This window comes from Zootoca vivipara, chromosome 2 (assembly GCF_963506605.1).
Source record: "Zootoca vivipara chromosome 2, rZooViv1.1, whole genome shotgun sequence".
Lineage (NCBI taxonomy): Eukaryota > Metazoa > Chordata > Lepidosauria > Squamata > Lacertidae > Zootoca > Zootoca vivipara.
Window position 1 is genome coordinate 53,230,990 of NC_083277.1, and position 144,179 is coordinate 53,375,168.

At 44.5% G+C, this 144,179-nt stretch overlaps 3 protein-coding genes across 6 annotated transcripts; 1 reads left to right on the forward strand and 2 right to left on the reverse strand.

Moving 5' to 3' along the window:
- Nucleotides 1–5,651: 5,651 nt before the first annotated feature.
- Nucleotides 5,652–56,723, reverse strand: HEMK1 (HemK methyltransferase family member 1). 2 transcript variants are annotated; one of them, XM_035106059.2, is made up of 11 exons: nucleotides 56,620–56,723; nucleotides 53,556–54,029; nucleotides 51,863–51,954; nucleotides 45,311–45,404; nucleotides 31,951–32,106; nucleotides 30,911–30,975; nucleotides 19,020–19,069; nucleotides 17,165–17,270; nucleotides 16,612–16,707; nucleotides 10,697–10,810; nucleotides 5,652–10,185 (listed from the first exon to the last, which is right to left on the reverse strand). In XM_035106059.2, the coding sequence occupies exons 2-11, from the start codon at nucleotides 53,805–53,807 to the stop codon at nucleotides 10,131–10,133; spliced, it is 1,080 nt and encodes a 359-aa protein (XP_034961950.2). In that variant the 5' UTR covers nucleotides 53,808–54,029; nucleotides 56,620–56,723; the 3' UTR covers nucleotides 5,652–10,130. The 2 variants fall into 2 exon arrangements, 1 of the variants encoding a protein (XP_034961950.2); XR_004691988.2 differs by lacking the exon at nucleotides 5,652–10,185 and adding an exon at nucleotides 11,174–11,342 and having other exon boundaries at nucleotides 10,690–10,810.
- Nucleotides 56,724–59,082: 2,359 nt separating this feature from the next.
- C2H3orf18 (chromosome 2 C3orf18 homolog) lies at nucleotides 59,083–69,979 on the forward strand. Of its 3 annotated transcripts, XM_035108060.2 has the most exons (5): nucleotides 59,083–59,160; nucleotides 61,606–62,005; nucleotides 62,787–62,812; nucleotides 63,158–63,287; nucleotides 65,937–69,979. In XM_035108060.2, the coding sequence occupies exons 2-5, from the start codon at nucleotides 61,772–61,774 to the stop codon at nucleotides 66,006–66,008; spliced, it is 462 nt and encodes a 153-aa protein (XP_034963951.2). In that variant the 5' UTR covers nucleotides 59,083–59,160; nucleotides 61,606–61,771; the 3' UTR covers nucleotides 66,009–69,979. The 3 variants fall into 3 exon arrangements, with proteins under 3 accessions (XP_034963951.2, XP_060127513.1, XP_060127512.1); XM_060271530.1 differs by lacking the exon at nucleotides 65,937–69,979 and having other exon boundaries at nucleotides 63,158–63,331; XM_060271529.1 differs by lacking the exon at nucleotides 59,083–59,160 and having other exon boundaries at nucleotides 61,522–62,005.
- Nucleotides 69,980–74,773: 4,794 nt separating this feature from the next.
- LOC118080042 (high mobility group protein HMGI-C-like) lies at nucleotides 74,774–81,703 on the reverse strand. Its single transcript, XM_035104974.2, has 5 exons — nucleotides 81,611–81,703; nucleotides 79,105–79,188; nucleotides 77,052–77,099; nucleotides 75,176–75,263; nucleotides 74,774–74,838 (listed from the first exon to the last, which is right to left on the reverse strand). The coding sequence occupies exons 1-5, from the start codon at nucleotides 81,701–81,703 to the stop codon at nucleotides 74,774–74,776; spliced, it is 378 nt and encodes a 125-aa protein (XP_034960865.2).
- Nucleotides 81,704–144,179: the final 62,476 nt, after the last annotated feature.

The window sequence follows — 144,179 nt, forward strand, 5'->3', positions numbered from 1 at the left end:
CTGCTCTGGTTCGCCAGAAGTGGCTTTGTCATGCTGGCCATATGACCTGGAAGCTGCACACAGGCTCCCTCGGCCAATAACGCGAGACGAGCACCGCAACCCCAGAGTCGTCTGAGGCTGGACCTAATGGTCAGGGGTCCCTTTACCTTTAAGAAACAAATAGAGAGGCGTCTGAGGAAGGTTGCGTGCCTGTTCTGTACTTCTTGCAAGAATCCATGCGCACCAAAGCCCAGGGCAGATGCAACATAAGGTTCTAAGCTTCTACTGGAGCCTAGCACAGTGGAGTATACTGCATACTGAATAACTAACTGTTTAAGTTGCACATAGCAACTGCAACATTTGCAGAACGCTGGTGTGAACCATTCAGTCAACATGCTAGCAGGGAGCTCACTCTTCTCTGCCAATTACAAATATATCAGGCTATTTGGATGTATAGAACAATGGATGCCAACCTTTTTGGGCCCAGGGGCACATTTGGAATTTTGAGAAATTGTCACAAAATGGCTGCCATGAGCTGGACATAAAACTGGGGTTTCTGGTAGGCCTATATAACAAAGCATCAACTGATTGGTTGACCTGACAGAGGAGGGTTCAGATCCACACTCAATCATGATGTTCATTGGGTGTTTTGGTGCCAGTTATCGCCTGTCAGCCTAATGTACCCTACAGATGGAATGTGAAGGTATAATGGGAAGGGGCATAGCCATGTATGCCACCTTGAGCTGCCCGGAGGGCTATTATTATATATTATTTATACCCCACCCATCTGGCCGGGTTTCCCCAGCCACTCTGGGCGGCTTCCAACAGAAAAATAAAATAAAATAATCGATTAAACATTAAAAGCCTCCCTAAACAAATACAAAGCAATACAATACTCAGCATCTCAGATTACACAACATTTTCTAAGTTTAAATATTACGAGTTTTTCCTAGACTCCCACTTCTTTCTCATACACACTGGTGGGCTGGGGCTTTCTCGGTTCCTCATTTATGTTTGGCTGCTGACCTTTTGCTCTCTTCAGTGATAGCTGCTGCCTTTCCTCATCCAGGAATCAACGGACTCATCCAGTCCGTTTCACAGACGTATGCTGCCACATGGCTGTGCACAGCTAAGAGGAGGACAGAACAGGGAGAACATGGCACTCTTTCCCACAAATATTTTCTGTTTTCAATTATTCTGCTGCCCAAACACTTTCTGTTTAATTATTGATTTGCTAAACTAGCTTTTATTTAATGATGCTCTGTGGTGGTGCACTGTATCAGAGGAAATAACAAGCAGAATATCTCATAGCATAAAATGGTTTTGCCAGAAGGTCAACACTGGCTTCGGGTAGAATGTGTGAGGGAGAGAGAACTGGGGTGAATATTGGGTGACCAAATGGATCAGATAATAAAGTAGGCTCTGAAAGCTTGACCAACACCCACCATCTACCCAATGATGGTTCTAGTTCAAGCATCCCCAAACTGCGGCCCTCCAGATGTTTTGGCCTACAACTCCCATGATCCCTAGCTAACAGGACCAGTGGTCAGGCATGATGGGAATTGTAGTCCAAAACATCTGGAGGGCTGAAGTTTGGGGATGCCTGTTCTAGTTGTTTGGACTCTATTGACAAGAGCCCATTGTAACTTAGTGATAAACACACACTTTGCATCCGTAAGGTCTTGGCTTCAGTTGGTCACTGGGCTACACCATCAGAGTCTGCACCATATCACTGCCATCCCTGCCAGGATTCCCCTTTGGAAACCTTTTCAACCTGAGGGCCACATGTATTTGTAGACAACCTTCCAGGAACCATAGGGCAGTGGTAGAAAGGGGCAATGTCAAAGATAGGAGAGGCCAGAGCCACATACAGACCCCATGCACACACCCTAATCTCTCCCCTCACCTCGCTTGTAATGTGACAGCTGAAGCAAGGATTCCCCAAAACTAAAATTAGTGTGTAGCGACATCTCTAGACAACAGGGTGGTATCAGACAGTACCAGTCTATGTAACAGTTGTGAATAGTGAAGACTGATGCAATGCCTTAGAGACAGACATTGCAGGTAGGCTACCACCAGCAGCTATTAATTAACTGATATTAATGATAATAATGATAATGATAATAATAATAATAATAATAATAATAATAATAATAATAATAATAATAAAATAAAATGTATACCCCACCCATCTGGCTGGGTTTCCCCAGCCACTCTGGGCAGCTCCCAACAGAATATTAAAAACACGATAAAACTTCAAACATTATACATTAATTTTATATACTGCCTTTCATCCAAAGATCACAGGGCAGTTCACAACATAAAAATACAAAATGAAAGCACAATGAAAACCACCCCCAAGCACACACACTTTAAAGCACATAGAGTACTAATTAGCCAAAGGCCCGGTTAAAGAGAAACATTTTCATCTGACACCTAAAGTTATATAATGAAGGTGCCAGGCAAGCCTCCCTGGGGAAAGCATTCCACAAACGGGAATCCACTGCAGAAAAGGCCCATTCTTGTGCTGCCACCCTCCAGACCTCACGTGGAGAAGTCACACAAAGAAGGGCCTCAGATAGTGATCGCAGGCTCCGGGTTGGTCCATATGGGGAGAATTGTAGGTAATTGCATCCTTTCAGTGTACACAGGACGCAGGTAGTGCTGTGGTTTAAACCGCTGAGCCTCTTGGGCTTGCTTATCAGAAGGTTGGCGGTTCGAATCCCTGTGACGGAGGGAGCTCCCATTGCTCTGTCCCAGCTCCTGCCAACCTAGCAGTTTGAAAGCATAACAGTGCAAGTAGATAAATAGGTACCACTGCGGCGGGAAGCTAAACGGCGTTTCCTTGCACTCTGGCACTCGTCACGGTCCTCCATGCACCAGTAGTGGTTTAGTCATGCTGGCCACATGACCCAGAAAACTGTCTGTGGACAAACGCTGGCTCCCTCTGCCTGAAAGCGAGATGAGCGCCATATATGGTAGCTGGCAGGACAGACATGGATCCAAATCCTTAGTTGACCATAAAGCCCACTGGCTATTATCTGGTCACTCACCAACTCTTAACCTACAGTAACTTACTTCACAGGATTGGTGCAAGAATGAAATTAAGACACTTTTTCCCTAAGGAAGGGGAAGAGAGCGATTTAAGGTAGAAATATATATTTTTTTTATTAACAGCCGGAGATGTAGTTTATTGTGTGCAGCATAAAAAAAGCTAAAAGGCCCCTAAAGCCTGTGACAGGACTGACAAGGTCTGTTGGTGCTTGTATTTCAACTGCAACGTGTTGGAATTTGTGTTTGTTTATTTGACGCATATAAGCAGGAGATAAGTTTAGAGCTTTCTGTGATCTCTTGGAGCCTCCTGCGAGCCTGAAGCAGACTGTACTTCATGGCATCAGAGCACAGGCTCATCTTTCCAGGGCAGTGCCACTGGGGAGGGGGCTGGACAGTATGTACTGCGGGTAATGATATGGTATCATCTCACACCTGCTAGACAGGGAACAAGTCAGGAGATAACAGGGCGCCCGACAGAGGTACAAACAGTACAAATCCAGATTTTTGGAAGGATGAACAGTAGCTGTCTGGGAGTGCACCAGTGAGTGATTAGATTAAAAACTAAGTCACAAATCCCACCAGACACACCCATGCTGCAACCTGACAAGAATCAAATGCAGTTACAAAATGGTAAAGAGGAGTTCATTACTGGAATGCATCGTCACAGTCTGCAAACCACTTGAAGAGCACCAGTCCAAAGCTCTGTGGGAAGACTTTGAGCAGAATTGTCACATCTATCTGAGAAGATACTAAAAAATAAAGTTCAGTCGATTCTGTGCATGGAGTGTAGACCAAAGCCTTCTATCTCCTAAGCAACCCCCCCCCCCCCGCCCTGATAATATACCACATACAAATTCTGCTTGCCTATCTCTGAAAACAGAGGGACACGGGTGGCGCTGTGGTCTAAACCACAGAGCCTAGGGCTTGCCGATCAGAAGGTCAGCGGTTCGAATCCCCGCGACAGGGTGAGCTCCCATTGCTCGGTCCCTGCTCCTGCCAACCTAGCAGTTCAAAAGCACATCAAAGTGCAAGTAGATAAATAGGTACCGCTCCGGTGGGAAGGTAAACGGCGTTTCCGTGCACTGCTCTGGTTCACCAGAAGCTGCTTAGTCATGCTGGCCACATGACCCAGAAGCTGTACATCAGCTCCCTCGGCCAATAAAGCGAGATGAGCGCCCCAACCCCAGAGTCGTCTGCGACTGGACCTAACGGTCAGGGGTTCCTTTATCTTTATCTCTGAAAACCACTACATGCTTCTTTCCATTGCTACCTGTATCAGAATTATAAATTTGATGCGCCTGGGTTCTGCACTCTAAAAGAATAGTAAGCTATTACAGTGGTACCTCGGTTTTTGAGCGTCTCGGAAGCCGAACATTTCAGTTTTTGAACACCGAAAACCTGGAAGTAATTGCTTTCATTTTCGAACGCGCCTCAGAAACCGAACGGCTTCTGCTGCGTGTTTTTCAATTTTTCCAATTGAACTTGCAACCAGCCCTTTGTGCCTCGGTTTTCGAACAATTCGGAAGTCTAACGGTCTTCCAGAACAGATTATGTTCGAGAACCGAAGTACCACTGTATCGGAAAAGGATGTAGACATTCTCAGTACTGTGAGATGCAATGACTTGCATTTTCCTGCTGTGGTCTTCTCACCGCTGTCAAGAGAGAGAGAGAAAAATGCTTTAAAAAGTTGTGGCAAGAGGGCCACTCTCAATTCCCCTTTTGGTTTTATCTTAATATCAAAAACAACACTGGGAGCCAACACAGGCTAAGAACAGTTTGCTAAAGGTTGTGTTTTTAGCACCGACAGGAACAAAATCCGAACAGCTGACAATGATTCATGCAGTAATTGTTAAAACTACATGTGGTTGTGTGGAGGGTTTCAGAATAAGTTTGAATCACAATTGCTCTTAGGGCAGTGGAAAAGTATTTGGTCCAAATAACAGGAGAAATCAATCTGTCCTGGACAACTTTTTGTTATGGAGAAGCAAACAATTGTTGTTAAAAACAGTTACCTACAGTTTACCTGTCATAACAAATATTGCATCAGGCCTACTTAGCCATCACATGTAGCCAAAGGTAGGTAGTGAGAGTAATAACCCAACTCCCTGCTCTAAAAAAGGATAACCTACCAATACAAATCAGAAAGCAGTTTAGTGCACCATGATACTTGGCAAAGAGCAAAACTATCAACCTCAATTTCAAAAAACCAAACTGAAGTCAAGGTATTTGCTGAAGCACATCCATTTACTTCTTTGGAGGAAGTGTCAATTTCACTTCTGGGAAAGAAACTTGCCTCACATAGAATGCAGAAGGATCAGAGAAATATTTCTTGGAAAATAAAACACAGATGTCTAGTTTGCTCCCCCCCCCACTCCTCGGAAAAACAAACAAACAGCAGACGATCTTATGATTCAGTACTTAATGGCCCATTATCGCAATCACCTCAGCACTGTATGGGAAGAAAGTCTGCCCAGAAGGACTGCAGCAATTCACAGCCTATGGAAGTAAAATAAAAAAATTCCTTCAGTAGCACCTTAAAGACCAACTAAGTTTTTATTTTGGTATGAGCTTTCGTGTGCATGCACACTTCTTCAGAAGGTATCTGAAGAAGTGTGCATGCACACGAAAGCTCATACCAAAATAAAAACTTAGTTGGTCTTTAAGGTGCTACTGAAGGAATTTTTTTATTTTACTTCGATCCAGACCAACACGGCTACCTACCTGTAAACAGCCTATGGAAGATAACTAAGCCCACCTGCAGGTCTGCTCACACTTAACCAGCTTTCATACATTGAATCGAGTTGAACAGGTTGCCTTTCGACTACTTTAGCATATGGTAAAGGGACCCCTGACCATTAGGTCCAGCCGCAGACGACTCTGGGGTTGCGGCGCTAATCTCGCTTTACTGGCCAAGGGAGCTGGCCTACAGCTTCTGTGTCATGACTAAGCCGCTTCTGGTGAACCAGAGCAGCACACGGAAACACCGTTTACCTTCCTGCCAGAGTGCTACCTATTTATCTACTTGCACTTTGACATGCTTTTGAACTGCTAGGTTGGCAGGAGCAGGGACCGAGCAACAGGAGCTCACCCCGTCGCGGGGATTCGAACCGCCGACCTTCTGATTGGCAAGCCCTAGGCTCTGTGGTTTTACCCACAGTGCCACCCGCATCCCTTAGCATATGGTAGCTAGATGAAAAAGCTTGCCCATGTTGGCTGCCAATCCATGTCAAGCAGATTATATATACAGGCTTCAGATTTGGCACATTTATCTTTGGAGTGGCAGACAAAAAAAGCTTAATCCTATGCATGGTGATATGTGGCCACAACTGGGTCTCTCCCATGATCACCAACCATGTGGTGAGGTGGCAAGGAGAAGAGGCCCTTATTCAACATGTGCAGTTCATGTTGGCTACTATTACTGATCTCGTTTGTTACACTGGCCATCTTCCAAGGAGCTGAAGGGGAAAGGCCCAGTATTATTCCCCTTTCACTCAGCAATTATGCGAGGTAGGTCAAGGTGACAAGCAGTGGACTCATTGGCTGAAGGAGGATTTGACTCTCCAGTCCAACCAAATGCTCTATCCACTCCACCAAATTGGTTGGCTATGCCCATCTGTGCCTGAAAGCTGTGCTCCCAAGACAACTTCACATACAGAGATTTAAGACTTTTCTCTTAACTCAGTCTCCAAACAGAGTTGATCCCTGTTGTGAGTCTCCACCATTTTGGGGGGGGGGGAGATGGAAGGTAATGGCATAGGCAATCACAAACATTGCACGGGCTTCAATCAGGTTGTGGTTTCATTTCTAGTTTGATTTCAGAACGGACGGCTCTGTAACAGATCACAGAGCAGCCCCCTGTCTCCACATCAGGGTCTTCCTGGAGAGGATCACCATGGGCCTGTAGTTGGAATCGCTGCGCCACCTCCTGGTGCTCTGGCAAAGCCCATGTTATTTCCAGACACTTTTCCAGGAAAGCTGAAATGGTCAGATGCAGTGTGTTGTCCCCAAAGAAACCTAACCACCAGCAGCCTCAGGGGGGGGGAAACAAAACCCAGCCCTCTGCAAATTTCATTTCAGGAAAACACTCCCACCCCCTCCTTGCTGAGGCTCCAAGGAATTGAAAACATGTGCCAAGTGACTCGGAATGAGATCTATTAAATTATGATACAATTATGCAAAATGAGGAAAGCAGTAATATTACCTGCCCACAGCTTTATGAAGCAATTAGAAACTCTCTAGTGAGCTGGTTGTCAAATTTTAGACTTTCCATGGTGGAACCTCCCCTTTTGGGAGAAGCCTTTGGCCTGGGGTGTCACTGGCCCCTTGGAACCTGCCACGTTAATATGTTCTCAGGGGCTTCTGAGATAAAAGTGTTTTGCCAAACGTGTATTAGATGCTGTGGCACACACTGTGCCGAAGAAAGCACGCTTCCTCTACCAGGACACTTCGGCAAAGAAACTCATGCAAAGGAAAATGGCAATTTCTTCCCCTCGTGTCCTAAAGAGGTGGTCAGCGCATGCCATGTGATCTTACAGATCACTGGCTCAAGAACTGTAACGCAAACTTTTATAAAAGGAGAGAAAATGGGAAGGTAAGCAAAGGCATATAGCAGCATGGACTAGTGGAGAGCCTGTTGGACTTGGGTTCAAATTCCCTCTTGGCTTGCTAGGCAGCCTTAGGCCAGTTTCTCCTGCATTGTGCCCAACTGTAAATTAGGACTAAATGGTCATCGACCTCTGAAGACTGTTGCCAGGAAAGAATGAGATTAATAAATGCAACTCAGGTTGCTTTCTTAAAATGCTCAAGGAGTTAGGAACACCGATATAATGCTGGGATAGCTCAGCCAGTACAGCAGGAGACTCTTAATCTCAGTGTTGTGGATTCAAGCCCTGCGTTGGTCAAATAATTCCTGCATTGCAGGGGGTTGGACTAGATGACCCTCACGGTCCCTTCCAACTGTACAATCCTATGCTGAGTCAGTCCAGCTGAGTACTATTTTGCACAATGTAGCCTAACATGCGCACTGAAAAATACAGCTGTAACATGTTTAATGACTACATCAGAGTGCGAAATTCTAAAGCTGATGGACAGAATAGTTAGCGTACCTCTCAAGAATCCTGCAGGCGCATGTCATGTTTAGTGTGTGTTCCCTAGTTTTGTAGCCTGAAAATCCTCTCTAAGAAACCTGAACAAATGTGCATATATATAGCAGGGTTACAGCTAATAAGGGCCTGTCCTCAAGAATATTCACTGAAATGTTGCCTCTTAGCCCACTTCAGCCATTCTAATAATTGTGTGAATAAGATAGGTAAGGTGGCAGGATCTACCTGCTCTTTCAAAGAGCTTGTAAGATGACTGGATAGCAATTCCTATCTGTGCTCAGAGGCTGCAAAAAAGACTCCAGCTTACCCCATACAAAAGATGTAGGGAAACAGTAGAGCTCCTGCTTGTATACACATGGAAGCAACCAGTATCCTCTCCCTTCCCAAACTTTAGCCCTGAGTAGATATACAATAGGGTGGTATAGCATAAGAGGCACTTAACCAGTCACATGACCTTTAAAATGCACACTGGAGGGCAGTTTTTATGGATGCAAGGATGTAACCAGCATTTACTAAATCTAGAATAACCAGGATGATCTTATGACTTCCCTCCTTTAGTTTCTGTCCAGATGTTTAGTCAAACCAGAGTAAATTGCAAAACCTAACTTTTGAGTAGAAGCCACAGGACGTTTCTTTCTTTCTCCCATTTGTGGCTTCTGTTCGTATTTGGTCCGAAATCCACTAGCTGGTTCCATTTAGGGAAGAAGCTCGACTACTGATATATGCACTTTTGTCTTTCCTTCAGCAAATTCATCTCCTGTTTCTCCAGACATTCCTCCAGGATGAGTAATTTTCCCCTACCAAAAACCCTGGATAAACAAGTCTTGACGTGGATCTGAACTAGAGGCAGAGGTCTAAATTTGGTTCAAAATCACTGAGGTCAAAATCTTGTAAGTTAACACGCCAGCTCATTCAGGGTTGGGTGAGACATTTTGCTGCAAACCCAAATGTTTTGTCCCAGCGTCTGCTGCCACATTCCAGTGGAACCTGGGGGTAAGCACACTTCTTGCATCACACGCAGCATCATGTTTGCCTGCCAAGTAACTGCTTTGGTTGTCTTGCCCCGTATATATTTCCGGTAGACTCCAGATTAAAAGATCAAGATGAACAGGAGCAAGTTTTCACCTCATAAGCAAGCTGTGTGCTTCACTCCCCAAAGATGCAGTGATGGCCACCAACCTGGATGTCTTAAAACAAGATTTCCACAAATTCATGGAGGATAAGGTGGTTAGAAGGGTATGTTCTGCATCGGCTGTTGCGGGTAGTATGCCTCTGCACACTAGTTGCTGGGAATTCCAAGTGGGGAGAGTCCTGTGTCACTCATGTCCTGCTTGCGAGTTTCCCATAGGCGTCAAGCTGGCCACCGTGAGAACAGGGAGCTGGACTAGATGCGCCTTTGACTTGGACCAGCAAGGTTCTTCTTACATTCATTGGAAGGTTCAATCAATTTAAGGTCTTCACATATGAAAACTTTCCCCCTTGACTTTTGTTAATGCAAAGTTGAACTCCATCATATTTGACCAATATAAATTTCTATTCGTTTTTGTGAGGCTTACGCTAGCGCAGTGTGGGCTTTACTTTCAATGATCTGCTTAACCATATTTGGAAAGTGGCACTATTCCACCTGATGAAAACCACCTGCTGGCAAAAATTATGGCAGAAAGAAAGAGAGAGAGAGAGAAGGAGGGAGAGAGAGAAAATGCATCTGGGTTGGATGCAGAGCACACACCTCTCATGTGAGAACAGCAACAACCGTGTGACAGTTTAAAACTTTCTTTACATAACATCTACCACACAACAGGGCCTGCTGAGCACCTGAATGAAGTGTCCACCAGCATGGAGTGTTCTTAACTGGCTGTTTGAGAATATACCGTCAGAGTTCACTGATACAGGTTCCAGACTCCCATCCCTATTGCAGCACTGAGGTCTAACAGAAGAATTCTTTTCTGTGTTGACTACCACTAAAGACAGCTGTGCTGGGATGACAGAACTCATTCAATATCTTCTGTTGTTTTCTCCCCCATGTTTCTGGATATGCAGGAACCTTGGCCTATATAGGAAGACAACAAAACACAGCATTGACCCCCATGGAGAGACCGCAAGAGCTACAGTGAAGAAGAAAAGATCTCATGGCACAAACCTCTCTGGACTAGAGCCCACTTTATCAGATGCAGGAAGTGTTTACAGCACATTCATGATATGCCTGAGTTATTTTGGTGGAGAGCTGTAGGTGACAAGTGGTGCTCACCACCAGTTACTTAGGCATGATGCCCAAAATGCATTAGGACAGAAAGAGAATAGAGCTTTTTCCATGTGACAAATGTGGATTTCCAAACTGTTATTTCTCTTCCGAAGGCTGTCCTGCCATGGCATGCATGCCCTGGAAGGAGAAAAACATTTGGCTCAAACTTTTGTAGCAGAATATGTATCAGCTGGAGCATCTTTCCACTGAGACTCACAGCATTCCAAGCAGGGGGCAACACTTGCCAGTGTTCATTACGCTTCTGTGAAACTACTCTAGTAGACAGTAGAACAAGAATGAATGTAAAACAGGCTCTTACTTTCCACAAAAGTCGTTATGGGTGCCAGACACAAAAAGAAGCAAGTCGGGGTGACTGCACAGCCAGTTCTCCACCATCTCTGGATGCCTGGGGTCAACTTCTAGAAACACACTCCTGAAAGCAGAGAAGCAAGAGAATGAGCCAACTTAGATCAAAACTTCCTAATAGACAGGGCACTTCACATGATCAAATTGGCATGTTGAGAAAGTGGGTTTAGTGGATCTGCACAGAGTTTTAAGCACACACTGAAGTGATTTATGCAATTGCTCAAATACACTGAGCTTCCAAATGTTTTTGGCAGCTTTGAGGCTGCAAATTGAGTATGGATTAAATTAAGAGCTGGGTGAATAGTGATGCTATCACATGCCCAGTTCAATTAGGTCATGACAGTTGGGAGCCTCAAACTACCATACTGTGGTTCATAAAGTCCAATACAGACTAGTCCAATTGATGCAGGCTCCTCATTTGAATACTCACTTCTTATTTCTGCACTTCAGTTCATAACCTGGCAGTATATAATCCAATAGTGATGGAGAGAGAACGCTATGGCTCCTTTAAACTGAAGCAATCAATGGTGTTGAAGGAATGGTGGTGCAAGCAGAAGCAGATGGATTCTTTTGGTGGAGCAGGAGGTAAAAACCTGTTACTTGGGACCAAAAAATAGAATTCTATGAACTGCTGGTGCTGAATCTGACCAATGGTAGATTTAGTTCAACACTCCATCTCCAAACAGGGGCCAACAGCAAGCAAAGCAAGATTGAGAAAGACACTGTCTGCTTTTGCCCTAAACACTTAAGACTAAATTCAGCAGCTATGGCTGATATTCAGTACTTTTGGGTGGATGTGTAACACTCTGTGCTAGTCTGAAGCACATTCTTTTTCTTTCCACAAAAAGCACTGGCAATAGCCATTGGTGGACCTGCCTGCCCTCCCCCAAGTTGGAGGCTAACTGAATCTCTGGTTGCAATTAATCCTCTACGGCAGGCACGTCCAACCTCAAGTTGCCTGTGATCTACCAGCAAGTATAAAAAAAACTGGCAGTGATCTACCACCCTCCATAGTCATTTCAGTTTGTTTAATGAACAAACAAACAAACAAACAATCTTCATTTCAGATACAGTAGTTATGTTTGGATATCATTATGACAAATCCAAATAGTTAGTAGATGGAGAAGTAACTATACAAGTGAGAAAAGTCAAACTATATTTTTATATTAGTTTGCACAGATCTGAGGAGTCAGCTTCTCTCTCTCTGTCCGTCTCTCCTGTCAAAGGGAACCTCGCAGCTGATGGGGATCCCAATACTGCCTCATGCCTCCCTCCGTCTCCACTTGCCCTCGTGCTGCTCAGGGTTGCATCGCTGTGGAGACTGGCAGCGGCTGCTGCTGCATCTGAGGTTGCAGAGAAAGGCCCTGCGATTGACCAGGTCCACTGTGGGCTCGCGATCCACGCGTTGTACATGGCTGCTCTACGGTATGCATTTTGTGAAACAGTATTTTCTTTCATCAGTCCTTAACCTACTGCCCCCCATTGTCACGGAATCACCTGAGTTCTTCTAGTATTATGAAAGAATCCTGGAGGCACCATTCATACATGCCTAACAATCATAATCCCCTCCTTATCTGCCAAATCAGTTATTTGTTCATGCTGAGCATTAAGCATTAATCTGTCCTTGAGTGCAACAAGGCCTAGAACACACAATATTTTATCTGTGTATTACTGCATTTAATGAGTCCTTCTGCTGTTGTTAATTAGCAGCTGTGGTTAGGAAGGCATTCAGGATTGGGACCGCAGTGGAAGGGAAGAGGGTTTTTTGTTTTTAAGAAACAAACAAACCAGGAGAGAATTTCTCCAAGAAAAACAAGAGCTTCGGGGAAATATGAAAGGACAAAGCGCTACAAACCTTTCCTCTTGTGCCAAGGGTCCAGATTCTCATTCCACCTCTGTTGTGGTTGCTGTTTAACAAGCACTAACCCAGATACATGAAATGCACGGCTGCAGTTAAAATATCATGTAGTTTGGTTCCCAGAGGACATTTTCTATTCAGAGATTCAGGATTCCACACCTGTCACCAAAACTAATTATTTTCTGCTACTGGACTAGGAATCTTACAATCTAAGTTTCTAGTGCACCCTGATAGACATCTCAATGACTATACCCAAACCCATCCCTAATGATTCTCAGCTTGAACACAGCCAATGGCACTTTTGCAGGCTAAATAATAAACTGATGGGAGAAGGAGCCAAACCCAGGCAGTGAGTGCTTTCAGTGCTTTCCCACGGAACATTCCTTCTGAATCAACCAGGCCCAGTCACACACACAAAATGGGCATGTCTGACCTTCAAAAGGTTTTTCCTTCAGTTCCTCCTCCAACTTTTTTGAGGGGGGAGTTAATAAATAACTAAAATAAATAAAAAGCTCCACAGATTCTAGGAAACACTGGTTATGCTTTGAGGTTAACAATGAAAAATGATATTATAAGCCCTGGAGTATGAGATGGCAAGATTTGTGCTCCAACTTTGCAGGAGGGACTTCAAGTTGCTTTTCTTCAACTGTTAAATCATCAGTGCCCTTTTAAAACCCACAGGAATGTAGCAATATACCGGTACTTGCTACCAACTTTCACTTTCACTGCCATCCCAAGAAACTGCTTGAAAATATTTAGCCACCTTCCAATTATTTGTCTAAGCTTAACAAACTTTGTTATTATTAAACAAAATAAAAATACTAAGTTCTAAAAGACTTTAAACACTTTTCTCTCTTTTTGGTTAGTGCATTATTGAAGTCTGCTGGTTGAGGAATTCTCTATGCCCAGAGATGATCAACTTCTTCAATAAAGGGCCAGTCACTGCCACCATTACATCACTGCTAACCCTCCCCTTCGGTTAGAGTACTCTGAGCCAATAAAGCAGCCTTTCCCTTAAGCTCAGACAGGAACAGCAGGGAAGGAGGTGCCAGAACAAAGCTGACTTTGATCAGGACAATGTAATGCCCAGTTTCCCCAAAATGCAGTACAGTGGTACCTCCAGTTGCAGACGGGATCCGTTCCAGAGTTCCGGTCGGATCCCGAGGTTCCCGCAACCGGAGGGACCACTTTTGCGCATGCTCACACAGCGAAACACTTCTGAGGGTGCTGCTTTCGCAACCCGAAGTTTACGTTACCCAAGGGTAAAGTAAGCCAAGGTGCTACTGTATATTCATCAGGAACAGCAAACAGATATTAGACGCAGCATGCAAAAATTAAATTAATTAAAAATGCATAAAATAAAATAAAAACCCTTCCTAACACAATAATAAAGTGTTTGTTACATGACAATCCAATGATACCTAGTTACTGTAATAGTGATGAGAAGGATGGTAGATCAGAGCAACTGCTTTGCATTCAGACAGCCCCAGGTTCAATCCCCAGAATTGACAATTTCAGCTGAAACCCAATAGAACTTTTGCCAGTCAGTGTAGAAAACACTGAGCTAGATGGATCAACCGTCTGACTCAGCATAAGGCAGCTTTCTATGTTCCTATTGTGTAAAATTGGTATTTAAATAGTTCCTGACTTCTTGTTTCAGTGCTATGTGGTCAAGGATTATTTCCCCTCCTTTTTGTACTGAGTTATCCTCTCTTGGCACCGTTCTTCATCTAGTGCTGGGACTGGAAGGCCAAGGCATGGCCCAGCTCAGAAGGGACATGACTGTCAAGAACCCTGCACTGAGCAGCACAACCTAGGTCAGTGGTCAGCAAACTTTTTCAGCAGGGGGCTGGTCCACTGTCCCTCAGACCTTGTGGGGGGCCGGACTATATTTTTTTGGGAAATGCATTTTTAATAAAAGGACACATTCTACTCATGTAAAAACACGCTGATTCCCGGACTGTCCGCGAGCTGGATTGAGAAGGTGATTGGGCCGGATCTTGCCCCCGGGCCTTAGGTTGCCTACCCATGGCCTAGGTGCTGTGCACCTGGGAGCCGCATGGGATTTCTAAGCTACCCCTCTGCTTTCCAGCACTAAAGGGCAAGATAACACAGCACAGTGATGCAGAGGTCTCTGGGGTATTACTTCCTATAGCACTGCGAAGGCAAAGGGCTGGCTGGCTGAGAAATGCTACCTCGCCCACCACTGCTGGTCCAAGTGGCACTGCCTGATGACACTTTTGACCTGTAAGGTGCCAGGAGTGTAGGTAAAGGAGGATTGGACCCTGCCACTAAGGGCTTTAGGCTAGTTAAGGGGGCACACACAGTTTCCCTCTCCCAGTAGGAAAACAGCCAGGGGAGCTGCCATTGCTGCCCACCTCCCAGCCTTTGTCTGAGGCAAGTGTGTCACACTTACATAATGGCAGGGAAGTAATTTTAATTGGTAGTTCTGTTGTTGTTTTTTTGGTTGTCTTTTGTTGTTTTTTTGTCTTCATTTTCCCCCGGATTTGATTTGTTGCGGGATCTGAGTTACGAGGAAATATCTATATCGCAGATCAGATCTCTACATGTATTGTTCAATTCGCTTCCCACTGGTGGCTGTTCCACTAACCATCCTTTGTAGTAGCTGTGCTCCACTAAGAGAGCACAGAGCTGACTGCCATAACCCAATTCTCCCTGATCTGGTACACTAAAAGTGACTGTAGGCACTGAGAGAACTCTCAGCCTCCAGAGAGGTGTCCAATTTTTCCACAACCACTACCCAGAAATAATATCTGATATTTTCAATTATTTGTGATTCGTGGGGTTTTCTTCAAGTGTTTTGAAATCCACTGAAACATCGTAGTTGCGAAAGGAAGCTGTGGGTTGTTAATTTCCTAGGACTGAGTTCAAACTGGACTTGTAGTAATCTGGCTCATGAAGCAAACATTAAAGAGATCTTTCTCACCCTTGTTTATTACACGTACTGTGGTTTCTCTCCTCTCCTCCTATCTCAGTGGAGATCTTCACCAGCAGAGCTACATTTTCTGGTTGATGGGTGTGTTCTTAAAACTATAGAGCCACAAATTGGAACATCTCAGCCACAGCAGGGTATTTTGAGAAGCAGCTGGCTGCTGGCCTTTAAGTCCCCAAAGGAACTTTCCCAAATCATCACAATAGTGGATCACTTCCCAAGTTCCACCTAATATAACTTCCTCAGCTCCAGTGATTCCTCCAACTATTTTTTAAATTATCTTTTTGTAACTCTCTCTCTCTCTCTCCATACCAGCTCAGGTGCCAAATAATAGATATAAGATGCCGATATCTTTATGGTTTGTTGAAAATAATCAACAAACTAATGACACAGGTAGGATGGTCGAATGATTAGGCGGGGGGCTGTAGACCCCCACATGGGGGTTTAACTCCTCCTCCTATCAGTAAAAGGGAGTCCCGTGGTGTTTCCATGCCAAAATGCAAATCTGGAAGTGCACTTTAAAGGTGCTGGGCTAGGGCTTGGACTGAGTGGAGGTGCCCCTGTTTCACCCCTGCTGGCCTCTACCACCCACTGTCTGTGGAGTGAATGCTGGGCCAAGCTCCCCCTCCCACCTGCCAAACATGTGGGGATGCCAAAGCGCTCCTGACAAGATCTGCACTGGTGGCAACAGAAGAAACCCCCTAAATGGCACTTTCTAGGCGCAGGGATGAGCCAGCCTAGCTGCTGTCATGGCATGACACCAGGCCTGATCTGGGCCTGACCGCTGCTCCCGCTCCAGGCTGACACAGCAGTCTGCCTGCTTCCCCTCTCTTCTGCCCTGATCACTGTGTGCAACCCCCATTCTCTGAACCTGAGACAGAAAAGGAAGAAAACTGGAAAAGACAGAAGCTGCTCTTCATTTGCACACTCCTGTCATTCTCTTCCTCCAAATTATTTTAGCTGTGGTGGCAGATGGTGTCCCTCAGGAAGCCTTATTCCCTGCAACAAAGCTCCTTTATTGTTGGAAAAGAAGCAGCCAGCATTAGCCAGAACTTACCTGCCATCCTTGAGGACGTATGAAGCCAATTTCAGAATCTGTTTTATTACACTCATCCCATCCTTTCCTCCATCCAGTGCACCAAGATCCTCATATCTAGAAACCAAAGACAAGGTCTTAAAAACCAAAGCATTACCTAACTTTACACATAGCAGTAAAACAAACAAGGCCGCCTGAAATATATGTTTGCTACTGACAGGCAGTGGCAGCTCTCCAAGGTTTCATTCAGGCAATATTTTTTCTGGCCCTATCTGGAGTTGTCACAGATTGATTCAGGAACCTCCTGCATGCAAATCATGCCCTCTATCACTCAGCTATGCCCCATTCTTTCAAGGGAAATGGAAAAGGTCATGCCACCTCAGAACCATGCCAGGGACAGGGGGAAGGGGCGCAGCAGCTGCTACTATCTCTTCAAAATATGATGAGAGCCCCTTTGAACTCAAAGATTTCCCCACATCATACTGGCCTTTAGAATGCCAGCAGTCCTCACCAAAGAGCAAAAGAGAGAGGGGGAATGTAGTGAGGAAGAAAGAAGGAAGAGATTTCTGGCTACCTGAGGATTTCTGCCGCCAACTGAGTCATGTCTTCATGGAAAATGTACGGTGGATTACTGATTATAGTATCTACCAAACCCCAGGGCAGTAGGCATTCCCAAGAACCTACATTGAAGAAAGGATAAAAATAAACGTTAGGTTGACAGAAATGATAAATATCACCAAAATTAATGCTACTGAATACTTTTGATGCAACCAATGTATACATGTATACATATATAGCAGAACCATCATTTTCAAGACAAGCCTGGCAAATCTGAAACTAGAGTTGACAGTCCTAACTTGGGCTCTGTTATTTTTAAATCACGTGCAACTACTCATTCTATGTGCCTATTTTATGATTTTGTTTTTCACCATTTAATTTTTGTCTGCTCTTATAATTGTACATTATAGAACGAAATAAAAATTATAAAAAGCTTTAGAAAAAAAAACAAAAGCAAAGCAAAACAAACTTTAGGTATAATAACAGGCTCAAGGGTAACTTGCGAAATTACATTTGTTTATCCCTCCCGACCTGCCAGAATAACTAGCAGGTACACTTTGGTCTGGATCACACGAGTAATCCAGCCTTCATAAACCATGGTTCATAAAGCAAGGGTGTCGAGCACTCCTTCCTCACTCCTCCTCTCCTCTGACAAAGAGAAGATGGAAGTACCAGAGACTAAACAATAGCTTATAAGGCCTACACTGATCATCTAAATGACACCACGGTCCTGTCTCCCCGCCCAATAAAAAAAAATTAAATTAGAAAACCCTTCCAAACTTATATACTGCAAAACACTGGTGTGAAAACAGTGGTGTGAAAAGCAGCAGTGGCGCTCTCCCAATAGGTGTGTTCTGCTTGTCAGGGCCGGGCAAGATGGTGGCAAGTTTGGGGGAAGCTACAGGTTGGTGGAAGCCCCGCAGAGGCCGCTACCACCAACTTGGAACTCCCTGACCTCACTGCCTTGCCCCTCTATTCCTGTCCACTGGGAGGGCACTGCTGCTGCTCTGCTCCCCGCATGGGCTGCTGCTGCTGCACAGTTGTACCTGGCCGGATTATAAAGAACAACATATGAAGCTGTGGCAATTTTGGAATAAATAATACCTTATGGGACCTATAGCAGCACAGGTTTCATAGCACTATATTGGGTGCTGAGACATGCCAATGGTTATATAATGGCAGTCTTATAACACAGAGTGTTTCCCAGCATCATTAATGCCAATGCCCTATAGTTCTCAAAAGCCAAATTCTGGTTATTTTTATGTCTATTTACATCCTGCCTTTTCCCCTGACACGGACTCGTATCTGTTAAGTTTTAAAAATCTGGCAAAATGGCCGCTTCAGAATTTTGTGAAGACATTTAAGGTGACATATTTGGAAAAAGGGACTTTTTCTTCAGGGGAGGAAAAAGGTTACTGAAGTGCAGCCAGGTTTACTTACCTCAACATTCAAATTGTTTATAAAAATCAGCAAGCCACTGCTTTGCAAGTACTGTGCTGCCATATAAGGCCTCAGCTCAACACATTTAATTGAAAATAATAATATACAGGGCTATTTTTTTTTACAAAAGCTCATGACACATTAAAAAAAGCAATAAATCAATAAAGTAACTGAAAACAGCACTAAAAGGGATAATAAGCAGAATACAAAATATGATGGAGGTAACTGTGCAAGTTATTGATGCATTTTGGGTACCGCATACTGATACAATGTTGAATGTACAGAAATCACGAATGCCCACTGTATTCTGCACTGCATGGTGCTTCCGACATGTGAGAATTAGCACTATTGCATTTTAAATCACAATGGATCTTGTCTTTGCCCTTCCCCTGGTACCATTTAACATGAGCAACTGCATATATGAAACTTACTTGAAGACACATCATGGTGAAGGATCTTTACCCTGTCCTGCAGACGTAACCTTTTAGAGAGGAGATCATACATGAGACACAGATAACCCTTTAATGTAACAATTGGAAATGGCATTAAAACCCATCACATTCAATCTAATAAAGAAAACCATTGCAACAACCAACAGCACAGTTTTTCAGTCTGAAAACTGTGAAGTAATTATTATGGTTCTCTTTGGCACAAGCTCAAAAGAGAAAAAAAGAGAGATGTTACAGTGGTACCTTGGGTTAAAAACACTTCAGTTTACAAATGCTTCAGGTTACAGACTCTGCTAACCCGGAAGTAGTAGCTTGGGTTAAGAACTTTACTTCAGGATGAGAACAGAAATCTTGCGGCAGCGGGAGGCCCCATTAGCTAAAGTGGTGCTTCAGGTTAAGAACAGTTTCGGGTTAAGAACGGACCTCCGGAACAAATTAAGTTCTTAACCAGAGGTACCACTGTATTAGTGTAACCATCAATTATGCAAAACTTGGATTAAGCAATGAATTTTGCACTCCTTATTGCAGTCCACCTCCTCTGTAGGAAGTCTTTAGAAAACTAAGGACTATCAGTTTCCAATTACCTTCTTCCTCCCTATCTCCTTTCCAACATCATAATATACCGCTAAATCACAAAGTTTAGCTGGCAGTATATTACGATGTTGGAAAGCAGAAATCACCTCGCCCTGGCTGCTGCTGTAATACAGTATGTTCAACACCACCGTGTATCTGCAACATTGCTATAGTGGGGTTTGTATATATTGTATCTATTGTTTCTAGTGGGGCATAGCAGCCAAGAGTTAGGTTTTGAGAAGAGATTTAAAGAATGAGAGAGTGAGAGTTGATGCAGCAGTTGTGGATAAGGTGGCCATGGGTTGAGGAAATGTCCTCACAGGCCAAATTAGGACCCCAAATTAGGACCCCATATTTAGCCATAGAAAGGTTTCCCCACCACTGCCACTGAAGATGGGCAGAACAGAATTGGAAGATAACATGGCTTAATATGGTGGCCTTGTGGGAAACCGCTGCAGGGGGACAGGCATTGGCAGCCTCTCAAGATTAAAATGTAAAAATGAAAAGGTGAATTTGCAAAGCTCCATGTTTGCTTCCCACTCACATCTCCTTATCAGATTCTCCAGCATTAGCAGATCGGGAGACAGTTCACCTGACATCTAGAACATCTAGAACATCTAGAAATCTGAAAATCCTGTGGCTGCTGCCTCTTTCACCAGCAGCCTGTAAGAAGAAAGCCACGTGTGGGAAACAGGTGGCTCTGCTCTGCTACTGGCAGCTCCTATCTACTCTGTGGGCTAATTTAGGCCAACAAGATTCAGTGATGGTGTTCATTTTCTCAGGGTTATTATTCCGAGACAAAGAATTGTGTATACAAACTAAGGACATGTGCTTTAGCCGCCTCGCCTTATACTGCAGATCACCATTCCTCCCCAAAGTGAAAGTAGAGCAAACAGAGAACCGGGATGGGTGACTCTTTTTCAGCTCATTTCTGGGTTGGCCTGATTTACCAGTTCAATAGGAAAAGGAGCAACCAAGCATACTAAGACTCAAATTCTAGACTTTAAGAAAGCCGACTTCAGAAAACTTAGGGAAATGTTGGGTGAAATCCCATGGACAGTAATACTAAAAGGGAAGGGAGTTCATGATGGTTGGGAGTTTGTTAAAAGGGAGATATTAAAAGCACAACTTCAGGCAATACCAATGAGACGGAAACATGGAAGGTGCCTAAAGAAGCCAGGGTGGCTATCTAAAGAACTTTTGACTGAGTTGAGATTTAAAAGGGATATGTACAAAAAATGGAAAAGGGGGGAAATCTCCAGAGAGGAAATCAAACATATAGCCAGCACGTGTAGAGACAAAGTCAGAAAAGCTAAAGCACAGAATGAACTCAGGCTCGCCAGAGAGGTTAAAAGCAACAAAAATGGCTTTTATGGGTATGTCCGTAGCAAAAGGAAGAACAAGGAAACAGTGGGGTCACTTAGAGGAGAAGATGGTGAAATGCAAACAGGGGACAGAGAAAGGGCAGAACTCCTCAATGCCTTCTTTGCCTCAGTCTTCTCCAAAAAAGAAAACAATGTCCGACCTGAAGAATATGGAGCAGATGATTCAGCAGGGGAAACACAGCCCAGAATAAGTAAGGAGGTAGTACAAGATTACTTGGCTAGTTTAGATGTATTCAAGTCTCCAGGGCCAGATGAACTACATCCAAGAGTATTAAAAGAACTGGCAGAGGTGATTTCAGAACCACTGGCAATAATCTTTGAAAATTCCTGGAGAACAGGCGAAGTTCCAGCAGACTGGAGGAGGGCAAATGTTGTCCCTATTTTCAAAAAGGGGAAAAGAGAGGACCCAAACAATTACCGCCCAGTCAGCCTGACATCAATACCAGGAAAGATTCTAGAGCAGATCATTAAGCAAACAGTCTGTGAGCACCTAGAAAGAAACTCTGTGATCAGCATGGGTTTCTGAAAAATAAGTCATGTCAGACCAATCTGATCTCCATTTTTGACAGAATTACAAGCCTGGTAGATGAAGGGAACGCTGTGGATGTAGCCTATCTTGATTTCAGCAAGGCCTTTGACAAGGTGCCCCATGATATTCTTGTAAAGAAGCTGGTAAAATGCGGGCTAGACAATGCTACCATTCAGTGGATTTCTAACTGGCTGACTGACCGAAGCCAAAGGGTACTCATCAATGGCTCCTCCTCATCCTGGAGAGTAGTGACTAGTGGGGTGCCACAGGGTTCTGTCTTGGGCCCAGTCTTGTTCAACATCTTTATCAATGACTTTGATGATGGGCTTGAGGGCATCCTGATCAAGTTTGCAGACGACACCAAATTGGGAGGGGTAGCTAATACCCCAGAGGACAGGATCACACTTCAAAATGACCTTAACAGATTAGACAACTGGGCCAAAGCAAACAAGATGAATTTTAACAGGGAGAAATGTAAAGTACTACACTTGGGCAAAAAAAAAAATATGAAAGGCACAAATACAGGATGGGGACCACAAACTTGACATGAATCAACAGTGTCATGCAGCAGCTAAAAAATCCAATGCAATTCTGGGCTGCATCAATAGGAGTATAGCATCTAGATCAAGGGAAATATTAGTATCACTGTATTCTGCTCTGGTCACACCTCACCTAGAATACTGTGTCCAGTTCTGGGCATCACAGTTCAAGAAGGATACTGACGAGCTGGAACGTGTCCAGAGGAGGGCAACCAAAATGGTCAAAGGCCTGGAAATGATGCCTTATGAGGAATGGCTTAGGGAGCTGGGTATGTTTAACCTGGAGAAGAGAAGGTTAAGGGGTGATATGATAGCCATGTTCAAATATATAAAAGGATGTCATATAGAGGAGGGAGAAAGGTTGTTTTCTGCTGCTCCAGAGAAGCGGACACGGAGCAACGGATTCAAACTACAAGAAAGAAGATTCCACCTAAACATTAGGAAGAACTTCCTGACAGTAAGAGCTGTTCGGCAGTGGAATTTGCTACCAAGGAGTGTGGTGGAGTCTCCTTCTTTGGAGGTCTTTAAGCAGAGGCTTGACAGCCATCTGTCAGGAATGCTTTGATGGTGTTTCCTGCTTGGCAGGGGGTTGGACTGGATGGCCCTTGTGGTCTCTTCCAACTCTATGATTCTATGATTCAATGAACAAAAATGACTCAGAATCTGAAAACACCATTCCAAGACTACGCAAACAAATCTGTAGTACTTTAGGACTCATTTACTCCACCAAATATTACTAATAGTCTTGGTTAGCAAACATAGTCTCCTATGTCCTATTTGCAGAGGGCATATCTTTTCAAGAAATAAAGGGATAATCTACAGTAGGATAAGAGAGTCCCTTCTGGTAATTAACTCATCAACAGGCTGCAGTCCTCTCTTTTACTGCAAGTGCTCCTGGATGACACTGATTATTTGAATCCACTTCAGTCTTGCTTTAGGCCTGGTTTCGGGACTGAATCAGTCTTGGTCACCCTGTATCGGGAAAGTGGCAGGGTAAGTGCAACCCTGTTACTCTTACTTGATCACTCAGCAGCTTTTGATATCATGGAATGTGGTCTCTTCCTAGATCAACTGTGTGGGATGTTGTTTGGACTACAGTGGTTCTGTTCCTACCTGGCCGGTCACCTGTCTAATTGTCCTCTTCAAGCATGCAAGTAGGGAAGCGATAGAGCAGAACCCTCCACCTGCCCTGTCTGGGGCAGATGAGAGCCCCAAAACATCTGGAATGCCATTGGCTCCTGTGACAAATTGAAGCACTTTTAAAATGTTTATTTCTGCCCGGCTGGCAAAGAGTTAACCCACCTCCAGCCTGACTGACATAGAACTCTGATGGGGGCGGGACTGTGCCCGGTTTGAAAGGAGGGAGTGTCGGTTTGGTGAGTTAGGAGGGAGAGGGAGGAAGGTGTGGTGTGATGTTATGTGGTGGCTTGTATGAAGACAGTGAAGAGGCTAGGAAAACTTTAGTTAAATGTTTGACTGAGTTTATTCTGTACAACTGGAACAAAGCTAATTAATAAATGACACGTTAAAGAAACACTTATGTTTTTAATACAATAAAACTTCATCTCTGTTTTTGCCAACAAGAGGTCCGTTTGTATTTTTCCAGCGAGGTACCAGGACTCACAGCCGTGGTGACTCAAGAGAGGGCCAAACTCACCTCAGGCAGGGAGGTGGTGGTTTGTGTCCTGAAGTTACACGGAGGAGGCTTAGAAGGGTAACCTGAGGTGCCAAGAAGTTGCCAGAGTGCCTAGGGCAAACTTCTACAGTGGGGGAATCCAACTGAGGGAGACCCTTTACAGGAGGCAAGAGGTTATTCCTGGGGGACAGCCTAGAGTTTCTTAAGGTACCAGGCCACGTAGGCTGGAAGGCTCTCCTTACTTAGAAACCCATTAGGAAAAGGGGTTTATTTTTGAGGCGGCAGGAGAAGAGGGTGGGTGTTTTCCCCTCTGGATTCCTGTGTCGCAGTGATAGTAAGGCAGAGTGGGACACGGGTCGTCACATTTTTGGTGGCAGCGTCGTGATCGAAATTCAAAGCTCACGCGCCTAGTTTGGTTTGAGTCTGTCAGGATTTTCCTGTGAGGAAAATGACTCACGTAAGAAAACCCAGAGAGGCAAAAGGAGATGAAAGAACGGAAGGGGCTGAGGGAAGCCCAGGTTCTGAGGTAGAACTGATGAAACTACGAATTGAGATGGCCCGAATTGAAGCTGAGAGGGAAAAGATAGCATCTGAAAGTGAGAGGGAAAAAGCTAGAATTGAAGCTGAGAGGGAAAAGATGGCATCTGAGGAGAGAATGCAGTCAGAGAGGATAAGGGCACAATTAGAACAGGACAGAATGAGGCTTGAAGAGATACGTTTGCGATCAGAATTAACTCAGAGTCCAGTTAATAATGATAGTACTGCAATTAATTTAAAAAGGTTCCCCAAATTTGGAAAAGACGATAATGTCGAATCGTTTCTATTTACCTTCGAACGCGTTTGTGTGGAATTTCAAATACCTGAGGAGAACTGGATGCTTTATTTAAGACCTCAAATTTGTGGGATACTAAGTGAAATTTATGCTGACCTGAGGGAAGAAGAGCTGTCAAATTACCAAGTATTTAAGCAAAGGGTCAGGGTTCGATGTGGACTCACGGCTGAACAAAGCAGAAAGGCTTTTCGTGAGGCAAAAAAGGAACATAAAGAGACTTATGCCCAACTAGCTAGCCGCTTAGATAAATTACTTGACAGATGGATTCAAGGGAGTGGAGTGAAGGACTTTGATGAGTTAAAACAATTAATTTGTTTAGAACAATTTTTTAAGCAAATCCCTAGCAATTTACGTTGGTTCTTGAGGGATAAAAAACTGAAAACTGTGGCACAGGTTGCCGAGGTCTTAGACGAACTACAAGGAGATTTCAATGAAATAGCATTCCCAAAACACTCACAGAAGGGTAATCCATGGAGAAACAGAGAAAATAAAGACAGGCAAGAAAATTTTCCTGTCAGGGAATCAGTTTCTGACAAGACAGGGTCTAAGAAAATCACTTGTTTTTTCTGTAATCGTGAGGGCCATGTACGTGCCAGGTGCCCCCTGCTGGTTAAGTCGCAAACTACACCTACTGCCGCTAAACAAGTAAAACTGGTAATGCAGTTACAGGAAAATAGCTCGCCTCAGACAGAAGGCTCAGAGAAAGCGGACAGTCCAGCTGAGACTACTTCTAAGGTCTTACAGGTCTGGAGGGCTGAGCAGGAGTGCAACCAAGATTACATGGAGCCAATTGAATTAAATGGTCAGTTTTGTTTAGGTTTGAGGGACACAGGAGCAGAAGTCTCACTTGTTAAATCACAATTTGTTCCAAAGGAGCAGTACCTCAAGGGTCAGTCCTATAGTTTAAAAGGCATATGGGGCCCACATTTTGAAGTACCATTAGCTGAAGTTGATATTACCTACAAAGGATTTTGTGGCAAGTGGAGAGTAGGAATCCTAAATGAATTGGAGGTACCCTTTTTAATAGGGAATGACCTAGCTAGTCAGAAGCACCGTATTCAAGTGATAACTAGGTCACAGTCTCAAGTCACTGAGAGTAATCCTCCTGCAGTTATAGAGTCACCCATAGATCCTAGTGAGGGTGAAGGGCTGATTAGCGTGCCAGTGGTCCAGGAGCACGGTGCCCAATTCTTGAGTGATCAAAAAGAGGATGAAACTATAAAAGAGCTGTGGGGTAAAGCACAAAGTCCTACTGCAGAAGTAACTGTGGAGAACCCCTGCTTATTTACCACCATTGAGGGAAGACTGTATAGAATTTCTAGGAGGAGGAAAACTGCTGCGGTTTGGGAAAGGAAGAAACAGTTAGTGTTGCCAAGAGCTTACCGGTTGCAAGTGCTACAAATGACACACGACGCACCCTCAGCAGCGCATCTAGGCATTAGAAAGACTAGTGATAGAATCCAAGCAAGATTTTACTGGCCTGGGATGGGCAAAGATATCAAAGAGTATTGCAAGTCCTGTGTGATCTGCCAAAAAGCAGGCAAAAGAGCGGACAAAACGCGAGGCTTGTTACAGTCTATTCCCGTAATTACTGAGCCCTTTTCCAGAGTAGGAGTGGACATCCTCGGGCCTATCTCCAGAGTTACAAAAAGGGGGAATAAGTTTATTTTATGCCTAGTGGATTATGCTACGCGCTATCCAGAAGCAATACCTCTAAAGGACATTGACTCAAAGACTGTAGCAAAAGCCCTCATGTCGGTGTTCTTAAGGCTGGGATTCCCCAAGGAAATTATAACAGATTTAGGGACATCCTTCACGTCCAAGACCATGGAAGAGCTTTTAACTCTTTGTGGGATTAAGCATGTTAAAACTACGGCTTATCATCCACAGTCGAATGGCTTGACGGAGAAATTTAACTCAACCCTGAGCCGGATGCTAAAAACCTATTCCATCAATCATCCTAACGACTGGGATGAGAGGCTGCAACACTTCCTATTTGGTTATCGCGAAGTGCCACAGGAGAGCACAGGGTTCAGTCCTTTTGAACTCCTATTTGGACGACAGCCACGAGGACCCCTAGACTTGATGAAAGCAGCGTGGTCAGGGGAGGAACAGATCGACAGCCCTGATGTTGTGACGTATCTACAGGAGCTGCAGAGCGACCTTCAAGAGCTACGGGAGCAAGCTGCTCACAACTTGCAGCAGGCACAGCGTCGACAGAAGCAGTGGTATGATGCACACGCAAGAGACAGAACTTTCCAGCCCGGTGACAGTGTGCTCGTGTTAAGAACAAGACGTCGAAAGAAGTTGGAGATGTCGTGGGACGGTCCCTTCAAAGTGGTCGAGAGGATATCAGCGGTGAACTATTTGGTAGAGTTAGATGGGGAAGGGAACCGATGTAAGAATTTTCATGTAAATTTACTTAAGCCTTATTTTGACTGAAATAAGTTGGTGTTACAAGTAAAGGGGAAGATGACACAAGGAATTCATTTAACTGGGTGGGGAGAGCTGAGTAAGGGCACAACTCTAGCAGAGGTGTCATTCGATGAAAGTCTGACCCCAGAGCAAAAGGAGCAGTTAAAATTAGTCCTTGCTCAGTTTGCTCAGATCTTCTCAAACATCCCAGGGAGGACCAACCTAGCAACTCATAAAATAGACACAGGGTAAGCACATAAGTGGGAAGGAAACATCATAGCGGACGCTTTATCCAGGTATATTTTTGAGAGGTATAGAATGGTGCGAATTATTATATGAAATGGCGGGAACCCTAGCAGATCATTTGTGCTTAGGCGTTATAATCTGACACATGCCAAACATGGTTTATCTGTGTACAAGTTTATGAGATGTTAATTTAGTTGACTTTGTAATATGAATGTTATAGAATGCATTGGAGTATTTTTAACCCCAAGCCCATTGCTTTGGCATTGCTCTAGTTAGTTAAGAGCAAGCCGACGCAATGTCTTTGTGGTGGGGGAGATATGTGACAAATTGAAGCACTTTTAAAATGTTTATTTCTGCCCGGCTGGCAAAGAGTTAACCCACCTCCAGCCTGACTGACATAGAACTCTGATGGGGGCGGGACTGTGCCCGGTTTGAAAGGAGGGAGTGTCGGTTTGGTGAGTTAGGAGGGAGAGGGAGGAAGGTGTGGTGTGATGTTATGTGGTGGCTTGTATGAAGACAGTGAAGAGGCTAGGAAAACTTTAGTTAAATGTTTGACTGAGTTTATTCTGTACAACTGGAACAAAGCTAATTAATAAATGACACGTTAAAGAAACACTTATGTTTTTAATACAATAAAACTTCATCTCTGTTTTTGCCAACAAGAGGTCCGTTTGTATTTTTCCAGCGAGGTACCAGGACTCACAGCCGTGGTGACTCAAGAGGGGGCCAAACTCACCTCAGGCAGGGAGGTGGTGGTTTGTGTCCTGAAGTTACACGGAGGAGGCTTAGAAGGGTAACCTGAGGTGCCAAGAAGTTGCCAGAGTGCCTAGGGCAAACTTCTACAGTGGGGGAATCCAACTGAGGGAGACCCTTTACAGGAGGTAAGAGGTTATTCCTGGGGGACAGCCTAGAGTTTCTTAAGGTACCAGGCCACGTAGGCTGGAAGGCTCTCCTTACTTAGAAACCCATTAGGAAAAGGGGTTTATTTTTGAGGCGGCAGGAGAAGAGGGTGGGTGTTTTCCCCTCTGGATTCCTGTGTCGCAGTGATAGTAAGGCAGAGTGGGACACGGGTCGTCACAGCTCCCTACCACTGCTCTAGGAAATTGTGCAGACTGGGTCAGAGGTAGAAGGCAAGTGAATAGATGGTGGTGAGGAGCTGTCAGGCCCCCAAGACTTACAACTTGCACCAATAGCTGTGACATGTCTAGCTGGGCATATTCAGTCTCAAGGATGAGAGAGAGATCTGTCTCCATTATTGAAGCAGAGGAGCTGTGCCACTCACCCCTGATCTGATCCATTGAATTTTCTTTTGTGAAGACTTTCAAATAATAGCCAAAGTGGGTAGAGGGCAAAAATGCTTGTGACTAGCTCGGCAATAATCGGAGCAGACTGTGGTGGCCCAAAAGAGGCCCAGCAATTTGACTCAAAATATCGGAGATTACACCTGCAAGCTGCAATTTTCATGAGGGTAACTACCTTAAACTAAACTAATGCAACTGTCTCCTGCTCACATGCTAGTTGGTTCAATTCCACCCCCCCACTCTGCTGCCATTCTGAATGGAGTCCTCTCCCCCCACCCGCACAGAGGAAAAGCAGCCATGCTTGTTAATCTGAAATTCACAGGTATCAAAATACTCCTCCTGTGAGATAATCCTACTATGTTGCACCCATTGTTATCTGCTGATATTACAACACAATCTCTGAATTATTGTGTAAACATCCCAAATGGGTCTGGGTGCTACCGGTACAGGAAGGGGAATAAAGAAAACTCTCCAGCTGTCAGAAGAGAACAAAGCCATAATTAAGAAAGGGTAATGCTTATGAAATAAAAGGAAGGCATTTTACTGTTCCTTTTCTTCACTTTGCCACATAACCAACAGGTGACATGTAGTAATTAATCAACTTGTTTGTGATGACAGAGCGAGCCCATGTTTTATACTGTAAAGCTTGTTTATACAGGTATTTAAAAATACCTGTATATGGGTAAAAATTAAACAATGTATTAATAAGAATAAGAAGTTAAATTTGTATACTGCTCTTCATCCGAAGATCACATGGTGGTTCGCAACATAAAAATACAAAATGAGATTACAACATACATAATAAAACAAAAACAAACCAATAACCCACCTCCCACAATCAGATTTGTAGAATGTTAATCAGCCAAAGGCCTGGTTATAGAGAAGTGTTTTTGCCTGGCACTAAAGATATGTAATGACAGTACCAGGTGAGCCTCCCTGGGGAGAGCATTCCACAAAAGGGGAGCCACTGCAGAAAAGGCCTGTTCACGTGTTGCCACCCTCTGGACCTCTTGAGGAGACACACAAAGACGGGCCTTAAGGACACTTCTCCCTGTATAAACCATGTCAGACTCTGCGTGCATCAACTGAGGCCCTTTTTCATGCGCTAAGTTCCCCCTCTGTAGAGGGGGAAAGGTTCTGAAAGCCTAAATCTCAACAGAAAGTAATCTGACCGTGACAAGCGGCTGATGTCAATCACTTTCAGATCACCCTTTTCCTTCTCAGTTGAGAGAATAAGGTCCAGAGTGTGGCTTGCCTTATGTGTTGGTCCAATGACATGTTGGGACAGCTCCATGATAATCATGGCAGCAATGATGTCCTGAGCCAGTTGCCTTGGCATGAATGTTGAAGTCCTCCAAAACCAGCGGTCTTGGGAGTCCTCAACACCGCTTCCAAGACCAGTTCTGTCAGCTCAGGCAAGGAAACGGCTGGGCAGTGGTGGTAAACCAGCAGAATCTCTAATTTGTCCTGACTGCCCAATGCCAGGAACTCAATTCTAGTTTCCCCAAACTGGACAGAGAGCCTGGAGAGAGAGAGATGAGATCTCTAAAGATGACAGCAACTTGCCCTCCCTGTCCCTCAAGTCTGCCCTGATGCTTGAGTACCCATATGGGCACAGCTGGGTGGGACCAACTCTACCCTGCTCACCCACCCAGGTCTCAGTGACACAGACCACATCAGCCTCCCTATCCATTATCAGATCACTCAGAGCACACCTGACATTTGGCAACATCAGCCACAGAGTCAAGGGCTGACTGATAGGACAACCGCAACCTGCCAGGTTGGAGGAGGGGCTGGCACATGGTACAGCCACTAACTGCCTGTGCCATTTGCCCCTTACCCTGAATCACTGTGATTGGGGTCGCCCCTGTTATTCCCAGTTCTTCTCTTCCTAGGCATGTCTTACTCCCTTATTTTAAAAACAACTAAACCCTAAAATTTAAAAGTTAAAAAACAGTTAACAACAATTTAAAACATTGTAAACAATTGGAGCAACACTAACAGCAACAAAATCCACTAAGCTATACCCCGACCCAAGAGTCTGTTCAGCTACCCCAGCTTTTGTAGCTGGAGTCAGTCAGGGAGCAGGTTCTCACAGCCAAGATCTTAATCTTGTCTTAATTTTTTAAAAAAATCTGATCGAGTTTCTCCAGTAATTATGGGTTGGTTGTATGATAGTTGATTTAGTAATGCTTTCTAATATACAAGCACTTGGAGAGTTACGGTAGAGTTGTTTACACTGCATTCCATGCTTTTAAGTCCTGACCATTAAAAATGTTTGTTTATACAACCCAGATACTTTGTTTAAACTTCTTGAAATTTGGAACAAAGCACCAGTAAACTAACCAAATGTCAGACACATTGGTAAAGAAATAGAAAATGTTGGCTATTAGTATATATAGGGTACATGCTCTTACCTTGCAGCATTTTCCTTGGCGAGATTCACAGCAGCTTGTGATTTATCGGTGGCAATGACTCTGCTCTAAGAAAGAAAGGAAACAAGCACAACAGAAGCAAACATGAAATAATTTCTTGGGCACAGCTGGTGGGGAAAAAAAAGCCCCTAATGGAGCAACTGAGATGAACAAGGCCAGTGTGACATGGGAGCACCCAACGAGGGGCAGGGGGGGCAGCTTCCCCCGAAGCAATTTTTTTAAAACCGTATTTTATGGACCATAACCCGCACTTTTTCCCTCCAAAAACTGAAGGGGAAAAGTCGCTGCGGGTTATGGAAATTGGGCTGTTTCCGCCCCCTCCGCAGCTGCAGCCAGCGACAGGAACGTGGTGGGGGCAGTCCGAAATCGGGCTGTTTTCGCCCCTCCGCGGCTGCAGCCAGTGACAGGGAGGGGGGAGGAGCAGCCTGAACTGGGGGGGGGGCGGATGGGAGCTCCCCCCTTCCTTCCCCCCTCTCCCTCCCTCCCTCCCTCCCTCCTCTCTCTCTCTCTCACCCCCTTCCTTCCTTCCTTCCCTCTCTCTCACCCACCCCTCCCTCCCCTCTCTTCCTTCCCTCCCTCCCTCCCCCCTTCCCCTAGTTTTGATCCTGGGTACGCCCCTGCAGTGTAATGCTTTGGAACAGAGCTCTTTCTAAGTCCCCATCTGCACTATTCATTCAAAGCAGTTTCATACTACTTTTATATGGCTTCTCCCAAAGAATCTTGGGAAGTGTAGTTCTGAGAGCTGGTAGGAGATCCCCTATTCCCCTCACAGAGCTACAATTTCAAGAGTTGCCTGCGAAGAGGGACAGAATGTTAAACTACCCTGGGAATTCCTGAGCCACGCCAGGTATGAGGCTGCTGGTGCAAAAAATAAATAAATGAATATGTTTGTTTTTGACTTTTAGACCTCAGGTGGCAAACTTTTGGAAGGAGTGGCTCGTCTTTCTTTCCTTTGTTTCCTAGTGAAACGGGGCAGGGGCAGGACTCTCAACATTATTGTCTTACATGAAAATTTCACTCACATGAGGCAGCTTCTTCAGAAGACTCAGAGCAATCGCTCCTGAGCCACAGCCAACCTCCAGGATCACAAGCCCACTGTTCTCTGGAGACAGCTGCTTGCAGTTTGCTGAGGTCAATCGCTTCCTGCATTCTTCAGTCACAATAAGGGAGACCAGTTCCTAGCAGGTAAGAAGCAGGTTCTGTGATGAGTCCCCAGAAGTCTGACCCTAATTTCTCAGTTTCCTGTCTGAATGCAGAGCTTTCTGTATGATACTGTAGAATTAGCTGGTGTGTTGAGGCATGTGCTGAACACATTATATTATAAAGCCAAGTGCTGTAAAAAGGGTCCTCGTTTATTTCTAAAAATAATCATCCTTAATAGCATTAGCACAATAGTATTGTATGCAGTGAAAACAAACCCCTTCATCATGCAGAAACAAAGCCCGTAAGAACAACGCAAATGCTCCAAAGTGCAAAGGCAAAATAAAAATAAAAATAAAAGGACTTTAATAATATTGAGTTATTGTTAGTTGTTGTTGTTTAGTCGTGTCTGACTCCTCGTGACCCCATGGACCATAGCACGCCAGGCACTCCTGTCTTCCACTGCCTCCCACAGTTTGGTCAGACTCATGTTGGTAGCTTCGAGAACACTGTCCAACCATCTCGTCCTCTGTCGTCCCCTTCTCCTTGTGCCCTCTATCTTTTCCAACATCAGGGTCTTTTCCAGGGAGTCTTCTCTTCTCATGAGGTGGCCAAAGTATTGGAGCCTCAGTTTCAGGATCTGTCCTTCCAGTGAGCACTCGGCTGATTTCCTTAAGAATGGGTATGTTTGATCTTCTTGCAGTCCATGGGACTCTCAAGAGTCTCCTCCAGCACCATAATTCAAAAGCATCAATTCTTCGGCGATCAGCCTTCTTTATGGTCCAGCTCTCACTTCCATACATCACTACTGGGAAAACCACTAACTATTGCTAGTATTTTTGTTGTATTCATTAATGCCTGCATTAGTGTGGAACTGAGACTTTTCAGAAGGGCAGCTTTCTTCACCTGAGTGGCTTTAGACCAAAAAGTATTCCCCAGCAGAGAGGCCTGTTTGCCTTTTACACCTGGGTATTTGCATACCTCCTCCTCTGGAAATTGAGCAACCAGAAAGTGGGTCATAATAGTACATCTGAGGCTACAGAAGCCTAGAAGGAAATCCACCTGTCTCTTCCAGTTTTCCCCCACTAGAAACGAGTTTGCAGCATGGCTGGATGCTGCGGGAACTATTAGGATGTTGAAAACTGGTAATGAAATGTAGAAATTGGGGCAGAGGAGTCCTTCAGGGTTTGCTGCAAAACACTTACCCACAGGGAGTGGGTAACTAGAGATATTCACACTGACATTGGGAAAAGGGAGGGGTGGTGCTGGGTGGGAGCTCAGCATAGGACTCCTAGCCTGCAGGTTGCTCAATTCTATGAATGCTCTAGGACTACAGCTCCCATCAGCCCCACCTCATCCAAAACATCTGGAGGGCATCAGGTTGGTGAAGGCCGTTCTAGGAGGCCCTCAATGCCTGAGGCCATGTTCATATGCATTCCAGAATTAAATTAATTTTCCTAATCTAAAAGTGAGAATAATGGATTATAAAGCAAGGGGAGAGGGGGACAGATGACAGTATGCAACAAGAAACTCATCCTGGGCTACATTCTCACAAATGCAAAGCTGTAGTGATGAAAAGAAAGAGATTAGTATTTCTGGTGTAGGAGAGTTTCTTACACCCCCCCCCCCAAGCTGCATATGCTCACATACAGAATATTCTTAGAGCTCCCACAAGAAGGCTGGAGATTGCATAGGAACTCAAGAAACACAGGTCTCTAGTACTCTCTACTTTGATTTGTTTTGCTCTCTCTTTTTCAACTAAGAGATGGGAATTGTGCTGCTGCCAGCAGTCATAAAAAGGGCACTTCCACGAATTTGCAGGTGAAGTTTGTACCCATACTTAGAAAGCTTTGTCAGCAAAAGCACTCTTGAACATGCTGGCCTTCTGGTACTTTGCAGCAATGTGTGTTGTTCATACAAAGGCCTCGGCACTTTAGGAAAAATTTCAAGCACCAGGATGGAATGCTGAGACATATAACATGAGCATACAATACAGGAGCTTATATTCACGGTGGTGTTTATATAACAGTTGCATAAGGAAGGGCCTTGCTTCCGCCCTTTTCCTTGTTAGTTTACAGCCTTAAGGATCAAAATTCCATGTGAACAGAGGCAGATCCATGCAAAACCTGGATCTGTGCCCAGTAAAAAAGGGGTGGGAGAAAAAGGAGCACAGGGGGAAAGAAGCCTGCTATATCTTCCACATGAGCCCTACCCATGTCTTAAACCTCCCATAGTTTGTCCTCCCAGAGGCTTTCTGCATCAGTTGGCTCTTTGGTTGGCTTATATGTGATTGACATAGAGCCAGGCCTGCCATCACCACGCTTAGTTTCATCCTTAACCAATGGACCAGTGAATGCCATTAATTTATGGGTATATAAGAGAGTGGGTTTAATTGGATTTCCCATTCAGCGTGCAGGGTATTTTGATTCACATTGCACTGAATTTAGTGGGACTTCCAATTAGGTAAATGCAGACAGGACTCTAGAACTTGTGGACGTCCAATGAAGCTGAATGTTGGAGGAATTCAGGACATATCAAAGAAACTACTAGAATAACGTTTTGTCACAGGCGCGGTAGCAGCTACTCTAGAGTAACGACTCCTCACGACGTTGCATTTTCATGCTTTTATTGTGTGCAAACTATTTACAGTGCAGAGTCAGTACTATGTACATGTTGTCAGTCTGGGTCAGAACCTCCGAATGGAGATTCCCGCGTTTTCTTCCAACAAAGTAGCCTGGGAATACCGAATCTCCGCCCCAGTCGCTTCTTGCGCAATTCTGGGGCTGGCGGGAGCGGTCTTCTTGCCGCGCTTTCCCTGCTTCCCCCTTCCTTTCCTACGCGGAGCTGTGGCTCTGCTACCCTGCCTGAGCCATGGCCTCTACTTCCCGATTCCCCGCTGGAGTCATCCCCCTCCCCGCTCCCACTGGCGCTGGGAGAAGAGCTTGTGCTTAAGATGGGAGGGGGCTGTCTGTAGCTTCTGTCCCTCACACGTTTGAAAATATAAAGTGAGATCAGGAAAAATTAAGGAAAGAAAGGAGGAAATTCATAAGGCAGGCCTGTGGAAAACAAAGAATTTGCTATTGTATTATTAGAAGGACGGGAAGTATCTAAGAGGGAAGAAATAGGTTAAAATACAAGGATGGTATACTGTTCACATTGCGAAGAAGAGTTTATTTTGAATTATGTATTTTGTTTTTCGTATTTTTTCTGTATGTAACTTGACGAGAGGAAGAATTTGTGTTGTACTTGTTTCACATGTATGTTATGTTTCGTATTATTTTAAATAATAAAGTATGTTTTAAATCTAAAAGAAAAAGAAAAAAGAAACTACTTCTTCACATGGCACATAGTTAAACTATGGAACTCACTCCCATAGGAGGCAGTGATGGCTTTGAAATTCATGGGGCACAAGGCTATCAACAGCTACCAGCCACAATGACTATGTCCTACCTTTCCTCTTAGAGCCAATGGGCCTCTGAATATCAGTTGCTGGCACGCGCGCGCGCACACACACACCATCTTGAATTTGAACCACTACATCTATGCACCCTGGCATACAGTATTAGTAATTCTGAATTATAATTTCTTCTAGGCGAAGCTAAATCTTGCTGCATCATTATGTCAGAAACTGGTTACTTTCACTATCTCCATTAAAGGCTCCTCTCCCACATTTTTTTTAAAAGCAGACTGCATTGAATTTCTACTAGGGTGCATATGGAACAATGTCAGTGATGCAGCATTTATCAAGAAATACTACTACTAGTACAAATAAAACTAGGCTGGTAATCCCAGGAGAACAAGGAGCTAACGTAGGGCAAAATGTTCCAAGATTAGAACCAGAACAGCGAAGGGAAAAATGGGGAAATTAAGAGTGGTCTGGACGCAACCTAATGATGCAGCTACAGAGGATCAGCTTCCTTGTGATAAAAATATGAGGTTAGAGGAATCAGTAGCACATTGGTCACAGTTTCTTCCGTGTTGTCTACAGCCTTTTCCACATGGCATGCTAAAACACTGAAGAGGAGGCATCTGACCTAGTTTCATTGTATACCCCGCAGCAACTGGATAGATGAGTCATCAGCGTGGTGGTAATGGGCTCAACTGATAGGAATATCACAACGCACGTAACTGCTTAAGAGCACTACCTACTAGTCATTCACTATGAGCACATCCCACATGCTAGACACCCTGCCAGTCTGAGTCACTAGCACAGGCTACAAAAAAGCAGTTTGAGGATTTTAGTACCTCTTTCCTAGAACTGGAGGTTGAGCAAAAGCATTTCAAAATGAAACATCCCTCCCTCCCTTCCAGCCTTGAAAACACCAACACCAGTTTTTTTTCAAGAACTTTGCTCTGGTATATATTGAACTATCATTGGAAGAGACATTGAGGGAAGGGCGGGGGGGGGGGGGAGAGAAACCAAGAAAAAGAGAGGACTACTTGGTTTTCATTTGCTTTAAACAACAACAGCATAAAATGCTGTAAGGGGACCGGGGCAGGATGATGCAATAATAATAATAATAATAATAATAATAAATAATTTATTAGTTATAGCCCACCCGTCTGGCTGGGTTTCCCCAGCCACTTTGGGCGGCTCCCAGCAGAGTATTAGTAATAATAATAAAACGATGAAACATAAAAAAAACCTTCCCTCAACAGGGCTGCCTTCAGATGTCTTCTAAAAGTCAGATAGTTGTTTATTTCCTTGACATCTGGTGGGAGGGCGTTCCACAAGGTGGGAGCCACCACTGAGAAGGCCCCCTGCCTGCTTCCCTGTAACCTCACTTCTTGCAGTGAGGAAACCGCCAGAAGGCCCTCGGAGCTGAACGCTGGGGGGTAGAGACGCTCCTTCAGGAGCAATTTCTTAAAAAGCAGTTCATTTCCCCTTGAACAGAAGAGTTGCAAATAGAAGAAAAAGCCTGCAATGCCTAAAACATAATACTATGTCTAAAGTGAGTGAAAGGGGGTGGGGGAGATGAGAGAGTATATCCAGGTTAGACAGCAGTAATTTGTTTTATGTGGGGGATGCCTTTGCAGAACCAATTCAGAACATGGCAGCTATGTAGTTAATGGAGCTGCGCCAATTTGGAAATAATGTACCACTGTTAAAATATCTGTACTAGCTTCTCGTTTGTTTCCAGGCACAATTTCCAATTACGTATTGTTTTTATATATCATATCATCACCACCACCATCAATTTATTATCAACATATTCAAAGTGCTGGTTTGGGCCTTCAAAGCCTTTAAGACTCAAAATTGCTTGTGACCAGCAGGGCCCTACCTTCTTTCAGATAAACCTCATTGGTTAAAACTATTCAGTATGTGGAACAATATGTAAGAAAAGCCCAGTGATCCATTTCCTTCCTCTAAAGAAGCCTTGGAAAGGACACTCTGAAGTGGAAAAGGCAGTTACTGGAAAGAGAAAGGGGGTTGTTTAACACTTTTCCAAATGTAATCTAGATTCACATAATCAGGAAACAATTTTTGTAATGTGCAAGGCAGGCGATCTGAATCAGAACAACTAGAATATGACAGCCCTATTTAAGGTGTGAATTTATCTTCTTTTAAACTTCTCCCTGGCCTATTTGACTCATGTGTGCATGTGTGCGTGTGTCCATACATATGTATATGTATATGTATAATCAGTCATCATCTCCTCATTTCCATTTACTTCCCTGGCTGATTCAATTTGATTTCTTTAGACTTTCCTACTCTTAGGTTAGACAATTACCATAACTCTTTCCCCCCTTTTAACTGTCTCTTCCAGCTAGTGCAAGGTTTCCACTTTTCTCCCCTTCTTTAGCCACAGATCTGTGTTGGTCTATTCTTGTATTGTTAAGGGTTTAGTAGGCCATTACAATAGCAGGTGATGCTTATGTTTTACTAGATATTTTGTTGATTATTGTGCTGTTGCACAAAATATTTTACTGCCTTATACAAACATGCCTACAGTTTTAGTTTTAAATTTTTAGTTGTGGTAAACATGTATGTATGTGCACCGCTGTGGAACCCGCTTTTAGTGGAACACTGGCATATGAATATTCCAAGTAGAATATAGGAACAATGCTTAAGGCAAGAGGGCTGGAGCAGACTCCCTTAGTTCCGTGAACTTTGTGGGTGCCTTCACCAGAAGATACATTCCTGGAAGTACATGTGTCTAATCTGGAAAACATTTTCCTCAGAAAGTTAATTCTGGGAGTTTTGTAAGGGATGATCACCTCACCTGAACATACAATCTATGTGTCTCCAGCTGTCATGCATTCTGAAACTTTCGCAAGTAGTATGTTGGCACTGTATGGCAACATACACGAAAACATTATTTCCCCTGACCAAATTATTGACAAAGTGGAGTGCAATGAGATAATGCAAACGTATTTCATCATGCCCCTTAACTCTGCTGCTCAGGGCGTCAATATAGCGTGAGCTCTGATACGGTTTCATTTCATTCTTCTGAAAGAATACTAAAGTTTCCCCATATTCCAATTTGCTTCCCAGAAGTACCAAGGGATTCCTCCTGTCCAGTTATTGTGAAGTGGGGTGTGTGTGTGTGTGTGTGGCAGCTGCCACACACACAATCAATCCCTCCTACCTCTCTTATAGCTGGGTAAAAGGTAAGATGAAAAAAAGGAAGTCTCTCGGTTCTCTGGGACATACAGGATGTTATGATGCAAAGCTAACATCCTAAACTCTTAAGACACCATTGTAAGAAACAAGAAGTGACAGAATAGCCATGCAATCTTTACTGAGAAAGAATAGTTGCATTAGGAAGGACCTTTGCTGCTGTAAGAATTCCCCCATGAGGAAAGGCCACAACATATGGGACTTTTTAGCTCAGAAAAGTAGTAAGGAGGAACATGAGAGATGCAAAAAAAATCATGTATAGTGTGGTGAAAGGGATGTTACTTCCCTGCAAACTCTGGAAGTAAAATAGTTTGGCCAGAAAGCAATGAAATGAATTTGTTCCATAGTATGTTAAGGTGCAGAACGGGACCAACACAGAAATAGGATAGGTCCAAAACAGGACTACAGGAATGAAAACTGGTAACAGTTCCCAAGACATAGCTATACACAGGTAGGAATGGTTTGATGGGGAAGAGCCATGGAGCTGGCACCACTGCTTAATGGGATGGCAAGCGGCAGCGCCAAGGTTGGGGCAGTGTGGGCACATTGCCCAGTGGTGGCTAGTGCCCATTGGGAATGGCAGGGCAGAAATCAGGGATTCTAAGGGTAGGTGGGGCCAGAGCCAATGGTGCAGAGAGGTAGAGCCTACAACCGACCATGCCAACTAATTCTAGTTTGGATCTCTGATGAGTTATACAAAGGCAACCCTAAGACCAGGCATCCCCAAACTTCGGTCCTCCAGATGTTTTGGACTACAATTCCCATCTTCCCCGACCATTGGTCTTGTTAGCTAGGGATCATGGGAGTTGTAGGACAAAACATCTGGAGGGCCGCAGTTTGGGGATGCCTGCCTAAGACTAAAGAGGAGGAAGCTGAGAGGCAGTGCCACCCCCTGGACTGGCTGTAAGAAAGCAGGTAGGTGGGGGCAATTGAGGTTGGCAGATCAGTTCCCTGTTTGCCCTAATGGACAAGCCTCCACTGCCACCGACAGAGCCAATTCAGCGCTACTGCTGGTGCCTGCTATTAATGGCAGAATACTGATCTCTGGAAGTGCGTAGATTCAAGCCTTTTAAATTCATGGAGAAGTTATTCGGGGGGCGGGGTGGACCTATGAATTTCTTTCATGTGAGAAGGCATTTGGGTTGTATCCAGCTAAAGTACTCAGAGAAGACCCACTGAAATCAACAGACTTAAGGTACCCATATGTGTTGAGTTTTAATGGGTTTCCTCTGAGTATTACTTAGTGGGAAACTGCGTGCCGGGGCCCTTTTAAGTGCAACAGTGCTGTGCAAAGAAGTCCTTCATTTCGTCTGCCCTAAATTTTCCAACATTCAGCTACATTAGACGACCCCAGGGTTCTAGTAGAGATAAGAATATAAGAAAAGCCCTACTGGATCAGGCCAAAGGCCCCCAGCATCCTGTTCTCACAGCAGCCAACCAGATGCTCCGTGAGAGCTTGCAAGCCACACCCAAGTATAACAGCATTAACCACATTTGTGGATGTCTAGCCACTGGTATGGAGAGGTGTGGCCTGTGCCTGACCCTGAAAGCAGTGCAGCCGTAATGACTATTCTCCATTAATTGATCATTTTGGTTGCCTTTTTCAAGCGAAAAAGTAGGGCAGTCCAACCCATATTAAGAACAAAACAAGAGTCCACCTGGACCAGGTAATGGCCCATCTACTCCAGCACCGTGTTCTCATCAGCTGCCTATGTGAAGCCCACAAGTACAACTCGAGTGCAACCGCGCTCTCCCCATACATGATTCTCAGCAACTGGCATTCAGAGGCGTACTGCCTGCAACAGCGGAGATAGCACATAACCATTCTGGGCAGCAGCCATGGATAGTTTTGGGCAGCGTGCACTAACATGCTGCTTGTTCAGATTAAACCATGGTGGGTTTAAAACTATGGTTTAAACATGTGATGTGTGAACTAAGTCATTGTGTGCCATCACAGTGCTCTGGTTCCAATGTCATCTCCGACATAAAACACTTGCTGATAGAAGAAGACATTGCAGGACACAGTCACCTCTTATCCTGGCAATCCCTACAGAAAACGTCCTTCAGCTTGCGCACAAGATACAGGGCAAGGAAGAGCAGGAGTTGGTTTCTCCTGCTCCGGAAGGTAGGAACTGGACCAATGGATTCAAAGCTACAAGGAAGGAGATTCCGACGGAACACCAGGAAGAGCTTTGTTAAGGTAAGACCTGTTTGACAGCTTAAAACATGACTGCCCTCTGGTGGCTTAACAAAAACCCGTAAACAGAAGACAGTTTAGGATAGCACGTGCTGCAGAAAATCCTAGAAATACAAACAGCAAAGCTTAATTTAGCTCATAGACTCAAATCGTATGCATGCCTTCTCCCACAGAAAATTGCTTCTGATTTTTTTATTTTTATTTGCCTGGAACGTGTGTTAAAAAAACATTTGTGAAAAGAAAAAGATCCAGCAATATAAGATTAGGCAAGCGAAACCTGCAACAAAATGTTACAGCGTATTCTCTACCTAAAATCGAATCATATGAAGGCTGTAATCCTGGGCACAGTCGCTACGAAGCAAGTCCCACTGAAATCAGTAGGACTGACGCCCTAGGAGCCATGCATAAAATTGCACTATAAATAGCATGCTTATTTCCAAACTTCTTCAGATACCCAAAGCAAAGCATAAGAAGAGCCCTGCTGGTTTAGGTCAAAGGTCCATCTGGCCCAACATTCTGTACAGTCAACCAGACGCCTTTGGGAAGCCCACAAGGTTCCAATTCTCTCCCCCGCTCAAGTAAAACATTATTTGCTCACATGCACACACCCACACATACAGACACAGGGAGATCTGTATTGTGGCAGGCACTGAACAAATGGGTTCGCCCTCTCCCCTTATATCAATTTATCAACGAAGATTATCGCAGGAAAGCTTGTGGCAAATAGCCAATTATCACTCAAGTATTAATGAGGACGTTTTCTAAGTATTTCACAGATGAAAACTCAGCTACCTGGGCACCAGAAATATGCTATATGATCCTTGTGGTAATCTGGAAACTAGAAATGCAATTGTTTCATCATCCGGAGTTCAAATGAAGTTCCTGGGTAAGTACCTGCAAGAGAAATCCTGTTGTTTTCAAATGCTACATAATGACCTTGTAGCCCACGATCTTTGCTTAAAGAAACTGGTCAAGTGTACACAGCCTGAGCAACAGGTTTATATGTATAAATGAAATGCTGGCAATTACAGGAAGTCACACATTCATACAGCATTATCTCACTGCTTGAACACTCACTCTCCCTCCATTCACATCCAAGTATCCATCTCCTAATTTGACCTTAAATCCAGGTGGTTATTGTGAGAAAGATGTGGACATTCTTTCCACCAGACCTGTGCATCTAAAGCACCAGCAAATGCCTGAGTGCAAGCATTCTTAATAACAACAACAAAACAACAACAACATTTATTTTTAAACTTAAAGAGTTCAACGTGTTTCTGATGAAGCCTCACAATGTTCCTAGAAGGTAGACTAAATTAGATATTGCTAAGGGGATGGAGGGCTGAGGCTACACGCAACTACAGCTGAGGCAAGATTTCAATTGAAGACTTCCCTGTTGATAGTTTGCACTATGTCTAGAAGCAGCAGAATAGAAATGATGCAAAAGCAGATGGACATGGATTTGCTCTGCCTTCCGAATTTAGATCTGCGTTATTGCTTTGGTGCTTGGCAACCTGCAAAGATAACAAAGTCCAAGAGTTCAAACACTGATGGTTTGGTCAGCAACTAAGCATGCTGTGATCTCTTCCCTGGATAATGAGAGGACAACACAGAAAATAAAGAGGTGATGCAGCAACCAATTGTGTTGAGAGTAGAAGCAGCTCTGCAATGGTGACACTGCTCTTTTTAAATTCTGAATCTCGCATGTAGTTATTTTGGAGGAAACACTTCCCTATTTATTTATTCTCTCCTCCACAATGATCATTTACACAGCTGTTGTTTTTTGTTAGCAAGTTACTTCCCCTCCACAAGCCTCTCTAAATTTGGCAGCCCCAACTTCTGGCAAATTCCAGGTGTTCTCGTTAATCTGTGAAATATTCCTGGAAGGTCAACTGGCATCAATCCCATACTCCTAGGTGGGAAGGAAGACCTTCAGCCGTTCTACACAATCTGGTTCCAAAATGACACCTTCAAACTGCAGTTCCTACGTCCCAAGGGGCTTAATGTGAATTACTGGCAAGCAGATCAGATATAACCCCTTACAAACTGTGCAGCCAGTTGAGAAACACTGACAAACTCCACAAGTTCAGATCAGGCCAAACCAGCGTTCACATGCTTTAGCAAAGAGAAGGATCAGGGAAGACGTTCAACAGCTTTTGGGCTTGAAAAGGAGGTCACATTACAAATATTTTAAAGTACAGAGGTTAGCACTTAGTCAATGGCTCATGTCAAACACAGCACTGAATTGCAAACTAGGCTAGCACGGGAAAACATTGATCATGCAAGCATATGGGCAGAATAAGCAACACACTCTTGTGTTTACTATCAACACTTGCATCACACACAGCAGGCATTTGTTTAATGATTGGGAGGAGCGATATTGCGTGAAGATAGTGACAACACAGCATGGAAAACAGCAATATCACCAGATAGACTTGTGTTGGGCCATCCACTATCTTTTAAGTTCCATTTGGCACAGAAGGATTTGGCACCCAAACTATTAACAGATACTTTGAAGCCAGGATTTCTTTGTTAGAATTGTAGATATCTATGCAAAGGACCCCAAAGTTAACAGCAATTCCTGCTTTTGTATGGGACATGGGCATTCATTTTGTCTAATTAATAAACTTCAACTTCCAGTCCTGAGGACACAGAACCTTGGAAACTTCAGTGTACTTTCCACAGGTTGAACCTCAGGTTTCTAGGTCTTGTGATTTTAAGGAACAGCAAAATGCAAAATGAACAATCAGAAGACAAAAAAAGCACATTAGAAACCACTTGGATAGAGCAGAGAAGAATACAGAAGATAACTAAAGAGGAGCCAGAAAATTATGAGATGAAACCCCCATCTTCTTGAATGGCTCACACCATATTTTGTGATCCCTGGGAACTTTGCTTCTGGAATATAATTTGCCCCATGAAATAATTTGGACTTGATGGGCATATGCTGCCTCTTTCATACACCCAGGTTTTCATTCTTTAGTCTAACCCAGGGGTCCCCAGACTTACCGGGCTTCGGGCCAGTGCCCGCCGCGCCGACCGCACGGCGGGCCGGAGGGAAGGGGAGTGCGCGCGCAGCGGGCCGGAGGGCGGGGGAGTGCGCGCCCGTGCGCAAGCGCAAACGCGCACGGTCGGAAAAAAATCGCCGAAAATCGCTTGTGCGCATGCGTATGGGCCTCCCCCGACCCGGAAGTGCACCGGAAATGACCTCTTCTGGGTCGGGAGAGGCCCATACGCATGCGCACAAGCGATTTTCGGCGATTTTTTTCCGATTTTGAAGATCGCCGCCGCACCGCGCGCCGTAAGAGCGGGCGGCGGCAGTCGTCGCGGGCCGGATTGGGAGGCCAATTGGGCCGCATCCAGCCCGGGGGCCGTAGTCTGGGGACCCCTGGTCTAACCTCTCTGTTTACGGTCTACCCAACAATGTTGTTTTGTTATATTGTTTCAGAGGTAGCTTATACCTCAAAAGAACTATATACATTTTTGAAACAGAAAGCAGAATTTCACAATTGAAGACTATTAGAAGAGCACCATCTTTGCATATGTAAAGACCACCACGTATGTAAAGATCACCGGACACTGGAGTCCTGAAGGGTTAGAGGTTAGCAGGGAAGGGGCTCTGAGTTTGCAATTCTTAATTAGGCTGTGCCAAGTTACTGCTGAAATTGTCCTGCCCTACTTTCTATTCCACTGTTGGAGCAGAGGCATGTCAGTTTGGAAAAAGGAGCATGAAACTCAGGCCAAAATCACATGTGATGCCCAGTCACATGCATTTCCAACCTCCCACCCCCTTCTAATTCTTTTTTAAAAAATTACCGGTAAGCACAACCCAAAAATAACTGCCGTGGCTGCAATCTTGAGCAGAAGACCAGTGGGAGGGGAGGGGCTGATTGTTTCACTCCAGTTAACACACAAGCTGCAGCCAAGGTTTGTTCTTGGTTTACAGCTCATGGTTTGTCTGGAGCAAGACAAACTATGAACCAGGGTTTGGACAACACTTTAAGCCAAACTATGTCTTAGCTCACAGCAGCCAAAGCAAGACCGGAGAAGCAAAGTGGTCATGATCTTGTCTCCAGCAGCCTGGGCGTTCATGGTTTGGCTTAGCTTTACATGTGAGCTGGGTTACAGCATACATACTTTGCCATTGTGTGTGTGTGGGTGGGAATCAATTACATAAATTCTAAAGATTTTCTATCTGAGATTTGCTGCAACTGACCTAGGTAAAAATATGTACCTCATCAAAGACTGTGCTCATCTCTCCCACTGGCCAGACACCAAAGACCACCCATGAGAAAGGAGGCAGGGGAAGGAATGTCCTTATGGCTGCCTAATATTGTTCTTCCTTCAAGTGGAGGTGGGCGTATGTGTGTAGCGATGCAACACTCTGGAGAAGAGCTGAAGTTTGTCCCTTATGATGACTTGCCTCTGTCTCTGGTCGAGGAATGAAGACCGGAGGTTTCATCTTGAGTGTCAGATCCTGGAAATCCCACTCACCCAGAACATATTGCACTGGCATCCTAGAACAGAGGACATAAATTACACTGTGCACTTGGCCAAGAATCCAATTACTTACAGTATCTCATAATCATACTGAAATATACCATCCTTTTCCAAGGCACAAACAACTGGACAGGCAGTACCTTCCCTAATGGGTGGAGTGGGAAGGAAAAAGAACATTCAGTCCTATGACAGAGAGATTCCAAATGTTACCTAATGCGAAGTCTGAAGCATTGTACTACTGAAGCTAAAACTGATACCACTGGTTTTCCATGGCAGACAAGCTACTGACCAGCAGCCAGATGAGAATGTAAGAGCCCTCCTGGATTAGAGCAAAAACCTATCTATCCCAGCATTCTGTTTCCTACAGTGGTCAACTAGATGCCTGTGGAAAGCCTGCAAGCAGGACACGAGTGTGACAGCAGTGACCTCTTTGTGCTCCCCACATCTGGAATTCAGAAGTCTCATCCACTGGAAGTAACATAGCCATCATGACTAGTAGCCACAGATAGCTTTATCTCCCCTGAATTTGTCTAATCTCCTTTTGAAGCCATTCAAAGTTGGTGTCCAACACTAGACCCGGTGGAAGCTAATTCCATAGTATTGTGCTGCATGAAGAAGCGTTTCCCTTTGTCTTTACTGAATTTCCCAACATTCAGCTTCACTGGATTATCTCGGGTTCTAGTATTATGAGAGATGGCCTATTTTTCCACGCTGCGCATAATTTGGCACTTCTATCATGTCCCCTCTTGATATGTTCCCCATTGATCATGTCCCCACACAAACCCCCAAACTTTGCAGCCTTTCCTTACAGGGGAGTGGGTTCCACGCCCTTGAGCGCTTTGGTTGCCTTTCCCTGCAGCTCAGGTTCAGTTCTCTCCGCCGACATTCACTGAGCAATGCAAACATTCATAATTCTGGATAGAAAGTTCCTTAACAACCACTTCGAGCAAACTGATCCAACCAAGCATTCCTCTTTGTTACACTTCCTTTTGTGGGTGCTGAATCCCCAGTTCTACGCAGCGGAAAAAGTCACCACCGGCATATCACATGGTAGATTCCATCCAGCAAGACGGAACTTATTTTAGAACTCTGATTCCTGTCTTTAAAGTCTATCATTCCTGACAGTGCTTAGTATAACAATCAGGCTTGTAAGGCTATGGTAGGGATGGGAAATCTGTCTCCCACCATGCCCTCCTGGCTCTGTCACAACTCCCCACCATATCCCTCCTGGTAAGCTGCAGCCACGCTAGTGACCAGGTGTGTGCTGCTGCCCCTCCCTGTCGGCCACTCCTGGAAGCTGGAGTGCAACATCTAGAAGGGCAGTCTCCTCATCCCTGGACTATAGGAAGGCCAGGCAGCTGTCATGTTACGATAAGCTTCTCGGTCAGGTATTCTTGCCATCTCCCCACAAAAAGCAAGCCACATATTCTACTCTGAGGAATCATAAACTAACCAAGGTACTATTCTCACTCCCCCACCCCCTTTATCTCTCAATACACACTCTTACTAGCGTCAAGATAAGGATCCAGCTTGTTTAATTGAGAATCCAATAAGGTTATATATTATAGGTACATACAGATCCAAGAAATGTAGATAAGAAATCTACTGGCATCTTTATTAGATAGGGAACACACTCTCTGGCAGTTAAATCATTCTTCATGGTCGAAATGCATTGCGAATGCCCACTTGTACTTAAAAGTATCCGCATTGCTTAACAGATCTGATGTGTACCTAAACTCAATCATGTGCATTTTTTTATTCTGTAATCTTTTCTTATAGGGAAAAAGAAAAAGAAAAGCTTAGGCGGCTTCCTTGTCTTTCAGCTTTTGAAGCTGAACCACTGAAAGAAATATCCATGCTACTCACTTCTCTCTCTTCTCTCATTCTCTTGTAACATTAGATGGTCCAAGAACAACCAGGAACCAAAGCTTGGTGAGTTGGTTGCTTAGCTTGGCCTACAACTACAGCTGCGACATTTATTGTTGGGGTTTGCATAGTTTATTCATACTTTGAATACCTGAGCCTCCTTCATGATTTCTGGGCAACAAGAGAATAAAGCCAGAGACAGGAACTGATGACTTATATGCATTTCCGCCTACAGCAACATAACCTTGAACTGTTTTAGTTCCAAAGGCTCACAGCATCTTTGTATCTCCAACATCTACTTTTTTAACTGCTTACTGAACTGGGAGCAAAGCTTGTGTTAACTTAACAATGGACTTTCCCATGTTGTCATTGTTGTCTTCTTTCCCAACTTTGCTGACAGGGTTGTTCTTTGTTTTGTAAGCCTCCACATACACAATCCACTTGCATATTAAATGTGTTGTAAATGCAATCTTAACACTAACTAGGAACTAAGTTCCACTGAACTCACTACGGTAATCAACCATAAATAGAATTGGGCTGCACGTTCTACTTCTCTGGGACTCTTAACTCTACATGCACTACTGATTGGGGCACAAATGTGCACCTGAAATGCAGCAAGGATAGCACTAGGAGCCAGAACTTCTGGGAGGCTGGAGAAGAAGATGCAACATCATGGTCGTCTCCTGCACATCCATTTTGCAGCTGCGAGTCTCCTCTGCAGGAGTCAGCTGTGAACCATTTAGCATTGAAAGGAATGCCTGAAGCACAGGTTCAGAGTAGGCTGTACCTGCTGTATATCTCCCATGTTTCCAGAAGTGCCTTGCTATGGAACAGAAGCATAACTCATGGACGGGGAACCGTTTCTGGGCAGAGGGCCACACTACTCCAGTGGAAAGCCGTCAGGGGCCACATTCCAGAAGTGGGAAGGCCCAATAGGGTGGCTATCTAAAGAACTTTTAACTGAGTTAAGATTTAAAAGGGATATGTACAAAAAGAAAATGGAAAAACCACCAGAGAGGAATTCAAACAAATAGCCAGCACGTGTAGAGACAAAGTCAGAAAAGCTAAAGCACAGAATGAACTCAGGCTTGCTAGAGAGGTTAAAAGCAACAAAAAGGGCTTTTATGGCTATGTCCATAGCAAAAGGAAGAACAAGGAAACAGTGGGGTCACTTAGAGAAGAATATGGTGAAATGCGAACAGGGGACAGAGAAAGGGCAGAACTCCTCGATGCCTTCTTTGCCTCAGTCTTCTCCAAAAAAGAAAACAATGCCCGACCTGAAGAATATGGAGCAGATGATTCAGCAGGGGAAACACAGCCCAGAACAAGTAAGGAGGTAGTACAAGAATACTTAGCTAGTTTAGATATATTCAAGTCTCCAGGGCCAGATGAACTACATCCAAGAGTATTAAAAGAACTAGCAGAGGTGATTTCAGAACCACTGGCAGTAAACTTTGAGAAATCCTGGAGAACAGGCAAAGTCCCAACAGACTGGAGGGCAAATGTTTTCAAAAAGGGGGAAAGAGAGGACCCAAACAATTACCGCCCAGTCAGCCTGACATCAATACCAGGAAAGATTCTAGTGCAGATCATTAAGCAAACGGTCTGTGAGCACCTAGAAAGGAACGCTGTGATCACTAAAAGTCAGCATGGGTTTCTGAAAAATAAGTCATGTCAGAATAATCTGATCTCATTTTTTGACAGAATTACAAGCCTGGTAGATGAAGGGAACGCTGTGGATGTAGCCTATCTTGATTTCAGCAAGGCCTTTGACAAGGTGCCCCATGATGTTCTTGTAAAGAAGCTGGTAAATGCGGGCTAGACAATGCTACCATTCAGTGGATTTGTAACTGGCTGACTGACCGTACCCAAAGGGTACTCATCAATGGCTCCTCTTTATCCTGGAGAGAAGTGACTAGCGGGGTGCCACAGGGTTCTGTCTTGGGCCCAGTCTTATTCAACATCTTTATCAATGACTTGGATGATGGGCTTGAGGGCATCCTGATCAAGTTTGCAGATGACATCAAATTGGGAGGGGTGGCTAATACCCCAGAGGACAGGATCACACTTCAAAATAACTTTAACAGATTAGACAACTGGGCCAAAGCAAACAAGATGAATTTTAACAGGGAGAAATGTAAAGTACTACACCTGGGCAAAAAAATGAAAGGCACAAATACAGGATGGGTGACACCTGGCTTAAGAGCAGTGCATGTGATGCAGCAGCTTAAAAAGCCAATGCAATTCTGGGCTGCATCAATAGGAGTATAGCATCAAGATCAAGGGAAGTAATAGTACCACTGTATTCCGCTCTGGTCAGACCTCACCTGGAATACTGTGTCCAGTTCTGGACACCACAGTTCAAGAAGGATACTGACAAGCTGGAACATGTCCAGAGGAGGGCAACCAAAATGGTCAAAGGCCTGGAAACAATGCCTTATGAGGAACGGCTTAGGGAGCTGGGTATGTTTAGCCTGGAGAAGAGAAGATTAAGGGGTGATATGATAGCCATGTTCAAATATATAAAATGATGTCATATAGAGGGGGGAGAAAGGTTGTTTTATGCTGCTCCAGAGAAATGGACACGGAGCAATGGATTCAAACTACAAGAAAGAAGATTCCACCTAAACATTAGGAAGAACTTCCTGGCAGTAAGAGCTCTTTGACAGTGGAATTTGCTGCCAAGGAGTGTGGTGGAGTCTCCTTCTTTGGAGGTTTTTAAGCAGAGGCTTGACATGCATATGTCAGGAATGCTTTGATGGTGTTTCCTGCTTGGCAGGGGGTTGGACTGGATGGCCCTTGTGGTCTCTTCCAACCCTATGATTCTATGAATAGTGAGCACAGTGGGCTAAATCCAATCACACATGATTAACATATACACACAGTGCTATTTCCCCATGAATACAAGAGTGCTGAATTCTTAGTAACCCCACGCAAGTTTCACCTTCCATTTTCTCCATAGGTTTCTTCCACCCCCCTCCTTGTTTTTTTAAGGAAGCTGAAGCTCTCTAATACTTTCCTCTGTCCTGAGTATTCAAAAAAGAACTCATTAATTCCTACACAATGCAAATAATACCAAATGCACAGCTGAACATCAAGTCTTGCCTTACAGCTATAAAAAGCACGAAACTTAAAATATTTATTTAAAAAGAAAGCACCAAACTTCAGAATGCAATTGCACTCCAAAACTTGCACATCAGGTGGAAAATGCATCTGTTCTGGTACTCTGTCATTGTTTCTACCAGAAAGTAGACAAGAATAGCAGAGGAAAATAGCAAAGGAGATTACACAGGCAGATCTCCTAAGCCCAACATGCAACAAAACATAATGGTCAAGTATGGCTACCTATATAAGGCTGCAATCCTGTGCCTACTTACTCAGGAGTAGACCCCATTGGACTCAATGGGACTTACATCTGAGTAAGCAAACACACAGGTTTGCGTTGAAAAGTTTCATGAACTGTGCAAATACAGCCTCTAGTGGTGGCTGGGTCAAAGCACATATATTTCCATAATCAAAGATGAAGTGCAGCAGCTGAAAATTCAACTTCCAAACTGCAACAGGCACACAATGTAAAAAGACACAGAGAAAAATGCTCTACTTTCTCCCATCCTCTACTGCATCTGAGGGAGCAGGCTAGTTAAGGTCGCAATAAACAGAGTACAATAAACCAAACCCCAGATTCAAAAAAGTCCAGTTTTCTGACAGATTCTATATTGTGAAAAACATGGAATATTAAAGTGGGGCTACTTGTATTTCTCCTAAGTTTTAAAGCATAAACATATTAACACAGCAATAACAGCTTATTTGTTTCAACAGGAGGATTAATTAGTATGCAGATTGCTATAAAATCAGAACCAAAGAGACAGTGGGCAATTCGATTCACTATCCAAGACAATGAGTTCTAATACTATACTGTCATTTTCTTAACCCTTATTGTTCTAAACTCGCAAATAATTTAAGAAATTGTGGCTTTAAAATGCATGCAAAATTGTCATTATGGGCAGAAATCTACAGAACCAGTGTTCTACAGTCTACAGTGCCATAGATGAGCACATTTCAGCAATCCAAGCCTTAAATATTCTCTATCTACCCTGGATATCTCTTTGCTGGAAATGTCTCATTTACTTAAATTATTTAAGGCTACTTAATTGTTGAATGGCATTATGTAAGCCTAGCAGCTCAGCTTGTTACCACCGGTAGCACCTCTCCGCTGGCTCAGTTCTTGCAAAGACCCTATGGATTTAAAAAGGGATTTGCTCATGATTTATTAAAGTGCTAAATGGATGGCTAAATGTTCGTTACTATACTGCAGAGTGGTAGTGATAGCTCAGCAGCTACTTCTAGCACTAGTACCTACTGTCTTGCATTTTTGTTATTACTAAGTAATATGTAAGGGTGCATATTTCTAAGCTAAATGGAGGTCAATCCCCATTAAAAGAAACGATGAATTTAAACGTATCCCTCCAACCCTGAAGACAGGACTTGACCCCTGTCTCCATTTTAAAACTACTTTAGCTGCCTGACATTCCACAGGCATCCTAATAGAACAGGTTTTTTTTCCTGCAAAGTCCTTGAGAAAGTGAAACATATCAGCCTAAGTACCCACCTTTGTAGCCGTTTTGCACATAGCTGCTGGATCTGTTCTTGTTGCTTTGTGGAGAGGGGAGTTGAGATGCTGCTGGCATTCAAGCTCTGGAACTGAAAAGTTATTTGCAGGCGTTTAGACTAAATTCTGGCAGCCCACTAAACTGAACTCAGCACCAAGGAGGGTTAAATGCTTTTCTTGACGGTCAGCCCACCTCCCCACCCCATTGTACCGTGATAAAAGCCCTGCTGGGTGAGACCAAAGGTCCACCTAATGCAGCATTCTGTTTCCCAATGAACAATTAGATTTGGGGTGGAGAACTTGTGGCTCTCTGGATGTTGCTAGACTACAACTCCCATCTTCCCTGATCATTGGCCATGCTGGCTGGGCCTAAAGAGAGTGGAAATCTATCAACCTCTGGAAGGCCATAGAACCCACTAAACTTGTTTAATCTGGAAAACCAACAAGCAGGGAATGAAGGAAATAGTCCCACAACCATTCACTGGCATGCTGCCTCATGAACAAAGGTTCCTAATAGCTATTATGACCAGATAGGTCCATTCTCCATGATTTTGTCCCTTTTTAAGCAGCCTTGCATTTAACAATGTAGCCATGCAGAGGAGCATTTGGGCTGTAGAGAATGGTTTTTAGGCTTCCTATCCTAAGTAGCCAGCACAAAAGTGAACAAGGATGGTGGATGAGGGGTGGGGTGTTGTGATTTCCCTCCACCATTCTGCCTTGGCATGCACAAAGGAAAGATCCTTCCACCAGCACGGAAACCAAGCGGGCTGGCACAGAATGAACTAAATATTCCATCCCCTTTTAATGGAAGGCAAGTTTATACACTAGACTACTAAGAGGCTACTAGCCTGCATTTCCATGCTCACCACAGAGGATTTCCACCAAGGAAATGCAGGCTACTAATCTCTAATTAAGCTAGAAAGTTAGCTATTGTTTATTGGTTGCTTAATAGATTAATTATTCCTTCCTCCCCCCCCCCCCGCTGGTTAGTAACTTTGTGGGCTCATTTACCAGTCTTGTAAAAAGTCTTCTGAGCAGTCTCTCCCTTTCTGATGGCATAGCGGTGAAAAATCTAAGTCCCCTGAAGTACTTCAAACCAAAAATTATGGGCTTATGAAAATTGGGGCAAACTTAAATGTCAGACATTTTGACCAAATAGCACAGTGTTTCTCAACCAGTGTGCCTCCAGATGTTTTGGGACTACAACTCCCATCATCCCTAGCTAGCAAGACCAGTGGTCAGGAATGATGGGAGTTGTAGTCCCAAAACATCTGGAGGCACACTGGTTGAGAAACACTGAAATAGCTGTGCTGCCAAACATCCACAGTGGTACGACTTATTTCTAGTTGTGGAACTATTTAGGCAATTATTTAGCCATTACAATCTATGGCAAACAGATATAAATAGCAATCCAGAAAAAGCATCAATGATGTAAACAGGATAAACTGTACTTGGATGCTACTGCAAACAGCCAATGTGCTTGGTGAACCTTGATCAGAGCAAAGCAAAGTTATTTAAAAGGAGGTCAAGGCTTAGCCACTGCCCACAAGAAGCACTATTTACTTCATTGGAGAAGCTTGTGATATATTAGAGCACAGAATTGCTGGCTAGTGATTCAGACATGAGGCAGATCTTCCAACATTCATTTCGGTGCTCTGCACAGACAACCACTATATTACACATATCACTTAACTGTTTTCGCTCCCAGGACATGAGAAACAATATATTCGGAAGATGCCTGTGCTTCGGGGATCTCATTCACTTCAAACACGCCTTGCCAGTGGTTGACCAGGTCAGCAGCTGTAACCACACCTGCCTTATAACAGAAATACTTTCTTAGCAGTCTGTGACAGGGATTTAGATCGGAGCCTTTGGCAGGACTCTTCCCAAGATGAGGGAACAAACTCAAAAGCTTCCTGTACAAAGAGCTAGTAAGAACTTTCATGGCTTCAGAAGGTTATGGTTTCCAAGATGAGAACAGGCTCAACTTTTTATAGGCCACCAAAGTACACCACAAGTCTCTAACACCAGCAGTCTGGTTTAAGAAAATATATCAACACAGGGCATTCCAGTCTCATCAGTGCTTATACAGCAGAATGTCAACAGGAGATTCCATGTGTCCTCTTGTCCTTGCAGAGCACAAGTGATTCATTCATCCTGTAGTAACCTAGAGAAAAAGAGACAACCAAAGGAAATTATCTCAAATTCAGGATAACCTCATTTACCATTTAGGCTGAAGTAATTTTTAAAGCCCTGAGTGCTCACGGGAAGGACAGATCATGAAGCTGAGGCTCCAATACTTTGGCCACCTCATGAGAAGAGAAGACTCCCTGGAAAAGACCCTGATGTTGGGAAAGATGGAGGGCACAAGGAGAAGGGGACGACAGAGGACAAGATGGTTGGACAGTGTTCTCGAAGCTACGAACATGAGTTTGACCAAACTGCGGGAGGCAGTGGAAGACAGGAGTGCCTGGTGTGCTATGGTCCATGGGGTCACGAAGAGTCAGACACGACTAAACAACAACAACAATTTTTAAAGCGGTCATTATAAACACAGCATAAATGTTGAACTCATATGACACACGAAAATGAAGAAAGCATAATGCATTTCACTTTCCATAATTGTGATACTAACCACATTTGAACAAAATTAAGCAGCACTAAAACTGCCCAGATTTGCTTTTCACCAACACTCAAGCTACAGGCTAGTTCACAATCAGGAGGGTGCTAGTACAGTACACTCATGTCCTGTTTGTGGGTTTCCAAAGGGCATCTTATTGACCACTGGAGGAACCGAATGCAAACTACCAGGGCTCTTCTAATGTTCAGGTGATACAAAATTCCTACACACAATGATACAAAATTCCTACACACAATGTTTGTCAAACATGTGCTATACGTACACCAAGGGTACACAGACTATAAGCTTGTGGGATCTGATTGGTTTTTCCTTGAACTCTGAGATATACCAATTGGAGCTTGGCACAAAAGACTTGAAAGAACTCCAAGCCCAGGAATTTTCTTTGAGTAGCAGAATGGAATGGAACTCACAATATGCAACTATGTCTTCTGTGGCTTCTCAAATCATTCAGAGAGCTACCAGTAGATTTGGATCTTTCTTCTGCTAATCCCCAGCTATATACATGATCCAATGGTAAAATTGTCAAATTATAGCTTCCCATCACAGCTATGCAGAGTATGTTTGTTGTGTGTCTTGACTACACGTGGATTTCATTTTAACAGTGCCTTCTGTGAACTGTGGTCTGGGACATTTATCCTAAATATGTTTACATGGGAGATTAGGCCCAGTAAAATGAATCTAAGTGAGGTGTGGGTTCCAACCATCAGCAGTGGGAGGACTGATATTTTAAACTGAATATTGCTTTATTTTAAAAGTTCAACATCTTTTTAAAATTCATGCTTGACCAGTTCACAAATTGTCGACATAGGGAAAATTTTCTAATGGACAGTTGACACAGGCAACAAAGCATAGGGATATAGAATGGGAGGTGCAGACAAAAAGAGCCATGGCTTCTCTATAATAAAGCATATAAAAGGTATCTGTGCCACATGGATGCTATTTTGCATTTTAAAAAATGTTTTCCTGTCATGATACAAGCAGATGAGAATATTATCCCTTTTCTCCAAATAATCAGTAAGTAGCCACAGACGAGAGTTGACAAAATAGTCTGAAATAGTTGAAAGTAGTATGATACAGCTGTTTCCTATAACACACACACTTATTTTGTTCTGGTGTTATTTCTGATCAAACAGGTAGCAACGACAGGAACTTGTACACATAGATGATAGTGGAATAAGCACAAATGCTTCAGGCAACAATACCTGCCTCTATCATCCCATCACCTTCTACTGTGAAGATACTATCCTCTGTGAGCAGTGAGAGAGTCACTAATAATAATAATAATAAATTATTTATACCCCGCCCATCTAGCCGGGTCCCCCCCCCCCGCTACTCTGGGCGGCTTCCAACACACATTAAAATATATTAAAATATCAAAGATTAAAAACTTCCCTAAACAGGGCTGCCTTTAGGTATTTTCTAAATGTCAGGTAGTTGTTTATCTCTCTCTGACCTCTGATGGGAGGGCGTTCCACAGGGCGGGTGCCACTACCGAGAAGGCCCTCTGCCTGGTTCCCTGTAGCTTTGCTTCTCGCAGTGAGGGAACCGCCAGAAGGCCCTCGGTGCTGGATCAACAGGAGAAATAGGAACTTCCTTTCCCATAGTATTCCAAGCCCAGTAGGGCACTCCTACGCATGCCTGCACATGAGTTTAACAGGATTTACTTCAAGGTTAGTGTGCAAACCTTATGCTGCAAACGACTGCAGTTCGTAGCTGTCAAGTTTTCCCTTTTTTAAAGGGAAATTCCCTTATGCTGAATAGGCTTCCTCGCGAGAAAAGGGAAAGCTTGACAGCTATGCTGCAGTTTAAAATACATTATTCTTTGGGTGGAAGGCTAACCGCTAAACCATTTTGAGCTAAACCTTCACAGAGTAGTTTCCGCAGCCCGATCAATGCAGCTGAACAGCAGATAGAGGAAGTCAGAGAGAAATTTTGAATAAAGCGCGACAACGAAGCTGGGCTTAAGAATGCCCATTTAGAGACGGGGAGAAGGAGGGAGACCAATTCGCAGGTCCTTCCTTCCAAGTGAGACGCCTTGCGGAAGGCTTTTATGGACATGTACAAAAAACATTATAACAAAATGTGGCGGCAATGATATATTTTGTCCCTTTTGTACCTGCAAATTGACAAAGCACCAATGTAACTACCGCGCTTCTTTCCCAAGAGCAGGAGGCGAGACTCTAAAGCAAATTACGAGACTAGCAAGCGACGCACTTCCGGGGCCGCACTTCCGGGGCCGCAAGCAACACGGCCTTACTCGCTAACAGCGGCGGCGGCGTACAGTTCCGCCTGAAAGGGAAAGCGTCAATTTTCCGTAAAAGGCAGAGCGAACGAGGCAAGGGGGACACCGCATGGAAGCCTTAGCCCATTGCAGCAGTTCCACAGGAGTGGCTGCTGCAGAAAACTGTGCACGAAAGAGAGAAATACAGTAGAGTAGAGAGTCTCCCTTGCAAGTTCACTTGGAAGGAAGTCCTGCAGTGTTCAGTGTTTCTTAGGATTTAAGCCTTAAATTTAGCACGGAGGCAGGGGGGAGGCAGCCTGATTGTGTTCATGGGGCTTCTTTCCAAACAACTTCGTATAAGATTGCACACAGGTGCTGTTCTGCTGTTGTCTCTTAGCATCTGTCTCTCTCTGGAGACAATGGAGGAGTGTGTCAGGGACTGGCTGGAGGAAGAGGAGCGGGGAGGCATCCGCCAGGGAACCCCCAAGGGGAGCCCAGGAGGAGGAAGGCTCAGAGCCAGGTGATCAGTGGTGGGACACTGAGGAGAGGACAAAGGGAGAAGACTGGGAGGAGGTGCCAAGTGCCAAAGGGGCAACAGGGTTTAGTGAGCAGAGAGAGCCTGTGCCAGAGAGTAGTTCAGATCCGGCAGCTGAAGCAGAGGAGGGGAGTCAGGCGGCTGCTGAAGAAATCTTCCTGTCCTGCTTCAGCAAGCTCTCCTCCCCCAGAACATGCAGAATAATGAGGAGGGATGAACAGAGATCAGAGGTATGCACACACAATTTGAGGCTGCTTTGAGCCTTAGAGGGGCGTGGAAGACAGGGACCTTCAGTCCTGGCAACTGCTCCATAGGGGCAAGACCACTAGTTTGCTGAGATTACTAGGTTGAGTTGTGTGTTTGTTTCCTTGAATAAAGAGTTAATGGAGATCTGCTTCCTTTATTGCTGACCTGTGTCTGACTCCAACCCTGATAGAGTGTGCCTCTGTGAGTGAAGTCAAACTGTTGTAAGGTTACAGCGCTTGCTGTGGCTGTAGAGACCAACACAGGAGATAGTTTTATATATTTTGTAGCTGGGGCAGATGAAAGTGTCAGGTTGTGCTGCAGTCATCTGTAAGGGATTCCCACATGGCAGGGTTGATGTTGTTAGTCTTCATGTCACATTTGCATACATCTTTGTAATGCAGAGTTGGCATGTTTGCAGATATCCACGCTGGTCATGTCCACAGAATGGAAGATGGCAGGATCCCAATGGATCCCCTACAGGGAGCTGGCTTCAGGCATCAGATCCCTGTAGGGGATCCTTTGGATTCCTGTCATCTTCCATTCTGTGGACATGACCAGCGTAGATATCTGCAAACATGCTGGGAATGTGGGCTTGAGAGAGCACATTTTTCTTTGATATTCTGTCCTAAGTAGATTTAATTTGAGAACTGTTAATTATTTTATAATAATAATAATAATAATAATAATAATAATAATAATAATAATCACATACTGGTTTTCATAAAAATATCTAGAAAAACAAATGCAGGTTAGTAGCATCACTTTGCTAACTGAACTGGGCCTCAAGCCACTTTCTTGTCACTCTTATTGGGGTCTCAAAGGTAGAGGTTTGTCAATAAATAAATAACTTAACCGAAGTGGTTTTGCTGAGTTGGAAGTGCAGATTCAGCAGGGGGGGGGGGTTTCAGACAACAATGAGTGCTGCGTTTTGGGTGGCGAGGAAGCCTCCCACTCCCAGCATTTGATGTCTTGCAAGAGACAACTGTAAAAATCATGAGATGGAGCCTCTGAGCATGGGCAGAGCACCCACCTCTCAAAGGTAGTTAAAACAACAGCAAATGCACGTTGCACACATTAAAGAAAATTACCCCCCACCGCCAATTCCACACATACGCATTTTCTTCATTGCTTTATTCTTAGGGAATTCGAGGGTGGGTTTGGAGGAGCGTAGGCGGTAAAATACAGTCCTGCAGAGTAGGCAGTCTGACTAGTCGAGGACCACTTTGCACCAGACGATGGATTTGCCCCGGCCAAGGGCACAGCGATAAGGGGCAGCAGCTCCCGAGAAGGAAAACCCTAGTGGACGTTTCACCGGCTCAAGCGCCTGCTCCATCGCCCTGCCGGCCACGGGAGCTTCCCTCTGCCGACCGCGAGACGCGCCCGGATCCAGGCTTCTCGCCGTTCATCTCCAGGGCTCGCATTGCAGCCCATCTCTTCGCGGTGGCATCTCCCCGTTGTCAGTGACATCCCTGCCGGCCAATCCCGAGCCACGGCGCTGTCCTCTACTGGCCAATCCCAGGAAGAAGGGGAGATCAAAGTGGAGCATCAAGAGGGCCGGTGACAGGAGGGAGGGACGGAGGTCTTCACCCAGCATCTCGGGAAAAAACAATGGCAAGTAAGACCATGGCAGCAGCAGCTCCTGCTTTCCAGTGCAGGTAATCCGAATAGCAGCAAAGCCCCCGGAGCAACCCAGTCTCCCAGCAACCAGAGCGATGTGCGGAGGTCCCCAGCCTAGGCAGCCATTGCATGGAAAGGGGAGAGGGGGGCAAGAGTCTTCCACGTCCAGCACAAGCGCCCCTGGCTGGTCCTCGTCTCTTTGCCCTCCTCGCCAGGGCCACTCTCTCAAGTTACAGACGGGGCTCCGCTAGAGTTTCAAAAGAAGGGGGCGGGGGGCTGCCGTCTCCTTCCCTCTCTGGCCTCCGCGATCCTGGGCTGGGCGGGGGGCTGCATTCCCAACCGGAGCAGGCCAACGTCTCCGGGACTTGCAAGGGACCCGGGTCCTCCTTGCCAGGCGATCGCCTCCGTAAGTGCTGGTGTCATCGTCATGGTTTTGTTTAGGCTGCTGCTAACGGGGCCGGCACGGCCACGCGCGCCCGGCAAGGAGCGAGGAGGACGGCACTGACCTCTTAAGCAGGCCACCGGGGTGGGTGGGGGTCGGGGTCGGGAGGAGCGCCAGCCACCCCAGGAAAAAAAATATCGGTTCCCTGAGATCCGTTATGTGTTGTACCTTTCCCTCGGTGTCACATTGGGAAGTGGGACGGGGAGCTGGATTTAGTTCAGAAGTGGCTGGGAACAGACTCATCCCTTGCAATAAGCAGAGCTCTGTCCGGACAAAGTTTCTCTTTGACTCTCTCTCTTTCTCAGTGCTTAAACGCACTTCCATTCCAGGCCCCAGCCAAGCGGGCAATTCCTCTCGAGGTTCAACAGGGCCTTTGGGAATAAGGTACGTAAATAGTTCCCTACCCACGCCCACCCAAAAAAACCATGCTGGTCATTTATAACAAAGATAATCAATCTTGGGAAATGAAAATTCATGATAGAGCCACACAGTTCTCACTACAGTGCAGAGCAACTGAATAAGTGAATGAAAAGTGGGGGTGTGGCCGGAAAGTGGAGTTTCCTTTGGAAAATAGACTTCTATATAAAAAGTGTCCCAATGTTCTTTCCTGGTTTCTTTCATTCTCATGAGCATGCTCCTCTGCTAGGGAAAGAAGGACACCTGAAGTGATGGGGGAAAGAGTCCTAACCACATATGAACTATGATGGGTGAGGTTCAAAGTAGTTGGGGCTGCTTAGGGATGGGATGTTGTGGTCATGGTCGAAAGTTCTTTGAAAATGTCAGCTCTGATGACAACTCAGCTGTAGCAATATTAACGCAAAAATAGTGTCTGGTTAAAAACAACTCTCGAAGGTTAAAATAAAACTGAGGCTGCTGCAATGCGCTGCACATTTACAAGAGAGTAAGTCCAAATGAACACAGTGGGACGGCTGAATAAACATGCATAGCACCTGAATGCTGGTACGGTATATATGTGCAGGGTGTGTTTCTAGTTTTCTCATTTAAAAGTAAAGCATGGTGTGGCAGGAGGAGGAAATGTAAAAAAAGGGGGGGCAAGTGTTGGAAGAGAAGAAAGGCTTAATCATTAGGAACTTTTAGCACAGGGGAAAATGACATTTCAATGGCATTTTTTTTAATGTAGTAACAAATAGTATGGAGTGCCCAGGGATAAAATATAACTGCAGTCTTATGCCCACTACCTCCTGTTGGGAGAAGATGCCATTGAACTCAGTGAGACTTGGATCTGAGTAAAGATGCCTAGGGTTGTACAGCCATTCTCTTAAAATTCAAGAATTCATGCTCTTTCATTAAAACTAACTTGGCAACAAAAGGAAGTGCTTCACACAATGCATACATGTAGTTTGTTTTTCGAACTTAACGTCACAGGATATTGTTATAGTGAGAATATGTTTAAATGACTTGATTCAATTCAGGGGAACTGATCTGATGGTAACTAAGTTTCATAGCCAAAAGTGCAATAGTAACGATTAATAACATGAGTGGGATATTGCTATTGAGTCTTGCCTTGAAGGCACCTCATGTACTGTGTCCCTGTTGCTTGACCACACCCAAGTTCACTCACATGATACTTCTGTAGGTCAGCTGACTAGACCATGTGAGACTCCAGAAGGTCAGCTGGCCACCTGGTGAGTTACTTGATACTCAGCTAAACTTATTTCTACTTTATTGACTCACATCTATGTTTATAGCACATGCCACCATCCAGAAGGCTTGAGCTGAGTAGGTAAAGTATAGTATAGCCTTCCTAACAAAACAGATTGTTCAAATTAAAAAAGGAATTAATTGAGACTAGCTTCTGGGGAGATGTGCCTAGGATTGCAGAATTAGTGTTGTAAGGTGGTTAAGAGTTTTGTTCAGATTTCAGCTCAGCCATAAATGAGCTGGTCTGGTCTTAGGCAGCTCTCCCTTCTCAGCTCTTCATCTATAATATGGTCCTAAGAATACCAGTCTAGTTTATAGGGTTGCTGTAAGGATAACTTGGGAGGTAATGACTGATTTATCCTTTCCCCTCTATTGCTAGAGATTAGCCAATAGGACTTCAGAAGAGCAATGAAAGAAAATGCAAGCAAAGAGCTTTTCCATCAGGCTTCTTGACTGAAGAGGCAAGGAAATGCACCTTGCAGCAGAAAAGTAAGAACTTGGTTGTTCAAGACATCAATCAAGACGACCAAAAGCTCTGGCCCAAAATGAATTATAGCACATCCACTGTGAAGACTTTGTACCACAGTGGCACTCCCACTTCCGAGCCAGACCATGGGATGACTGTGGACGGGACTGGATCAGAAACTGCTACGCTGACCCCTGAAACCAGCAGCTTTAACAGCACCAAAATTCCAGATGTGGCTGGCAATGGTTCTGGCATGGGGACCATGCTGCTGTCCTTCGGCATCATCACTGTGATAGGGTTGGCTGTTGCTATGGTAAGATGGTGTCCTTTCATGGTTCCTACAGGAGGGCTGCAGATTGCTTACTTCAGGAGCTCCACTACAGTATTTCAAGTAGGGTACAAAAATGCCTAAGACTGGGCCAGTCCTTAGGTACCAGTCTACTTTGATCATATATCAGTTTAAATGGCATGGCTTTTCACCGAAGGACCCTGGGAATTATTTTCTCATTTGGGTGTTTAAAATCCTCTGTTAGAGATCCCAAGACACCCCCTCCCTCCAAAAGCCCAGAACTGCCATTTCCTAGGAAAAGGGAATAATTATTAAGTCTAGCTATAGGGTTGGCTTCAGAGATTAACTGCAAGCCAGTGCATGTCTACTTAGAAGTAAGTCATGTTGCTCTCAATGGGGCTTGCTCCAGGGTAAGCATGTGTATAGGGTTGCAGCCTAAGGTTGCAATCCCATTAATATTTTCCGGAGAGTAAGGCCCATTGAACACAGTGTGACTTACTTCCAAGGGTTGCACTGTAAATTAAGCTGCAATCCAATATGGGCTTATTTGGGAGTGAGGTTTCCTTCTGATTATGTATGTCTAGGTTTGCTCTCTTAGTTACTGAGTTACCTCTTACTGAGGTAAAGTAAACCGGGTTTCCAACTTGTTCTTCCTAGTATTCTTCCTACACCTACTTTCCTAGGAGTAAGCCCCCATTGAACTCAATCTAATTTTGCATGCCAAAGAGTATACAGTACTTGTTTTTCCTAGGAATTGGTGTGAAAAGGTTTCTCCAGTACTTACAACAACTTTCTGCTTTTCTAGGTTTTATATATCAGGAAGAGAAAACGGTAAGTGCTCCTTGCTGTTGGTAAAGCAATATTTAGAGCCTGGTTATTTCTGCATTTGAAAATCTTCTGTAATAACCTCTGCATTTAGGCAGCAGAGACTGAACCAAGCCAAAGATTGTACCATTAAAGCAATCTCAGAAATAAGACCCATTGAGTTCAATGAGATCTTTCTCCCAAGTACATATGTATAGGATTTCAGACTAAATGCAACTTTGGTGATGTGGTCCCTGCTCAGAGTGCTTAAATTCTAAACGGTTGCTGAGCAAAAACTGGAACGTTGATGTTCCTGCGCAGTCTGATAACTTCACAGTGGTGTAGTTTTCACTGTCCGTTTCCCCTCGGCAGACTAGAGAAGTTGCGACATCAGCTCATGCCCATGTACAACTTTGATCCTGCTGAAGAACAGGATGAGCTGGAACAAGAGCTGTTGGAGCATGGCAGAGATGCTGCTTCTTTGCAGGCTTCACAGAATAAGGTAATTCCCCCCCCCTCCCCCAGGCATTGATAGTTTGGTATCTTAAAGGGATATTGTGATCATCTCTGCTTGCATGGCTCCAGGCTAGACCCACATCAGGTTAGAAGAGGATTTTCTGCGCTGCTTTTCCTTCTGAAGCCACGACTCTCTCCCCCCTTTTTCCAAGTACATATATGGGATTGGGATTTATGGTCAATTTTAGTGCCAAAATTAAAAGGTTTCTGTAAGTGATTATAAAGGATTAGCTGAAGTTATTGCAACAATATGTGCACACACACACACCCTTTCTGATTTCAATGGGAGCTGCTTTGAGTAAGTGCACAAAGGATCACAACCTCTAATGCTAATAAAATGAACTGAGTGGAACCTGGATGCAGGAGACACCTGGAAGATTAATTTGTTCAGCTGAACTGTTTAGATGGCAATTGTAATGGCCCTATAATCCTTGTCCTAAATGTGTGAAACTGCTTTTATACTGCATCAGACCATTGGTCCACATAACCCAGTATTGCCTGCTCTTGACTGGCAGTGGCTCTCCAAGGCTTAAGATACAATTCTTCAGACATAAATTCTTTAAGTAGAGTTTCTGGGATTGAACCTGGCATCTCATGTATGTAAAGCAGGGGTGACCAGGCCTGCAGGATCTCCTTGGGCGTGTGTGTGGTTTTTTTATTTATTACTAGCACTCTGAGGTTCTCCAATGACAGTTGGGTGTAAAATAGTATCTCAGGCCGGCTGGATGCCTCTGAGCATATGCTCAGCCCAGGAATTTGCGATCAGCACCAGAACCAAACTCACAAGTTCTTTCACTCAAAAATACATGCCTGGTCCCCCTGCTTTACATACATGAGATGCCAATTAAAAAAAATACTTTGCAGCAACATAATTTGTGGGAGTAAAGAGTTTCTGTTGCTGCTGCTTCACCCTTGAGAATAATAAAACCTTGCTAATCTTCTGCAAATGAAGGGACCCAGGTGGCGCTGTGGTTAAACCACTGAGCCTAGGGCTTGCTGATCAGAAGGTCGGCGGTTCGAATCCCTGTGATGGGGTGAGCTCCCATTGCTTGGTCCCAGCTCCTGCCAACCTAGCAGTTCGAAAGCACGTCAAAATGCAAGTAGATAAATAGGAACCGCTACAGCGGGAAGGTAAACGACGTTTCCATGTGCTGCCCTGGTTTGCCAGAAGCAGCTTTGTCATGCTGGCCACATGACCTGGAAGCTATACGCCGGCTCCCTCGGCCAATAATGCGAGATGAGCGCGCAACCCCAGAGTCGGTCACGACTGGACCTAATGGTCAGGGGTCCCTTTACCTTTACCTTTAATCTTCTGCAAATAGCCAGCAATCGTCCATTAGATCCTGACCTACCTTCTGCCTTCGTTTAATGTAAAGCATGTATTGAAGTCAAGATGATATACAGTAGAGTGGAACCTATACTGGCTGCAACTCCCAGAGTTCTGCAAAAATAATGTTGTGTTAAAAAGTGATAAGGGAGGAACGCTTCACAAATGCTCAGAAGAAATCTTTACTATTGCTCTGCATGCTTCAAATTAAGCTTTTGTAGAGAAACAAGTTCCAGAACTGAGCCATGGCTTCCGTAAAGAAGGAGAGGAAAGGAGAAGCGTTAGCTGATCTCACAATGTATGTTTGTTTTCTCTTCGCATTTTCTCTAAAAGCTTAGCCAGCGGGAACAGGAAGATCCGGTATGTTTCTGTGCAGGTGGCGGGAACGGAATAGAGTAGACCCTTCTCTTGTACCTGAACCTATCCTGTAATAGATCAGTAGAGAAATCCTGGTAGCTTTGAGAAAATTATCTTGGCTCGTGATCAGAGCGACAAGCTCATGCCAGCAAAGAACTTGTTCATGTTCATATTGATAACTAAGGAGATTATGAGCTACTGGTTCAGCATGATGAAATCAGTTCTGCAATATTATAATCAAACAAACAAACAAACAAACAAACAAACAAACAAACAGCTTTTGAGGCAGTTTAGCAGGATTTTAAGCCAAAGTAGAACACATTTAGAAATAGCAAATGGCTCTGGTAGACCTGGAGCTGCCCCTGGCTATAGGGTGGTAGTGATTGGGTGCCACCAAGTGGGGGTTCCTGAAAAGTCAGAGGAGGGTAAGGCTACCTCCTCAGGCAAAGCAGAACCTGGCAGTGCCAGCTCCTTGGGTCCCTTCCTGACAACACTCCAGTGAGGCGGGTACTGCAGGGGCCTCTCCTAGTGTGATTTCCTCCCTATTCCTATTCCAAGTCCAGTGCCATGACAGTGGCAGTTGCAACACCTGCATTCAATTTTTGCTTCATTTCTCCCTCCCTGCCCACCTGGCGTTTTTCTTCCCCTAACCATATTTATTTGTGGACAACCACTTCTGCCACCCAGGGCACCAGAGAGCAAGAGATTAGTCGTGTTTTTACTTTTACAATAACATGGACCTTTAAGAATCTGGCCCACTATTACCGTACTTCTGTCATAGGATTGCCAAGCCAGGTTTTCCTTAGAAGAATTCAACGAATTGATAGGACTCTTGAGGGCAACATTTTACAGGTCCCAGAGAAGCAGATGAGGGTAAAGTAGACAAAAATTCCTTCTTAAATCTGTTTCCACCACCGTCTCTTTCCGATTTCTTTTTTGTTGTTGTTACAGACAAATCAAGGGGTGCTCCAGAGACCTAGTCGCCTTGTGTTCACAGACGTTGCAAACGCCATCAATGCATGAGCAGTGCTTCCTGAGTCTGAGAGGCAGGAGGGTGACACCAGCCAACTAGCAACTTGCCAGGGACAGTGACCAGTGATTCCAGCTGGGGGAGAAGGTGCCAGGAACCAATGTGAAGCCTGTCGGGAATCTGTTGCCACCAAGAAGCCCATGCTACTTCACTCAGCACTTGATTGGTAATGCCAATACCAAGCGGTGTGTGCTGAAAAGTGCAAGGTTATCTGAGATAAATTGATAAGAACATGCATCGTGACAGGCTAGAGTTAGGAACGAGAGCATCAGTTTCTAAGGCCTTCCTCCATTGGGTTGTTGTCAGAGTATCCTAACGTCAGAGTGTTGCAGGTTAACCCAATCCACTCCATGCAATAGACTCTCATTCTCAGATATGTGGGTGCATCTTCCTGACACTGGAAGCCTGGGCAGTTGTCTCTGTCATCTGGACACAAGCCTATATTATGATGTGCACCTGGTTGTTCCATCTCATGTTCCTCATGCACATAAGAGGCTGGCCTTAAGCATGAGCACAAGGTCCAGAATTTTCCTTGCGACCTTCTATTATATTTCTCCAGCGCAGGTACTCTAGCTAGCTCACCTTGAGGACCATTTGCAAGATGAGGCTGTAGACTGTGGCTTCTAGAAGCTGGGGACTCTCCCATATCAGAAGGGCTACCTCTCTTGAGCACTTAACTAAAGGGAGAGTCTTAGAAGTAGGAGCAACAATATGTAACTCGCGGATTTTGAGATGATTTATCCCATCCTTCTTCAGCCAAAGACAGTGAGCCTTAGCTGAAGACCAGTTGCTTTTGGAAGAGTATTGTGTGCACATGCATATTCTTCCATATACTTAATCAGATATGGGTTCATGTCCATACAGAACAGTTAAAAGCCTGATCTGTGTCTGCCCCAGGATCTGCATTCAAGGTTCTTTTTGCATTCTTTTGAAAATATTCAAGAACATTACAAGAAAAGCAAAAAGCGCAGGACAATTTTGTACTTTAGGTTCTTGTTCTGACCTGGCTCTGTGTTCCATGCTGAAGATATTCCAAATTTTGTGATAGCTACTAAATCAAATCCTACAATGCAGGCAAACCTCAGTACATGTAAGTTTTATTTTACACTCCTGCTAGGGTGGGGAGGAGAGTGTTGTTATTTATTTATATATGTTAAGATAATTTATATCCCAGCTTTCAACTAAAAATAGAATGCTCGAAGGTCTTGGGGTGTAGAATACAGATTTTGTTTTGCCCCCCACCCTTATTTTCAGCATAGGACCAAGGAAGAAAGGGGATTACCATTCCTCTAGAACAGCCTTTGCCAATCAGATGTCCTCCGTATGTTTTGGACTACACCTCCCATCAGCCCCAGCCAGCCTGAGGGCTGATGGGAGTTGTAGTGCAAAATGTCTGCAAAGCACCAGGCTGGCAAAGGCTGATGTAGAACACAAGGGAACGATAGTGATGCTGATGTAAAGGGTCATGTGCTGAGCAAAGAAGCCCCACACTGTCTCTACTGGGAGCTCAGGTTCCTTATGGTTTAACAGGGATATTTTGGGACACTGAAATTTTCTTTTAGAATTGTGTGATAGTTTTGTTCTCCTCCCCAGTGGTGGCTTACATACTCAGGAAATTGCAGTAGCAGCCAGGAGCTGCCTTAGGTCAGTCTTTGTGGTCTGATTGTGTCTATGCCTGTTTCCGAAACCCTCTTGATATTTACATACTTATTAGATTCCTATGCTGTCTTTCCATCTCCGCGTTTGAGGAGACAAACCAAAAAGCTGTTACATGAAACCGCTGTAACAAATCAGTCAAGAAGGATAACAGCAAACATCAAAGTATAATCAAGGGGACAGTGTTTCTTGATGGGAAAAGGGAGAGCTTGGTTTGGACCCTCCTGCTGCCGGCAGTTGGTGGTGCCCTACGATGTCATTAGTGTACAAAGAGAAAAGCCAAAGCGTGGGCAGTTAAAAAGCCCTTCTGCTATCCACAATCACTGTGCAGTTGAGCATCATAGTTCCTTGTGCCCCTCCAGATGTTTTTGACCACAGCTCCTCCATCAGCCCCAGCCAGCATGACCAATGGTCAGGGAGGATGGGAGATGGAGTGAAGCGTAGAAGGGCCACTGTGCAAGTATTGACATTTGTGGCTATCTATGCACTTTAGTGCAGGTTCTGAAGCTAACCACAAACTACTTATTTATGTGTGTGCTGCTTGCCAGGAAAGTGTGGTGCAGTATAAGTAGGATTTCATATTGAAGTGTTTGTGGGGGATGAGAGTATCCTGGCTGTTCTCTTCTGCATGCTACAGTATCCGAAAGGGAGTATCCAAGGGAGTACAGTATCCAAGGGAGCTACAGTATCCGAAACTCACTTTTGTCACCTTCTTCGGTTTCCATTGGGAACAAAATGGGAAGCGGGGGGGGGGGGGACTCATTCCAATCCTTTTACCTTCTAAACCCAGTTTCTCTTTCCTCCCTTGACAATTTTTTTTTTTGCTTGGCACACTTGTTTCATGCAAGAGGCAGGTTGTGATCATGTCAAGTTGGATCCATATGATAGATTTAAGATGCTCTGCTGTCATGCAGATGAGTAAATGGTCTGACATATGCAGAGCGGTACTGTTGATGTGTTGTCACTGTATGTGCTCCCCGCCCTGTGCATGCAGTTTGCCACTCAGGTCTTTTCTAGACCTGTAAAACGTGTGTGTATAATGCATGTGACTGGCGACGTGAGTATAAAGTGTCAAACTCCATGAATTAGAACTTTGCAGCCAGTGTTAAGTCTCCCTATTCCCTATGTATCTTCTTCACTCTGGGGATGTATATAATCACATCGGATCACGAAAACTTTCTCAGCCAATGATTATTTCCCGAGGGCATTCACACAAACGCCAGTAACACAATTCCCTCCACCAGTCCTACTTGACACTCCTTTTGAAAGCAAGAAAGAAATACTCTCTAAGGATTCCAAGGGCTCAGCTGAATCTACAATTCACCGATAGCTTTCACTGTGACTTCAATTTCCATTGCAACCCAGATCTATAAGACAGCAACCCTGGCTGGTATTGATGGCATTCAATAAGGCTGTAGCTTATAAGGTGAAGTATATTGAGGCATTGGAGGTTGGCAGTAAGGCCTCCAACACTGAATTGTCAGATGGTTCTTTAGCAGGCAGCAGCTGCTACTCAGAAGTTGTGCGCCATCCTTTGCCAACCCAGTGCCCTCCATAAGTTTTGGACCACAATGCCCACCTACCCAGGCCAGTACTGTATATCCCCAAAACATTTGGAGGGCACCTGGTTGGCAAAGGCTGCTCTATTCTTTGCAGTGCTGGGTTTCCTTTTCTCACTGACAGCATTGGCTCTTACGCATTCTCATCACTGAAGCAAAAAAGTAAAATAAAACATGACTGGAAAATGAAATTTGTTTCCAAAGGCAACAATATGCTCCATGAAGTGCCATTAACTGAAATCCTTGCAATTCTCAGGCACTTGAAAACATAGAGGCTGAGTGATTAACTTGCTGCATATTTGGTACAAACGTGCACTTTGATCATGAGCTGCTTCTGAAGGGCATGCTATATATAGTATGAATGGTTCTGGAAAGGAAATGGGATATTATTACCAGTTCCTTTCTGCTCTGCCTCTGGAAGGCTTTCAATAATGTAGTGCTGGTGACTTCACTGAAAGGGCAGTGCAGGTATTTGTTAAGCTTGTGTACCACCGTATTCTTCAAATGCAATAGCCCTTTCTTACATGGTACTTGGAAGTCTCTGCGTAATGTAGGATAACCATTGCAATATGTTCCTGTATTTGAGACGTTATTAAAATATTTATGTGAAATCAAGCGTGTGTTTTGCTTGCTCTGCTTGCTGATCCTGAAGAGCATTATTTGGTAAGTGGCTGCCAATGTTTTGTCTGGAATGTGACAGCTTTCGGTAGTAAACTCATAGGGTGAAAAACAGTTGGTGTCCTTGCGCTTATGGGAGGACTTTTGATTCAACAGAGGTGTATGCTAATAGGAGGGGAGATAATTCTTGCTCTATTTGGGACCCACCAGGATGGTGTGGAAGGTCACCCCCCAACCACCTGGAGGAAATTTTGAGGTGCGCTAGTTGCAAGCGTGTTCTTTTAGTCAAATTCAAAGTGCTGGCTATAAGGTCTACAACAGCAGATCTCTTAACCTGCCCCACTACTTAGATCAGCGAGGTCTGGGGAAACACAAGAAAGGGAGTCTTTTCTGGGGTGGCTCCATGGCTCTGGAACTCCTGAACAGCTGTTCTCCAGAAGGCTACCTTGCTTCAGACATTCTGCAAGGTCTTGGAGTCCTGCCTGCTTTATGTGGCCTATTCATGATCAATGCATTTTGGGGGCTGGGATTTTTCCTTTGAACTTCCAGACTTACAGAAAATATGTTTTGTATTTTGGCCTGAGTGTTCTTTTATTGCTTTGGGAGAGAGTCTGTAAAAATGTTTATTCTGAGTCAACATTGCATTCTTAAGAATGCAAAGCTGCCTTGAAGAGCTGCATTCCAAAAGGCAGCCTATATACATAATTTAAAACAAACAAATAAATAACACTCAACAGGAAGCCTCAGCCAATCCCGGATCCCTGCCATGTGTGCCTCTTTGATACTGTTTGCTACAGTAATGTTTTTATATTTTAAGGTACTGTATACATCTAAAAATGTAAGGCGGCAAGTCACCTCTATGTGTTTCACAGGAACCATTGACTCTGGGCTGCCATAGTCATTTCTGTCTTTTGCATGCCATCTTCATACTTTGCCAATTCAAATAGTCAAAGCTCAGATACTTTATGATGTGCAAATGTCCTACACTCCCACTGTGCTTATCACAACTAGTACGAAAGCACAAAGTCCAAGAGAATTAGGAACCAAAAGGTGGTGTTGGAGATACAGGCTTATTAACAGAGAAATCAAAGACCCCCCCCCACTTCCCACCCCTAAAGGCATAATCTTCCCCCTCTTTTTTGCTCTATCAGTAGATCAGTATCAGTTATCAAAAGCTCCCCCAAATTTTTTAGACCTCAGATGAAACAGGCCCCAGCTTTTCTTCTGCATCATCTCAAGCAGTGATCTTCTGAATAAACATAGACCCAATTTTCTCAGCTGTTTTTGCCCTGCTGCATTTCAAAGCCCTTATCTTCATAAGAAAGTCCAGGGATCTTTGAGGTCTATGCCCATCTGAAAATGCAGCATATAAATGAGGATAAGGCATTCAGGGTTTGACAAACAGCAGAGTGTTAGGGCCATGCTGGCTGGGGATGATGTGAGTCCACAACATCTGAAGAGCAACAGCTTCCCCAACCCTGTTATAAGACTGTACAATAAACAGAAACCTCTATATTTGGATTTCTGTTTCTTTAACCAATGGGTGGGGAAAACTGTTGCCCTCTACATATTGTTGGACTACATTTCCACCTTCTCTGATAATTGCCCTTGCTGACTGGGGCTGATGGGAGTTGGGGTCCAACATCTGGAGGGCTATAAGTTAGTGACCCAGATCACCTAGCTGGTTCAGTTGGGCTGAATAATTGCAGTGCCACTCTCTAGATGGCACTGCAGCACAGAAAACAACACATTCGCTCTCTCCTGAGAGCTGCCCTGGTGCTGTAGGAGGTAGGCAACCCAAGTCACTGTTTCAAATCCCCTTACAGTGTGATAAATATGTAAAAATGGCCTGTTCTTACAAATCAAGGACTAATCTATTTCTTGAGGAAGAGTCTTCTTACAGCATGATGCACTATCCCAGGCATCCCCAAACTGCGGCCCTCCAGATGTTTTGGCCTACAATTCCCATGATCCCTAGCTAACAGGACCAGTGGTCGGGGAAGATGGGAATTGTAGTCCAAAACATCTGGAGGGCCGAAGTTTGGGGGTGCCCGCACTATCCCAAAGCTACATTTGCTCACAGGAAGGTTGCAACTGTTTCCAGTAAACAAAGATTTCATTGAGAAGCAGCAGGTACACTAGAATTGCATGGCAATCTTTGCAGTCCAAACCATTCATGCTGAAAAGGTGAACAACAGCCCTTTATTGGACCAAAGAGATGAGAAGAATCCTAACCCAAGGGCAACCCAAGGGTTACTTTTCCAGATCTTCTTTGAAAAAGGGCATGTTGACCTCTTGCTTCCCTCCACATGCAGCCATAAACTACGCAAGGGTGGCTTTGAATTGACAATCATTTCTCTGGAATAACAGAAACAACTTTCCCCTTGTGGCTACTGTGGTATTAACTTAGCTCCAACACCAGTAGCTTAATAACTGTTGGAAGTAAATGGAGATGGGTGAAATCCATCTGAGCTAGACTCAGAGAATAATTTCAGGGGCTCATAAAAGCCTGCCTTGAAGGACACTCAAATTTTTCAAGCCCCTGAACTAATGCAGCTTGGATTAAAATCCTGGCTCCCCTTCCACTCCCCTGCCAATCATCCCAGCCTCCAAATCATTCTTCCTATCACTCACCAGTTCTCCATAACACTTATCTCCTCCTTTATTTTCCTGGCCAGTGTGTGTGGTGGGAGGAGCAACGGTGGTATCTAAGAAGGACAGAGGTCTGTTCCCACTGCCCCTTGCTGTATTACTATGCTGAGTACCAGTAGGAAAGTTGTGGTGGTCCTTGGGATTTGTAGTTTTCCCAAGGCTACTGCCAGGTGGCAGTGGGTGACCTCCCTCTTCTTCTTTCCCTGAATATCTCTACTAGCTAGGCAAGAAGAGGAAAGCTGAGGCTGATGGAGCAGGTGTTTAGTAGATGGGGAAAGGTGGCGAGTCAGCATTTCCTATGGGCAAAACCCAAAATTCTATGATAAAGCATCAAGCCTCTAAGAAGTGATTCTCTACGCAACTCAGGCCTACAGATTTAAGTTTATGTTCCTATGACATAAACCCCAATGGACTTTTGAGTAATCGTACGTAGGAGCCTGCTGTTATTTGCCGTTCAATTTTTTTCTCATTTATTAAACTTCATATCCTGCCCTTCTGGGAGTGTGAGCATTCATCCTGACACAGCACAAAAAGGTTTTTAAAGAGCACAATGTTACTTTCATTCCAGGCAAACCCTGATGAGCTCTAATCAACTTCCTTCAGCCCAAACCTACCATTTTAAAAGTGAATGTGTCAATCTTGTGAGAGATGGCCATTGGACTGGGCAAAAACTGATATCAACAGGAAGGGGGCAGAACAAGCATTGGGATTTGCTTGACACAGTTGGGGCAGAGAAGGAATTTAATATATTAGAACAAAGAGTTGGAAGATCCCACAATGGCCAACCAGAGAACACTTCTTGATGGCAAGAGCAGTTTGACAATATAAACCAATTCCCTGGAGGGGTGATGGGCTCTCCATCACTGGAGGTCTTCAAACAGAGGCTATCTGTTGGGGATGATCTAGCTCTGGATTTCCCACATCAAACAATAAGGCCCCTTCCAACTCTATGATGGTAATATATTTTACTTTAGAGACACATCAACAAGCTGTCTGCTGCTGAACCATAGCTGGAGAGGTGTCCAACGATCTACTGGGTTCTGTACTTCTGTTGATCCTGTGACCTCCTTTTCCAGATGTGCCTAAAGAAAGCATGAGACAAAGAGTACATTAAAACACTAGCTCCCCCCCAAAAAAACTTTCCTCCTTCAGGCAACCCTTTCCATATTGAAATGTCTTCTGTGAATGACAGAAGATTCTGGAGCAGCGGTGTATGTTATTGGGAGTACAGTCAGTTCTGATGGAATATTGCCAATAGAGCTGTGGGGCATTTCCCCACGTGAACCAAATGTGTTATCCTAGCACACTGTAGTAGGGGAAAATTGGCAAGGGACTAAAAGTCACCTTCCAGGGAAACCTCCCCACTATTTCTGACCTCACTGCATAGGCTGCAAAACCTGCACAGTTTGGCTGGCTACATCCCATTTAATTCAGTGGGGAAGTGAGCACAGGATTACTGCTATGGCCTAAGGCAACACTCAGCATTCTCAGGCAGCTGCTTTAGACCCAGTGCCCTGAAAGGTACTTGGCCCTCTGACCCACCCCTCTTCCATGACAGGAAGGTGTTGGTGGCCAGTCAGGAAGCTGCAGTGCCTGCATTGGAATGGGGGGGAATGTGAGTGTTGGAAGGGCCTCATCAGGTGGTACCCCTCAAGTTGGCCTTGACTACCTGGTTAAAAACAGATCTGTGCTGGATCGGTTGGGTTATATATCTCACTTAGAGACTATCACCCTTTTGGCATACATCTCTCACCCATCTGGGTAGATGCTGGTGGTGATATGTCCATTATAAAGTGCACCTTCCTAACCCCTGCCCCCCAAGAAAGAAATCCCTGCCCCAACCACAGGATTTGTCTGTGGTAAGAAAAGTGCTAATGGGAAAAGCACTGGCAGCTGCCACTTGATGGTGACATCGTATAAACCAGGCATCCCCAAATTGCGGCCCTCCAGTTGTTTTGGCCTACAACTCCCATGATCCCTAGCTAACATGACCAGTGGTCGGGGAAGATGGGAATTGTAGTCCAAAACATTTGGAGGGCCGAAGTTTGGGGATGCCTGGTATAAACCCTGTGCAAAACGAATCAGGACAAATGCTCAATAAATGGGCCTGTCATCTTTTTCCAATACTCACTCTGTTGCTTCACCCTTTTGCATCTATGTTTTATCAAATGGCACAGGACAGGAGGTGCCGCATGAATGTGGCTATCCTCAGCAGAAGAGGAAAGCGCAACCCGCTGCAGCCGTGGTTTTAAGTGGCATGAAGAAGCTGCCTACTATGCAAACCCGACGCAGAACTGGGCAGGAAGTGAGGCCATCACAAAGGAGTCTGTGGCTGTAGCTGACATCACCGTGCGCCGTAGAGGCGGGAAACGATACGACAGCAGAGGAAATGGACTCAAACAAGTGAGGTTAAACACCCTGGCATTTATCAGGTGGCATCTACATCAGCTTTCTTAGAAATCAAGCTTACTTCATAGGTCACATGATTAAGCGACCTAACAGGCAGCAGGGTGACACCTCTTCTGTCTCTCTCCCTTTTAACTTCAAACCGTAACAACAGCAACAACAAAAATTGATGAGCGGCTTCCTGCAACGCACTATGGTGCCTCCACCCCCGTTTATGCAAGGGCTGATTCTCATGTTATCTGCAGAAGCCCCACTTGAATGCCACAAACCTTCTGTGGCAGAGCACGATGTATTAGAACTTGGGTTGCTCCTCCCTTGAATGCTAGCTTTCTGAAATTCCTCCTCCTGGACAACAAGCTGCAAGAGAAATGTAAGCATCTGATATGAATGATAAAGCTACTGACAGTTACTAGCCACGATGGCTCTTTCTGGCCCCATTGGTAGCAGCTGGTGAGAATGACACATGGAGAGAGGGCTGTTGCACTCAAATTCTGCTTCTGGCTTCCCATAGCAGCCCCAGGAGGTTGGATGAGATGGGCCTTTGGTCTGATCCACTAGGGCCTCTTCTGATGGCCTTGTGACACTGATAGGGGGTGTGACCCTGCTTGCTTTGCTTGCCAACCATCTCTACACATTGCCAGCCCCTCATTCCTCCACACTAAGCTCTTTGCTCACCAAACCCACCTACCCTCCTCGCCAAAACACCACTTTCCGCACCATAGGTGACAACTCCCTGAGGCCCAGGGTGCCCAAGCACCCACAAAATTCCCCATGAATGGGTTGGGCACCCACAAATTTCAGTGCCAGGGCCATGCATGCTGTGGGCACCCACAGTTATGGGGCCAAGTTGGCACTCCTGTTCTGCACCTGTTTGCTTACCTGTTCTGCCAACCCTTCCTATGCTGTGCTTTAAATGCATGGTGTGGACATGACCTAGGCTTAGGTATTACGGTAACAAACCTCTCCTTCTGCTTCAGATTCCACATGGTCTCCAGCAGTGTATCAGATATACAGTTGCAAAGCTATGTTGTGTGAGTCACGACGGAGCCTTTCCCCCTCTCTGTGTTGCTGGCAGTTTAACCACAGGCCAGCCTATGTCAGCAGGTGTCTTACTGCTAGTCACTGTGACGGTTCTGAATATTTAGCAAACAGCCCCCTCCTGTTTGTATTTTTAGTATGGGGTATTGTTTACGATTTTTAAAACTGCAAGTTGCCTTGACCATTCCGGAACATGGGTAATAAGAGATCTCTATGCACAGGTGATAGGAGCTAACTAATTTACTGAAATACTAGAAATGTGGGGGAGGGGGAGGGGGAGGGGAGGTGATACAATTTTTAACAGATTACTAGGTTCTGTTGTTGAGAAACATCGTCTATCTCCATATAGGAGCATAGATCAATTGTTACAGAGCCCAAAGTAAAAGCAATGAGGGCATTAACTGATGAAGAATCTTAGGGCAAGCCTGTTCATATTTACTTGGAAGGAAGTCCTGCTATGTTTAGTGGAGCCTACTCCCAAATAAGTGTGTTTAGGGCTGCAGCTGTCCTCTTGGTTGCTAAGGAGTGATGGTTAAAAAATGGATTTAAACAGCATGTAGATCAACACTGGGAACCTGTGGCTTTCCAGATGTACTGGACTCTCCTTCCTTGGGGTTTTTTAAGCAGAGGTTGGATGACCATCTGTCATGGATGCTTTAGTTGAGATTCTTGCCTTGCAGGGGGTTGGACTAGATGACCCTGTAGATGTTCCAATTCTACAATTCTATGATTCTATGAACAACTGGAGGGCAACATTTTCCATTAGGCTATTGGAATAGATTGGCTGCTGGTCCATCCATCAGTAGCACAGTGGCTTGCCTCAAGATTTCAGGCTCATTCTTTTTGCTGGTTGATACTAAAGTTTGTTCTCAATCTCCCCCTGTTGATTTTGCATGCGTGTTGATCTTGCACACCTCACAGCCTTATTGATGAGGAGCAATTTCAAATGTCTCAAATATGCTGTGTGAATGGATGTGCTAGCTCTTCTTCTCCCCAGAGTTTGGTCACTCCCCAGATGTAACTTGATCCCAGGCTTATGGGATCAGTCTTTAGGAACATCAGGTGCCACTTTTTTAAAAAAGGCATTTTTGATTCCATTTAACTTACCCATTTCCGTGGTCGACCCCTGGGCCTTTTTTCAACCGAGGTGCATACCTACAATAATGGAGAAACAAAAAGAACCTTCTGTTTAGTTAGTCAACAGGTGGTCACAGAAGCAAAGGAATGAGAAACTACATATTTTTCCTCAAAGTGCAGTGCCTAAACATCTCTCTCTCTCTCTCTCTCTCTCTCTCTGTGTGTGTGTGTGTGTGTGTGTAAGAGAGAGATTTCTTAGGAAAGAGGCCACAAATTTTTATTTATACCCCGCCCTCCCCAGTCAGAACCGGGCTCAGGGCGGCTCACACCAATAAAATTACAATAAAACATAAAAAGCAATTAATTAAAATACAAATTTAAATACAGTATTAAAATTTAAAATGCAGCCTCATTTTGAGTAGTCAAATTCAAGCCATGAGGGAGGAAAAACGCAGGGGTCAGACTAAGTCCAACCCAAAGGCCAGGCGGAACAGCTCTGTCTTGCAGGCCCTGCAGAAAGATGACAAATCCTGCAGGGCCCTGGTCTCCTGTGAAAGAGCGTTCCACCAAGTTGGGGCCAATACTTGGCCCTAGTAGAGGCCAATCTAGCCACCTTATGGCTCGGGATCTCCAGAATATTGTTGTTTGTGGACCTTAAGGTCCTCTGCGGGGCATACCAGGAGAGGCAGTCCCGTAGATATGAGGGTCCCAAGCTGCATAGGGCTTTAAAGGTTAAAACCATCACCTTAAACCTGATCCTGTACTCCACCGGGAGCCAGTGCAGCTGGTAAAGCACTGGATGAATGTGATCCCGCTGCCAGGACCCCGTAAGGAGCCTCGCCACAGCATTCTGCACCCGCTGGAGTTTCTGGGTCAGCTTCAAGGGCAGCCCCGCATAGAGCGAGTTACAATAATCAAGCCTGGAGGTGACCGTCGTATGGATCACTGTGGCCAGATCAGGGCAAGAGAGGTAAGGGACCAACTGCTTGATACGGCGGAGATGGAAAAATGCCACCTTTGCTGTGGATGCAACCTGCGCCTCCATGGAAAGGGAGGTGTTGAAGGTTACACCCAAACTCTTGACAGAAGGCGCTGGCACTAATTGAGCCCCTGCAAGAGATGGGAATTGGCCGCCCAGCTCCAAGTTGTCCCGACCCAGCCAGAGGACCTCTGTCTTCGAAGGATTTAGCTTCAGTCGGCTCCCACGTAGCCATCCAGCCACGGCTTCCAAGCACCTGGTCAGTGTGTCCGGGGCTGAGGCAGGGCAGCCATCCATCAACAGATAGATCTGGGTGTCATCAGCATATTGATGACAACCCAGCCCAAACCTTCGGACAATCTGGGCAAGGGGGCACATAAAGATATTAAAAAGCATCGGGGAAAGGATTGCGCCTTGCGGGACTCCACACACCAAGGAGTGCCGTGGCAACAACTCCCTCCCTAGCGCCACCCTCTGTCTCCGACCCGAGATAAAGGAACGCAGCCATTGTTGGACTGTGCCCTGAATCCCCACGTCAGCAAGGCGGTGGTCTAAAAGTTCGTGATCGACCATATCGAAGGCTGCTGACAAATCTAAAAGAATCAGCAGTCCCGACCCACCTCGATCCAGCTGTCTACGGAGATCATCTGTTAAGGCGACCAGAGCTGTCTCGGTCCCATGACCAGGGCGAAATATCTGCATTTGGCTGTGTGGTATAAGAACCTATAGAATTTGGCTATGGGGGGGGGAATCACACACAAATTGTGAGTTTCCAGGAGGTTGGAGGACCCAGAACATTTCTATGCCATCTGGTTGGGATTTTATTTCTTATGCTCAATATTTACCATCCACATCTGCTTGGGAAGTATCGATTTCTTGATTTATATTGGTGTGTTACCATTTGCTTTTCTTACAATTTATTGCTTATCAGCTTTTTATATGGTTTGATGCAATGCCCAACTAATAAATGAGGTGCTAATAATGTCAATAAAATTTTGAAAATAATAATAATAATAAAGATGGACACCTTCCATCTCTCCCTTCTTAGGGGATATGGGTTGAGTGCCAATCAGCATGAAAGCTCTTTCTGTCACTGGTTCTTACCATCTGTCCACTCCCAGTACTCAGCTTTTTGCTTCCTTTTGGCCTTCCACGAGGTTTCTTTGGTGGCAATGGCCCAACAGGCTCCTGTTTGGATAGGGAAGGGGCATTTACTTGTACAGTACAGAGCAAAGATCGTGTGTTTCACACACATTAAAAGGGCAGCAGCAGCACAAAACAAAAGCAACCAGAAATCGAACAGGAATTTTATTAACCCAAGTGCTTTTGAGCAATAAGCTCTTTATCAGGGCAAACAATAAGGAACAGCTTATATCCAATTTCTTAGATGGATAGCTGCAAAAGGAGGGACAGTCCTAACCTACAGTATGTCTCACTGACTTCAGTAGGACTTACTCCCCAGTTAAATAGGGTTATGGTTGCAGCCTAAGTCACACTCAGAGTAGAAATTAATTAAGATAGCTGAGTTAATTGGTTGCAGTAGGCCTACCCCAAGTACAAGGGTGCCAACTTGAGTAAGATATTGGGGCGGGGGCAGGTTTAGCGCAGTGCACGAGCGGGCGGCTCGGTTCTGGGGCGGCTTGGGGGCTGGTCAAACGACCTCCGCGGGCCGCTTCCAGCCCATGGGCCTTGGGTTATTTGCAAATGGCTTTAGATACCCATTAGGTCCATAAATTACCATATAGCAGATATTCAACACAAAAAACATTGACAATTTGTTGTTGACAAAGGACAGCTGGACATATAAAGGGCCCCATTAACGTCAGTAGCTTAGGGCCTCATCAAACCTAAATCCGGCCCTGTATCGATATTCTGCTGTGCTGAACAGCAATAGGGGGACACTGTGTATATTGGGGTCAGCAAGGTTTATCTTGCCTAGGCCGGATTGGTCTTGCGGAGATCGCTCTGTGGGCTGGATTGTGCATGTGCCTGCGATTTGTGGCGTCTGCGTACGCGATTTTTGATGCTGCAGAAGCGAGTCCCTGCTCCGTGCTGCGCCGGTTTAGCGCAGTGCACGAGCGGGCGGCTCGGTTCGGGGGCGGCTTGGGGGCTGGTCAAACGACCTCCGCGGGCCGCTTCCAGCCCATGGGCCTTAGGTTGCTGAACCCTGGTGTATATTCTAGGATGTTCTAACAGTGAATTCTGCTCCATTTGGAGTATGAACTCTAGAGCATGCCCCAGAATCCTTTGCAACATGGAACAGTTCCTTGACAGGTATAGAAAGTGTTCCCTGAAAATAAAAATAAAGATATGAAAACCACTACTATATACTAAGTGTAGCATTGCAGCAATGCTGTCAGATATTTAAAGACTACGATCCAAATGCTGCAGTGTATCAACTCGCAAATATCGAGAGAACATTTGAGTGACCAGGAAACTTCAAGAGAGTATTTGACATCAATATTTGCAAAAGAGAACCCTGAGGAGAATGTTGTGAGAACAACTTCATTTTCATTCCAGGATGGGGCAACAGCAGTGCAAATGTAAATTTCAGTTCCTTTTAAAAACAGGTGTATGGCGAGAAAAAAGGATTTCCCAGGGCATACAAGTCAGCAGATAAACAAACATGTCTCATCCTCCACCTAGAATTGAGTCATTCCATGTTGCACATCAAAATGTTTAGGGTCATTTTGGCAGTCCAGTATTATTCAGCAGTCGATCCCTAATTTTGTCTCACAGTGTTAACCCTCCCAGTCTCATCCCTCCTCAAAGTGCACCAGCATTGGCAAGCCTGAAGAAACCCAGGGATACCAAGGAGCTGGAATATAGTCCCACTCTTGTTGGTGGCACTGGCAGAGTGTTGCAGACCTGGCTGGGAGTTTCTCAGACTGCTCAGGCCAGCGACAAACAGCACCCGAAGTTGTGGCACTACAGCTGCCATTCATATGTTAAACTGTACAAGTTTGCTCACAAAGCAATTGCCCTGCATTTATGTGCATTTCAATCTGCCTGCAAGCCAGGTTAAGATGCCACCCAGACTTCCCCAACCTGGTGCCCTCCAGATGCTTTCAACTACAACTTGCATCAACCCCAGTCAGCAAAAAGTCCAATTCCTGGTTTCAAGAAGGAATGGGGGTTGGAGACCTTTTCTCCAGACCTTTTGCCCTTCCCTTTCTAATCTTCAGCCAATCTCTCAAGGCAAGGAGACCTCCCTGGCTACATAAGATGTGCCCCTTCACATGCCTGTTAAGGTGGCCCCACCTGTCTCAGTCATTCTCAGTATCAGCAGCTGATACTGAAGAAATGAATCCCGCTCATCTTTGAAGCTGTAAGATATGCTGCTAGATATGCCTTTCCCAGTTTAGCTATGGTTGAACAATCAACCAGTCCCTTACTTTACAGTAGACAGGTTAATTTCTTGCCTAGTAGAAAAAAGAGCCCTTGAACACAAACATTAGAGCTCTCTGGACATGCCGAACTGTTTTGCGGGTCACACCTAAGTTTAGTCATTCTAATAATACCGCTTTTTTATGTCTAAAAACTGCCATCAGCTTCCTTCTTATAAATCTTAACATGGTGAGAAGGCGAAGTACCAAGGCTGAACACTTACCTGCGGCTGCTTCCTCGGCCGTCCCCTCTTTCGTTTGGGCAGCTCGGTTGGAACAGTGGACCCTGGTCCCGCCTGCTTCCCAATGTTGCTCATAGCGGCACTTCACCAGTCTCTGGAGATGATCAGCCAATGGTTTCCCCCACGCTGCAGCCTTTTAAAGGAACAGGAGTGAGCAATCCCACTTCTACCCTGCTTGTTCTCAGCTGTACGCTGCAGAAGGAGGGATGCAGGCACATCTGACGGAGCACTCCCCTCGAGGCTTTTTAATACCCCACTGGATGAATCTTAGGACAAAGTATCATCATGTTCTCCTGCCTTTTCCTTCCATCCTCAGCAAGTCCCAAAGTCTTTATGGAGGCTCTCAACAGCACCTATCTGTGGGTTGTGTTAGCTCCAAAGGGCTCAGGGATGTTCTCCTGCATGGCTCCCACAGAAGGCTCCACACAACAACTTACCATAAACGATGGAGGAACCAACTGGAGGTAGCCAATTCAGTGGGGTTTATGCAGAAGAACCTTTCAGCAACTCAGGCTAGTGGCCAAATATTCAACAAAAACAAGCCTCCTCCCCAAGGAGGACAGAGAAAAGCCTCTGAAAGAGGAGGGTATACTAGGCAGGATCACCTGCAAACTTTCAACACTATTTCTTGTCCCTCCCTCTGTACCAAAGCTTCATTAAGAGAATCATCTGAGCAGTGTCGGGGCAAAGGCGATTTCCCAGTTTTTTAAACAGGCAACCCACACGTGCGTTTTAGATACAGACCCAGAAAGGTGATGAAGGAAGAGGAAGCTTACCTGTCAAGAACTTAAGACAGCACAACTTGCTCTGGCCCCAGTGCACTCAGACACCTAAGGAAGGGAGCGGGGCGTAGAGAAAGAATGGTTCAGTGAGTCACCCTTTTCCTGCTTGGGGTGGGGAGGTGGATCACTAGATTTGAAAGCTACATATGTTCATTTCAGGAGCCTCGCTCTTCACAATGCCTGTCTGCAGTTCACTCCTGGTTAGTGATATGGAAAGCAGGTTGAGTGCTGCTGCCTATGTTCTAGTGATGGCAGTCTTGAGCTGTGGCAGCAAGTGAAACTCGAAAACGTTCGCTTTTTAACTCAGCTAGACTCAGACAGGGAGGGATACCCCACCAACCCAACCAGAAAGAGCTGGTTCTCTCAGCTTCCCCATTTACTACAAATAAAGCAAATTTCCTAAAGAGCAAGCAAGAGGGATCTGAACAGAGAGGACATAACATTTTTACACACCAGCAGCGAAAGGAGGGTGATTCCATGCATCGTGGCCTTGTTTCTCTAAAGCTTCTTTCTCACATGAAGAAATGAAACATACTTTGGGTTTGAGATGAGGCAGAGTGGTTCTAGGTCTGCATGCAAAACTCTTTGGGGCTTTTGTCATACGTCAGCCTTCACAGTGACACACAGGACTGGAAACTTACCCAGATTAGAATTAAGCAGGCACAGTTTAGGGATTTAAACTAAGATCAGGCCTGCAACACAGATGCCTGAGTTTCTACTTGGCCACTGATGTGAGCAAGTGGAAGCACAAGAAAGAGAGCACTCGCTTCTCCCCAAAAAGCATGTGAAGCTGTCTTATACAGAGTAAAGGTAAAGGTAAAGGGACCCCTGACCGTTACGTCCAGTCGCGGACGACTCTGGGGTTGTGGTGCTCATCTCGCTTTACTGGCTGAGGGAGTCGGCGTACAGCTTCCCGGTCATGTGCCCAACATGACTAAGCAGCTTCTGGCAAACCAGAGCAGCGCACGGAAACGCCGTTTACCTTCCCTCCAGAGCAGTACCTATTTATCTACTTGACTTTGACGTGCTTTCAAGCTGCTAGGTTGGCAGGAGCAGGGACCGAGCAATGGGAGCTCACCCCATTGCGGGGATTCGAACTGCCAACCTTCTGATTGGCAAGTCCTAGGCTCTGTGGTTTAACCCACAGCGCCACCCGTGTCCCCTTATACTGAGTAAGACTAGTTAAACCTGCGGTCCTGTTTTCCTATTTCTCCAGGGACTCAATCAGAGGTCATTTGCTACTGGAGGCTTCCTATTGTAGAAGCGAGGAATTGAACCTGGGAACTTCTAATACAAAGCTTGTGCTCTTCCACTGAGCCATGGAAAGTCATTCCCTAACAGAAAAGTCCTGCCTTTTAGTTTTTTGGATGGGCCAGGCTTACAAAGTGCAAGGACCACCTCTGTTATCCTAGCATGTACCAAATAGCTACACATCACTGCTAATATTTCACTCCTAAGTCTATTGATACTGTTTTACTCTGTCAAAGAGTGAGGCCCTAAGTAGACTTGCTTTCCCCTAAGAGAGGAAATAGATGCCCTACTTAGGATCTGCTGGATCCAGATGCAGAAAAAAAAAGAGAGTCAGTAACTGTGTGTGAAACATATGAATTCTTCACTCCAAAACAGAAAGATCTGAGGTCCTAGGCAGCAACCGGGGAGTGAGTTTAATTTAAGCGTTAACAGCAAATAAAAACCTACAGTGTTAAAAAAATAGTCTCACCCAGCAGGAGCTGAGAAGGGTGGGAAAGCCACTCAAAGTCACATAGGCGGGAAGTCATCTATCTTTGTGAAATGCAACAGTTAAGACACTTAGATGGGTTCTTCCAAACTCAGTGTGGTCTTTATTTCATTCCACATCCTCAACAAAAACCAACAACCCTGTGGCCTGTGGTAGTAGGATTTCCAGTCTTTGCAGACTGTACTGGAAACAATGACGGCTTCCTGATTTCACTCACACCAAGTGATTTATGGCTGCACACCACATTTTGCAGAAGAGAATGTTTTCAAGTTATTACTCTCTGAACCTGTGCAGATAAGGAATGCAAAGAGGACCTCTCCAGAACACAGAAAGCCAGGTGCACAGGCTAGATTAGCTAGGCTAGATGAATATATTTATCTGGAGATGTTGGCAGACAGGGTGAACATGGAGCCAGAGGTAGCGCTACTCATGCACCCAGTTACTCCAGGTTCTCATGGGGTTAATATTCTCTCTCTCTCTCTCCTCATTTCAAGACTTATTTCAAGACTCAGATGAAATTAATCTTGTGATGTGAATCAGAATCCCCATATCAGCACTCATCATATCACAAACATCTTCTTTTCAAAATACACTAACATTATTCTGGGGGATCCCAGATCAAGGACAGGGAACACACACACTATAATATGAATCCTTGCCTTGCTGAGGTCCCACAGCAAAGCTCACAAAACTCTGTGCAAAGAATCATTGAGAGCCTCTAAGGGTATGTGAGCCACCTTCTTTATTAAAGGGACCCTCTGTTACATCCACATGGCCCAATTAAACACCCTCTCCCTGAACAAACCAAGTAAGAAATCTAAATTAGAAGAAATCATTTGAATCACTTTCTGCAGACAGTTTCTGGGGACTGATTATGACTTGCAACTGCCCTGTTTCATGGAACACAGATTTCTTTTGAGCTTTAGACACACATGACATTTTCTAGATTGCACGTTTGCCAGATTCAACTAACCGGTCCTGCTGGTGGAAGCCAACTGGCACAATGGGGATTCTGCCCCTCTTCCCTAATTGCTCCCTCACCAATTGGCTCAGGGGGTCAGGAGAATCCCCAGAGCAGTATGCAAGGAGAGGAGAAGGGAGATTGTTCCATCGGGCTGTTCTCAAATGGGTGAACAGGTACATTACAGGATAGGGTTCCTGTCTCTGTTGACAGCTTGTAGATAGAAGAAGGTTAGATATGTCATGAGTGCTGAATTTCCCCTTTCCTCATAACTTTTAAAGGGGCAACAATCCTGACCTCCTTTGAATCCTATTCTTTCTTCTTCTGGGATGTGATGGGACATACCCAACAACTCCCTTGTCTTAAACGAGCTGGCAAAGGCACCACTTCCCTCTTGGGAAGCACCTGGCTGGGCATACTGCCCTTTAAAGGTAAAGGGACCCCTGACTGTTAGGTCCAGTTGCGGATGACTCTGGGGTTGTGGCGCTCATCTCGCTTTACTGGCCGGGGGAGCTGACGTACAGCTTCCAGGTCATGTGGCCAGCATGACTAAGCCGCTTATGGCAAACCAGAGCAGCGCACGGAAACGCCGTTTACCTTCCCGCTGGAGTGGTACCTATTTAACTACTTGCACTTTTGATGTGCTTTCGAACTGCTAGGTTGGCAGGAGCAGGGACCAAGCAACAGGAGCTCACCCCGTCATGGGGATTTGAACCATCGACCTTCTGATCAGCAAGCCCTAGGCTCTGTGGTTTAACCCACAGCGCCACCCACGTCCCTATACTGCCCTTTACGTTCCCCCAAATCCCTGCCTTTCATATGCTATAATGTGAATGTTTTTGCTTATCTGTTCAGAATGTTTTGGGACGAACTGATTAGAGCAAAAAGGTAACAAGAGATTTCTTTGCTATCTGGATTTGCAGCTATGAGAATGGGCACATCAAAAATTAAATGGTTACATTCTAAGGTGCAGGAGTGGGGAAACTCTGGTCTTGGGACTCCAACTCCCATCAGCCCTAGCCAGCACTGCCAATGATCAAGTATGATGGGAGCCAGAGTCCAGAAACAGATGGAGGGTTAAAGGGTCTCCCATCCTTCCTCTATGGGTTCAAACAGTTTTGTGGCGTCTTACTGGGAGCCCAGACAAAGGTGAATTTTCCAAACACAGTCTAAGTATTGAATGAGAATCTCATTCAATACTTAAACTGTGCTTAGAAAATTCAGGAAAAGTTTATCCTATCGTAGAAAATGGAAATAAGGAATAAATTCCTGATAGCTGAAGAAATTCCTGATAGCTTGTGGCAGCAATTATGGTAGGCATATATGAAATCATCCTTGTGTATCAATTTGTTGGGGAATTACTATACATTGTTAACATGCTGTTTTGTAACAAGAAGGAGATGAAAGTAGAGCTGTCTTGGTGCTGGCTCTTCTTGTGGGTGATGTAATAAAGAAAGTGGGAATCAGGTTTTCTAGATGAGAATCAGTGCAAAACATTTCAAGACAGCAAGGATCTTTGCTCCATTACATCCTCAAAATATAATTTTTGGATGTTTTAATGAGTTAGGTATGAAACAGGAAACAGTTTCACTTAGTAACAGCAGCAATATGTTTAATTGCTCATTACTGGGGAAGAAAGAGGTGCCATCTATTCATGTGTGTGGAAATAAGTGGCAGCGCATGATTAGTTGTTTCAAGTTAACTCATTATGTTTGGTATAGAGAAAAGTAAAGAAGATTAGAAATTGGCATTTGCTTAACAAGTTTTTTCCGTATTGGAGTAAAAATAGTGGTAATGTGGATAATGAAGATGAACTGAATGTACTGAATCATATTGAGGAAATAAGAGTTGAATATTTGCCAAACTGATATATTTATTACTGATATATTCATTATTTTGCATGCAATTTTTTCCAGTACATTTATTAAAGAAAAATGAAGGTTTGTGGATGGAAGATATGATCCCTATCTTTAGAATATGATGGAATAGTTCACCTCCAAATGATGTGAATTTCAAATGGGAATTGGTTCTGTTGAGGTATAAGGAAAGGGAAAATTGGGGTATTGTTGTTTATTTTAAGCATTTTTCAACCCTCATTTTCAGCCAACCAATTTTACAGATGAAATCCACCAAATTAGAATAAATAATGAAATTCCAAGGAACTAAAATAACATGATTCTGGATTCTGTGGACATGAGTAAGCCAGCACAGATGTTTGTGAGACACATAGGAGCCAACTCCTAGGGATCAAGGCCACTTCGGCCCCCACAATAAAATATTTGACAGGGCTGCCCCCCCGCAGTTAATAGGCATTGCCATTCAAATAGTGTGTGTGTGTGCCACATCTTGTGTGGAAGAACATACCCTTGATTGAGACTCTGTCCTACCATTTGATACCCAACTTCTTCCCGAAGCAGCACATTGGGGCGTCACTCCTGAAGGTTGTTAAGTTGCCCACAACTCACTTCCACAAAGCAGTGTGCTCAAAACACAAGCCTGGTAGACTTTTATCATGAAACATAGCATAAAATTGACTTACAAAAATCTTAAATGCAAGAGTGACTCATGGAAGAAAACAAAAGGAAAAGCAGGCAAAATACCGATTTCTGAATTTTTTTAATTTAGGGTGAGGGGGTGGGTGGAATAGCCAACAAACATTATAGCAGTGGATGAAATACTCCAATTGTCCATGGGGTGGTGCCCTTCCATCACATATATTAGAGGGGTTTTCTGTCTCTACAATTTCCACTCAATAGTGACAAATATAAACACAGCCATGTCATCTTTACATTCGCCCGGTGAAAGCGACTGCATTTTGCAATGAGGTTAATTTATTCCCAGGGCTCCTGTCTGGTTGTGCTTTAAAATGGCATAGTTTTTTTACTATTATTCTAATTATGTACAATCCACATCTGGATGATGGTGGTGATTTGGTATATATTTAGTGAACGAGCCCATAGAAACGAGTAACAGTCTTTTCCCCGCCTATGACAACCCTAGTTGAAATATTCACAGAATATCCCGAGCACAGATAACTGGGCTGCTTGGGGGGAATGGGTTGTGCTCACAGGCATCTCTGACATCTTGACCGCAGCATCAAGGGGTACCTTGCATGGTCCATTGACAAGATACATAGAACACGTGCTCTCTATAATATTGGAAGTGCACCCTGAATGTTCCCCACCCCCAGGAGGGGGGAAGGCAGTAGGAGCAGAAGAAAGTTGATTCACAAAACAGCTCCCACACCTGTGTGGGGTTGCAGGGTGGCAGCGGAATCACACTGCAATTCAAAGGAAGGGTACGTACCTTTCTGTAAGGGAATGCAATGTATTACCTCCTATGGTAACTCTTATGACTACTGTCAGATCTAGTCCCTAACCTTCAGAAACTGCCCAGGTACTCAGTACCTTCAGGCTGCTACCCACCATGCTTGGGCACTGCCAATGGTTGGAAGGAAGCATGGCTGCATGCTCCCTGGCACATGCAGCATGTTCCTCAGCCTTTTGATACCAGTAGCCTATTAGATTTCATTTCCAGCACCTGCCCTGGCTCTTCATCCTCCTGGGCAAATAGTTCACACAGTAAAGCTTTGGCCTGACTATGCAGCCTGACCCTACCTTCCCTGCTGGTCTACACCCCAGTACTACCTTGACGGCCAAGTGTGGGCCCATTTCACATGCACCCATTTGAGGGATGAGATAGGAGATGTTTGTGCATACCATCCAATCAGGGACAGCAGTGCTTATTGAAGGTAGATAATCCCTCTCCTAAGGGCCGGATTTAGGTTTGAACTACTGAAGGTAATGGGGCCCTTTATATGTCCAGCTGTCCTTTGTCAACAACAATTTGTCGCTGTTTTTTGTGTGTTGAAGATATGCTATATGGTAATTTATGGACCATTTGCACATAACAAAATATGTATTTTATCAACAACAACAACAACAACAACGTTTATTGTGAGGACCATGCCTGTACACAAATATCAACACAACAATAATTAAAAATATTAAAATTCATTGCATACTATCCCAACAAAATCTTCATCCCACAAAACAGGAAGAGGAGGAAAACAAGCAACAAGTTAAACAGACAATGAAGGGGTCTTTACATTGTCATCCATAAATCTTTCCCTGGCTTTCATGGCCTTCATCACAAAAACCGCTACCGCATGGGTAATACGTGGGTTTGCATCAACTAACTAACTATAACCGAAATACAATTAAGAAGAAGTACATTAATAGTGAAATAAAATTAAGAAGAAGTATATTTTTTTGGCGCCCCCAAGAGAGTGGGGCCCTAAGCTATAGCTTGTTTAGCTTATACATAAATCCGGCACTGCTCAGCTCTCAGTGCAGTGACAGCTCACCTGCCCACCTGCCCACCTGACCTCTTTCATGTCCTCTGTTCTGTCACGCAGCATGAGTTCACTAATGGGTTCTATTTGGCCTCGCCATTAAATAAGTCACAAGTGGCAGGTTCAGTGCAGGTAGGGGGAAAATACAGAAGCATCAGAGTGGTGAAAGGATATTTACACAATGTTTACTGGCTTGGGGGGATTTGGGGGCAGGGAGCTAGTCCTCAAAGCTTATCGACATGGGACTGATGACAGTGGTGGAATTCGGGCTTCGGCAGTGCACTGCGCAACACCAAAATTCTGTCACTCAACTTCTGTTGTTCATCATTTTTGTGGCATCCCCTGTAATATCCTCTTGGCTTGGTGCCCAGTGGCAGCTGAACCAATCATGCTCCCTTAAATCTGCTCTGCTGCTGCTGCTGGTGGGACATCCGCCCTCCCACCTTTAGGTGCAGTGATCCAGTGCTTGAAGCCAGGGTGGATTCAAGAAACAAGGAGACATGGCCTAGCTCTCACCTTCATGATAAATTGTTTGCTTTAACTAGTAGTTAAGCTGCAAATCAGACAGGTAATACAATGAAGTTGTGACTCCAATTCCACCTTCATTCCAAGGACAAGGGAACTGCCAAGCCCTGCCTCACCTTTTGAATAGTCCACTGGTGTACAACCTGCTCCCTGTCTTCTGGATTAAGCCTTGGTCGCACCTTCAGCCTCTTAGAGTTGACACCTGGTGCTGGAAAAGAAAAAGAAAAAAGATACTAATTTACAGAGGCTTGCAATGCCCCTGAGATGAGGAGACCTACTTGGTATGCTAGTATGGGATTTGCTGCAACAGCAGGTGTTGATCTGGCTTTGCCCCAAGGTGCTTGGCACCAGCATCCTGTTCACGCAGGGTTTGTGGAGGAGATTTTGCAACCAATGGTGTGTGCTTAATCCCCAATGAAGGCTTCCAGCTGGGGCCCAGTGGAATGATGGTTCTAAACAGTGCTGGGATATAATCCTTCTCCATGTCACTCCTTCTGCATGCTAGTTTGAACAGAGTCCAGCACCAGAATGAAGATTTTATGCTTGCTCCATAAAAGCTGTGCGAACAAGTCTAGCACCTGCACAGATGGTGGACCTTGTAAATATAGCTTATTTGGAAAACAGCTGCATTGGCCATCCATGTGCAATTCAAGATGCTGGCTTTCACTTATAAAACCTTGCAGAGACTAGGGCCTGAATTCCATTTTTAAAATTTTGATCTTGGGTTTTTTTTTGTGGGGATGGCCAACTTTCAATAACCCCTGAACCACCATAACAAACACTGTATTTTGAGCTGTACGTTTTAAAGAATAAAATAAAACTAGAGAAATCAGAGCCGCAAACTGTCTTTGTGCATTCATAACACAATGGTACCTTGGTTCTCAAATGCCTTGGTACTCAAACCCCTTGGTTCCCAAATGCTGAAAACCCGGAAGTAAGTGTTCTGGTTTTCGAACGTTTTTCGGAAGCCGAACATTCGATACGGTTGTCGGCTATTGTTTCCGGGGCTCCTGCACCAACCAGAAGCTGTGCCTTGGTTTTTGAACATTTCAGAAGTCAAACAGATTTCTGGAATGGATTAAGTTTGGCGCTTTTGTTTTTGCTTTTTATTTTGCGTTTGTGTTTTTGAGGCTTTTTCGGTTAATTTGTTTCTGTGACTGTGTGGAACCCAGTTTAGCTACTGATTGATTGTGTGACTGCGGAAATGGATAAAAGCCCCTCATCCAAACAATGGCTATCATCACTGCAGGTAAGAAAATTTTTATTTTTTATTTTTATCATCTACAATACTGTCTTATTTATTTTATAGTACAGTACATTGATTAATGCTTTCATTTAATGGATCAATGGTCTTGTTAGATAGTAAAATTCATGTTAAATTGCTGTTTTAGGGGTTGTTTTTAAAAGTCTGGAACAGATTAATCCATTTTGCATTACATTCTATGGGGAAACGTGCCTTCGTTTTAGAATGCTTTGGTTTTGGAACGGACTTCCAGAATGGATGAAGTTTGAGAACCAAGGTACCACTGTACCTTGGCAAGTAGGACACTTTAGGCTGAAGTTTCCTGTCGGTGGGCGTGAGGTTGACTGAGAAAAGGAGAGAAATGTTTTTCCTTTTTTAAAAAAGTTGTGCAGTTCGCAGCAAGTTGATATGCAGACATTTACAAGGTGAAACTGCTCCTGGCATGGCAAATCAGCGATGGAGTAAGCTTTGCCTCGTAGATGTCCATCAAGTCACTGTTTAAGAAACAGGAGCGGGGCCATTACAAACTTATGGCAACCTTCTTCTACATACCTTGGGATGCCAGAGATGCTGCAGAGTATTTTGCCCAAGAGGACCCCTGGAGACAGAACAGATCCCTTTGGAGATTGGCAGAACAACCCCACATTCGCCTTGCACGTGACTGGGAGTGGGGTGGAGAAATGCCACCCAGGGCCAGATTAAGACATTCAGAGGCCCTCAGCTCTGGAAAGCTGATGGTACCTGCCATACGTAATGCAAAATAAAGATGGCACTAAACCATAAAATAAAAAAATTTTTTTGAACTGACGCCAAGCTTACATGTACTCTGAAAATACAAAAGCTTCTTTCAAAATTTTCTGATTGCAAAATTCTGGATAAGTTCATCAAACCGACTCTGCAAAGCATTTCCGCTTCCATGCACAGGAGGGAAAGTGAATCGTCTGTCCTGACACATTGTTGTTCTTATTCTTTTCAGCTCAGAAAAAAGTGGGTTGTGTGGAGCACTTAGTAAGCATCAATGCTAGGAAAGTATGTAGCTTGAAATCTGCATATGGACATACACATTGTATTCTTTAAAGACCAATTAAGTTTTTATTTTGGTATGAGCTTTCGTGTGCATGCACACTTCTTCAGATACTTCTTTGCTTCAACTCAGACCAACACGGCTACCTACCTGTAACTAGAACATTGTATTCTGTCTTTCATGATTGTGCCATATAGCTCAATGTGACTGCATTTCATTTCCCCTATTTCATTAGATTTTGGGCACATGTAACAGCAGAACTAAAAGGGACGTGGGTGACACTGTGGTCTAAACCACAGAGCCTAGGGCTTGCCGATCAGAAGGTTGGCAGTTTGAATCCCCGTGACGGGGTAAGCTCCCATTGCTCGGTCCCAGCTCCTGCCAACCTAGCAGTTCAAAAGCACATCAAAGTGCAAGTAGATAAATAGGTACTGCTCTGGCAGGAACGTAAACAGCGTTTCCGTGTGTTGCTCCGGTTCGTCAGAAGCGGCTTTGTCATGCTGGCCACATGGCCTGGAAGCTGTATGCCAGCTCCCTCAGCCAATAACGTGAGATGAGTGCCACAACCCCAGAGTCGGTCACAACTGGATCTAATGGTCAGTGGTTCCTTTACCTTTACCTAACAGCGGAACTGCTATACTGCTCCACAGAGATTTCTGCTCAAGACAAGAGCATATGAGTCAACTAGCTTTTGGGGACCTTGTGCATATTGTTCATCAGATAGGTCCATATTGTTTAGAAAAGAACCTACTTGATACTTCTTCGTATGCTTCACTATTATTTGTACTTTAGCTTCAGGTGTATCAAATATAGTGTAGTCAGTAGATACACGTAATTTGCCTCTGAGATTCAATGCCGTTTCTGGTGTGCTGCCATAATTTGCTTCTTTTTTTCCTGATTTGCTTGTAGGACTGGGCTTCTTTGTAGTCAGTATCAGGAAGATTGCCTTTTGATATGTCTTCAGATCTTTTGAGATCGTTCCTCAAAGTGTGCAAGTGCTCTGCTAATGACTGGCAGAGGTCTGCACATGTTTGCAAGTCCAATTCTTCTTCTTGGAGAGCTTGTCTTGTGCAGTAAAAGCATTGCAGCATTTCAGTCCATGGGGTCAACAAGAACACAAACTAGCTCTTGCATCTTGTTTGCAGTGCTTTCCGCCTCTCGTACAGTTTCTCCCTCTTGTAATTGGTCTTCAGCTATACTATCTAAGGAACCCACAATCATCGAGTAGGACTGCACTTGTTGCCATGTGCCCCCCAGAGAGAGATTTCAATCCTGAAGTAGAGTGTAAGGAAATTTAACAAACTCTTTATTTTCCCTGTGATGGCTTCTTCAGTGCTTTTTAAATGAATTTTTTTCACATTGATCACATCACACCTCTTTATTCCATTGAAGTCAATAGGAAGGATTTTTGTGTGTGCTGGGTCTGGGACTGGAGGCAGCTGTGCTATCCACATCTCCTGTTGTTGCCCATGCCCTGTGCATGACTCTGCCCCATTCCAGCCATTCTGTCATGTTGCTTGGCCAGTGGAACATCTACACTGGCATCAGCATGTTCTGGCAGCATAGCTGTTGTGGTGGCAGAGTACCTGGTGTTGCACTAGTGTGGCAGCAATTTCACTGAATGCTATGGCACCTCAGCTAGTGCATCTAGAATATAGGACTGTGCCCTGTGCCTTCTAGTTGCTGGAGGACAAAATACTCTAGGGACTTACACTCTATAATGCATCAGATTATGCTAATACCTTGGAGGCCAAAGTCCCTGAATTGATGTTGTTGTTAATGCCTGCTAATAGCTTAGGGAGCTGCTGCATCTCTGCCAAAGAGAAGGGATCTGTGCCTCCTCTTGGTTCTTGTTTGCTAGTGAAGCCAGTGGATGCATCTGGAATTCTGAAATGCCACAGTTAGTGCATTGACCTTGCCTGACAAGGTTCTACCATAATCCCCTGTTTGATGGGCATCAGCTGTATTGGAGAACTCTTTGGACTGAATGGCTTTAGAGAAGGGGTCCTCAAACTTTTTAAACAGGAGGCCAGTTCACGGTCCCTCATGGTCCCTATAGTTTGAAAAAAAAAGTGAACTAATTCCTATGTACACTGCACCTATTTTATTTGTATTGCACACACAAAAAAACAGGAAAAACAATACAACATTTAAAATGAAGAATGATATTGCCACAAGCAAGCTTGCTTGCAAGGGGTGTGTATGTGTGGCTCTCTGTCCTCTTCTTTATAAGGTAATAAATGATTTAGTTGCCCCTTTCCAGTATATATTGAGGAATCCGCTCTCAGGGAAATCACTTCCTATATCCCAGGTATGCCCTCAGATGGGATTTCTCCAACAACCTCACATAATCCCAAGGATTCCTCTGCATATCTGGAATAGTGAGCTCTCCTTAAAAATAGAACAATGGCCAGGAGGAGCATTGTGGAAAAGGAATGAATTTCACCAGAATGAGATCTGAGGGTCTCTTTTGACAAGCATTCCCTGCAGGGAGCCGGCATTTCTCACATGACAGTGCGCACCACAGCCGCCCCATTTACCAAAGTTGTTGGGAGGGTGGGGGGGGGGGAGGCACAACATCTGGCTTGTGCTTTAAGTAGAAAGGGATGAGGATGCATGATTGCTTAGGGCCGACCATTAAATCAACCCCTTGTGCTTACCTGCTCCTGCGAGATCAACGAGGTCTGCAATAGGGGTGGGGAACTGTCTCTGCCTGGCTCCCCACCTTGGGATCATAGCATGGAAGGGGAGCCATGGAGGGACGAGCCTCTGGTCCTTCGCCTCCCCTGATGGCAACGTAGTGGGTGGGTTGGGGGTAGGATGTGTTGCTGCCTCTTCTCCCACCATCCTTTACCCTGGCAAGGTGAACACAGCCAAGCAAGGAGGAGCTCTCCTCTCTCCTCACCCCAACGGCCTGTCTGCCCAGGAAATGGAGAGTGGCGAGGTAGGCACCAGGCAGGTCCACTCCGCCGATGAATGGCTGGGTCGCCATCAGGATCCCTCCGCTTGAAACTGCTAATCGGTGCAGTCAACGGGTCTTGGCATAGCTCGGTTGCAGCAGGCAGGCGCGATGGCTGGCGTACTGCTGCTCCCTCTTTTCCCTACAGGTGAAGCCATAAACGCCATACTTCCTTTTGCCATAGACCCGTTAGACAGCGGCAGCGTCTGCAATTGCTGGCGGGCTGGGTTCAGGACCCTGGCGGGCTGGATGTGGCCTGCGGACCATAGTTTGAGGACCCCTGCTTTAGAGTAATGGACAAGAGAGGCACTAGGGAGATTCCCCCCTTTTCCTTGCAGTGGGCTGGGGAAAGAAAGGAAAAGATTATGTTATGGAAGGATGAGCAGGAATCATGTTTCCAAGGTCTGTGTCCTACAATGGGCTGGAAGAAGAATAACAGCACGCCGGTAAAAGAATGCAGCGATGTGAAAGCTTTGTTTGCTCTGGGCTGACAATGGCTGCCGCCGATGCTATCATAATAAGCAAGCCAAGGTTACTGTCTTAAAATAAATTGCCAAAGTTATTACTGCAACAACCGCAGTTAAATATAGAAGAGCCATAAAAAGTTGCAATTAAATAAAATTACCTTTAAACAGCTATTTCAGAGCTAGTCACATGAAGGCAGGATGAGAGACAGGCATGCTGTTGTCTTCAACATAGATCTTCTCAGTGGGGAATTTCCACCAGATCCGTTGACAGCACTAGGCAAAAACATATTATTGTTTTTAAAATGCCATCCAGTTCCTGAGAACAAACACTCTCAGGGTGGCTAACAATAATACAAAACACAAAAAAACCCTGGTTCAAATGATAAGACGATCAAGGTTAAATTAAAACTGCAGAAGTTGTAAAACCCAACTATGTTATCACCAAATTAAGTGAATAAAATAATAATAATAATAATAATAATAATAATAATAATAATAATATATTATTTATACCCCAACCATCTGGCTGAGTTTCCCCAGCCACTCTGGGCGGCTTCCAACAGAACAGAACATTAAAATGCAATAATCTATTAAACATTAAAAGCTTCCCTAAACAGGGCTGCCTTCAGATGTCTTCTAAAAGTCTGGTAGTTGTTTTTCTCTTTGACATCTGGTGGGAGGGCATTCCACAGGGCGGGTGCCACTACCGAAAAGCCCCTCTGCCTGGTTCCCTGTAACTTGGCTTCTCGCAACGAGGGAACCGCCAGAAGGCCATCGCCGCTGGACCTCAGTGTCCGGGCAGAACAATGGAGGTGGAGACGCTGGACCGAGACCATTTAGGGCTTTAAAGGTCAGCACCAACACTTCAAATTGTACTCGAAAACATACTGGGAGCCAATGTAGGTCTTTCAAGTGAACATTTAAAAATGCCTTGCGGGTGGGAACTATTTGCCAAGCACTAGAAAGACGTAAGAAGAAGCACCAGAACTTCTCTGGAGAAAGCATCCGATAAAGTGGGCACCTCTCACCAGCCACTAAATTTAAGAAGAGATTAAGCTCTTCAGCAGATTACTTGCTCTGCAGGTAGAAGGTCCTATTTTCAGCTCCTAGTGTCTCCAGGTATGGCAAGGAAGACTTCCACCTGAAACCCTAGAGAGTTCCCATTACCAGTGAATACAAACAACAATGAGCTACATAGATCAGTATAAACAGGAATAAAGGAATAAAGTTTTCTTTATCCTAAGGAATAAAGTTTTCCATCTTCTGAAATCCACCAGAGTTCTAAGCTGCCCATGGAGCCTCTGCAAGGACAGCAGTCTCCCCGCTGCAGATGTTCTTCCTCCAAGGCACATAAAGAGGTGGCGTTGGGCACAGAGATGCAACAGAAAGGGTAGAGCCAGCCAGTGCGAACTCCTCTCTTATCCCGCACAATTTTGATGAGTGCCCAAACAAAACATTGCCAGCATACCCGTAAGAAGACTTGTAACAACGTGTGTTGTATATATGGTTCCATATATATATGTATATATGTGAAGTAGGAGAGAAAGAGGAGTCCTTTAAAAATCCTGTACAAGGCAACTCACAAAGCCCACATTATACAGGGAAGGAGGGCACTGCAAATGAAGAAAGAGGAGGAAATTGAGACAGAACCAACTTATGAAGCCAATCTACTGCCCAGTCCCCATTGGGAGCATGAGCACCCAATAACTCCTTCCCTGGGCAAAACCACGCAAGGCTTCCAAATGCTGGGTGCTGGGTGAGTGAGTGTGCTTGTGGCAAATCTTAAAGGCAATCGTGCACTGTGAGGTAGGCTTCCCACTCACTTTTAGGACAAGAATGCAGTCTTGTGAATGCACCTCCCTGTGTTGCTAAAACACACAAAACAGTATGAAGAGGTCACAAGACGTCTTTATCCTATCAGTTTTTTTTTCTTTTTTTCTCATGTTTTCTTTCCTTTCAGTATTATATCATTTATATTTTGTATGTTGTGTATGCTTATATTTTCTTTTAGTATGTTTGTGAGTGTATTGTCTAAACAATTCCAAATAAAGTTTTTTTTGGTTTTTTTTAAAAGACCTCTTTATCCTGCAAACACATAAGGGGGAAATTCACCTCTAGATGGTTTTCTGACTATGGACATGGTTGTGTGAATCAGTACATACTGACTTTTTTAAAAAGAAAAGAAAAAAGAAAGCTCAGACATTTCTTCCCTCCTTGTGAGGGAGGCTGAGAGAGGAAAAGTGTATAAAACTGCCCATTTTAGCACATTTCATAGCAGTGCTAATTACACAGTTTGAAAGCCTTTGCTCTGGCGTATTCCAAAGCCTAATTACAGCATGTGTGGAAAAAGCACTTTTCATCAGAGTTGATTTTTGCCACCTTTAAATCTGGGACAAAACTCAACCTCTTGCCCACAGATTCCCGCGACTTCAGACAATCCCCCCTCGTATGCCCTTCATTCCATAATGACAGCTGTGTTAAACTTGCTGATATTGCCATTGTTAATGCTCCGTATATACGGACCTGACATCTCCTGCAGGGCCCAAGTCCTGCTGTTGGTTACCCCTCATTACAAAGCTGAATTCCCCATTACCTTGTGCAGCCTGTTTGGTTATGAAACGTTCCATGCCTGGGAAAGGGAGCTCAATCTTGAGGGGGTTTCAATTTTTATCCCCCCACCCTGTCTCTTTATTAGACTGACCCCTTGTGAACTCAGCTGCTCTTGCTCTCCTGTGGCGCCAAGTGTAAAATTAATATTGACTTGAAAATCTGGGCACCACTTTCTGGATTTAGAGCCGCTGTTTGGAGTTAATAGGAATGCAACAGTGTTTCACACCCGCCGCCAGCTATTCAGTGACTTTAAATGCTTGCAGATCATTTATAACTGCAGTGATTAACTCTTAATAGGCTCCAGGACTTTAGGATGCACAGACAGTTCCCCCAGAGAGCTCCTTTCAGAGACTCTCAGGTTAAGGTCAGGATCATGTTGGCGTTCCTTAAAGAGGTTCTGGCAGTTTCTCTTGCCATGATTCCTTGGCAAGGCTCTGTGGAGATGCCTTTTGTGAAGCCTGTCAGGGGGAAAAGAGAGGCGATTTTGGGGGAGACTAGGGTCTGAGAAGCCCTAGTTGCAGCGAGCTACCGTTTGGCTCTGCCACCTCCTTCGGGCCAGATTGTAAGAGGCCTAGCACTACCCAGAAAAGCTCTGCTGGGCAGCATTGTGAGGATGCAATGGAGGCATAGCTGCCAAGTTTTCCCTTTTCTCGCGAGGAAGCCTATTCAGCATAAGGGGATTTCCCTTTAAAAAAGGGAGAACTTGGCAGCTATGAATGAAGGCAGCAAAGTATGGTAGGGTCAACAATGAGGTGGAACAACAACAGGCGAGGTGGAAAAGGCCTGCAAGGCAGGGAGCAGGTCCCCAGGACTCACAGCCAAGATGGACTTACGCCATGAGCTCTCATGGACTACAGTCCACCCTACCAGATGCACAAAGCGTTATCTTGACTTGCAGGTATGGATATACATAGCTGGGTGAGGGGGGCTGCACAGTTTGAGGCCAGAGGGTTATCCTGACAGGTATTCTGATGCTGGTTCTTTGTAAATATTCATCAGCATTACAAGCTGCTCTCTTCAGCCTTTCAATGTGACATTCAAAGAATACAAGGCAAGGGGACTGTTTTGTGAATAATCAGCTTTAATCCTAACAAGTGACCTGCCCCACACCATAGGTCTTATTCTTGTTTAGTAACCAACTTTTACTTAAATGACTATGTCTCCTATATACTCAAAGTTACCCATCTTAAGTTCAAAACCATTAAATATATTTTAAATCCTCATGAGACATTGCTGCTGGGATGACATGTGAGATTGGGTCAAGGGGTGTTGACTACCACATTAAGTGGTCATATCTTTTCTGGTTGGTAACTGATGAATACAATCAGCTTTAATTCATATTTCATGTAGATTTTCTTCTTCTGTTAATTTAGATACAGCACGTCTGTATTTGCTGATAGTTTTCTAATTGTGGGGCTTAGAATCTTAATGAAGAATGGTCACTGATTGCTTCCATTTATCATGTTTTCCATCTAATCAGAAGAGTAAGGAGAGCATATTATTCAGGAGACTCTCTGTGGCAGAAACCAAGGTGGAACCCAATGTGAGATACTTAAAAGAATTTTATTGTATGTGAGAAGATGGGATTGATTCCTTAAAAGACTACTGAGGCGATTGGGGCTATTTCTCTCTCTTCATGATGCCTCTCCAGGTAAAATGCCTGACTATCACTTAAGCAGAACCCTAGCTTTGAAATTATTCTTCAGTTCCTAATGTGATCCTTGAGAGACATTTCACAACTCTTCTTTTTTCATTCAAACCATCATTTATAAAGTGCCTACATTCTTCTAAGTGTTGTACTAAGGAATAACAACATAGGCTCGGCTAACAGGCTTATGGCGCAAAAGGAGTAGAGGAAGAGGAAAAACAAGCAAGTACCGGTACTCATTGTTAAGGTTGCAGAAAGTCACAATTGTTGTTGCAAGCGGAACCCACAACAACATGTTGCAGGGTGGTGATATCCTGTTCAGGATGCCAGGCACCCAACCATGCTTCTTTCAGGCTACTCCATTCCATTCCACAGTCAAGTTAGCATTCCATGGCCATTAAGCACACAGTCTTAGAGAGAGAGAGAGAGAGAGAGAGAGAGAGAGAGAGAGAGAGAGAGCGCACCTTAGAGACCAACTAAGTTTGTTCTTGGTATAAGCTTTCGTGTGCATGCACACTTCTTCAGATACCTGAAGAACTGCGTCAGACCAACACGGCTACCTACATGAATGTAGAAGCATGGAAAGCACCACATTGAGCCACATGAAATGGAAGTCCATGTATCTGAAGAAGTGTGCATGCACACAAAAGCTTATACCAAGAACAAACTTAGTTGGTCTCTAAGGTGCTACTGAACAATTTACTTATTTTTTTTAATATATATTTTGACTGTGTCAGACCAACACTGCTACCTACCTGAATCTAAAAAATTCAGTTTGTTTAATGGTAGCAGATTCACTTACCCAATTGTAAGTGCAAGGTATCCAAAAAGCCTTAGCTATTTCAACTGAACAAACAGCTGTGCTACAAAAGGGGAATGGCTTCAAAGAGACAAAGGTACTATTTCCTGCCCCATTAGTCCATTTAACATTAATGATGTTGCAGAAATGAACATTTTAGTAAAGACCATTGTCCAAGGGAAAGGTAGGAGACTCGGTCTAACCTGTGAGCTTTCCTCGTTCTTGCACCCATGGAAGAATTCAGGCCTTTTTCGCAGCACTTTTGAAAATGCAACAGGAAAATGGAGACAGCTGCATCAATAGGAGACTTCCAGGAACCAAACCTCAAACCACAAAAGCATATTAAAGAAATGAAAGAGGGATCAGGTAACCTGCTTTGTCAGAAGTCTTGATTTGAATTTGATGGGGTTGACAGCTATTGGTGAAATGATTAGAACAAAGAGCCATGAGGTGGTTGAACATTTTCTATTTCCTTCCCTAGCTTTTCCTTCCTTGTGCATGTGATGTTGGCAATCTATTAACAGTCCAATGGTCACCATTATATTCTGTGCATATCGCTCCCATGATGAGCAGAAAGCCAGCAGATCCTTTATGTCTCAAAGGCACATAAATCGGAAATCATTTCACTAGCGTTTAAATCTGCTGATTTATTTATTGCTTTCCCTCCTTGTCAATGAGCGATCACAAATTTAAACGTTGGAAATGAATTAATGGGTGCAAGTGTGGCCATAAATATCTCACCTCCCTCAACCAGAGATGTGGCAACTTTATCTGTGGAACTGTCATACCAAGAGAGCCTAGATATATGAGTGTTTTATCTTCCAATAAAGGCCGTGCAAATGGTAGCCTCCTGCTATCTCTAAGCAGCCTGTTGACTCACTATTATTTATTTATAAAACATTTCAGATTGCCTTGCTACCCAATAGAAAAACAAGGTCACAATTAAAAAATGAACAAACAAACGAATGAATGAATGAATGAATGAATGAATAAATAAATAAATACAAAGCCAGTAGATTTTAGCAATAGCTACTGTGTTAACATATGAATCCTGGTTGTGATAAAAAATAGTCCTTTAAAAACATTAGGATATCTATCTCCCTAGCCTCTCTAGACTCCATCTTTAGTCTCTCCCCCCCCCTTTAGTCTTCATGTTTCTTCTGTTACTCAGGTAACCCCTTATCTCAGGTGAGGGGAACCTTTTGCCCTCCAGATGTCACTGAACCTTAAATTCCTACCATCCCTGGTCATTGGTTATGCTTGCTATGCTTGCTAGGACTGATGGGAGTTCTAGTTCAGCAACATTTAGACAACCAAAAGTTCCCTGACCCCTGCCTTATCTCTACTGAATTCTGTGACAAATGTGCATAAGGTTTTTACTCTCCAAAGAATTCACACCAGAGGTGGACCAGATGTCAGTAGACAGTGTTATGTGAACACAGCTATCTGTCTTCAGGAGGGTGGGGGGAATGTGTGGCAATTCCACCATGTGCCTCTGAATCCATGGAGAAGATCAGCAATGCGGGAGGACTGACGCAGACAAGCTCCAGTTCTGACTTTTATCTTTCATCAGCTTGGGTGGACTTCATGATGTTCAACGAAATGGGAAAAGGTCATGCAAACAATATAGTTCTTGCAAAGGGACACCAACTGACCAGATGGAAGCTTACCTTCAGGCCTAACGTTGTCCAGGGCACTCATTTACACATTCAGCAAATACTAACAGTTTACGTAGCCAGGTTCCCTTGTAATGCAAACACGTTTCAAGCCCTGGTTTCTAATCTTGATTGCGACAGCAATCCTGGATATGTTAACCATGCTTGCAGCACTGTGTATGCCAAGGGTTGGGGACCTTTTTCAGCCCAAGGACTGCCTTGGTTGCATGTCAGTGTTAGTTGATGCCAGAGGCCAAAGTGGATGGAGCGGCAACTATTGCTTTGTACAGTAGAGATCAATCCAACTACACAACTTCAATATACGCCCTCCCACCCACAGCACTTCATCGCCCATCTGCATAAGCAAGGGGCATTGTAACAGTGCAAGCACACATTTAAGCCAGGCAACAGATCAGAGCAGGGCTAGGGAAGGATGTAGAGTTGGGGAAGGAGTTGGGGCCTGGGGAGAGTCTCAAGGGCTGGATAGGGAAGCTTGTGGGGGGACACATTTTGCCATAGCTGCCAAGTTATCCCCTTTTTAAGGGATTTTCCCTTATGCTGAATAGGCTTCCTCGCGAGAAAAGGGAAAACTTGGCAGCTATGCATTTTGCCTGCAGGTCTGAGGTTCCCTATATCTGGCATACATAATGCTTAATCCCGGCTAAGATGAACAAGGGAATTTATACTGTGATGGGAGGGAGCATGCTCCTGTGGTAAAAGAATATCAACCAGTACTGTTGGGTAATGGAAAATTAATGTTTGGAGAAGGAGCCATCTGCATCATCGTTCACCTGCCAGTTTGCAAACCATGGTTTTCAAGGAACATCAGCTATGCCTGCACTGGACTTTTAGTTCCTTTTCCATAACTCAAACCATACTGAACCTCAACAGCAATGTGGGGCTCCCCCATTTCACTTTAGTTCTCTCCCCATATTCATATTCTGCTCTCCACTGATAGTTAATGAATGTTTTTCTTTATTCCAGTGTATGCCAATTTAAAACTGCCTATTTGTGAAGCTAAGCTATACACACAAACAAATGCAATCTGACTGGGTGGCAGGAAGCTTGGGTTTCAAACTAACCAAGCAGCACCCTAGATGACACCGACTTTCAAGTAATTTGAGCTAAATTCTGAGCCTGTAGCTTTAAGACACTGTTGCACGATACTAATTTTCAATCTGTGGTAAATAAATTGAGCAACAATTTCCTCTCCAGCTCCCAGGCTGCATCGTGCTGTAACCAGGATTTGACAGGTTTCACGGAGTCACGTAGCCCCCGGAATTTGCATCTTATTCCCTGAAAGATTCAAGCCTAACAAAAATAAATGCTAATGCAGGAGCCCGTGTTTGGATTGGTGAAGCAGATAATCTAAGATTAATTTCATCTGACAATTAGAAAAAGCAACCGTACAATTCCAGTGTCAAACTCTGGTGCAGGGCTAGTAGCTCTGAGCTAAACCAGAGATGCAACGTAATGTCTGTGCCTCTATGAACACACGTGCTCCTTGGCACCTCCAAGCACCTGCCCTATTGAGACCTGCAGGGGAGCACCAGGCAGAGGAGCAGGACCAGGCAGAGGAGCAGTTCCAGGCAGAGGAGCAGGACCACGGACAGCTCAGGGTTATGAGCAGGAATTCTATGCTACCGTACAGTGCAGAGCAGCCAAGCTAGGAAATTGCTCTGGATTTAACTGCCATCTTAACTCAGCCTTCCCTGACCTGGTGTCCTCCAAATTAAAGCCAGATTTGGCCAATTATGGCAATGGTGGAGGTGGTCGGAGGAATCTAGGCTTCAACCAGGTCAGACTGGGCCTCCTGGAGCCATCCCTAAAGGTAAAGGTACCCCTTACCATTAGGTCCAGTCGCGGATGACTCTGGTGTTGCGTGCTCATCTTGCTCTATAGGCCAAGGAAGCCGGTGTTTGTCCGCAGACAGCTTCCAGGTCATGTGGGCAGCATGACTAAGCAGCACACGGCGGAGTGGTACCTATTTATCTGCTTGCAATTTGACATGCTTTCAAACTGCTAGGTTGGCAGGAGCTGGGACTGAGCAACGAGAGCTCACCCTGTCATGGGGATTCGAACCGCTGACCTTCTGATCAACAAGCCCTAGGCTCTGTGGTTTAGACCACAGCACCACCCGTGTCCCTGGAGCCATCCCTAAGGGTTTGTGAATAGAAGTGAATGCCTCAAGTCTCATGCTATGCACCTGCCACCAAGACAGCTAACCAGACATGCTGGCCCTGCCACCTCCTGCTAACCAGTGAGGCTGTTCACCTCCACCCTCCAGTAAGGAAAACAGGGAGAGAGGAGGCAGAGGACCAGCAGCAAAATCAAAATCAAAGGGGAGGGGCTACCATCATAATCCTGTAGAACAGGAAGAGAGGCAGAAGCAAATAGGTTTTGGGCTGCATACACACCACATGTGTGCATTTAAAACACACTGCCCTCCCAAAGAAGCCTGGGAACTGTAGTTCACCTCTCACAGAGCGTTCATTCTGAGCAACCTGAACAAAATACAGTTCTCAGAATTCTTTGGGGCAGGGGAAATGTGCTTTAAATGTGTGGCATGTACACAGTCACAAAGGTAATGGGATGGTCGGGGGCAGACAGAGTGGTTTGCCCCAGGCCCCTCACTACTCTAGAGAAGCCCTGGTTGTGGATCAGGCACAGCTGAAGATCATGGCTTGGAAATCTTGGAGGAAAGGATCCACATTTGTTCCTTCTCCCCCCTCCAACAAACAACCCCCCCAAATAAAAACTGCCTTTAGAAGTGACCCACAAATGAAAAATTGATGTTGGAGCCTGATAGAGATACTTGTCCTTCCCATGTTTAACTTCAGTGTCACATTAGCTCAGCTCGCTGTCAAAACAAGTTCCGTTTTGCTGCTGTCAGCACAGTGGGTTTAACGTAGCTTAAGAAAAACATCTCACAATATTCTTTCTACTTCATACATCATCTCCAACAAGCCTGATAGCAGAAAACAAGCTGCTACTGTGCGGATCATTATTGGTGATCATGTACACAGGCAGGCCTGACGATGGAAGAATAATGCCTGATTTCTTAAGGTCCATTTTTACCTGCACAAATAAGCAATGAAACACTGTTATTGGGTTGGGTGTAAGCGGCATGTGTGAAATGTATAGAACTCACGTCTGTGGGGGGGGGGGAGGGGGAGGGAAATGAGCCCAGAATTTCAATGGTGAGAAGAAAATTGCACCAGAAAAGCAGCTTTTGAACGTTGCCACTTCTCCGCTCAGCAGAATGGATTTCAGGCCATACAAGTCAGCTTCCTATTGGACAGATTAGTGATGCACACAGTATTTTGTTCTGTAAGATTTTTATTTTGTAAAAAACAACCACACACACTGTTTACATCATTTCTGGAACTGAGATGTCACAAACAGTACGCTGAGAACTCCTGTAGAAGCAATCCCATTTTATGCTCAGATCCTGAGACTTAAGGGAGAGAGAGAGAGAGAGAGAGAGAGAATCAACATAGGTTCTGAATCATTTATATAATGTAGGGACATCTCTATTGAAATAAAAATAAAAATAAAACTTACTTTCATGCAAAGCATAATAATTGCATAACATACTGGCAGGACGCGGGTGGCGCTGTGGTTTAAACCACTGTGCTGCTTGGGCTTGCCGATCGGAAGGTAGGCAGTTTGAGGCCCCGCGACAGGGTGAGCTCCCATTGTTCAGTCCCAGCTCCTGCCAACCTAGCAGTTTGAAAGCACATCAAAGTGCAAGTAGATAAATAGGAAGGTAAACAGCGTTTCTGTGCGCTGCTCTGGCTTCGCCAGAAGTGGCTTAATCATCATAGCTGCTAAGTTTTCACTTTTCTCGCGAGGAAGCCTATTCAGCATAAGGGAAAATCCCTGTAAAAAAGGGATAACTTGGCAGCTATGTTAATCATGCTGGCCACATGACCCGGAAAAACTGTCTGCGGAGCAGACAAATGCCAGCTCCCTCAGCCTGTAAAGCGGCATGAGTGCCACAACCCCAGAATCATTCGCGACTGGACTTAAATAAGCTCTTAAGTAAGAGCTGTTGGGCAGTGGAATTTGCTGCCAAGGAGTGTGGTGGAGTCTCCTTCTTTGGAGGTCTTTAAGCGGAGGCTTGACGGCCATATGTCAGGAATGCTTTGATGGTGTTTCCTGCTTGGCAGGGGGTTGGACTGGATGGCCCTTGTGGTCTCTTCCAACGCTATGATTCCATGATTCTAAAAGGTCCCTTTACCTTTAACATACTGGCACTGCTGCAGGTGCCACGCAATACTCATTCCACATTTGTAAGAAATCAAATTTCACTGTGGCAGCTCCCATGCTTTGGAAGTCCCTGCTTATTGACATCGGGCAAATAAGGGCCTTCCCTGTAGTCCTAGGCTTTATTTCACCTGGTTCAAAGACCCAGTTTGGCACCCTCCCCATGTGCATTTGCATACACACACAGGCTGGGAGCCTCAATGGCACTCCATCTGGAGGCTTCACCCAGGACAAAAAAAACCCCAGCTAGCCAGCCTCTCCCCCCCCCCTAGTAGCAGCAGCTCTGCTTTGACGCACCTAAAGCAAGCCTGAGTGCAAAATCCAAGGACAGAATTCCATATTGACGTTCAAGCGATGGGTGCCTATGAAAAAATCCGGCCCCTCTCCCTTTAATACACAGCCATAGATCCTTCTGTTAGGCATGAGGGTATAAACTATAGTTCTGACATTACACTTTCATGAACCAACGATGCTAAATGAATACTAAGTATTAGCTGTATGTGCAGTTCTAGAGTGTGTAAGCCATAGATTTTGAAAGTAATATAAGGAGCAGTCCCTGGATGGAACAAAAAGAGAAAGCCGTAGACTTAACACTCCACAGGTTATTATAAAGTTGAGGATTGCTAATAAACATGAATGATTTATCATATCAGCTCATCTCAATCAATTTGTATTTCCCTCTGAAACTTGGTGGTTAAATAGAGGCAATAAATCATTCCATTTGACTCTATTCTTCTGCTCTGATCAAGCCCCATTTCTGTAAACTTTATTTCTTTCTGCAATCATTTGTGCCAGTGGAGTGCTTTGAGGAACCAGCAGTTAAGTTCATTTCAGAGGAATGGCCTTGTCCTAAATGATTGCTTGGATGAAAGGCCCTTGATTGCCCATTCCCCAGAACACCTTTGTTGGCTTTGGCCTTGACCATTAGATATAACAGCTGCAGACAATAGAATCTCAACTCAGGAGAATTGTCCAAGACCATGGTTCCACAATGCAGAAGAACTGTTTGGGACCATAAAGAACTGCCCAAGACTGTAGGCAGGACAGCTATTTCCAGTGACCCATGCCTCCATCTTCTTATATCAATTTTCCAATCTTAATGGCACAGTGCAAGACAATTAGAAGATCTGGGTGGGAGAAATAACAAAACAACTTCTGGCAAGCTATCTAGGAAAGACATTTCAGCTGGGTCTTCTCAGAATTTTACCTTTTTGTCCTCCCCTGAGTTGTTTCCAAACCTATCTCATAACTTCACCCGCATGGAAAACTGTATCTAGCCATTTGTTAGTGTTGAACAATTGATTGTACGGTTCTTGTCACTCTCAACCCCTCCTTATGCGTTATCTCCCGGGAAAAAGCTGCCACTGAAACTTAGGTGGCATTTTACACATTGTCAACCTGACAAGGGTGCGCACTAATCTATACAACCAGCCTCTAAAGAAATGCTAATTTATCCAGCGGAACAGACAAGGGCAACTCCATTCAGTTCTCACCTCTTAGTAGCACATACAACTATTTCTTAATGGATTTCCTGTACTCACCTCTTGCCAAACATGCTCCTGTTCCGTCTAAGCAAAACACACGCAGTGGCTGCGGTGTTTTGCTGAGATACTCATCAGCAGGCATTTTCCCACCTTTGTTTTAAACTGTTAAATCTGTGCCTCGGTCTGTTTTGATCACTTCAGGAAGCATTTTAAAAGAGTTAGAAGGATGGTGAAGAAGCTGCAGAGTGCAATTTACACTCTGTGTAAATGTGGCCGCTCTCTGCAACACTCAGGTTTCATGGAGGGGTTTTAATGAAGGGCTAATTAAACACACACACACACACACACACACACACACACACACACACACACACACTGCTAGAACTAAAACATGTTCTGTAGCTGCCAACTCTCTGTTTCTTCATGAACCCTTCTTAGTACGATAATCAGCTATCCATGTTCCTTCCCACCCCATTAGTAAGTCCTACAGCCATCCCACTCCATTAGATCTCCACAAAGCACACAGTTAATCTGCAGAATCCACAGCTGATGCGATGATGGCCTCTAGCTTAGATGTGTTTGAAATTCATGGAGGATGGGTGTGTCTACCATTCATGATGGTTTCACTATACGCAATCTTCAAGTTCCATGCCTCTTGGTACCAGTTGCTGGGGAGGGGCACCAAACTGGGGAGGGCCGTTGCTTTCACAGCCTGGGTGGTGGAATGCCTCCCCTCTCAGCAGCTCGGCAGGAGGGGTGGCATTCTGCAGACCTTTGCCGCAGTGGAGCAGGACAGTGGAACAGGGGTGCCACCCCTTGCAGGGTGCCAGCTGAGGCAGTTGACTCACCCCACCTCATGGGTGTGCCAGCTCTGCTCCTGTTCCTTTATGCCTACAGGCATTTCATCTCTTCTGAAAAGCGCATTTGCATGAAGAAGGATGAACTTCTATCAAGCTTAGGTTGCCAGCCCACGAGTGGAAGTGGAGCCTCCATTTTTCGATGCAGGAAGGCACTGTATGTGGCTGTATGTCTCTGAACCCATTCTGAACCTTAGTGGCCACAGTAAGTGAGGGAGGAAGACTGTGAAATGACACAGAGCGAGGTCCAGCTCACAAGGTACAGCAGCAGAAGCAGCAGCAGCCTTACTTGTTTTCTTGGTTCAAAGAATAGTATGATGAACTTCATCTCTGGGCAAAGACCTGACAACCCTATTTAAAGATGAAAAGGGTAGACTGAATATAATTTTTCCTGAAGCCAGCTTTTCTGCAGCTCATTTCCCAAGCACCTCAGATCAGATTTGTTTCACTGTTTGGATTTCTGAGGTTGTGTGTGTGTGAGAGAGAGACAATCTCTGGAGGCATCAAAGATGGCAAATGTACTACATTACTAAGGCTAACAGTGTGATTAGATGTATTAACACAAGTTAAAAACCACCATACTTACCCAACCATTTGGATGTTTCTCTAAATTTTGCTAAGAATCTCCCCTTTGCTGAAATTGTAAAAGGTTGCCGTCTTCTCCCACAGACCTTTCCACTATCCATTGTAGAATTGCTCCCATGCCTTCTTTGAATGAATGTCCTGATCAGTACTTCAGAATCTGTTGATCTTCTCAGAAAACAAAAGTTCTGGAGCACCATGGCTTTCCTCCACTAACAAACTTCTCAATACAGTGGTACCTTGGTTTGCGAACGCAATCCATTCCGCGGAGGCGTTCGCTCGCCGAGGTATTCGCTCGCTGAAGGCACGCTTCTGCGTGTGTGCAAAGCACCGATAGAGCACTTCTGCGCACACGCATGATGTGCAGATCGCTTCTGCACATGCGTGAGCTGTGCAGATCGCTTCTGCGCGTCCGACACCGCGGAACCTGGATGTAAACACTTCCGGGTCTGCGGCGTTTCGTAAATGGAGGTAGTTGTAAACCAAGGTTCCACTGTATTAAGATCAGGACTAGTTTCATCAGCATATCAGTATGGTAAAAGGTAAAGGGACCCCTGACCATTAGGTCTGACTCTGGGCTTGCGGTGCTCATTTCACGTTATTGGCCGAGGGAGTCGGCATACAGCTTCCGGGTCATGTGGCCAGCATGACAAAGCCGCTTCTGGCGAACCAGAGCACATGGAAACACCGTTTACCTTCCTGCTGTAGCAGTACCTATTTATCTACTTGCACATTGACATGCTTTCGAACTGCTAGGTTGGCAGGAGCTGGGACCGAACAACAGGAGCTCACCCCATCATGGGGATTCAAACTGCCGACCTTCTGATCGGCAAGGCCTAGGCTCTGTCCAGGCGCCCTGTTGCGACGGATCCCTCTGGCGCCCCCCGGCGCCCCGTTTTCCAGCGCGACAGGCGGCCGGGCTCAGCACGGCTGCAGAAGGCGCTGCTGCACGATGGGTGGGTGGGCTTAGTGTGCAGCACTGCTGCCAAGGGCACTGCTGCGCGATGAGTGGGTGGGCTTAGCGTGCAGCGCTGCTGCTGAGGGTGCTGCTGCACGGTGGGCGGGCGGGCGCAGTTGTGCGGCGCCCCCCCAGCGGGCCGGCGCCGTGGCGCCCTGCACCACCCAGCCTGGCCGTAGAGCCGGCCCTGGCTCTGTCGTTTAACCCACAGCACCACCCACGTCCCTCTCAGTATGGTAGAGTTTGCATAAGTAGTTTGATAATGATGACCCTCAGCTCAGTCTATATGAGGTAAAATCAGAAATGTGTCTTGGAATTTCTAAAAAAGAAAGAAAGAAAATAAAACAGCAAGTTGATCTCATGCACTTGGTACTTTGATATGAGAAATAATGTCTTAAAGCACAATTCTAGCCATGTATACTCAGAAGTAAGTTCTACTGACTTCAGTGGGGCTTGCTCCCAGGTAAGTAGGTTTGGCATTGCAGCTTTGTTGTATGAGTGTACAATGGCTATCACTGTATATAAGGTCCCCTGACAAAGAAGGGAGATTTGTACATGGAAGTCAGCATGGGGTCAGCTTACTGGTTATGCACTAATTTACCCACTTCTCTATTTTTCAGCTACTTGAGACAGAACCTCTTTAAAAAATAGCCCAATTACATAGCCATGTTCTGGATGCATAGGAACAAAATGTGAAAGCAGGGAAGACAGGCATATTTTGTTTAATAACGTCCAGCTAAGGTGTGGAGAAGTGGGGAACGGGCGGCCTTTAAAAAACACCCAGGAACCCTTCACCCTGGCCTCTTTCTACTTCCTTTTACCTCCTGCTCTTGCTCAGGAATATGGACTCTGAGCAGGCAACCCGGCAGGAGCTGCAGAAGGAAAGGGAGGTCCCTTGCCTCCACTATCAGTCTCTCTCTGTGACCCTGGAGGAACCGATTGCTGCAGTGGAGAGGCTGGAGGCAGCCGATAAGCCTCGGCAGGGCGATAGGCATCGGCTGCCTGGTTATCAAGGGAGAACAAATACCAAATAGATTTTGATTTGCTCGTTACAGCTTTTTCATTTATCCAAGGAAAAAGAAAAGATGGAAAGGTGCGGGAGAGTTTTATCCTAGACACACACACACACACACACACACACACACACACACACACACAGGTTTGTGACGTCGGATCTCTTTCGTGATAGACTCTTAGGGCGAATGGCTATCCCACATGAAGGCTTTCAAGGAGGCTGGTGCCGCCGTCGCCGCCAATAAAGGTTTTTGTGGCAGGCAGCAGCTGCCCAGAGCTTTCATTCTAAAGTCAAAGCTGCTTGTGAGGAGGCTGTCACTCCAAGTGGCACGTTTGCCACCCAACACACACTGTATGCTGCATCCAAGTTACATAGCAGGGTCGGCTAATGTGTGCCCCCCCCCCGATTTCCTGAACTCCAATTTCCCTGAAAATTGGCTATGCTGACTGGAGATGAAGGGAGTTGGAGTACAACCGGAAGGCACTAGGTCAGGCATCCCCAAACTGCAGCCCTCCAGATGTTTTGGCCTACAACTCCCATGATCCCTAGCTAACAGGACCAGTGGTCAGGGATGATGGGAATTGTAGTCCAAAACATCTGGAGGGCCGAAGTTTGGGGATGCCTGCACTAGGTCTCCCACTCCTGTTAGACATGGTGGAGTAGTGGGCAACTTGCTGGACTTCAACTATGCCAGCAAACCAGATTCAAAGGCTGCTGAGCCATGAAGCTCATGGAGTGGCTTTGAGTCAATCTCCAATCTCATAGCCTGGCCTACCTCCCAAGGTTGTTGCGAATATACTTTCGTTGTTGTTGTTGTTGGGGATCTATCTGCCTTGCCCTAAGCTTATTACGGGCCCTGAGCTCATTGCAGGAATGGTGGGGTAAAATGGAACTATGTATGCATTAATGTAAGCAAATCAGAGCAAATAGATAAGATTCTAAGAATGGATTTGCTTTAGCTGAGATTTCTACATTGCAGGGGGTTGGACTAGATGACCCTTCCAACTCCAAGATTCTATGATTCTAACAGGAGGAACTTTGTCAACTTCCATTGAAAATACTGAAGCGGGCAGACAGTGGCTTCAAACTGCTAAGGAAATCAGAACAATTCAGGGGGAGAAATATCATTAAGACAAAGCTATCTGCCACTGATTGCCTTTGGATACTAAATTCCGGAGGCCGCCGTCCCAGAAGACTGAGCTGTCCTTATCTGACACTTTTCTTAAAAGACTTGAACTCACTTATTAATTTAGTGAAAGCGCTTTCATTATGATGCATTGTCTGAGTTAATTGATTTGCTATCAATAACTTGCATTGATTAGGCCTCCAGATCTGGCAGCTGCTAAAGACCAAATGATGCGCATGCACACTCATGCTTGCTTTCAGAGCAGGAGTTCAAAAGACCAAAATGATTTAAAAACCAGAGGGGAACTTCAAAATGACTGCAAAAAGATGGGTGTCAATCTGTTCCCAGGTGAGGAGGATAAAAGAGCTGTGCATAATTATCTCTGAATACAAATAGATTGACCCAGCATTATTAGATAAACTGAAAATTTATTTTGTTATACCAATGTCACTTCACTTCTTTTACAAAACGAATCCTTCTATTCGTAGGGTTGCATACCAGAAATTTACATTCATACAATTTTTGGATTAAAGCACTCTGTCACCCTAGCTCAACAAATCCACTTTAAAAAATGACTCTTTGTAGTTAGGAAAATGATAGGCTGATGCATTCAGAAGCGTGGGATGAATGGGTGATTAATAGGAAGACACGCATCCCATAAACAAATCAGAATGAATAGTCAGTGCCATGTAACCGCCCTACCAATCAAATGCTCAATAAAGTCCAGACATTAGGCTGCATATACAATTTACATTTAAAGCACATTACTTCCTCCAAATGACAATGGGAACTGTAGTTTACCCCTCATAGAGCTGTAGTTCCCAGCAGCCTTAACAAACTACAGTTCCCAGGATTCCTTGGAGGCGGCACCATGTGCTTTAAATGCATCATGTCAGTGTGTAAGCAACATGTGTGCTTTGCAGAAGCAAATCAGGACAAATGCTGAATAAATTGGTCATCTGGAAGAGCCCAGTGTCTTTAATAGCAGTCTGACAAGCAGAGATTTAGTGGGTACAGCTCAGTAAAAAACAAAACAAAGAGTGGTGGCAAAAGCTTCGCCGGCTAAAATCCTACATCAGATTGCTGTTAAATGCACTGGAACAGAGCCACCATGGTAAGTGACACACACAGCTTTATCAAGCACTGCTGACGCGAAGTGTTAACTGCAGTCGGTGGAAGGGCAGAGCTCAGGGGTGGAGCAGATGCTTTGCAGGCAAAAAGACCCAGGTTTAATCCCCAGCCCCAAACCCCTGAAAGCCGCTACAAGGGCTCACCCACACTTCTGCTTGTCCCACCGCTTTCCCCTAAGAAAACCCGCTCTTTACACCAAATTGGAGCAAACGTCAATTTGGTTTCCTGCAGCAGGACAAAAAGAAAACCACTCAGACGCATGCCTAGAAAGCAGAAAGCCTTTCGGACCCATGCCTTCTAGGCAAAGTATGGACAAGCCCCAAGTCATTGTAAGCAGTGCTTGTGGGTGGGAATTTGTCCAGCTTGTTACTGATGTTGTGCAAGACTCCTTTGGGTTGAAAAGTGGAGTAATAATGCATAACATAAATAATGAACTCAAATAGGTGCAACATTGAAATGCTGAGAACAGACTTCACACACACACCTATTAGACACCTGGGAAAAAGTTAGCAGCCCTTCATGTTTATAAGGAAGGATATGCAATAGACAGGACTTATCTTAGATCTTGAAAATTGTGGATATGAAATGGTATTTTCTGTGTTCCACACCTTGCATAAGCCCTGCTGGCACAGACATTTAGCTGACCTTTGCAGGAGCATGTTCCTAGAGAGAGGACAAGCTAAGTGCGTGTTAAGTTCTTATTTAATATAAGGCAAGCTGACTCACTTTTATGCCCAGAACAACAGGCTGTTTATTGATGAACAGGCCAAACACACAACAATATAGGAAAATGAAAGTAGTCGGGCTGCAGCCATCATGGGCACTGTTTTATTCTCTATAAATAGTCCTCTCTTATGAGGATGAACGGATTCCCATGCAGGATACTGGTGAATCTCCTTTAGACTTTATAGTTAGTCTTTCCCTTTCCAGCTGCTTTAGAGCTTATCCACACTTACCTTTCTGTTCTTCTGCACAGTCTGCTCCATTTAAAGCGCCATGTCTAAAGTGCCCCTGTTTTGCTCCAGAGTTTTCCCCATGAAAACCTGCTCTTTAAAGCTCAATCAGAGCTAAGATCAATCTATGGAAAACCTGAATTAATGTTTGCTCCAATTCAGCTTTAAAAAGCAGGTTTTCGAGGGGAAAGCTTGGGCCAACCCCCAACCCCCACAAAAGACCAAAACCCTGCTCAGACATGGAGTGTTTAAGCACAGACCTCTGTGGGGCAAAAAGGTAAGTGTGGATAAGCTCGTAGTGTCCTGGAGGCAAACCAACAGACTCTTCTTTGGCTGGATATATTTTACGGGACAGAGCAGGCCCCAGTCCACAGGATGAAGCGTCACAAAGGTCAAAGTGGACAAACAATTCTGTGGATCTGAGTAGTTTCTTAGATTCTTAGAAAGTTTCTCCAGGATTTCCTATAAGATGTTTTCTATGTCCCTTTGGAATTTGCCTGGTGCTGACAAATCCCCATGGGACAACCTCTTACACTGGCACAACCCTTTGTGTGTATCAATTGCAGTGAATTTCTTGCAGTCCTCCTCAAGTTCCATCTTCTAGTAAGCCTGGGACATGTCCAGCTTGCAAAAATGTCAGTCTCCTCGAAGCACTGCTCAGTTTGTGGAATGGGCTAGCTGTCTTGTTCAGAAACTTGCTTGATTGTGACTTTGTAGTCCTCACAGATGCAGGCACTCCCATCAGGCTTAACCACAGGCACTGGGGTGCTGTGCTGCCCATTCTGAAAACAGCTCACAGGGGAAATGATGCTTTCTCATTCCAATCTATCCAGTTCTGATTCATTTCTCTCTCTGAACAAAGGGCACCATTCTGGCTTTTCAGTATTTTGGCTGGCTGCCCTCCTAGATTTAAATCCTGACCCTTATTCCTTTTGCAGTACCTAACCCTTCTTGAAATATTTTATGTCCTTGTAAGTCTGACATTTTATGTACCTCTACTTTGCAGATTTACTTTGCAGTCTAGTTTTTAGTTCCTTCGGCCATTTTTAGCCAAACAACTTTCTCCCTTTATGACTAATGCCTACAAGATTTTATGCTGTCTATTTTGTGTGACTAGAATAATCACTGATCCTTGGACTGGGGTACTTTCCTCAGTTTAAAACCTTAATTTCGTTCTTGTCTTAGCCAATGGATTCAAGCCTCCTGTATATTGTTTTGTTGGTAAGTCTCTTCACTGTCTACTTTAACAACAGCTCCTGTATCTATTTCCAGGCCTACTGGATGGGACTGTAGTTATTTTAGAAGGCTCCACTTTCCCCCTTGTTACACAGTAAACAGAGCTTACTGATCTACCTTCTTCCCACTCTCCCCCAGTAAATGACAAGCATTTTGTTTTCTTGACTGTCCCTTGGTCTGACTCAGTTGTGTAGCCCTTTGCAATTTATTACTAAATGCCCCGTTTCCCTGCATTTCCTGGGGACATTCTGAGTCTTTAAGCAGACGGTGACTGCATTCTTCCACAAATGACAACTCCTCTCCAGGTCTCTAAGTCTCTGCTGTGGGCTGTGCACTTGGTTTATAGGCTCATTTTGAATGTCTTTATTATCAAGATGCAAATCCTGCAGATTTCTCCCTGCTTCTTCCATGGCTGTTGCAGCCTTTGCAGATTTGTTGCAGGTCAGCTCCCCATCAGCCAGTAATTGCTTTGGGACCAGCTCCACACACAAATCTAACTCTTCACATCTTCTCCAGAACATTTCCAAAAGAAAAGGGTCCAGTCAGCTTTTTGAGATCAGCTCTACTCTGTGCTATAGATTAGCCTTCGTTCCTTCTCCTACTATGGAATTCAAAATGTTCCACAATTATGCTTGGCCTTGGAATATAGTGGTCAGACAAGATCTTTTGAAATTCTGCCAAACTTCTGTCCCTTGGCTGTTGTGAATGCACCAAACTCCTTTAAAGGAAGTAAGTTCTACTGCCACTGAGAAACATTGCCTTTTGCCACCCTCTGTGATTTCATTGGCAGGGAAATAGTGGTCTAGTCTTTCTACTTATTGCTGCCATTTTTTAAAAAAAGTTGTTCTCTCCTGTTAGCACTCTGAGAATACTCTCCTGTCAGTATTTTTAGTTGCAACATGGCAGGCAGAAATCCAATTAGTGTGGCCTCTCCCAGCAATGAAGTACAATCCAGGGGGAAGCTACTGTTGTTGAATTCTTCCTGTCATGCATCTGTTAAAAATGCAGGTCCATCAATCAGAAGAAGAAAAATCCTGCTAATCACCAAGTAGGGCTCCCACTTTCTGAATTGCTCCTCTTCCTATGCATTCTAACAGTAACACTATGGGCAGAAATTTAGTTTGCAAACCTTGCATTGGCAATGGAGAAAAAGTCATTGGAAAAACATTTGCCTGCCAAATTTCTTCATGCCCAGCTGCTGTTGAAGACCAGGTTCAGAGCCAGTAGAGAAGGTGTCAAATCTAAGGTTTGTATTGGGCTACTAATACACAGCAGGCAACAATTGATCAGTTGGCCTCTAGGCTGCCGTCTTGCTGCTACAGATTGAATGGCTGCTGTCCAGAAACTGTCCCACACCAGGAAAAAGCTGAAAATGAGGAAATGGGACTTTTTTTGAAATAGATCAAAGGAGACTGGAATACACTTTGACAATTGCATTTAGTATTGGCCGCTATCAGAGGAAATGATCCAGATGGTTGTGTCACATATTGGAGAGCTCCTAACAATTTCCCCTTTCATCAGTGAATCCATCCATGAACCAAGGGGAAGTGTGTGTTGTTTGTTTGTTTGTTTGTTTGTTTAGCAAATTGTAAACTTGGGGCCGGATTCAGCTAGTGGGTCCTGCTAGCAGATGCCAGGGCAAGGACTTCTGCCACCTGCAGCAGAGCTTCCCCTCTCTCTCCCTGCCATGTACCCCAAATTTGCTCAGGGTGTGTGTGAAGCAGGGGAACTAACTCCCAGGACAGTATGGGGGGAGGGAGGAGCTTGCACTGGCAGAACGATATCCTTAGCACTATGTTGAATTCATAGAATCATAGAATCATAGCGTTGGAAGAGACCACAAGGGCCATCCAGTCCAACCCCCTGCCAAGCAGGAAACACCATCAAAGCATTCTTGACATATGGCTGTCAAGCCTCTGCTTAAAGACCTCCAAAGAAGGAGACTCCACCACACTCCTTGGTAGCAAATTCCACTGCCGAACAGCTCTTACTGTCAGGAAGTTCTTCCTAATGTTTAGGTGGAATCTTCTTTCTTGAAGTTTGAATCCATTGCTCCGTGTCCGCTTCTCTGGAGCAGCAGAAAACAATCTTTCTCCCTCCTCCATATGACATCCTTTCATATATTTGAACATGGCTATCATATCACCCATTAACCTTCTCTTCTCCAGGCTAAACATACCCAGCTCCCTAAGCCGTTCCTCATAAGGTATCATTTCCAGGCCTTTGACCATTTTGGTTGCCCTCTTCTGGACACGTTCCAGCTTGTCAGTATCCTTCTTGAACTGTGGTGCCCAGAACTGGACACAGTACTCCAGGTGAGGTCTGACCAGAGCAGAATACAGTGGTACTATTACTTCCCTAGATCTAGATGCTATACTCCTATTGATGCAGCCCAGAATTGCATTGGCTTTTTTAGCTGCTGCATCACACTGCTGACTCATGTCAAGTCTGTGGTCTACCAAGACTCCTAGGTCCTTTTCACATGTACTGCTCTCAAGCCAGGTGTCACCCATCCTGTATTTGTGCCTTTCATTTTTTTTTTGCCCAAGTGTAGTACCTTACATTTCTCCTTGTTAAAATTCATCTTGTTTGCTTTGGCCCAGCTGTCTAATCTGTTAAGGTCATTTTGAAGTGTGATCCTGTCCTCTGGGGTATTAGCCACCGCTCCCAATTTGGTGTCGTCTGCAAACTTGCTCAGGATGCCCTCAAGCCCATCAGTGGGCCTGAGTAGCTGGAGTGTAGGAGTAGCTGGAAGAAAGCTGCATGGGGAAATGTCCGGGGTGTACACCTCTCAACACTGTTATGGCCAGGAACAGGAGACCGGGCCAAAAAGGACTACTGATGATCTGACTCAGGAAGGTTGCTCCAATGTTAAGAGTCAAGCTGTCCCAGCTATTGTACATAATAACAAAAAGATACAAGTAAGATCCTGTATCTATTCAGGGGATTTACTTCCAGCTGCAATAAGAAATTCAATAATGCTTCAAGGTCTCCAATGTCATAATGTGAAGGGAACATGAAACAACTGAAGACAGTGACATATCATAAGCACTGCACAGATGCTTCATTTCCAAGCAATTATATACAGACATATATATTATTCTGCAGAATATATTCATTAACTCTGAGTTCGATTAGCTCAGATGTTCTTCCCATTAACAAAACTGCTAACAGTGAAAGACCTGTGAGTTAATACTAGCATAAGCCAAGAACTTTTGTAGATTCAGCATCCTGCCAGCATTCTAGATGCTTAACTCCAATGCTTCCATTTCATTTCCACCATAGTCGTTCACATGGCAATTTTATGTCCAAACCCCAAACCATGCTGTTTGGCAAGATTTAAGATATAACATGACACTGGCCGTACATGGGCACAGCCAACCATATGCATGTCCAATTCTTGCTGCCATATTGCACACCTTATCCTTTAAGGTAGATCGAATCATAGGGATTTAGTGTACTTTCATATGTCCTGAATCTCAAATTATATCATATATCTAGGTGGCAGGCATGTGCACACTTGCCTGGAAGTAGGCTTCATCAGATGCATTGAGATTTACCTCTGAGTAAATAGGCACAGGATTGTGCTGTCAGTGGGATTCTGCATGCCCGCCCACCACCATTGCACTGACAGAGCAATTCTCTGCTGCAGGGGGTTTGTAGAATATAGATGTAATAAAAAAAATAGAATCAGACATATATAGCCTTGTCACTGTGACTCATGCATTGGCAACTTCAGGACTGAACCATTGTAATGTGTTCTATGTGAGGCTGCCCTTAAGGCTGCCCTAGAAGCCACAGCTAGTGCAGAATGCAGTCACTAGGTTGTTGAGTGGGCACATGTTATACCATTTTTGGAAGTGGTTCAGCAGCTACCTACATGCTACTGGGCCAGGCTTATGGCTTAAGTTCTGACTTACCTGAACATCTTGGGACAAGGATTCCTGAGAGAGCACCTTTTCCCGTCTCAACCTGCCTGGTCATGTAAGGTTATCTGATGATAACCACTCTGGCCACTCTGCAACCTGTAGAAATTAATCTTGCAGCAACCAAGGGAAGGACCTTTTCAGCTGTGGCACCCTTTTTGGCACTTGATGAAAACTCATTGATTTTTCTCAGGCCTTTCTAGGCCATGAGTACCTGTCAGTTGTATTGATTCATTTTACGTCTGCTCTGGCCTGTTGGGTGCTGTTTTATTTTATTTTGCATTTTTTTAAATAAAAAAGGTACACTGCCTTGTAATTCCAAATGAAAAGTGGTAGAGAGACATTTTAAATAAATCAATAAAAAACATTTGCAGTTTTATGCACTTTACTGTTGCCAGCCTTAAGCCATTGTTATCACCCTATGCTTCCTTGTCTACAGGCGTAAAAATAATAATAAAAAACAATAGTGACATTTCCTTCTCTGAAAAGCAATTTGCTACAAAGAAGACCTGTAAAAAGGCCGGTGTTTCTGACAGTGGAACAACTTGAGATTCTAGAATGTGTAAGACTCCATCAACCTGATTTGTAAGAGAGACCTGTTTTCCCAAGACACGTTTCCCTCCCCACACCAAAGGTCCAGGCAAATCATGAAGCATTGGGTTTTCTAACCCTAAAACGATGACGATGATGTTCCTGCTCTGCTCTGTATTTTCACTTTCAATACTTCCTGCTGCAGAGACATTGTTAAGAGCCTCCTGTGGCTCTGTGTGCACTGAAGCGCTTCAATGCGCTCGGCAGGGTGCTGTTGCATTGCTGTTGCAGCTGCGGTCCAAGAGGCTCAGAGAGCATAGGCAGAGAGAGAGTGCCTTGGTGCAAATCAGTGATCAAGCTCCATTTGGAGAAAAGGGAAATAAAGTGCACATTGCATGCTACCTTACATTTCAATTACTGCTTTATCTCCTGATCGTTGTGCAATTAACTTGTGTCACCAAGCACTGCGGGTGTCAGGCATGCCCAGAATGAGAATTGGAGGTTATCTTTGCATGAGTGTCGCAGGAGGTCATCTCTCTTGTGCCGTGCTCTTCATATTTAATAAATATGACTCTGCTGGGATAATTCTTTCCTGCGTTCCCTTTTATTGACTGCGAGGGAGAAGTGTCTATTTCTCCTGAAATAAAGAGGGCCACCTGCCCTTGTTTTCACTTTCCCCACACAGTGGCATGGGACATGGAAAGGTTTGTCCACATGAGGCATTTGCAGTGAAAGCCAATGTGTGCTTACTCAGAAGCAAACCCAAGTAAATGTGCATCAGATTTCACTGCGAAGTATGTAAGGGTTGTGAATGCTCTCCATTGGGTTGGCTGACAACGTGTCATATTTGGGACTTGACCTGATTGCCAGAAAGGGTAGACACCATTGTTGTAGGAACCATTGATATATGTATTTTTAAATATTCATATTCAGAATGAAGCATCTTTCTTCCTCTTCAAGGGAAGAAACTTGCATATAGAAAGTCCCAACTTCAATATCTGGCAACTCCACATAGGGCTGTGAGAGAATCCTCTCTGATACCCTGGAGAGCCAATGTCAGTCATTGTGGACACCACCAAGCTAGATGGACCAATGGTCTGACACAGTATAATGCACTTCCAATATTGAAAGGTATTCAGCTGGCAATTGATAGTGATGCTTGCTTCTCTTTGGTGACTCCTAGCCAACCATCTACTTCTTCGCAAAACTGTCTTGTGACTTATAGTGGAAAGTGGCCTATCAATATCTTAATAAATTAATCCGCAAATGCCAACGAGTTGAAGCCATGTTACTTCATGGCAGCTCTGTGGCATTGTATCATTTGCCCCCATGCTGGTGGAATTATGATCCAGAGCCCTGCTGGATCAGGCTGACGGTCCAGCATTCTCTTCTGATAGTGACCAACCAGATGGCACCAGAAGATTACTAAAGAAATATCAGGGCTGGTTCAGCTGCAGGTCAGCATGGAGAATCAGAGATGAGCAGTGAAGTTAGTTCTTTATTCAAGGAAACAGAATGCAAACAGAGAAACCTATGGGCAAGACTTGCTCCCAGTTAAGCAGTTGTCAGAACTGATGACCTGTGCCCCCCATTTCCCTCTACATCTCCTCCTTGGCCGGATGTTTTCCAAGCAGTCTTAAACTCCATCAGGGAGTCCCCCTGTGCTCTTGGTTCTGCTTCATACAAGGGACAAGAGGAGCTTAATACAGTGGGACCAGCAGGCTCCCATGAAGCTGCTGCAGCCTCTGCCCTGTCCTCCTCCTCAGCTGCCTGTCCTGCATCTGCAGTGCTTTCTGCTTCTGGTTCCTCTTTCTCACTCAAGCTTGTTGCTTGTTCAGCTTCCAACCATTCTGCCACCCCATATCCTCTGACCTGTCTTCTGTGCCCCACCACCATCCCCCTGGCTCAGATCCTTCTTCCCTTTATGCTTCCCATGGGGGTTCTCCAGCTGGAGCTTCCCACCAACCCTCATGGTCCAGCTAGTCCCTGACAAGGAACCCTTGAAAGAATGGTGAACCCAGAGCAGTTGCAGCAGATTCCACCCACCCTTCTGTGGTGTTATAATCTAGAACTCGCTTTCTATGTATTATCTAAATATTGGCAGTGCTGAAAGGAGGATTAGAGTCAAATAGCATTGCCTGATATGTTGAAAAGGGAACTGACAATGCGATAAACCTAAAGTGACAGGCTGAGAACGTTCGTTCTTTTCTCTCCACAAGGGATACTAATTTTCTTCACAAATGGAAAGTGTCTGACTTTTGAAGGCTCCTGTAGTGTTGGAAATGCATTTGTCCTAAAATTTGTGCAGTTTAATTTGCTTTGCTGAGCTATCTGTGCATTAGCGCACAAGGCCAACAAACTGACCTTTTACCTCATAATTGCAGCGGCTCCAGATGCTGCCCAGGATAAATGCACAGGCGTCTCTTGGCAACTCTGACTTCACATGGCCCAGTCATGTGAAGAAGATGTCTAAAGCACAATCCCCATCTTAAGGGAGCTACTGCTTGCATGTGTTAAAAGCTACCACAGAGAAAGTAAACATTCTGACAGCCGGCTTCAAAAGAAGCGCTATTACAGGATGTGCATATATATATATATATATATATATATATATATATATATATATATATATATATCCCCATATGAAGCTGCTTGTAGAGAAAAGCAGGCACTGTCTTTAAAACATCAATTTCAGTGACCTTCAAATGGTGGGACTCAATACTTTTCAGGTATTGCTGCTGGGCTGCAGATGAGAAACACTGGGAGACAAGAGACGAAGAGGGGGCTGGAGTGTGCGCAACTCAGATGGAGTCCTAAACTAAGTCTATGTTCTCCAGTGATAACAGGATAGAGCTTGTGTTGCTTTCATAGCTGTATGGATGCGGATTTTTTGGTAGGTGGGACTTGTTGATTCTATTAGTATTATGGCTTCCCTTGCTGAAATTTTTAGCTTCTATACCACTTGTATAAAGCTACAGGAACATTTCCCTCTGTTAACTCTGGGTGGCCATGAGTAAAAGAAGAAACAACTCCTGCACCTTTAATTGTTGTGTAGAAGAGAAGATTTTGCCATGCATACCTTGTCAGAAGCCCCACGCCCTTTCACATCTGGTCACCCTATTTTGACTAGACATGTATGACAACCCCCCCCCCCCGGCTGCTAGTAGGTTTAGAAGAGCAGTTTAACATCCACCACCTCTGTCAACAGGAATCCCGGTGTCCAGATGTGGATCTAAAGGGTTTGGATACATAAATGATCCTGTGGCACCCCAAATGCCTTGGTTATCAGGGCCGTATTAAGCATACCCGGCAGTGTGGTGCAAAGATCCCTCCGGCACCTCCCCCCCGTTTCCCAGAGTTGTCAACCTTTTTTAAGGGGGGGAACCCCAAAGTTGTTCACCTTCTTTAGGAAAGGTTCCCCAGAGTTGTTGACTTTTTGGGGGGGAGCGGACACCACGCTTACACATTATCTCTAACAAGCCCTTAGATCAAAATAAGATGAAAAGGCAGAAGAAAATCTAACGAAGTCCTCAATTCCAAAGCAAGACTCATTCAAGACTCAGCAGTTCTTCCAATTCATCCTCATGACTCAAATCACCACATATCAAAAAGTTAAAGCAATCACCAGTTTGTTGTTCTTTAAATAAATTTAAAAAGACACAGACAATGAAGTTCCCAGCCATTTTGTGTTTAAGCACAAAGCTGACGTTTTCAAATATTGTGGGGTGTGTGGTGGGTGTGGGTGTAAAGCAGTGACATCCTGAACCTAAAAAGGACCCAAAACTTGGGTCACAAAGGCTGCAGCCCTAACTGCACGTACCTGAGAGTAAGCCCTGCTGAATCTAACAGGACCTTACTTCTGAGTAGACAGTAGGACTGCAGCAAGAAACACAGTTGGGAATTAGGGCTTTCTGATTTAAGTCTCAACCAGAGGAAAATGTAATATTGAAGATTAGGGAGAAAGGAATATGAATATATTGGGGGGAGGGGGCTGACGAGAGACCAAAAACCACCGGTAGCAAGACAAGGCACACTTTCTGCGGAGCAAGTCTCACACACAGTTGCTTGGGGCAAGGACTGCAGAGGGACCATAGTTGGGTTGTGCGTGTGTTTTTTTCAGAAAAACGTAGAATTGGAAGGTACCCTGCAGGTCATCTAGCCCAACCCCCTGCAATGCTTTTTAGTTTGCATTGATCACAAGGCACCAGTAAGCTCAATAGGAAAGATGCCTCTGTTGGTTATACCTCAGTCCAGTATACCTGAAGTCGCGTCTCCACCCCCATTGTTCTGCCCAGACACTGAGATCCAGTTACAGGTAACCAGGCAGAAGGCCTTCTCGGTAGTGGCACCAGCCCTGTGGAATGCCCCCCCACCAGATGTCAAAGAGAAAAACAACTACCAGACTTTTAGAAGAGATCTGAAGGCAGCCCTGTTTAGGGAAGCTTTTAATGTTTGACGGACTATTGTATTTTAATATTTTGTTGGAAGCCGCCCAGAGTGGCTGGGGAAACCCAGCCAGACGGGTGGGGTATAAATAGTAAGTTATTATTATTATGAGGCAGAAGCTCGTATTGTCAGATGGAAGCAGGACTTTTCCTCTTCTTACGGGCAGAAATTGGGAGCCTACAACAGCCAGAAATCAACCAGTGAAGTTTTCCCCAGCATCCGGGTGCACCTTGGTACTTGGAAAAATCTTCACCTGCTGACTTCTTCCTGCTGTGTAGCTCCTAAGGGCACAGGGCATCTTCTCACAAAAAGAGGACAACCTTAGATAAAAGCTCATGCTGATGGGAGGGGAGGGGGTTGTTTGTTAATTTGTTAATTATTTTTTCTGGCCCCCAAATGTTCTGGAATTGTGTGCTTTGGTTGCATATCGCATGCACCCACCTCACATTTAGTAAGCCAAAGTATATAATAAGAGCTGCGGAAAAGAATGTTTTGCGCTCTCTCTCTCTCTCTCTCTCTCTCTCTCTCTCTCTCTCTCTCTCTCTCTCTCTAAAACAAATATGGCACCACACTCCCCCTTGAAAGAGAAATCAGCAGATCAATGAAGTTTTCATTTGGCTGTCATGTGCAGCGGGTATGAAAGGGATTGGCCCTTACAATAACAGAGACAGGATGCTGAGATTGTGCTATCAGCTGCAGAATGGAGCATCTGACTGGCGTACTGTTTTATCCCTTCCAGAGAGATGACTGCAACAAATGAAGTGCTTTTGTTATATTTTTGTTCACAGGCAAGAAAACTGATGAGCCACCTGAAGCCAGACGGGGGGGGGGGGGGTTGGAATAGTTGGCAGGCAGCACACAGAGAGCAAGAGAGAGAGAATACCTACCCAACCCCTTGCTAGCATAAATGAACAGGAAACCCAGCATGAGATTCTTCCGGCATCTTATCTGGAATGGGTATTTAGCGACTTGTAACCAAAGTGTGTGTGTGCACACGTGTGTGTGTGTGGAGGAATGTGTACACTTTTTTCCAGGTGCTGTGGCTGCTACTAGAGAAAGAAACAAAACTCTCAGTCTCAGACGATATCCTCCCAAGGCTTCTCAGTCAGGAGATTCAGAACTTGTCCCCCTGACTGATATGGTCATCTGCAGCCAGTGACCTTTGCCCATCTTCAGAAATCACACACATCAGATTTCATTATCAGGGTAGCTGACTGGAGGTTTTAAAGAGACGGGGCTGGACTTTTTCCTAGCAGAGAAAACATCCACATCTTTTGTGGAGGATTTCACCTAGAATATACCTGAATCCTTTCCACCCGAGGGCTGGGAGGGATTGGGTAGAGTCAACCAAACATTTATGATGCTGTTTTCCTGTGTACTGTACTTAATAAGCGGAGACAGGCAAAAACCTGACTGTCATTATCTCTCTGTGAAGAGAAGACTCATCCTATCCCAAACTCCTTTCAGTTCAATCACGTGACCCAGCAACCCAACCCAGTAGAAGTTACCTTGGCAAAAAGTTTGGTGTAAGTCACACCTGCTTTGGCAAGCATTGCTCTGAACTGGGGAACTGTTTTTATTGTTTTAACTGATTAAAATATTGTGCTTTTACATAGTTTGTTTAATTGTATATTTTAATACATGATGTTTTAAAGTTGTTGTGTGTTTTAATTATATCTTGACTTAATAGTTGTTAAATGCTTAGAAGCCATTTTGGCATCTAACCAGTATGGAAAATTAATATAATGATGATGATGGTGAAAGCAGCCTTACCTCTGTGTCCTAGTATATGTGATTTGGACCAATTACATTATTAACCCAAGCAGTTGTACACATTGAATATATGATATGGCTTAAACTTAATTTTTGAAAGCAGCATGCATGGATCTGATGCATTTGCATATAAGTTCAGCCAGTTGTGAACACTGGAATTTCAGGCTGAAATAATGATTGCATTTCTTTCTAAAAGGCTTCTAGTCCAGCATTTGGGACTAAGAATTCAGGAGTTGCAGTCCAATTTTATAGGACATTGGTTATAATCTAAAAGTAATGTATATGCCGAGGTTCATACATGAATAATAATAAGAGCTGAATGTGTGTCCCCCAAAAGGAAAGACCAGTTTCCTTTGTTAGCTTTGCAGGCCTCAAGGAGTCTGATTGAATGTCATTTCAGGACAGTAGCGCCTATTTCCCTGCCTGTACTTCAAGGAGAACCATCTGACATTTTCTTCTTCTATTACTGACTTGCGGCATGATGCACGCTTCCTTAGCTGCTCAGGTAGCATGGGGATTTAGTGTGTGGTGCTGTTTCTCCTTTCTAATTACATTTTTCTAAGAGCTGTGACTGTGGGGAAGAACTTAGGAAATACACTCAACTTTCCATAATTGGAAGAATCATTACCAAGACACACACCGAGAACCTCCTGGTTCGTGGAAATTTGGGGAAATGGAGTGTTGTTCTTTGAGGGAAACCGAAAAAGAAACAGCTTTGTTGTCCTGAAATAACCTGTGATAATTCTCCTCTGAGACAAAATAAAAATAAAATAAATTACACAAGTAGACTTGAAGGAATTAGGGGTGCTCGTGAAATTCTCCCCAACCAAATTTCTCCCTGGATTTTGGAGCTACAAATTGCCTGATCTTAGCAACATGCCATTTTTTTATTTTCAGACTTCATTCAGATGGGTGAACAGAGAAGCAGTGTGGAGCTCACATATTCCACCCCTCCTTACTATACAGGTTACCAACACACACAAACCTACTGTACATTGATTAAAACACTGCAAAAAAGGGAAGCTATATACATTGGACAATCATATCAAAAGTCTTTGTTCTGTTGTGATTTAATCAATGCAGAGATGTGCATGTGTGCATTAGGTCCCTGTAAGGGGGCGGGAAGAGATAAGACTTGAAAAGTGTGGCAAGATGAGTATTGTTCCAATGCTGAAGTTAATTTTAGAAAATCTCCAAATTAAATCAGAGAACAGGTAGAGCAGAACATGGAGAGGAATCCAACCACAGAACAATAACAAAACTGAACAGCTCATCCCTAGAAGGAATCTGTAAACAGAAGAAGGCAAGTAGAAACTGCAAGAAAATGTTGCACTGCCTTCACCCAATCTTTCCCACCCCCTCCTCCACAATAGTCAGTCAGCATTCTGCAGCCATCGGACACTCAAGAGTTCTCCCCAAGCCTACTGATACCTCCCACTTGGTAATGATTGGTGAGGTATTGTACACAAGCAACAGAGTTATGTTCGAACTTGGAAATAGAAGAAATGGTGGCTAGAAACCTCTGTACACAAAAGTATTGCATACACAAGCACAAGCACAAAAAGGAGCTTGTCTTCATTGAATGAATGCATGGAATCTGCTTTTGGTGAATCAGTCCCAAACTGCTCAAGCGTTTGTTAGTGAATATCACAACTAGGTACATGAGGCTGATTGTGTGACTCTTCCCCACATGACCCATTTCCCCCTTGGGATCACACTATTGCTTTAAAAAAATATTCCTATGATTAGTAAACAACTACAGTACTGCCCCCCCCCCAAATGTAAAATAAATTAAAGGTTCTCCACTACTAGAAGACAAATCACCCACAAGGATTTTTGACACAAAAAATGAGCACAGAGAGGGATGGGGGGGGGGGAGATTGTGTGATCAAGTTGCTTGTTTTTCCCACAGGAAGAGGATTCCATATAAAAATGCCCCTTAAATTGTTCAGTAATTAGTTGGCCATTGTTTTCAATGATCTGATATCTCCAGATTACCCAGACTTCCATCAATTTCAGCAAAGAAAACTTAGACAAAGGATATATATATATATATATATATATATATATATATATATATATATATATATATATATAGCTATGCTTTCTCTATTAGCAGAAACACATAAGTACAGTCTTGGATTTGCATTTTTAATATTATTTATGCTTTATACATAATATAATATGCAGGCTATATTGTGTGTTAAGGGGGGGTAGTTTGTCCACTTTTGGTCCCCACCCTGCACTCAGCTCTCACCTGTGACTCCTAGAAGCTATCAGCCTGCAACAGTGGCCACACCCTGGGAAACAGTTGGACTGGCCAACCAGGTGAGGGTAGCCAATGGGTCTCAAACCCTCAGTGAGTTAGGGACTTCCCCTGCATGCAAAGACAGGCTCTGGTGGATTGAGTGGACAAGACCAAGAGTGGACCCAATGGTCAAGAAGGTGGTTACTGCACGTTCTGTAGAGGGAAATGAGGGGCAGATGGGGCTTGGGAAGTTGGCCATCAAGGAGAAGGAAAACTCTAAACCTTCACTGCCTTGCAGCTATCTTCCTTCATGAGAAAGGCTTGGGGAGTAAACCCTGGGAAAAAAAATCTTTACCTGCTGCCTTGTGGGAGAAGAAAAGGCTAAGGAGTTAACCCAACATAAATCTGGACTGGAGTCCCTGGACTGGATGGTGTCTTGTACGCCTCCTCCCAGCAACTCCTGTAGCCAAGCTGATGTCAAATGTATCGCTCTGCTTTCTTTTGGACAACACCAGCAAGGCTGAGATGGGGGTCTTGTTATCTTACACCTCAGAGAGGAGGCACACTCCATTCTCTCTCTCGAGACATATGGATAACAGCAATTGCACTATTCCTATGCAATCACTAATGATGTGAAACTGCAGCTAGGGTCAGTTGCTCCACACTGTTGTATGTGCATGAAGGGACTCTGGATCTGTGCTAAATTGGTGCAGCTGCCCCGGGCAATGATCAACTGTGTCAGTTCAGACTTGTTATAGGGAAGGAAAGATGGACTGCACAAGTTAATTGTGTTATTTCCATGTACAAATCATTTCAGCGCTCGCTGGTGCAGATACTGTATACACAAAGAGCATTATTCACATATGCAGCAAGGAACCGGGCATGTTTTGAAAGGCACATAGTTTCATTCTTCATCTTTGCCCATGGCTTGTAGTCTAGTTGGAGAGCGTTATGGAGGTGTGTTAAGGCAGGTGAGCAAGTTAATCACTTCAACCCTGCAGAAATACAACTACCTAAATCAGTCTAATGGACAAGCTGCTCCCTGCAATCAATTTCCTAGGCTTCTCTTTGTACTGAACTAGACAGACTAAGAAACCTTCTCTTTGATACACCTGTAATTTGACTTAATCAGAAGTTGACCACCGTGGAAGAACATGCCTCTGTAAAAATATATATCTCCATTGTAGGCAAGACAAATCCATCAGAGAAGAATTCATTTAAGGTTAAATATAATCAGGAAAAGCCACCTGTTTTTGAAGGCTTAACCAGAGTTTTACTCCCCCCCCCCCAAAGGTCTGAGAGATCACAAACAGACACAGACGTGAACACACACATCAGCAAAACCAGCAATGCTGCAGGCAGTTCATTCTAAAAGTCATAGTATGGGCTCAGCTCCACACTAACAAATCCCAAGCAGCAAGTCTGATATAATGACAGCATAGGATGACAACTTAAGAGGAACATGTGCGTGGGCAGGAATTAAACTTATTCCCAGACATACAGACTTGGCACTTAAGTCACATGAGAAGAAGTTGGTGAAACAGTATAAAATTATCTAATTGTATTAGGAAAAGAGAACAAGTTATCTAATTCTTGTGTTGTGCTGCCAGAGATCCAGATCAGAGCTTACTGTGTCAGAATTTGTCAGATGCTGAACAAGGTGGAAGAGAAACACTATTAGCTTGTGCCAAAAATAACAGAGTGAGGCAGGTTTCTTCTTCTTCCTTTAATTCTTCTAATAAACAAGTTTTCAGCTTTTTCTAATCTGGGCACACATTGGTAGAAATATTCTAAAGAGAAATGGAAGCAGTCAGGGTCATTCAACACCTGCAAAAAGAAGAAAATGCAACTGAAATGGCCCTACCTTTTCCATTTATAGGAGCAATGATGGCTGTTACAGCCTACCTGGGATCCCAGGCTTTGCCTTTGACAACATACTTTCCCTTTGACAAGCTCAGTGACTGCTGGTTCATTAAGGAAACTCTCCCTTTGACAAGTTCAGTGGCTGCTGGTTCATTAAGGAACTTACCAGGTTCTGTATTGATGATATGGGAGGTTATCCCTCAAAGGATATAATAGATGACTCCACTTATTAGTCTGCAGCCACAAACCAGCTGCTTTATTCCCTCTTCCCTATTACTGCTGCTTTATTCCCTCTTCTGCACAATCCTAGTACCAGAGGATATGCACCCATGTACATCTATTGTCTAATTGCCTTGCCCCCTAATTGCCTTGCCTGCAAGAAAGGCAGGCAGGGAGGCACTATGGGAGCTTGGATCAGTCCCTCTTTTCCACCCAGAACCAAAAGACACACAGTTTGGCATTCTAATAGAGAGCTTTTTCCAATGAGTGAGGAGAACTACTGTGACCAATGATTGTGCATTTTCCTTGTAGGATATACACTCAACACTCAATTTCTAAAATGAGGGATGCAGGGACACACAGCGAGCTACTGCACCTTCTGCCCTGGAAACCCTTCCTCCTAGTCCCAGGTGTGGGGAGCTATTAGTAAAGATCATACTCTAGCATCTTCCTATGTGGAGATTGCTGTGGGCCATTCTTCTGCCAGGGTGGATATTGATCATATGTTCTCCAACAGCACTTGGCGAATTGGGTGAGAAAACTTTTCATCATCAAACATGTCACTTTTGAACGTTGCTAATGTAATATAACCAGCCCAAAAGGAAAGCATTTCTAAATAATTCTGGCCTGTGTGTCTCCTTCATCCAACAGATAAATGTGGGGAATTTGCATACCAACTATAGCCTGCAATCCTATACCTATTTATTTATTTGAAGTGTTTTGATACCACCCTTCAATTGTGCTCCCAGGATTCAGTGGGACTTGCTTCTATGAAAACATGTATTGCACTGTGCTGTTAGAGTCCTTTGTGAAAGCTATGCATCTCCCCTTGGATCCTGCAACTGCTGAATATGGGCAGCATACTGCACTGCAGCAACACCTAGGAAGGCAACTAGTAACCGGTTTCTGTACACTACAAAGATGAAAGCTATTTACTTCTAAGGAAATGCATAAGTAGCAAATGCTTTGCTTTACAGACCACCCTCCCTTCAACAAAATAAAATTTCTTTCCAGAAGTGTTTCTGGCAGAAGAAAATCTTCAAGGTGAGAGGGCTGCATTATTATGCGTTAAACTTTTCATGAGGGTTTTATACCATTCAATGCTCTATGCAATGTAATAATCTATGCCAAGATGTATTGGCTCTGGTATAAGTTATTTATATTATCTCTATATGAAGCTGAGTGTGTATACATTTTTATGTTATCTTTTTCTTTGAACATGATTGATGGTTTCCCCCCCTCTTCTCCCCTCTGTTTGTAGAATTAATGTAATTTAGTTTATGTTTATATATTGATAAAATGTGTTGCAAAGAGAGCATATTCCCTTGCTATTTTTAGTGGTTTCCCTCCCAGAACCTAGACTAAAAAATCATTATTATTTGCCTGGAAAATTGATCTTGTACCGGTCCAGTCTGCCCAGCAAAGCCAAGTTGGGTAGCAAATATCCAAACTACTGACAGGGACAAAGGAGCCCTCTTCCCATTTCAGATAGCATGGTAGGCCTACTTTTTGAGCTCATAAACACTCAGGCTACTTCCATGCATAACATGATCACACCTCCCTGTATGTCTGTTGAATTGTCCAGACAAAGTCTTTGTACTGTGTGCAAAGTACTCTACTTGTCATAAGAAAGCAAGTAACTTTCAACTCCCTACTGTCTTCTATGTCTAGGAAGTAGGGTGCTGCAGGGTTCTGTCCTGGGCCCGTTGTTGTTAAACATCTTTATAGACAACTTTGATAAAGGTATTGAGGGGGTGCTCATCAAATTTGCTGATTACACCAAACTGGGAGGGGTAGCCAATGCTGTAGAAGACAGCATCGGGATTCAAGATGACCTTAATAGATTGGAGAACTGGGCCAAATTGGGACAAACGTAAGGTTCTGCACTTAGGCAGGATGGGTGACATCTGGCTTGTCAATAGTACGTGTGAAAAGAATATAAGGGTTTTAGTAGACCACAAGCTTAACATGAATCAACAGTGTGATGAAGCAGCAAAGAAAAAAAGAAAAAGCGAATGCTCTTCTAGGCAGCATCAACAGAAGTATAGTGTCTTAATCGAAGGAAGTAATAGTATTACTCTATTCTGTCTTGATCAGACCACACCTGGAATACTGTGTCCAATTCTGGGCAATACAGTTTAAGAAGGATGCTGACAAGCTGGAACATGTGCAGAGGAGAGCAACCAAGATGATCAAGGGTCTGGAAACCAAGCCTTATGAGGAGCAGTACGGGAGTTGGGTATGTTTAGTCTGGATAAGAGGAAATGGACAGGAGATATGATAGATAGATAGATAAATAGATAGATAGATAGATAGATAGATAGATAGATAGATAATTTATTACAGTTGGAGACCAGCATATAAAACACACTTGGGGATACAATCCCAGAAGGAACACAAACATTTAAAACATTGAACAACAGTAAATTTAGAATTTATAAATGCGATAAGCATATAGACACTAAAAACCTTGAGATAAGCTACCATAGAGAAGTGACCCAGAATCACCCAAGGGACCAAGTTTGGGGATTTTCTTGACAAACTAGTTTGGATCGGGGTGGGGGTGGGGGTGGGGGGTGGTCTGCGCCTACAGATCTGTACACAGAATCTGGCAACCATCCTTGTCTTTTGATCCTTGTCTAGCAGGAAAAGATCAAATTTTTGCTTTTCCGGGAGAGGAGATATGATAGCCCCCTTCAAATATCTAAAGGGTTGCCACATGGGTAGGACCTGAACCAATGGCTTCAATTTACAAGAAAGGAGATTACAACTAAACATCAGGAAGATCTTTATGATGGAAAGAGCTGTTTGACCATGGAACAGACTCCCTCCTTCCTTGGAGGTTTTTAAGCAGAGGCTGGATGGCCATCTGACATGGATGCTTTAGCTGAGATTCCTGCATTGCAAGGGGTTGGACTAGATGCCCCTCAGGGTTCCTTCCAACTCTACAATTCTCTGATTCTATTATTTTTAAACTGTTGCCTCCAATGTCCCTTAGTACACAGACTGTTATTGTTATTTATTAAATTGATTAGTTGCCTTTTCTTGCCAAAGGCAACTCAAAGCGATTTACAAACAACCAAACAGCCTCAAAAACAACTCCACATAGATACATTAAAATCAGTTGCCTTGAGACCTTTTTCTGTGTTACAAGAGACTAACATGCCCAAATGATGATGACAATTTAAAGCAATATGTCCTAAGCAAGCATGGTAGCAAATTATACAAAAAAGGCAATGATCTATTATTTGGGAAGTAATCACAGATATTTGGCACAAGTTGCCAAAGTGAAATCACTTTTAGGTCTCCCTGGTTTAAGTGAGAAAATGAACTCTCCTGCCTACATCAGTTGGAACTTACAATTGTTCTGTTTTAGAAGAATCCTGCCCACTCTTAGTTCTGGTCCATCCGGGTTCTGATGGTAGTACATCTAATAATAAAGCAATGCACACAGTCAATAAAAGAACACTAACCCTGCTTGCCAAGGGACACGTCTATACCCAGATTAATTTACCCGGTGTGAATACAAATGATAGAAAAATGCTACTGGGAAATAAATGCAGTTTTATCATTGCTCCTGGGCCAACAAGCTCTTTTTGTGTGTAATTGCTTTATGATGGCACTTGCAATCTAAAAAACCCCAGCAACCCTAAAAGGCAATGGTCATTAGTGGAATACTACTGAAGGTCCAGACCAATAGGTCATGGGTAAATTGACAGTCATTCAAATTAGGAACCAAATAGCTCCACAAATTCTAGTATGTAAGGAAGCAAACACAAACCAAGAAGTAGAAAGAAGTTCAGGGAAGTTTTTAATGTGTGACATTTTAATGTATTTTTAATCTTTGTTGGAAGCTGCCTAGAGTGGCTGGGGAAACCCATCCAGATGGGCGGGGTACAAATAATATATTATCACCATCATCATCATCATCATCATCATCATCATCATCATCATCATCATCATCATCATCAGAGAAGCAGCCTTTTAATATATTGTTGCAAGAAGCACACAGTGCTAAGTAAAACCCCATGCTACATACTCCAGTTTCCCCTTTGCATCGTTTTCTGGTTTGCACCAGTAAATATGATTATTTTCTCTTCTGAAAGTCACGTAAAGAACTTCTGCCTCATTCCATGTTGATGGCCCATGGAAAGTTTGTCTTACTAGGCTAGGCTAGCAGCGGCCTCGTGGTGATTTTAGCTTCACTCTTCCGTCTGCTAACATAAAGCACACACTTCTCTGCGCCATTCCACATTGAACATGAACCTTATTCCTTTCAGTGTACAGGAGGCAAACACAGCAAAAAGAGCCTCGCTGTCTCTGGAGACCTGAACTGGTAATGGAAGGTGAGAAGCTGACAATAGCACACTTGTTTCAGTGGTTCTCCAGGGAACCTACAGAGAAAGCAGCTGCCAGAGGGCACCATCACTACATGTTGGCAACAGAGGGAATGTCACCAACTTACTGAAAGGTCCCCTAACTTACAAGGATTCGGGTTAGCAGCAGATCAGCTGTCCTGTTGAAGGGAGATGTGACTGCAGAGGAGTTACCGTATGCAAGTTCCCACTTTGGATGTCACAGAAACCCAAGCCACTTGCCATTTCTGTCTCCCCTTGTTCGCTTCCGTGGCTCCCTTGGGATATGATCTTCCCTCGAACTGAGAACCACAAGCTTGTTTGTTTGTTGTTGTTTGTTGCAGCAGGCCAACAGGGCTACACCCCCCCCCCGAAACATGACTTCCATGAGTATCAAGTGACGCACACATTGGGGCAAAACATCTGAGCTTCATATATACACCAATTGTCAGGCTTGAGGAATCCTCTCCCTCCCCCTGATGGCACCAAGAGGCAGGGAGGAAACAAGGAAGTTCTTACGTATGATTTATTCAGTCATCATGGTATGAGACAAAGAATTCTGGTCATTCCTCCATAAGGGTGTTGCTCGCACTGAACTCCTCCCCCTTCCCCCTCTAGCAGCAACACTTGCTTCTACTGTGTCTCCCACGTTTTGGGAGAAGGGGTGGGAGTTGGTTATGCTGTCCAATGACGTGTCAGCTAGCTGCTCTGCCTCCCTCCTCCTTCTCCCAACAATGCATAGCTCTGCTGTTCTCCTGTCTCTGAGCTGCTATCTTCCTTAAATCCCTGCTGTAATTCGAGACTACCTTTCTCCTCTCTGAAAGCTACAGGAGAAGGGGGAAGAGACCTCCACCATACCTCCTCCTCCTCCTCTTCAGTCCAGTCCTTGACACCAATGGGGACTGAGGTGCTGGTGAGAGAGCTTGGGGTCAATGGTGATTTGGTGCAGATATGGAACAAAGCCTTATCTCAGGTGCTTGACTGGAGAGGAGTGTGTGTGGAACTGTCCTCATATCCTTGAGGTTTCAGTGGCCAACCAGTGTGGATTTTGTTTTTCTTTTCTTCAAATCAGAAGGCTGATATTGTTCTACAAGATTTGGGCCTTCACTCAAACAACTCAACAGCAATTGTTGTTCCCTCATGTCTCTGTAAGATGGCATACCTGCCAAGTGCCCTGTTTTAAGCACTTGCTTTCTTTCAAGGTGCCCTGGACTCTGCCTTCATCCCAGGGTGCCCAGATTTTGTGGGGCGGGCAAGGGCAAGAGCAAGAAGTGGTGGGATGGGTGGGTGGTTGAGGACATGAGAGAAGCAGCAGGGCAGGCAGGTGGGCAACGAGGGTGACCAGATGGTGTGGGGTTGGTGGTCTCCGACTTTGCCCTCCTGAAATGTTGGTGGATGGATATTTGAGAATGATCTGTGTGGGTTTCACACAATGACTTGCTTCCTGATGCCTAAGGGCCTAGAGCAGTTTGCAACCATTAAAACACAATACAGTGGAACCTCGTTTTATGAACACCTCGGTTTACGAATTTTCGGTTTACGAACGCCGCGGACTCATCTGGAACGGATTAATTCACTTTCCATTACTTTCAATGGGAAAGTTCACTTCAGTTTATGAACGCTTCAGTTTATGAACAGACTTCCGGAACCAATTACACCCATGCATATTAAGAAGCTTTAAACATCCTATAATCACAAAAATAAGGTGGCGCATCTCAGCACTGCATATAGGTATGTCTATGCAAGCTCTCTGAACACTGATATGCCTTCACCAACCCTGAACATGATCTCTAACACATCCAGTCCAAAAGGTGGATCGCCAGTTCACCTCTGGGCTCAGTCTAATCATGAGCTACTGGAGAGATTGTGACGTATGGTACAATTACAAGTAGGCCCTTTTCTGGGGTGGAGAGCAAATAGCTCTGCTATTTGCCTATGAAGCACCCATCATGGTTGATGCCAAAAGCTGACTAAAGTCCGTGTACAGAAGGCTCTCTCGATGGAACAAGATGAGAACTTATTAAACTCCCTGTTTGCGGCTGTCAAATGTATTGTAATTAGGTGCAGGGAATCAGATAAATACATCACCCCAGACAAGCAGTTAAGATAGCACAACGAGGCAGAATGCTTTAATCTGCAACAGGAAAGGGTTACAGAGTGTTCCCTCAATAGGCTACAAGGTGTGAAGTATGGGAGAGAAGAGGATTTCTGACAAACAGCAGCATGATAGCCTAACCTGGTTCAGGAAGGCTTGTTTAAACTCGTGATACAAATGATGCAATTTGTTTAAACAAACCCAATATGCATTTCATGATGATAGTGCTTAAAATGTATTAGATGCCTTCTACAAAACTGTCTCAGGGTGACAGTGCTAAAACATGCAAAGAATTAAAACACAAGCAGTAGACAATAGTTCCAAAAACCCAGCAGTGTTAACCCCCCCCCCATTATCTGGCCCTCAAAACATTCCCCAGGCCACATTCTTCCCTGCAGTACAACCCACCACTGCCATGCGACTTTCTAAACTTTGCCCATAAGTGAATGTGACCCTCAGTCTGAGAAAGATTCTCCCATCCCTGCATTCAAGTGTTGGACTAGGACCATGGAAACTGGTGTAAAAATCCCCACCCAGCTAAGAGGTTCACTGGGAGACAATGGACCAGCCACTGTCTCTCAACCTAAATCTACTTCAAAGGGTTGTTGTGAGGATAAAATGGGGAATTTTAATGGAATTTTAATGAAAACTATGTATGCCAGCTTGCTCTCCTTGGAAGAATGGTGTGGTATAAATGTAAATAACAAATAAATACATTGCCCGGTGGTTCAAATCATATTCGCATACTCCTTAACTGCCTCAGTTAAATCAGGATATCCTGTTTTGGGGCTCCGTACTCTCTTATGGGTCACATGACTCACCCAGAAGTGTGGTCCAAAAGACACGCATCCCGGTTTTTGGCCTGGACATGTTGGAGGGTTTGTATTAATGGCTTGGTCCTCAATGTTCCAGGCTAAGTTGGAAGCTGCATGTCAGCAGCTATATACATTTTACATAAATGAACCCTGATTGTTTGTTTTTAAATCATGTGTCTAAGAGGAATATGCATCCTTCATAAAAGCTAGCCTTAAATACCCAATGATGGTAACGACAGGGTGTTAGAAGAATGCAGGGTATTTGCATGGCAGGGGGTTGGACTAGATGACACTTTGGATCCCTCCCAACTGCATAATACTTTGATTCTAAGAAGAGTCAAGGCGTCCAAAAGAAAATAAGGACAGAAGCAAAGGAATTAGAGACAACACGAGAAGAGGAGGAGGAGGAGGAGGAGAGAGACATAGCTTCATAGCTGCCAAGTTATCCCCTTTTTAAAGGGATTTTCCCTTATGCTGAATAGGCTTCCTCGCAAGAAAAGGGAAAACTTGGCAGCTATGCATAGCTTACTGGGTGAGTTATTTCTCCTTCCCATCAGAGAAATCCCGGCATCTGAAAAATTAAGAAGTATTTTTAGTGTGCTGTAAAATTACTCTGGCTTTGTTGGAAATAATGGAAACAAAATCTAGTGAAAAGATCTGAATATCTGAATAAGCAGATCAATTCTATTTACGGTATTTTTTAAAAAAATAATAATGTTGATACACTCTAGAATTAGCCACAAACCAAACCCACAGAGCTCCTTTTCATGATCTATAGCATATACTCAAAAGCCAATGGAGCAAGAAATCCAGCAATGGGGAAAAGACACTTTCTATCCCCCTCTGCCTACCCTCTCTCTCACTCTCACACATGCATCAGGAATGCCTAAATCCATATTCATTTAGCATGGTAGCAAATCCCATCAGCTGGACACTGCAGTGGAGAAATGAGATGGTTGCATAGAAATAATCAGGGCACAACTGAGCAGCTCCCATGTGGCCCAAAGCAGGCAGGAAAACCTTCCCTGTGCTTGCCTTGAGGTCCCAGGAATCAGCATGGCTGTGATTGTACAACGGAATGAGGTGGCATCTATAATGTGGCTATTTGAGCAAGATCTTGAAGAAACCGGATGTTCCTTGTTCTTCTTTGCTCCTTTTAAATCTAGGTCGCACAGAGTGGCAAATGCAAACCAATCCTCAGGGAAGGAACGGCTATTGGTTGGCTGCAAGCCATGATGGACCGTGTACGACCCACAATATTGTAAGTTGCATGCCTCTGAATATCATTTGCTGTGGAATATGAAGTTTGTATCTAAAAAAGGGGAGTTTGTAGCAGAAACAACTGCTGAACTGGTCAAGCCAGTTTCTTATGTACAGAAAACATCATACATCGGCTGGCCAGTTAAGCCCACCTGACTATGAATACATGGGTGGCAGGCCTCCAAAGTACACTGATAACTCCTCTCCCATGGCCAATAGCCAAGTGTTCCAAGCCAACAGATAAGCATAACATCAAAGCAAACCAATAAGAATATATCAAAGCAAGTGAATAAACATAAGTGAGTTCATTCTTGGAGCAAATAACAATATCTTGACTACCAAGATGGTGTTTTCAGGCCTTCTGGAACATTTTCAGTTTGGATTTACACAAGGAAATATCTGTCTGTCTATCCATCCATCATCTATCTATATCTATCTATCTATCTATCTATCTATCTATCTATCTATCTATCTATCTATCTATCTATCTATCTCTATCACCATATACCTTAAAGTCAGTCTCTATTGACCATTGCAAGGAAACTGAACCCTGGGTAAGCACTGGTACCTGTGAGTCTCCTGTTGCTTGAAGACTTGGTGGTAGTGGTGAGGGTACACACAACAATATTTTTAAGTGAAATGGGAAGTAGGTCTTGGCAGTGTCTGGTGTCCTCAGGTGCCATGTTGAAGACCCCTGGCATAGACACAGCTCGTACTCTCTCTCTCTTGCTCTCTCATAAGCAGTGTTTTTTCCCCTTAAAAAATGCTTCGGGGTACTCTCATTTTCCTACTCATATTGAAATACTGCCCCTCAATGAGGCCAAACTTATATTCACAATACGTTTAGGGGCCCATAGCTGCCAAGTCCCGGTTAGAAAAATACAGGATCAGCAGCGCTGGCACCGGAAGTCGCTTCTACGCATGTCCAGACATGTGTAGAAGCAACTTCCGGTGCTGGCGCTGCCTGATTTCCAGTGCCCAGACATGGGCAGAGCGGCTCCAGAAGAAATCCAGGGGAATTACGGGATATTTCGCCATTCGGGATGACAGCGGGAAACGGCTTTAAAAACGGGGGTTTCCCGGGGAAAACGGGAGACTTGGCAGCTATGTTAGGGGGGTATATTCCCTTGCATCCCCTCAGAAAAAAAGCACTGCTCATGGGAGTCTCTCTTCAGATACCGTACATATTCTTAGATCACAACAGCCTTAACTGGAGCAGGGTGGGGTGTGGGAGGTTTGTCTTTTGCCCCTTTCAGGTATTTCCTAGCCATTCAGAAAACTAAAGGAAACTCTTTAACAATTAGTTCCCATGGAAACACATCACCCAGCTATTAACACTCATTTGTCAGGTCAGAGGTTCTGACCAGATATTGCCTCAGAACAACACCAAATGGAGTCCTACTCACACAAGCCTGACAGGAAACCCATATCTAGGCTTGGGAGATGGCTGCACAACTACAGGGCTGTGTAAGGTTAGCCACCAGGCTCCCCACACCTACAGAGCAGTTACCATTTCTAAAAAAATCAGTCGTTTGAGGGCCAACATGCTTAGCACAGTATGAGGCAATTTTTCCACAGGAAAATATTAAACTCCTCAGTAAATGCATACCGGTAAATATTAAAAACGGGCACTATTTTGTGTGTGTGAATGATGGTGTCATGCTTACAGATCTGGTTATTCAAAGAGCAGCTGGGTGGGGATTAGCTTTAGGGAATTGCCATGAGGGGAGGGTTAATGGCGCCGTCCTCATCCACTGTGCCTCTGCCCCAGTATAAATCGGGAGCCCTTTTACGGCTGCTTTTTGAGAGGAAAAGGGGAGCATCTACAAAACGCCTTGTTTCCTTATCCCCAACCATAGTCCTAAATCCCTTGCTGTAAATAATTTACTACAAGATCATTGCTCTGTGAAAGGGTTCTCTTGAGAGATTAAAGACTTTTGACAAAGGAACATAAAGCAAGGTAGACTGGCCACCCCCTGTATTTTGTCACCATTTCCTGATGAGACCCATAATGTGGGCTTCTGAGGCAGAAGCAATTTGGAATGGACTGGAAGGGGGCCATGTGTCTTGTTAGAGCCTTCATGTGTTCCAACAGCCAGTTTGTTTTGCTGCCATGGAAAATAGACACATCTATTCCCCTCTCCCCCCCCCCCCCAATGTTGGGAGCTGACCAAGGGAGACAGTGCACATTGCCGAGCGCAGGTGTTGCTGGCAGGTGTCGTGCTTCTGCGGAAGCTGCAGTCTGGCTACACTGCTGCTGCTGCTGCTACCTCCTTGCTGCACCCCCCCCCCCAATTCTCTCCTGCCCAGAAAGAAATACAAGCAGGGCTATTTACAAACAGCAAGCAGAGCAATGAACACATCAGGTAATTAAATGGCAGATCAACTCGACTCGACTCCTCCTGGGAAAGCAGCCCTTGGGAGAAGGAAGAATGAAGTAACAGGAGACAAAAACTAATGCGGCAGGAGCACAGCAGTGACAAAAAACGCACAAAGCGAAGAAGGATAAGCTTTCGGCAAAAAGCAGTGCCAACAGTTGCAGCCCACAGGAGGTGTGCTGTGTGCTCTGAGCTGCCAGTGCTGCAGGGCTGGCATAAGGAGGTTATGGAGGGAGGCCGCTGTATGCTCCATGTAAGTGCAAGCACACACATTGCTGAATGTGAAGAGGGAACGGCAGGTGTTTGCATCACTGAAGATCAGTGGCACATGCAGGAAGTCACTGTTTATCTATCTATTTTTTTAAAATTAAATTTCCCTGCTGCCCTTCATCCAAGAACCACAGAGCAGTTTACAATATAAAAACACAAAGGTACACAATGTAGTAACAAATGAAAACAATACCCCACCCCCCAAATACTCCCCCCAATAAATAAAAAAATATAGCAAGCTCTAGCGCTTTCTTGGTCAATAGTGGTGACCTGTGGCACTACACCCACATACAGTGGAACCTCGGTTTATGAACACCTCGGTTTACGAATTTTCGGTTTACGAACGCCGCGGACCCATCTGGAACGGATTAATCCACTTTCCATTACTTTCAATGGGAAGGTTCGCTTTAGTTTATGAACGCTTCAGTTTATGAACAGACTTCCGGAACCAATTACACCCATGCTTCGGGTTAAGTATGCTTCAGGTTGAGTACTCTGTGGACCCGTCTGGAACGGATTAATCCACTTTCCATTACTTTCAATGGGAAAGTTCGCTTCAGTTTATGAACGCTTTAGTTTAAGTACTCCGCGGACCGTCTGGAACAGATTAATCCACTTTCCATTACTTTCAATGGGAAAGTTCGCTTCAGTTTATGAACGCTCCAGTTTATGAACAGACTTCCGGAACCAATTGTGTTCATATTCCGAGGTACCACTGTACATACATTGCAACTGGATGCCTGTATGAGCAAAATGAAAATAGGCAAAGGGAAGGTGCCGGAGCCCTCCGCCTTGAGGCCTAGTCAAGGCACCTCAAAAGTCCTTGCATGGAAGGAGCTAGCAAGACTTCTAACATCTGCATCCTACCTTCCAACAAATCAAAGGTAAAGACTTGGATGCCATCTTTTGGGATGTCATCTTCCCACTTTTCCGCATGAGAGAGCAGTGGCCATTTAGGGAGCTGTGGTCTTGCGTGATTTCACGCTGTGATTTCCCCCTGGAAAAAGCACTCTATTTTCAGGCATGGGACCTGAAACATGTGTTTTGGGGCACCAAGCAAAAGTGTGGCCCCTAAAAAGTGCTTTGTTCAGAGGGAAATCACAGTGCAAAATTGCATGAGATCATGGCACCCAAAATGGCCATCGTCCTCTCGTGAGGAATTAAAATGAGATGTCCCAGTTTTTCCAGTATACTTGCATACCCCCAACATTTCTCCAGTGAAAATGGGGACATTCTAAGGAAAAGCGGGACATTCTGGGATCAAATCAGAAACTGGGACGGTTTCTCTAAATCAGGGCCACCCCTGGAAAATAGGGACACTTGGATGGTCTGTACTTTTGGGTGGGTTTCAGTCCTGCTTCCTGCAGCCACATCTCTGCCTAATCTACACACAACATCACATATGACATCAGGGCATGTGGGGCAGTTGGGAATGGTTTAAGCAAAATGGCTTGGCAGGCCAAATGGGGAGGTTCTTTTTCTCTGGAACAAAAGTGGTAACCTTAGATTTTGAGCACAGCATGTCTTTAAAAACTGAGTATAAAGAATGCACCATTTAGTTGCACATAGGCCAGGCATCCCCAAAATCAGCCCTCTAGCTGTTTTGGGACTACAACTCCCATTATCCCTAGCTAACAGGACCAGTGGTCAGGGATGATGGGAATTGTAGTCCCTAAACAGCTGGAGGGCCAAGTTTAGGGATTCCTCACATAGCTCTGAAGCACATTCAAAATACATTCTTTCCCCTCAAAGGATTACAGTATGGGCACTGTAGTTTACTCCTCCTAGAGTTAGAATTTCCAGCAACCCTTAACAAATACAGTGCCCAGACTTCTTTGAGGGTGGGGGGGGGATATGTGCTTTAAAGATATGGCGTGCAACTCCTGTTGAATCCAAAGTCCTGGACTTGAACTTTGGAACTCCTGTGCTGCAGCTGCTTGCTTCTGCCCTCCTGAATGTGCTTTATGACTGATGCCTTGTAGTGGTACAGGCCATT

Coding starts and splice junctions, on each gene's coding strand:
- C2H3orf18 (XM_035108060.2), top strand. CDS start 61,772: ATGAATTATAGCACATCCACTGTGAAGACTTTGTACCACAGTGGCACT. Junction 62,006..62,786: donor TAGGGTTGGCTGTTGCTATG/GTAAGATGGTGT, acceptor CTGCTTTTCTAG/GTTTTATATATCAGGAAGAG. Junction 63,288..65,936: donor TGCAGGCTTCACAGAATAAG/GTAATTCCCCCC, acceptor TTGTTGTTACAG/ACAAATCAAGGGGTGCTCCA.
- LOC118080042 (XM_035104974.2), bottom strand. CDS start 81,703: ATGAGCAACATTGGGAAGCAGGCGGGACCAGGGTCCACTGTTCCAACC. Junction 77,100..79,104: donor GTACTGGGAGTGGACAGATG/GTAAGAACCAGT, acceptor CCATTATTGTAG/GTATGCACCTCGGTTGAAAA. Junction 74,839..75,175: donor ATCGTGCTCTGCCACAGAAG/GTTTGTGGCATT, acceptor CGGTGATGTCAG/CTACAGCCACAGACTCCTTT.
- HEMK1 (XM_035106059.2), bottom strand. CDS start 53,807: ATGAAAGTTCTTACTAGCTCTTTGTACAGGAAGCTTTTGAGTTTGTTC. Junction 45,405..51,862: donor TGTGCAAAACGGCTACAAAG/GTGGGTACTTAG, acceptor CCTCTGTTCTAG/GATGCCAGTGCAATATGTTC. Junction 30,976..31,950: donor TTCTGAAGAAGCTGCCTCAT/GTGAGTGAAATT, acceptor TTTCTTTCTTAG/AGCAGAGTCATTGCCACCGA.